Source organism: Somniosus microcephalus, chromosome 23 (assembly GCF_052327205.1).
Source record: "Somniosus microcephalus isolate GS21.2 chromosome 23, FLI_Smic_1.0, whole genome shotgun sequence".
In the NCBI taxonomy this organism is placed as follows: domain Eukaryota; kingdom Metazoa; phylum Chordata; class Chondrichthyes; order Squaliformes; family Somniosidae; genus Somniosus; species Somniosus microcephalus.
The window spans coordinates 26,296,003-26,437,420 of record NC_141009.1 but is presented as its reverse complement, the minus strand read 5'-3'; the positions used below and the strand labels follow the sequence as shown (position 1 = coordinate 26,437,420).

Here is a 141,418-nt window from a genome sequence, read left to right as displayed (position 1 = left end):
GGTTCAGCCTCAGATGGTGGCCAGGGAAGGGGATGGAGTCGCTGGCCAGGGAGGGGGATGGAGTCGCTGGCCAGGGAGGGGGATGGAGTCGCTGGCCAGGGAGGGGGATGGAGTCGCTGGCCAGGGAGGGGGATGGAGTCGCTGGCCAGGGAGGGGGATGGAGTCGCTGGCCAGGGAGGGGGATGGAGTCGCTGGCCAGGGAGGGGGATGGAGTCGCTGGCCAGGGAGGGGGATGGAGTCGCTGGCCAGGGAGGGGGATGGAGTCGCTGGCCAGGGAGGGGGATGGAGTCGCTGGCCAGGGAGGGGGATGGAGTCGCTGGCCAGGGAGGGGGATGGAGTCGCTGGCCAGGGAGGGGGATGGAGTCGCTGGCCAGGGAGGGGGATGGAGTCGCTGGCCAGGGAGGGGGATGGAGTCGCTGGCCAGGGAGGGGGATGGAGTCGCTGGCCAGGGAGGGGGATGGAGTCGCTGGCCAGGGAGGGGGGTGGAGTCGCTGGCCAGGGAGGGGGGTGGAGTCGCTGGCCAGGGAGGGGGATGGAGTCGCTGGCCAGGGAGGGGGGTGGAGTCGCTGGCCAGGGAGGGGGGTGGAGTCGCTGGCCAGGGAGGGGGATGGAGTCGCTGGCCAGGGAGGGGGATGGAGTCGCTGGCCAGGGAGGGGGGTGGAGTCGCTGGCCAGGGAGGGGGATGGAGTCGCTGGCCAGGGAGGGGGATGGAGTCGCTGGCCAGGGAGGGGGGTGGAGTCGCTGGCCAGGGAGGGGGATGGAGTCGCTGGCCAGGGAGGGGGATGGAGTCGCTGGCCAGGGAGGGGGATGGAGTCGCTGGCTAGGGAGGGGGATGGAGTCACTGGCCAGGGAGGGGGATGGAGTCGCTGGCTAGGGAGGGGGATGGAGTCACTGGCTAGGGAGGGGGATGGAGTCACTGGCCAGGGAGGGGGGCGGAGTCAGTGGCCAGGGAGGGGGGTGGAGTCAGTGGCCAGGGAGGGGGATGGAGTCGCTGGCCAGGGAGGGGGATGGAGTCAGTGGCCAGGGAGGGGGGCGGAGTCAGTGGCCAGGGAGGGGGGTGGAGTCAGTGGCCAGGGAGGGGGGTGGAGTCAGTGGCTAGGGAACGGAGTTCGTGGCGAGAGCAGAAAATCTCAGATCTGTACCGGGTTTTGCCAAATAGCAGTAGTTGCTGCACTTCAGAGTAATTCACTGTATGTGAAACACTTTGAGACATAAGAAGGCACTGTATCAACGCAAATCGTTCTGTTTTCCTTCTCAGCTGATCTCAGCCAGGGAAACATTTAGAGCCTCGGTACCCCTAGGCTAGTGAGGAGAAATATTAGCCAGGAATCATGGCTCCTGTTCACTGGTTCCTGCTGGAAAGTGTGCGTGTGTAGATGTCAGATAAGGACAGGATTGATCTTATGAGCTGATAGCCTGCCGACACTCAGTATCGCAGCTTACACATCAAGAATGGCTACCTAGATAAGGGCACTTAGAAAATAATAACAGGATTGGGCAGAATCACCACGGATTTATGAAAGGGAAATCGTGTTTGACGAATCTGTTAGAGTTTTTTGAGGTTGTAACTAGCAGAATAGATAAGGGGGAACCAGTGGATGTGGTGTATTTGGATTTTCAGAAGGCTTTCGATAAGGTGCCACACAAGAGGTTATTAAACAAAATTAGGGCATGGATTGAGGATTGGTTAACGGACAGAAAACAGAGAGTAGGAATAAACGGGTCATTTTCGGATTGGCTAACTGTAACTAGTGGGGTACCGCGAGGATCAGTGCTTGGGCCTCAGCTATTCACAATCTATATCAATGATTTGGATGAAGGGACCAAATGTAATATATCCAAGTTTGCTGAGGATACAAACTGGGTGGGAATGTAAGTTGTGAGGAGGATGCAAGGAGGCTTCAAGGGGATATAGACAGGCTAAGTGAGTGGGCAAGAACATGGCAAATGGAATATAATGTGGAGAAATGTGAAGTTATCCACTTTGGTAGGAAAAATAGAAAAGCAGAGTATTTTTTAAATGGTGAGAGATTGGGAAATGTTGGTGTTCAGTGGGACCTGGGTGTCCTCATACACGAATCACTGAAAGTTAACATGCAGGTACAGCAAGCAATTAGCAAAGCAAATGGTATGTTGGCCTTTATTACAAGACTATTTGTGTAGAAGAGTAAAGACGTCTTACTGCAATTATATAGGGCCCTGATGAGACCACACCTGGAGTATTGTGTACAGTTTTGGTCTCCTTACCTAAGGAAGGATATACTTGCCATAGAGGGAGTGCAACAAAAGTTCACCAGACTGATTCCTGGGATGGGGAGATTGTCCTATGAGGAGAGATTGAGTAGACTAGGACTATATTCTCTAGAGTTTAGAAGAATGAGAGGTGATCTCATTGAAACATACAAAATTCTTACAGGGTAGATGCAGGGAGGATGGTTCCCCTGGCTGGGGAGTCTAGAACCAGGGGTCACAGTCTCAGAATAAGGGATCGGCCATTTAGGACTGAGATGAGGAGAAATTTCTTCACTCAGAGGGTGGTGAATCTTTGGAATTCTCTACCCCCGAGGGCCGTGGAGGCTCAGTCGTTGAGTATATTCAAGACAGAGAGCGATAGATATTTGGATATTGAGGGAACCATGGGATATAGGGATAGTGCAGGAAAGTGGAGTTGAGGTAGAAGATCAGCCATGATCTTATTGAATGACGGAGCAGGCTCAAGGGGCCAAATGGCCTACTCCTGCTTATGTTCTTATGAGGTAGTGGAGGGCTGCTGACACCAGTGAAAGCATAACCCCAGCAACTATCAGTGTCTTCAGAAGAGAGAATAAATTTGGGTAAAAGAAGTAATCACAGGTTAGATATATCATGGTTAGATATGGAGTAAAACCCCCTCCACATGTTCTCCATTGCTATGACCTGTCTGTGTGTGGATGCCAACTTACAGGCCATTTTGTGGTGTGGCTCAATGTCCACTTGGAAGTAGGATTGCTCAAACCAGCAGTGAAAAGAGAGCTTGTTATTATTTGTCTGGGCTGAATTCAAACCCAGGTTTGGGTCTAGGAGGTGAGTAGACAATGTCCTAACTCACTGCACTTAATATTACTATTAATAATAATTTTAACAAAGGTTCCATAATTTGTGCATTAAATTGTTACTACCTTGTCTCTTCATTGTAATATTTGAGAGACTGAATTTCAAAGTAAAATGTAACAGCGATTGTGATGTCGCAAGTGATGGTGTCTGTGGTAATGATACAAAGTAATTGGGAGCCACTCATGTCACACGGTTATGGCCACGTGATGGATCTGAATTCTTAAAGGTGTTCTAAACTGAGGGTGTAAATCCAAAACTTCAGCCAGCATAAAACACTGGGCAGTTAATGAGGAAGGGAATGAGCCATGTTGAATAGAACCAGGCCTCAGGACAAATTGAATTTAAACCACAACTTGCATTTATATAGCACCTTTAATGCAGTAAAACATCCAAAGGCGTGTCACAGGAGCTTTATCAAATGAAGTTTGACACCGAGTCACATAAGGACATGTTAGGACAGATGAGGTCAAAGGCCTAGGTTTTAAGGAGCGTCTTAAAGGAGAAGGGAGAGGTAGTGAGGCAAAGGGGTTTAGGAATTCCAGAGCTTGGGGCCTAGGCAGTTAACAGCACGGCCGCCATTGGTGATGCGCAAGAGGCCAGAATTGGGGGAATGCAGGGATCTCGGCGGGTTGTAGGGTTAGGAGAAGGTTACAGAGATAGGGAGGAGCAAGGCCATGGAGGGATTTGAAAACAAGGATGAGAATTTCAAAATTGAGGCATTACAGGGCCGGGAGCCAATGGGGTGCTGGGTGAACGAGACTTGATGCGAGTTAGGATATGGGCAGCAGAGTTTTGGATGAGCTCGAGTATTTGGAGGTACTCACAGTGACAAATACACAATGTACATACATAACCATACATGCAGCGTGCACTAGTGTCAAGTACATGGGCAGACACAGACAGATATATACAGATGCATCAGGTGAAATACACAATAAATAAAACAGTGACACTGGTACTCATACAGAATAACAGCTACAGAATGATAGACACTCATTGAATCATAGTATATTACATCTAGGAAGCCAGCTCCCAGAGTTATCCACAGTCTCATTCCTACACCTTAAAAAAAGGGGAAACCTGGTGAGACATCAGTCCTTTTTACAGTTGCCTCACGCAGCACGCTGTTGTTATGTAATGTTTAAAAGCAAACAAACAACCATAAGAGACTTGGTGCTAATTAAATGGGCCTTTTGTAATTTTTTTGTCTGGATTGCATTCCCAAATTAAACAATGTTTCCACTGACAGAGATTGATTTTTGAATTACTGATATTTAAATCTGTCTCCATTGCTGCTCTATAGAATAACTGGATGTTCCATGAACAGTAACCATTGAGAGGAAAGGGATGAGCAAGAGTTTTAGGCGTTTGTTGTTGGATCCGGTGTGTTTAATGCACCACCTACCAGCCCAATCTTCAGATCATCTGTTGACTGTTTATGTTCAGTTTGTCCTGAGGCCTGGTTCCATTCAACATGGCTCATTCCCTTCCTCATTAATTGCCCAACGTTTTATGCTGGCTGAAGTTTTGGATTTACATCGTAAGTTTAGAACATCTTTAAGAATTCACGTGCATCACATGGCCATAATGGTGTGATACGAGTGGCTCCCAATGACACTGTATCATTACCACAGGCACCATCAGTTGTGACATCATAATCACCATTGATCATTTTACTTTGGAACTCCGTCTCTTAAATATTACACTAAAGAGACAGGTAATACCAATTTAATACACAAATTATGGAATCTGTATAGACATGATTAATAATAATATTAAGGTGCAGTGAGTTAGGACATTGTCGACTCACCTCCAGCACCCATTGTAGAAATATCTGGTATTTTCACTTTGATTCTATTATCAGTCATTTCCTGAGGGCGCAGTGAGTTAACAAACTCTTCTTTCTCCTCTAGATTTGCCAGCCCAGAGTTATGGGATGAGAGTCTCCTGTCAATACTGGCTGTCAGAATCCTTAAGTAAAATTAACCCTGTCCTCCTCAGCCTAGTTACAAGTGGGATCTAAACCCATAGCACAAAACTGCCTTTACTCTGGTACCAAGATCAGTGCAGCGCCCCTTATCACTTGATATGGAGGCCGTGTTCCAGCCCATTCTGCTGTCCAGGCTGAAGCAGAATGAGAGAGAATAGCCGGGCAGAGAAAGGAGGATGGTTTACAGAGCAATACAATCTCAGCTGAACCAAGGCCAGCTATGCCTCAGTCAAAGGTGAGCAAAAGGTGGGTTGTGTAATGTACTCCTTTGCCTGGGGTACCCTCTGTGCTGGAATCCAGCCCAGACAAATAAGAGCAAGCTCTCTTCTCTCTGCTGGTTTGAGCAATCCCAGTTCCGAGTGGACATTGAGTCACACCACAAAGTGGCCCATAAGTTGGCATCCTCACTTAGAGAGGTCACAGAAATGGAGAACACAATGCTCGCCTGAGGTCGGGGAGCAATGGAGGGGCTTTTACTTCACATCTAACCATGATATATCTAACCTGTGATTGCTTCTTTTTCCCAAATTTATTCTCTCTTCTGAAGACACTGATAGTTGCTGCGGTTATGATTTCACGGGTGTCAGCAGCCCTCCACTACCTTATCTAGGTAGCCATTCTTGATGTGTGAGCCGAGATACTAAGTGTCGGCAGGCTATTAGCAAGATTGGGCCGAGTCAACATGGATTTATGAAAGGGAACTCCTGTTTGACAAACCTATTGGAGTTCTTTGAGGATGTGGTGTATTTGGATTTTCAGAAGGCCTTCGATAAAAGTCCCACACAAGAGGTTGGTGAACAAAATTAGGGCACATGGAATTGGGGGTAATATACTAGCATGGATTGAGAATTGGTTAACAGACAGAAAACAAAGAGTAGGGATAAACGGGCCTTTCTCAGGATGGCAGGCTGTGACTAGTGGGGTACCGCAGGATCGGTGTTTGGGCCCCAGCTATTCACAATCTATATCAATGATTTGGATGAGGAGACTAAATGTAACATTTCCAAATTTGCTGATGGTACAAAGCTAGGTGGCAGTGTCAGTTGTGAAGAGGATGTGAAGAGGCTTCAAGGGGATCTCGACAGGCTCAGTGAGTGGGCAAGAACTTTCAGATGGAATATAATGTGGATAAATGTGAAGTTATCCATTTTGGTAGAAAAAACAGAAAGGCAGAGTATTTCCTAAATGGTGAAAGATTGGGGAATGCAGATGTTCAAAGGGACATGGGTGTCCTTGTACATGAGTCACTGAAAGTGAATGTGCAGGTGCAGCAAGCCATTAGGAAGGCAAATGGTATGCTGGCCTTCATTACAAGAGGATTTGAGTACAGGAGTAAAGAAGTCTTACTCCAATTATATAGGGCCTTGGTGAGACCACACCTAGAGTACTGAGTACAATTTTGGTCTCCTTACCTAAGGAAGGATATACTTGCCATAGAGGGAGTGCAACGAAGGTTCACGAGATCGATTCCTGGGATGGCAGGACTGTCGTAAGAGAAGAGATTGAGAAAACTAGGCCTGTATTCTCTTGAATTCAGAAGAATGAGAGGGGATCTCATTGAAGCATACAAAATTATTACAGGGCTTGATAGGATGGATGCTGGGAGAATGTTTCCCTTGGCTGGGGAGTCTAGAACCAGGGGCCACAGCCTCAGGATAAAGGGTAGGCCATTCAGGACTGAGATGAGAAGAAATTTCTTCACACAGAGGGTGGTGAATCTTTGGAATTCTCTACCCAAGAGAGCTGTGGAGGCTCAGTCATTGGGTATATTCAAAACAGAAGTCGATAGATTTCTGACTAGTAAGGGCATCAAGGGATATGGCGATAGGGCCGGTGAATGGAGTTGAGGCAGAAGATCAGCCATGATCTCATTGAATGGTGGAGCAGGCTCGAAGGGCCGAATGGCCTACTCCTGCTCCTATTTCTTATGATCTTATGTGCTCATGAGATCAATCCTGTCCTTATCTGACATCTACACATACACACTCTCCAGCAGGAACCAGTGAACAGGAGCCATGATTTCTGGCTAATATTTCTCCTCCCTAGCCTAGGGGTACCGAGGCCCTAAATGTTTCCCTGGCTGAGATCAGCTGAGAAGGAAAACAGAATGATTCGCATTGATACAGTGCCTTCTTATGTCTCAAAGTGTTTCACTTACAGTGAATTACTCTGAAGTGCAGCAACTACTGCTATTTGGCAAAACCTGGTACAGACCAACAATGAACCTGAGATTTTCTGGTCTCGCCACTGACTCCATCCCCCTCCCTGGCCATCATCTGAGGCTGAACCAGACTGTTCGCAACCTCGGCATCCTATTTGTCTGCGAGCTGAGCTTCTGACCCCATAGCCTCTCCATCACCAAGACTTTAAATTCTGTAATATTGCTTGTCTCTGCCTCAGCCGATCAGCTGCTGAATCCCACATCCATGCATTTGTTACCTCCAGACTCAACTATTCCAGAGCTCTCCTGGCCGGTCTCCGACATTCCACCCTCCGTAAACTTCAGCTCATCCAAAACGCTGCTGCCGGTATCCTTACTTGCACCAAGTCCCGTTCACCCGTCACCCGTGTCGCTGGTTTACATTGGTTCCCGGTCCAGCAACGCCTTTGTGTGAAGAAGTGCTTCCTGACATCGCCCCTGAATGGCTTAGCTATAATTTTAAGGTTATGCCCCCTTGTTCTGGTCTCCCCACCAATGGTTTATGAAAGTAATATATTTGGCAAATTAGGTCCAACTGCTGATTAAAGGGTAACTTGACATTTCCTTGAAGTTTTTTGATAATATAAAACAAACAGAGGAAGACAAGAGATTATTGAATGCAGCCACACCCCTTACGTTCGATACCACACAGCGAGCTTGGAGCTGCCCACAGGCAACTGAAGCCACTCAGAAAATATGTCCCCCATTCTCCGCTAAAGAATTGCTTCTCATAATTTACAGCAGGCACGTAACTACCGCACACAGCTGGCCAAGAATCTGCCGAATCTTGTCATCTGATCGATGACAACGGTGAAGATATTATGCAAAAAGAAAAAAATCAGCGGCATCAACTGATCATGTGGCAGAAATTGGCTTCACACTTCAACAACATCTCTGTGAAATACTTTTCCTCACACGAAGCAGAGGTAGGTAGCAAACTAACTGTCTGTTAACCTTAGACTTTGGGACATTTTATTGTATATTTGGAATAATTATTGTATATTTTCCTGCCACAAGGAGTTGCTTGCCCTGGTTTCGCACCAGAAATATGCCGGAAATGGCAAGGAAATTCGCCCCTATATGCGTGCTCTTCAAGTGTCCGCTCGCTTCAGGTGTAGCTCTCTTGCCTCTGAGTGAAAAGGTTGTGGTCCAGCTCCAGGACTTGAGACACAGAATCTGTGCTGACACTTTAGTTCATGCTGAGGGAGTACTGAAACCCCAAATCACTCTCTAGCCACTAGATGGAACCATTGGCCTGGATTTTGCGGTCGGCAACGCCCGAATAGAATGCACGCTTACCCGATGAGGACTCTCCTTCGCGAACTTGCTGTTTGACGCTGCGTAGTAGAAGGCAGACGTAATGGCCCACACAGAGCGGGATTAAAATGGAGTGTAAGAAAGAAAGACTTGCATTTCTATAGCGCCTTTCACGACCACCAGACGTCTCAAAGCGCTTTACAGCCAATGAAGTACTTTTGGAGTATAGTCACTGTTGTAATGTGGGAAACGCAGCAGCCAATGTGTGCACAGCAAGCTCCCACAAACAGCAATGTGATAATGACCAGATAAACTGTTTTTGTTATGTTGATTGAGGGATAAATATTGGCCCGGACAATGTACTTAAACAGAGTGTTTTATTTGGGAATTTGGAAAGAGTGGGAATTCAGAGAAGAGGAGGAAGGAGTTGTTGCTTTTTGCCTACACTACTTGTAGTGCTTTGTGTTACAGGTAGATATTTAATTTCAGTATCTATAACTTAATCTCGATCAAGTAATTAGTCAAGAAACTAGACTGTAAACTAAGTTACCTAATTACAAATTAAATTAAATTAAATTAAATTAAACAAGGTCATATAGGAATGGCAGTGCAGGCGGTGTGCTGCAACTGCAGCATGTGGGAGTTTGTGGAGAGCACTGTGATCCCGGACAACCACGTTTGCAGTAAGTGCCTGCATCTTGAGGAACTTCAGCTCACAGTTTTTGAGCAGGAGTCTGAGGTGCAGACATTGCAGGGCATCAGGGATGGGGAGAGTTACCTGGACACTGATCCAGGAGGCAGTCACAGCCCTTAAGTTAGGTAGTGGTACAGGTCTGGTTAGTGGTCAGGGACAGGATGATGTGACTGCAACTCAGGCAGGTAAGGGGACCCCAGGTGCAGTACTGGAGGAGCCTCAGCCTTTGCCCTTGTCCAACAGGTATGAGGTTCTTGCTGCCTGTGTGGATGAGCAAGCTGACCATGGCATCATGGTGCAGGGGGCCATTCAGGTAGGGGAAGTGAAAGGGAATGTAGTTGTGGTAGGGGACAGTATAGTCAGGGGGATAGATACTGTTCTCTGCAGCCGTGACCGAGAGTTCCAAAGGTTGTTGTAAGATTTGGATCACAGGTCACACACAGATTACCCAAAGGGTCTTAGGAGTTGTAAGGCTTTTTATTAGAGAGCTACAGTTTAAGCATAATCAGATACTATATGCGATTGAAATAGATACAGTAGACATACAACCCGTGACAGATGAGGGCGATCTATGGCCCTGGAACAGAACAAAGCGACCAGACGGACAGTGAGGCAGTACAGTGGTCTCAGATTGGGTGGATTCCTGCAGTCTGCTGCAGCAGTTACTTCCGTTGGGTCATCCCTCGAGCTGTTGGAGGTGTTAGGCCGCCAGCCAGCACTGATCCACCTCAGAGGCTAAACTTGACCAGAGGTACACCTATAAGAAAGGCACCTATGGCAGATAGAAAACTTTCAACGCTATCAGTATACTAGAGAGGGATGGCCGAAGCATATTCAAGATCTCCCTGATGAACTGATAGAATGTTACACTGTACAAGGAGAACTCTCAGTAACAAAGGAGTTGTTGTTGTTGTTGTACCGGGGCAGGCTTATTATCCCTCCTACAATGAGGAGAGAGATTCTGGACAGAATGCATGAGGGCCATCTGGAGCTGATGAAATGCCGAGTAGACAAACATATCTGTCTGTTGGCCAGGCATTAGCGAAGGTATCATCAGCGAGAAAATGTCTTCATGTGAGTTTTGTCCAGTTATTAAATCAACACAAAGAGAGGAACCTTTGATGATGACACCATTGCCAGAGAGACCTTGGCAGGAGATTGTTGTGGTCTTGTGTGAGCTCAGAGGACAAAAAGACCTTGTCGTTATTGATTGATATTCTAGATTGCTTGAAATTATTAATGTGTCAGATAGATGTTGGGAATCAACAACAACAACAACTTGTATTTATATAGCACCTTTAAAACATCTCAAGGTGCTTCACAGGAGTATTATAAGACAAAAAATTGATACCGAGCCACATAAGAAGAAATGATGGCAGGTCAAAGAGGTAGGTTTTAAGGAGCGTCTTAAATGAGGAAAGAGAGGAAGAGAGGCGGAGAGATTTAGGCAGGGAATTCCAGAGATTAGGGCCTAGGCAGCTGAAGGCACGGCCACCGATGGTTCCTCTTTATAATCAGGGCTGCTCAAGAGGGCAGAATCTGAGGAGCGCAGTTATCTCGAGGGTTGTGGGGCTGAAGGAGATTACAGAGATAGGGGCAAAGCCATGGAGGGATTTGAAAACAAGGATGAGAATTTTAAATTTGAGGCATCGCTTAACCGGGAGCCAATGTCGGTCAGCGAGCACAGGGGTCATGGGTGAACGGGACTTGGTGCGAGAAAGGACACGGGCAGCCGAGTTTTGGATGACCTCAAGTTTACGTAGAGTAGAATGTGGGAGGCCAGCCAGGAGGGCATTTTAAATAGTCAAGTCTAGAGGTAACAAAGGCAGATGAGCTGGGACAAGGGCGGAGCCGGGCAATGTTATGGAGGTGTAAATAGGTGGTCTTCATTATGTCGCGGATATGATGTCAGAAGCTCATTTCAGGGTCAATTATGACACCAAGGTTGCAAACAGTGTGGTTCAGCTTCAGACAGATGCTACGGAGAGGGATGGAGTCGATGGTGAGGGAACGCAGTTTGTGGCGGGGACTGAAGACAAAGGTTTCGGTCTTCCCAATATTTAAATTGAAGAAAATTTCTTAGGAATGTGTTCACTCAAGCGATCCCGAGGAACTTGTCACAGATAATGTGATGCAATTTCTGGCTGCAGAGTTTCAAGCATTCAGAGCTCCGTGTGGTTTTGTACTTGCCACGACCAATACTCATTATCCTCAAGTTAATGGAGAGACTGAGGAGCCAGTCCAGACTGCTATAAATCCTCAAACAAGAAGATCTCTTCCTATCCATACTGAGTCACATAGCAACTCTGACAATAGCTAAAGGTAAAGGCCAGCGCATATTAAATCTACAATTCCTACATTGGCCAAGCATTTGAAGCCAAAATGGCCAAATAAAAATAATAAAAAGCAGGCTGACCAGCCTTCAACAACAACAATTAAGTACCTTGGGACATTTTTACTATGTTAAAGGCGCAATATAAATGTAAGTTGTTGCTGGTCCTCGTGGCTGGTTACGCTACTGAAGTGATTTTACCGGATGCACGAATGGGCATGTTTTGGAGAGGGCGGCAAGAGGAGCAGCGATATCCAAAATGGATGAGTGGGTGTCAACTCGGCGTTGCACGCCGATTGAGGTCACGCTCCAACTAATTACCATACTTTCGGTGAGCGCAGGCAAAGGCAGCACTGTCAACCTGCTGAAAGTGGCAAACACCGCGGGACCCGCTAGCAGCGGGCGAAAGTGCATCAGCCGGTATTTTTTCCCCCAAAACGGGCCTTAACGGCCAGCGGTAAGGCCTCGGATTATTAGCCAACTGATTAGTTAGTGACGGCAAACAGCCATCGACGTTGGAGAGTTATAAATCTCACCATTCATCAAGAAACTACTCGTGAAATAACGCTGGACGGCCAGCTGGTGGCGCCGTCCAAGGAGTATAAATACTCGGGGTTGGCCCCAGCTTTTCAGGGACATTTTGTAAGACAAGGAACTAGTGAAGTACAACTAGACCTCCATGTTCTGAAACAAGTTGATTAAAGCCTTGCTTTATGCTCAAATCAAGCACTCAGTAGTCTTATTACATCACTGTTACTGGTCAGTTCACCCCTAGAGCAGCGGGCACAGTAACAATGAGCCCAGTAACTGGGGTGGGCATGAAATGGCAGTGGATGATGTTGTCTTTCATTTAATGATAATGTGGCGGTACCACCAAGTGTCCCTTACTTACCGTACATAATTCCCTTTAACGTAACGATATGTGGTTTGCCGGTGCGGGGCTTTCCCCCTTTGGGAGCGCGGGCGAACGCGATGACGCGGGTTAACGCGATGACGTCACGTCGCACATCACGTGACCGCCCCAAGCGCGGGCAAACGCGATTGATGTCACGTTGCACATCACGTGACCGCCCCAAGCGCGGGAAAACGCAATGACGTCATGACGCAATCCCCGGGACTGACTAGTCAGTCCTCGTGGCGTCTCCGTCTGGTTAAGACCTACTTAATGGCTCTCCTGTACCGATCTCAGCCAGCTGTTGGAATTCGATTATTCTTGCATTAAAGAACTATTTGATTGTTCTCCTGGAGTCGACCTCGATTATTTGATAGGCATTCGTCCAACACCTACAATTGGTGAACCTGAATACCTACAATAACACCCGTCCACCACAACCTCCACCCTTCTTCGATGGCTTCTCTCATGCCAGAAAACAGGCAGTGTGCAGAGGTGCTGCATCCTGCAGCTGGCCCATCTCAGGCCTGTGCTCACAGAGGTCCAGCACCACCTTAATCACAGGAGCCTCTCAAAGTCACACCTCCGCCAGCCACGTCACAGGCTTCTACAATCGGGGTTGCACCAAGAGCGAAGACCAACATCAGGCGGTGCAGCCCAACACCCACAGACTGTCAGGAATGGGATTCACTGCGGTACGAGCCACTAGAATCAAAGACACATTACATTTTGGACAGTACACTGTGATGGCACTTGAGTTGCACGGTTTTATTTCTATGGCTCCGGAACATATATATGTGCAGTTGAGAGGAGTGATGTGGCTGGAAGATTATTAGGTGTGCTGAACAAATGAAGATCGCAATTCCAGATGCCAAAATATTCTCATTCAGTGCAAAGGTAGTGAGGAAAACAAACTGTTCAAGTGACATTTTTTAAACATGTATGAATAATATAATCCAATTTAAAACAGTTTGCTGTAGCCACAGCTGATAGGTGAGAGCCATCAACAGAAATGCTCAGATTAGGAACAGCTCATTATTTGGGTTTGCTAACTAATTCATTGCTAGCAAGATCGGGTCCATTTTTCCAATGCTGCATTTGTGTCGGAATTGTTTGAAATTGTGTATTTGCTTGGCAGTGTAATGTTACATACTGGGTAATAATACTGTATGAACAGATTCTGTATCTTGCTTCTACTCTAACAGGCCCAGTGAAGACTTGTGCATTCTCTGCTGACTCTAAGCTCTTCGCCAGTGGGTCCTCTGATCGCACTGTAAGAGTGTGGAACACAGCAACAACAGGGTGTCTGCACATTCTACAAGGTATGAGAAAATAGTCTGATCACAACAGAGACAGAAAACACTCTTGCCCAGTATGGTGGTGACCAGGGTTACTATCTTTGCTCAGACTAATACAGGGTAGGGTATGTTGTGTATGTAATAGGTATGTTACTTTAAACCTATGGCCAGGGCAGCACTACTTTGTAGGGCGTAGTGATACCGTAGTACCACTCCTGGCCATAGGGGTATAAATAGTACTGTGGGTACTGATCTCCCCTCAGTTTCCCGCCTGTTGGTATTAAGTAAAGACCTACGTTGAATCTTCCAAGCTGTCTCGTCATTATTGCATTAAGTATAGACACATACTTTATACTGGCGACGAGTAAGGTTCGAACTCACCAGTACACGGTGCAACAAAGGAACGGTAGCAGTATGGAGCGAGAAGGAGAGAGGCTTCTTACCAGCCAGCCTGCAGAGTCCAGCGTCGACTGAAGGAGGCCGCCCAGCACTCCAGGTTCGGGAGGAGCGGCAGCAACGGAGCGAGAGAGAGAGGTTTCCAGCGGAGGCTGCGGCAGCTGAGAGAAGAGGCTGAACGGGCGCTCCAGCCACGGGGCAAAAGTCCACCCAGGGCCAGGTAAACTGAAATTCTTCCCGGGGAACGGGAGCTGCAAGGGCCAGAACGGGCAGGCGATCTGGGGAACAAACGGAGCCACAAGGACTAGCGGGCCACGAGAGGGGAAGGTCGTTAATAGCGGCGGTGGCAATAACGGGAGCTGCAAGGGCCAAAAATAACGACGCTGGAGAGAGGTCGTTGACAGCAGAGGGAGAAAAGGCGGGAAAAACGCCATCTAGTGGAGAAAGCGGGAAAAGTTTTTTTTTCTCTCTTCAAAAGTTTTAAATGGCTAAAGAAGGTTGTTTGTCAGCATTTGTTGAGGACACAGAAGAGTGGGATGCCTATATCGAAAGGCATGAACTTTATTGCATAGTAAACAAGGTGGAAGATGACCAAAAGGTAGCAACCTTATTAAATTTTATGGGGGCAAAAACATACGGTCTGCTGAGGAATCTTCTTACTCCAGAAAAGCCAGCAGACAAAACGTACGCCCAAATTGTTGATACGTTAAGGGAACATTTAAACCCTAAGCCACCATTTATAGTGGAAAGGTACCGCTTCTACAGACGCGACCAAAGGAATGATGAGTCGCAGGCAGCCTATTTAGCTGAGCTCAGAAGGTTGTCCAAACATTGCCAGTTTGGAGCCATATTGGCGGACGCGATCAGAGACAGATTTGTCTGTGGCATGTTAAATGAGAATACACGTAAACGGTTGCTAGCCAAGAAACAGCTCAGCCTAGATCAGGCGATTGAAATAGCATCGACCCACGAAGCAGCAGCACAGGGTGCTGCTCAAATACGACAAAACACAACCGGCTATGACACCCATGAGGTGACATTTCACAAAGGTAAATGCTACCGTTGTGGCAAAACCACCCACGACCAAAGTAATTGTTGGTTTCGTGATAAAATATGCCGGCAGTGTGGGAAAAAGGGGCATATAGCGAAAGTTTGTCGGTCTGGTACGAAACCCAATCGTGGGGGCAATCCGAGCAGTACCAAGGCAAGGACAAAAATACATAAGATGTCTGACAGTAGCTCAGACAAGTCACAGGAAGGCACAAAAGCAGAGCCTAAAGGTCTGGGATGTCTCAAGTTATATGGTGTAGACAAAACGGAGGACCACAGCACAATGTGGGTTAAAATGAAGGTAGCAGGCGTCGAAGTTAATATGGAGCTGGACACGGGTTCAGCCCTATCAGTAATTAATGAACAAGATTATAACAGGCTGTTCAAACGCATTCCCTTAAAGGATACGGAAATTAAATTAAAAACATATACGGGACAAAAAGTTTACCCGAACGGAAAAATGCAAGTAACAGTTAAATACAACGGCAGAAAAGTGCCAGGACTTTATTTATACGTCCTACCAAATGGCGGACCACCACTTTTGGGTAGGGAATGGATAAGAAAAATCCATTTCGACTGGAAGTCGATACACGAGTTAAAAGTAGAGACCACCACGGATGATACAACCATTACAAGCAGGCTGTCAAAACTATTGGCAAAAACGCCAGAGGTGTTCCAACAAGGGCTGGGGACCTTAAAGGACATTAGAGCAAAAATAACTATTGCTCAAGACGCAAACCCCAAGTTTTGTAAGGCCAGACCGGTGCCTTATGCCATTCGGCCAGCAGTGGAAGCAGAACTGGATGCCTTAGAGAGTGCAGGTGTCCTTACAAAGATTGAGTGGAGCGAGTGAGCCACGCCCATCGTCCCAGTTATAAAGAAATCTGCAAATAACACACCGGGGGAACCAAAGAAGGTTCGCATTTGCGGGGATTTTAAGATAACTATTAACCCAGTCCTGCACGCGGTACAGTATCCGCTGCCGCGGATAGAGGACATATTCGCATCGTTAGCTGGGGGTAGACACTTTACGAAGATTGACCTTTGTCAAGCTTATTTACAGATGGAGGTGGAGCAGGACTCGAAAAAGCTCCTAACGATTAACACACACAAGGGATTGTACCAGTACAATCGCCTGGTATTTGGTGTGGCGTCCGCCCCGGCAATATGGCAGAGGACCATGGAACAGGTCCTACAGGGCATTCCAGGAACGCAATGCTACCTGGATGACATCCTGGTGACAGGACAAACGGATAACGACCACCTCGCTAACCTGGAGCGAGTACTTCTGCGGCTACAACAATACGGACTCAGGGCGAACAAGCAGAAATGTGAGTTTTTCCAGGAACGTATCTCATACTGTGGTCACATTATAGATAAGGAAGGCCTGCATAAGTCCTCGGAAAAGATCGAGGCAGTAGTGAAGGCCCCACCCCCTGAGAATGTATCTCAGTTACGATCATTCTTAGGCCGTATAAACTATTACCATAAGTTCCTCCCGAACTTATCGTCCATTTTACATCCACTAAATTCATTGCTGCAAAAGGGAGTCTCCTGGAATTGGGACGAAGCGTGTGAGGCTGCTTTTAAAAAGGGTAAACAACTCATTACATCAAAGGAAGTGCTCGCACACTTTGACCCAAAAATGCCAATGAGGTTGGCATGTGACGCCTCCCCGTACGGTATAGGGGCAGTGTTGTCACACAAATTTCCCAACGGGACGGAGAGGCCAATAGCATTTGCCTCAAGGTCGTTAACTACAGCCGAAAGAAACTATGCGCAAATCGACAGGGAGGCCCTCAGTCTGGTGTGGGGTGTAAAAAAATTCCACCACTACCTGCATGGGCAACGTTTCACACTACTGACGGATCATCAACCGTTGGTGTCGATATTTAATCCAACAAAAGGGGTGCCCCTGATGACGGCCCAAAGACTACAGAGATGGTCACTGTTCTTAGGAGCACACCAGTACCTTATCGAATATAAGGGTACCAAACAGCATGGCAATGCGGATGGCCTGTCGCGGCTACCCTTGCCTGACGAGATCGAAGAGATAGTACAGGACCCCGTGGAAATATATCATATGGCTGTTATGGAACACTTGCCCATCACCAGCCAATGTATCGAGCGGGAAACACGGAACGACCCGACATTGGCAAGGGTTTACGAATTAACCGTGAAAGGCTGGCCGGCGCAGGGTGACGCATCATTGCCGCCGTTTTCGGCAAGGAAGGACCAGTTGTCCGTCTGCCGGGGCACATTGATGTGCGGAGCCAGGGTGGTGGTCCCTCAAAAATTACAACATAAAGTGTTGCAGGACTTACACGAAGGTCATCTGGGGGGTGTCAAAATGAAAAGCCTCGCCAGAGCCTACGTCTGGTGGCCCGGCATTGACAGGGACATTGAGGAAGTAGCAAAAGCGTGCCAAGGGTGCCAGATGGTACAGAACGTACCACCACAAGCCCCACTACATCCGTGGGAGTGGCCCTCAACGCCGTGGCAAAGGATCCACGTGGACTTCGCTGGCCCCTTCCTGGATGCGATGTTCCTTATTGTAGTGGACGCCCATTCAAAATGGCCGGAGGTCATAAAGATGTCATCAACGACAGCCGAAAAGACGGTCGCAGTCTTAAGGACCATTTTTGCCCGAAACGGGGTGCCCGAGCAAGTCTGTTCGGACAATGGGCCACAATTTGTGGCAGAAGAATTTCAAGCATTCCTAAAAAGGAATGGAGTGCGACATTATACGTCCGCACCATACCATCCGGCTACAAATGGGCTGGCAGAGCGATTTGTTCAGACTTTTAAAAAGGCCATCAAGGCGATGGGGGAGGAAAGGTTGCCACTACAACACAAGGTGGACAACTTCCTATTCGCATACCGTAATGCTGCACATACGGTGACCAACCAGGCCCCCGCCATCATGTTCTTTAATAGAAGGTTAAGGTCTCGCCTTGAATTGCTCAGACCAAACATTCGGAGAGAGGTGGAAAACCGAGTATTTCGTAGGGCTCCTGACAGACAGACACGGAGCTTCGAGGTGGGGCAGCAAGTGTTGGCCCGTGATTATAGGAATGAAAAGTGGCGGTCTGGTACGATAAAGGCCCGACAGGGACCCTTGATGTACACAGTTGAGACAGGGGAAGGCATAATCAGACGACATGCTGATCAACTTGTGGAGTCCAGAAACCCAACTGATTCACTACCTCAAACGTCTCAGCACATTGTTACAGCGGAATCACGGCCCAGCTCGTCGTTACAGAGGTCTCAGGATTGCGAGGAGTTCAGCACTCCAGTGATCTCCACGGCACAGGATGTGCCATCAGACACCGACGAGTCCAGCGATGAAGGGGTGACGGAAGTACCGCCGCCTACACCGAGACCGACTAGAGAAAGACGTTATCCTAGTCGAGACAGGAGGCCTCCTCTGAGACTGAATCTATAACATGTTTCTGTTTATATATATATATATAAGTAGACAACTCTTGATGTAAATATGTTATGTATATTGTGTTACCAAATGTTATTAGCCCTAGTTATGGGGCATCTATTGACTTAATTGCACGGGTACGTTTTAATTAAAAGGGGAGGAATGTTGTGTATGTAATAGGTATGTTACTTTAAACCTATGGCCAGGGCAGCACTACTTTGTAGGGTGTAGTGATACCGTAGTACCACTCCTGGCCATAGGGGTATAAATAGTACTGTGGGTACTGATCTCCCCTCAGTTTCCCGCCTGTTGGTATTAAGTAAAGACCTACGTTGAATCTTCCAAGCTGTCTCGTCATTATTGCATTAAGTATAGACACATACTTTATAGGGTAGGGCCGCGGACTGGGCTCCAGACTGGGGCAGGGTTGGAGTTTGCTGTATTAACAAGGCCGCTATTGGCATGTACGAAACGGGCATAAAACCAAACTTTTACTATCCAAGTTTCAAATATCAAAATTACTGGGCTGCCGACTCCAAAACTGATTTGTCGAGTTCCACGTTAGATGGTTGCCAACCCCCACATGATTTGCTGGTTTGTTCTGTTTGTATTTTGTGGGTCTGGGAAGGGCTGGTCTTTGTGTTTAGCTTTCTGTTTCCCTTCTCGTGTTCAATCAGGTATCTAATTCTGCTGTTCTCTGTGTTGTTGCTTCATTGGTGGGTAAATCCTAAATCACAACCCTCAGATCCGTTAATAGCAGCAGCTTGCCATATATGCCGATTAATTGAAACATAGATTTAAACGTTTATCTGTGCTCCACAGGGCTCCATGTTATGAAAACTGTGGATACTCTTTGTATATGGTGTGAAGGGAATTTTAAATAAAGGGAGAGCTTCTAATGTTAAAGAAACTGGCGTCAGCAGAGGAAGCATTAAGACGATTATTGCTGCCCAGTCTCTGAGGCATTTCATTGGCCTGTTTCTAATATACAGAATGTAGATGAACCCATGACTAATCCAACCCTAATCTTTCAACCAGCTGAATCATTTTCCATCCTTCATGTTCTATAGAATTCTAATGGACAAATCCATTCCTAATAAATAGAATCCAAAGCAACAAGCCATTTCCTATTTGCTCCCACTATCCAAGTGACAGTTGGACAGTTCAGACTGCTGTGTTAATTTTTTATGGAATGACTTAATGAATCATAGAATCTTGCAGCATAGAAGGAGCCCATCGTGCCTGTGCCGGCTCTTTGAAAGATCTATCCAATTAGTCCCAATCCCTTGCTCTTTCCTCATAGCCCTCAAATGTTACCATTTGAAGTATATTTTCAATTCCCTTTTGAATGTTGACATGAATCTTGTCATTCATGTGAAAATGACTTATGTAATAATACTGAGCGGCCTGTGGGTGGCGCTGTCCAGGGAGAGTATAAATACTCAGGCACGGGCCCAGCTTGTGCAGGACATTCTTTAACAGGAACTAGTGAAGGACACAACTAGATCTCCATGTTGAAAAACAGTTGATTAAAGCCTTGTTTAACACTCAGACCAAGTGCCTAGTAGTTTTCTTACATCAAATGTTATTGTTGAATCTGCTTACACCTGCAGTGCATCCCAGATCACAACAACTCTGTGTAAAGAAAATTACTCTCATCTCCCTTCTGCTTCTTTTGCAAATTATCATAAATCTGTGTCCTCTGGTTACAGACCCACTCACCAGTGGAAATAGTTTGTCCTTATTTAGTCTATCAAAACCCTTCATAATTTTGAACACCTCTATTAATTCTCTGTTTTACCATCTCTGCTCAAAGGAAAACAATCCTGGCTTCTCTAGTCTCTGCACATAACTGAAGTCCTGCATCCCTGTTACCATTCTGGTAAATCGCCTCTGCACACTTTCCAAGGTCTTGACATCTTTCCTCAAGTGTGGTCCCCAGAATTGGATACAGGTTGAGCGTCCTAAATCTGGCAACCTCGGGACCGAGGCCGAGCCGGTTTTCATGTTTTTCCGGACTTCGGAACGTGTTTCTGATGTCCAAAGTCCAGAAATATCGCAACCTGGGCTCGGGCGTTTCTGGACTTCGGACATCAGAAACACGTTCCAAGTTTGGAAATACCTGCGCCGCTCCGCGTAGCGCTGACGCATTTCTCTGCCTCTCCCCTTCTGTTAAAGGGAAGGGACACTGTGAGCTCTGCAGAGCATCCGATGGCCCACACTAGGCCACCAGGGCGGCGTGGTGCCATGGCCGCAGCCTGGCGGAAACACTTAGTGGAGCTGTGCAGATTAAGGAGGATAAAACACAACACTAAAGTTTTATTGCATCATTTGCATTTTTCATAGGATTTTTCAAAAAAAGACAACAACAGTTAATGACTTTTTGAAGTACAGGTTGAGCGTCCAAAATCCGGAGTTCCGGAACATTTTACAGATTCCGGACAACCCTGCCGCCGATCGTTCCGGAGTCCGGAACATTCTAGATCTCCAGATTTTGGACGCTCAACCTGTACAATACATTAGCTGAGGCCTAACCAGTGATTTATAAAGGATTAGTATAACCTCCTTGCTTTTGCACTCTATGCTTCTTTTGGAAAGCCATATGCTTTTTTAACAACTGCATCAACTTGTCCTACTACCTTCAAAGCTTTGAGTATGGGAACCCCCAGGTCTTTGAATGATTAAACGTTATAAAGAGAAGATTTACCAAGTCTCCTCTTCACCCGCCATTTATAGAGCTCCTGGTCCCAGTTTAATATCCATATTTAGTGAGCTAATTGGTCCATTAAATTTTAGATACAAAGTGAACGTTATGAGTAATGTTGTAAAGAGATATATAAATGAATCAAACCACCATAATATCATTAACTGTATCAGATTTTCTCACTCTAGTATGATCCCACTTTCCAATCAGTTTCTAGATTTGTAAAAGCTAGATTATTGGATGTAGCTTATCACACATTACTCCTCTCACTGTCACAGTACTCTAAGATCACACGATAAATACAGATGAAGGATGCCATCTTATCTGATCCATCTGGAGAAAAACATAGTCTCCCCGTCATATTATCTAGATGGATCGTCAAACTGAGGGATGTTTGCATCCACGAACCTACTGCAAGACCATTCTACATGTTGATCACTGTGTGAAGAAATGTTTCCTGAATTCAGTTGTAATTTGACTTTTCATCATTGACCTTTTATTCTGTGCTCCCTTGTTCTACTGTCATAACTTACCTTGAACTAGTACTCCAGGTTTACCTTTTCTATGCCAGTTACCATCTTATTTGGCTCTTTAAGGTCACCTCTCATCATCTTTCAAGACTGAAGAGTCCCAGTTTCTCCAGATGAACCTCATAATTCAATTCTGATGCTAGGAATCTTATGGCTCTCCTCTGGAGCTTGAATGTTGAGCCTTGGTGACCAAAATTGGACACAATACTCAAGATGCTGTCTAATGATCCATTATGAGATCATTGCAGCAAATTACATCAAGCATGTGGAATTCTGGATATAGTTCAAAAAGAGTGAATGATAAGAGAAAGACAGAAAGAGGAAAGCAGAAGAAATTGGGTGGTGGGAGACAGAGAGGCAGATACAAGACAAGAGCCTTGGGTGAGCTTTGTCCACAAGCAACCCCATGGAGATCAACTATTTCTTGATTATTTCTTCAGTATTTTTGAAAATATATACGTTCCCCTGTAAGTAACCACACATTCTCTGAATCTTTCATTAGTATCAGAGCTGCTGCTCTGAAGTTTAGAACAGACACAAATCAATAGAAAAATAAAGGAAAATCCACATTTCCAGAATGTAATGATATTTACTGATTTGGGTTTTAGCCGATGAATTTTAGCTGCAGCATTCAGTTTGTCTTTGTACGAAAACTGATTCTAATGTGCTCCAACCCACGCCTCAGAACACCAGCTCATTGATGTTGTCTTAACACTGTTCTCTAACATTGTCCAATAAGCTACGTTGTTGTTACTCGCAGGACACAGTAAGAGTGTGGAGACTGTATGCTTCAGCCGTGATTCACGTCTGCTCGTGTCTGGAGGCTGGGACAATATAGCTGTTCTGTGGGATCCGCAGGTTAGCTGTAGGCCTTTTAATTTAATTATATTTCCCATCATTGTTTTCTCCTGTCACCACTAACCCCAACACCCCACCCACCCCCGCCACCCCTCCCTGCCACAATGGTGTTCCTGTCCCAGGCCTATTGTTTACCTGCTCTCTGTGTACGAACCAGTCGCCATAATGCTGCCAATCAGGACTCGGACTTTCTGCTTTCCTTCCAGATGATTGTGGCCGGTTTGAAAATTACTCGTCCATTTAAAGGTTACATTTTTCTTTAAAATTCAATCTTAAAATGTATGTTGAAAGAGTTTTTTAAAAAAGGTAGAGCTGTTCAACATTTTGGGTATCAGTCAAAAGTCATTAGACTTCCAGGACTTCTGGTATTGTGCTGGTCATGAGCCCAAGGCCCCTATTGATGAGATAGCAATCACTAGCAGTTTAACAACACAAATGTAATGAAACCTTGTTGTTTGTCAGTTTCTGCAATGAATTTCAAAATGCTTTAATTTGCCCAGTGAAAATGTAGAAAGAGCGAGTTATTCTCCTGAATTATAATTCAACGATATATTTCACGACAAAGTGCGGTGATGAAGGCTCAATTGCATTTACAAGGTGAACAGATATTTCCATTTTTTGGGCGAGTGGGATGTCTGGGGTGCACAGAATCCAATTATTACACTTAACAGGTTCCAAACTAAGCAACTGAGCAATCAATACTGTAAATTTTCGGTTTGCCTGATAAACAGTGCATTCTGTCTCTCCACAGGATACACTCTACCTACATTGGGGCTGAAACACTTTGTAATGAGTATTTTATTGATTTATTCCTTTGTTTTCACTCCTAAGATCCCTCTCCTCCACACAGCCTTTTCTGCAGGAAGGTTTGAAACTGGTCCAGACCAACAGGGTGTCAGTGGAAGATAACAATGAGGCCAGGCTTCTACAATTGATGAGCAGTAATAGTGTGTCACCCTGTACTGTTCCTGACTGATGGAGGGGAATATCACTGCTTCAGTGTATTGTAATGTAATCATTTATTTAGTCTCAAGACGTAGTACGATGCTGGTAAGAGTTGCTTGGATGAATAAAACTATCCATTCTGTATAGTTAGGGTTTACTGTGACCAAATAATTCAAAATTCTATTTTTATTACACGAGATCCTGGGACTTTTTCCTAGGGAATTTGGGAATTCAATTTTGCAATTCCATTCCTTTTAAAACCACAAGCCAATGGCATTGATTATTGAATCAATTCAGGGAGGACAGTGATGTTAAAAATGATAGTTATGGACAGTTTTAATTTGGTTTTGTGACAACAGTATAAATTAGCCTATTTCCCATTTTATGTACAGAACAGAAATACTTGTGGAGTCTATTCTTTCACTGCTCCTGTACCAGACGATGTATAACATTAAGCCATTTAAAGTCTTTTTTTTTTTGAACAGTCGGGCCGCATCGTGAAGTCTTTCCCTGGACATCGGAATGTCATCACAACCAGTGCCTTTTCATTCAATGGAGTATATTTGGTAACTTGGTTTTCTTCACTGTTATACTGTATCTCCAATTATACCCAGTGCACCTAGCCTATCATATTTACTACTTACATTTATATAGCACCTCTTAACATAGAGGAAGTCCCATGGCATTTTAAATAGCGGGGGAGGGTGGGAAAAGAAGATTTAAAATAGTTAAAAGGAATAAAGGAGTGGATACTGAACCATGGTGCTGGGTTTAGGAAAGGTGTATGAAAGCTTGGTCAAACAGATGGGTTCTGAGGTGTTTTAAGGTGGAGAGAGAAGTGAAGGTTTAAGTAGTAGACTTAAAACCACTGGTAAAAATGAGCCAGTTCCCACTCTTCAATGTTCTCCAGTGACCACAGCTGGAAAGTGCGTGGATTTCAGATACGGACAGAATTGTGCTTGGCTGTAATGCAATCCAACCAAAGGGCCTCGCAACACTCAGTCTTTGCTCACCTATGAAGAATGGGTGTGGTACTGGAGGGTGTCCGCACCTCAGGAGCCTCTCCTAGGGCAGAGAATTGGCAGCAGACAAAAGCAAGTATACTCAAATATGAAAAAAAGTTACAATTCAATACATTAAATGATAAAAGTACATTAGATGGCACAGCTGAAAGACTGAATGGTAATATTTTTGATGAAACTGTTGAATCTTTTTGGTAGTAAATGTATTTACAAACTACCTGGGTGCTAACTACAGCTGTTCTTGTAACACCAGCCAGACCATGTTTTTCAGTGCTGGATCTTAGAGATTGCTTTGAGTAAGCAGTTGTTCTTCTTACAGGCCATGGGATCCTGGGATTGTACAGTAGTGGTGTGGTATTTACAAAGCATGAAACAAAAAAGGACTTTGCATGGCCACACGGGCAATGTGAGCTGTGTTGCGTTTTCTACAATTGGAATGCTGGTAAGCTGAATGGTGAAATTAATTAGAAATTGGGGGTATTAAAAATGGCCAGGGTTCCCTCACTGCCTCATCCAATGTGTTGTGAGGTACTGAACCATACAGACTAGGAAAGTCTCTGGCCTAAGCTACCTGATCTTAGCCAGGATGACAGTGGGGGCCCTGCAATTTCCCTTGGCTCTACTGGGCTAGTGAAGGATGGAAATCAGTTCGGTTCCTGCTTCTGATGACTTATGTTGGAACATTTATGTGTTAAACACCAGGTGGAAACAGGATCAGGTTCAGTTATAATGGGCCAACGCACTCTCCATAGGCTTACAAATGAAAGATGGTCTATTGGGTAATGCATTGAAGTTACTGGTATAACCAATCCACATGATGGGTCAGTGCCTTCAGGAAGGCCAATTAGATAAACAAAATATAAAATTTTGTAGAAAACTCGTCATCTACGGACTAACAAAATATTACTCAAAATACCAATTCTGTCAGATGTGCCTCTTCTGATTGTTTCATAGGCTTCAGGTTCCTGGGACAAGACTGTACGTGTATGGAATCCAAGGAACGGGCAGCTGATCTTTCTCCTGGAGGAGTACGCCAGCCGCGTGATGGCCCTCGCATTTTCTCTGGATGGAATTCTACTGGTGACAGCAGCAAAAGATGGAACGGTATAATGTAAAGGGATTCATTGGAAATTGGAATTCTTGTGTTCCATCGTCTGCAAACCTGACTCATTCTCCTCATCTGTTCTCAGAGGTTCATGTGTGGGATTGTGAAAATGGAAAATGTAAGAAGATCCTTAAGGTAATACGTCCCCAGTCTTTAGTGTATTTATTTGATATGATTATGATGAGCAGTTACACCGTTTGGATGTTGAAAGGTCAGTTTAACATAATTAGAATTGATTTTTGGAACAACTTTTTTAATGAGATCTGTATCTTAACTTGAAATTGTTATAATAGAATCATCAACCCTTGAAAATTGTCATTCCACACCAGTACCAACAAAAAAGTGAACATGAGATCTGTACAGATCTATTTCTAATCATGTAATCATCTTTTTTTCCTTAGGGGAATTTGGACATCATCTCCATTTGTCAATTTTCTCCTTCTGATACCCTTCTGACTGCAGGAACATCTGATTACATGAATCTATTGTCAACACACATGATGCAACACCCACCCAACACCAAGAGGTTTCAAAAGGAACCTGATCCTCAAAGAATATTTTAATAGTTACTCAAACACACCACTTTAATGTTAAAGATACAAAAAACATATGTTGACAGAATTTAAATTTATTTTGTATTAAGTGTTTCAGCTTTGAGTGTTGTGGTAAACCACTGTTAACTCTGTACAGGTCCGGGCATGTCTCCGCCCCTGGCTCCACCCCTAAGCCCGGGTATAAAGGTGACTCACCACCCTTCCCCCGGGAGCTCTTAGGATGGATCCACTAGCAGAGGCATGCTCCAGTTCCAGTTCTTAGTCAATAAAAGCCTACTTCGTATAAGTTCAACTCGTAGTCTTTGGTGTTGTTGATAGTGCATCAATTTTATTGACTAAATTTTCGACATGGAGCAAATCTTGAAGCCGGAACGTTTAGACCTGGATCCTCAAGCAGCAGATGCAGCCAATAACTTTGAACACTGGCTGAGCTGTTTCGAAGCCTTCCTGGAGGCCTCCAGCACTACCGTCACTACAGATGACGCGAAACGGCTTGTCTTGAACTCACGGGTGAGCCACCGAGTCAGGGACCCGGGTTCGAATCCGGCCTCGGGTGACTGTGCAAACTCCACACAGACATTCTCCCCGTGTTTGCGTGGGTTTCCTCCGGGTGCTCCGGTTTCCTCCCACAGTCCAAAGATGTGCGGGTTAGGTTGATTGGCTATGATAAAAAATTGACCCTTAGTGTTAGGGGGATTAAATACGTGGGGTTACAGGGATAGGGTGGGATATGTGTTGGTGTAGGGGTTACGGGGATCGGGTGGGATATGTGTCGGTGCAGGCTCGATGGGCCGAAATGGCCTCTATCTGCACTGTGGGGTTTCTGTGATTCTGTGATCTGTGAACTTACGCGGCCGCCATCGCGACGCTAAAGGAACAATACGTGAGGCCTGTTAACGAGGTCTATGCCAGACACCTCCTGGCTACCCGAAAACAGCGCCCCGGGGAATCGGGCGCCAAATATTTACTGGCACTGAGAGTCCTCGGCCGGGCCTGTAATTGCAAAGCGGTGACGGCCAAGGAATGCACGGAAGACCTGATCCGAGACGCCTACGTAGCCGGCATCAGGTCCAACTATACTCGGCAGAGGCTGCTGGAACAGAGGGGGCTCGACCTGCAGAAGACGGTGGCCCTCGCTAACTCGTTAGACGTGGCCCTCCAGAACATGGACGCCTACCCCCCTGACCGGATGGCCACGTGGATGTCACGGGAGCAGCCATCTTGGGACCCGGTAAGGCCACAAGCCGCCAGCAGCCCAACTACAGCTGCAATGACCAGAGGCCAGAAATGCTACTTCTGCGGCCAGGCCAAGCACCCCTGACGGCAGAGGCCCGTGCGGCCTTCACCCTCATAAAAGAGGACATTGCGAAGGCCACAATGCACACAGTGGATGAGTCCATCCCTTTCCAAGTGGAGAGCGATGCATCCAACTTCGCCCTAGCCGCAACCCTTAACCAGGCGGGGAGACCCGTGGCCTTCTTTTCACGGACCCTCCAGGGCCCCGAAATTCGACACTCCTCAGTCGAGAAGGAGGCCCAGGCGATAGTGGAGGCTGTACGGCACTGGAGGCATTACCTGGCCGGTAAACGTTTCACCCTGCTCACTGACCAACGGTCAGTAGCATTTATGTTTAACAACAGACAAAGGGGGAAAATCAAAAATAAGATATTGCGGTGGAGGATCGAGTTATCCACCTACAACTACGATATCTTATACCGGCCCGGGAAACTTAATGAGCCCCCAGACGCCCTATCCTGTGGGACATGTGCCAACGCACAAGTCGATAGACTACGGACCCTCCACAATGATCTCTGCCACCCGGGGGTCACCAGGTTCTTCCATTTTATTAAAGCTCACAACCTGCCTTACTCCATCGAGGAGGTCAGGACCATGACCAGGAACTGCCAGGTCTGCGTCGAATGCAAACCGCATTTTTATAGGCCAGACAGGGCACACCTGATTAAAGCCACCCGCCCCTTCGAACGTCTCAGCGTCGATTTCAAGGGGCCCCTTCCCTCCTCTGACCGCAACACGTACTTCCTCAATATTATTGACGAGTACTCCCGTTTCCCCTTCGCCATCCCCTGCCCGGACATGACCAGCACCACAGTCATCAGGTGCCTCAACGACCTGTTCGCCATATTTGGCTTCCCCAATTACATCCACAGCGACAGGGGCTCGTCGTTCATGAGCGACGAGCTGCGCCAGTACCTGCTCGAGAAGGGCATAGCCACGAGCAGGACTACCAGCTACAACCCCCGGGGTAACGGCCAGGTAGAGAGGGAGAACGCAACGGTGTGGAAGACCGCTATGCTCGCCCTAAAATCCAAGGGCCTCCCAATCTCCCGCTGGCAAGATGTCCTCCCCGATGCGCTCCACTCCATACGATCACTGCTCTGTACTGCCACAAACGCCACCCCTCACGAGAAGATGTTCGTCTTCCCCAGGAAGTCCACCTCAGGGACATCACTACCGCCATGGCTGACGTCTCCGGGACCCGTCCTGCTCAGGAAACACGTGAGGAGCCAGAAGATGGACCCCCTGGTCAAAAAGGTTCACCTCCTCCACGCCAACCCACAGTACGCCTATGTGGCGTATCCTGACGGGCGGGAGGACACAGTCTCAATTCGAGACCTCGCACCCTCAGGTACCACCCGAAACACCATCGATCACCATCCACTACCTCCACCCACCACCACTACCCACGACGCACCACGGGGTGTTTACCACGAACTGACGACATGCCGGTGCCATCCCTACCCTGAGAGGACACGCCAGTGCTCCGTCCCACGCGAGAAGCGGCCGCGGGCAAAGAACTGCCGCAACCGGCACCACGAAGATCATTACGGCAGACAAGACCCCCGGAGAGACTTTCGTATACGAACTTTTGAAACACTTCACCCCGCCGGACTCTTTTTTAAACGAGGGGTGAATGTGGTAAACCACTGTTAACTCTGTACAGGTCCGGGCATGTCTCCGCCCCTGGCTCCACCCCTAAGCCCGGGTATAAAGGTGACTCACCACCCTTCCCCCAGGAGCTCTTAGGATGGATCCACTAGCAGAGGCATACTCCAGTTCTTAGTCAATAAAAGCCTACTTCGTATAAGTTCAACTCGTAGTCTTTGGTGTTGTTGATAGTGCACTGTGTAAAACCCATCAAGTGTAAAACCCATACTACATTGTGAGGCAGTAGTATCACAACATGACTTGTTTTATATTCTAACCCCTTACAGGGGAAATTTCTGATTTCATCAGTGCTGCTGTGGAGAAGCACAGAGTGGAGACTAGGAAAATTAGAGAGGTTTATGTGGGCACCTCTCACATATACATATGAAAAAAAGCTTGTGTATGGCACACCATCCCGATTCACAAACCTTACTTTGTCATGACTTTTGTTCAACTTTTATGATGCAATTTTGTTTTTCAATGTCTCTTCTCTGAGTGAGAGGGTTGTGGGTTCAAGTCCCACTCCAGAGACTTGAGCACATATTCTAGGTTGGCACCGCAGTACAGTACTGAGCGAGTGCTGACTATCAGAGGTGCCATCTTTCAGATGAGACATTAAACTGAAGCACCATCTGCCCTCTAAGGTAGATGTAAAAGATCCCATAGCACTTTTCGAACGTTACTAACAGATTAGTGGCAAGTTGGAACCGAAATTGGCTCAGAGGCAGGAAACAAAGGGTAATGGTCGAAGGGTGCTTTTGTGACTGGAAGGCTGTTTCCAGTGGGGTTCCGCAGGGCTCACGACTAGTCCTTTGCTTTTTGTGGGATATATCAATGATTTGGACTTGAATGCAGGAAGTATGATTAAGAAGTTTGCAGATGATACAAAAATTGGCCATGTGGTTGATAAAGAAGAAAGCTGTAGACTGCAGGAAGATATAAGAACATAAGAAATAGGAGCAGGAGCAGGCCATTCGGCCCCTCGAGCCTGCGCCGCCATTTAATGAGATCATGGCTGATCCGATTTTGGCCTCAATTCCCCTTTCCTGCCTGTTCCCCCATAACCCTCGACTCCCCTGCTGCTCAAAAATATATCTCAGCCTTGAATATATTCAATGACTCAGCTTCCACAGCTCTCTGGGGTAAAAAGTTCCAAAGATTCACGACCGAGAAGAATTTCCTCCTCATCTCCGTCTTAAATGGGCGACCCCTTATTCTGAGACTATGCCCCCTCGTTCTAGATTCCCCCACGAGGGGAAACATCCTCTCAGCATCTACCCTGTCAAGCCACCTCAGATTCTTAAATGTTTCAATAAGATCACCTCTTATTCTTCTATACTCCAATGAGTATAGGCCCAACCTGCTCAACCTTTCCTCATTAAGACAACCCTTCCATCCCAGGAAACAACCTAGTGAACCTTCTCTGAACTGCCTCCAATGCAAATATATCCCTTCTTAAATAAGGGGACCAAAACCATATGCAGTACTCTAGGTGTGGTCTCACCAGCGCCCAGTATAGTTGTAGCAAGACCTCCCTACTTTTATCCTCCATCCCCCTTGCAATAAAGGCCAACATTCCATTTGCCTTCCTAATTACTTGCTGCACCTACATGTTAACTTTGTGTTTCATGTACGAGGACACCCAAATCCCTCTGTACCGCTGCATTCTGTAGTCTTTCTCCATTTAAATATTTTTCTTTTCTATTCTTCCTAACAAAGTGGATAACTTCACATTTTCCCACATTATACTCTTATCTGCCAAATTCTAGCCCACTCACTTAACCTATCTATATCCCTTTGCAGACTCTATGTTCTCCTCACAATTTGCTTTCCCACCTATCTTTGTATCGTCAGCAAATTTGGCTACAATACACTCGCTTCCTTCATCCAAATCATTAATATAGATTGAAAATAGTTGAGGACCCAGCACTGATCCCTGTGGTACCCCACTAGTTACAGATTGCCATCCTGAAAATGATCCATTTATCCCAACTCTGTTTTCTGTTAGTTAGCCAATTCTCTATCCAATCTAATATATTACCCCCAACACCATGAGCTCTTATCTTATGCAATAACCTTTTATATGGCACCTTGTGGAATGCCTTTTGGAAATCCAAATACACTACATCCACTGGTTCCCCTTTATCCACCCTGCTCATTACCTCCTCAAAGAACTCTAATAGATTTGTCAAACATGATTTGCCTTTCATAAAACCATGTTGACTCTGTTTGATTGTATTATTCTAAATGCCCTACTACTTCCCTAAAAATGGATTCGAGCATTTTGCCAATGACAGATGTTAGGCTAACTGGCCTATAGTTTCCTGCTTTCTGTCTCCCTCCTTTTTTGAATAAGGGCGTTACATTTGCGGTTTTCCAATCCACTGGGACTTTTACAGAGTCATGGGAATTTTGGAAGATTACAACCAATGCATCCACTATCGCTGTAGCCACTTCTTTTAAGACCCTAGGATGCAGGCCATCAGGTCCAGGGAACTTGTCAGCCCTTAGACCCATTAGTTTGCCTAGCACTTTAGTGATAGTTTTAAGTTCCTCCCTCCCTTTTTGCCCCTTGATTTTCTACTAATACTGGGATGTTTTTAGTGTCCTCTACTGTGAAGACAGATACAAAATGTGTGTTCAATGCCTCTGCCATTTCCTTGTTTCCCATTATTATTTCCCCAGTCTCGTTCTCTAAAGGGACCAACATTTACTTTAGCTACTCTCTTCCTTGTTATATACTTGTAGAAGCTCGTCAGTTTTTATATTTCTTGCTAGTTTACTCTCATAAGCTATTTTCTCCCTCTTATTTTTTTAGTCATCCTTTGCTGGTTTCTAAAATTTTCCCATCTTCTGGCCTACCACTAATCCTTGCAACATTGCAAAGATTGAAATATATCTTTGTTGAGTCATGAAATAGCTCTTTAAATGTCTGCCACTGCTTTTCTACCATCTTACCTTCTAATCTATTTTCCCAGTCCACTTTACCCAACTCTCTCATACCTTTGTAATTGCCTTTATTTACGTTTAAAACTCTAGTTTCAGACCCAAGTTTCTCACCTTCAAACTGAATGTGGAATGTTATGATCACTCTTCCCAAGAGAATCCTTTACTATGAGATCATTAATTAATCCTGTTTCATTACACATTACCAGATCTAAAATAGCCTGTTCCCTGGTCAGTTCCACAACATATTGTTCCAAGAAACTGTCCCGAATACACTAACTCGTCCTCAAGGCTGCTTTTGCCAATTTGATTTGTCCAATCTATATGAAGATTAAGATCACCCACAATTATTGCAATATCTTTCTTACAAGCCCCCATTATTTCTTGATTTATACTCTGTCCTACTGTAAGGGGGCCTATAGCCTACTCCCACCAGTGCCTTCTTTCCCTTAATATTTCTTACCTCCACCCAAATTGATTCTACATCTGGAACTTCCGAGCCAAGATCATTTCTCACTATTGTACTGATCGCATCCTTTATTAACAGAGCTACCCCACCACTTTTCCTTTCTATCCTTCCAAAATGTCAAATACCCCTGAATATTCAGTTCCCAGCCTTGATCACATTGCAACCACGTCTCTGTGATGGCTATTAGATCATACCCAGTTATTTCTATTTGTGCTGTTAATTCATCTATCTTGTTACGAATGCTGCGTGCATTCAGATAAAGAGCCTTTAATCTTGTCTTATCATTTTTCCCTACTCTGATCTTATTTGCTGGTGCACTCTTATATTTGTACGCTCTGTCCCTTCTGGTCACACTCCGGTTTTCATTGCCCATATCGCTACCCTGCACTATTGCCCTGTCCTTTCTCAAATTCCCCTCGCTTGAAACCTCCCCCACACTATTTAATGTAAAGCCCTAGTTATTCAATTCGCCAGGACACTGGTCCCAGCATGGTTCAAGTGAAGGCCATCCCAACTGAACAGCTCCCTCTTTCCCCAGTACTGGTGCCAGTGCCCCATGAATCGAAACCCATTTCTCCCACACCAATCGTTTTGCCACGCATTCAACTCTGATTTTATTGACCCTGTGCCAATTTGCTCGTGGCTCAGGTAGTAATCCAGAGATTATTAACTTTGTGGTTCTGCTTTTTAATTTAGATCCTAGCTGTTCATACTCCCTCAGCAGAACCTCGTTCTTAGTCTTACCCATGTCGTTGGTTCCTACGTGGACCACGGCAACTGGATCCTTCCCCTACCCACTCCAAGTTCCTTTCCAGTCCCGAGATGTCCTTAACCCTGGCAGGCAACTCAGCCTTCGGGGCTCACGCTCTCGGCTGCAGAGAACAGTATCTATCCCCCTAACTATACTGTCTCCTACCACTACGACATTCCTTTTGACCTCACCCACTTGAATGGCCCCCTGTACCACGGTGCCGTGGTCAGTTTGTCAATCCTTCCCTGCAGTCCCTCCTCTCGTCCACACAGGTTGCAAGAACCTTGCACCTGTTGGACAAGTGAGGCTCCTCCAATGCTACCTCTTGGATCCCCATACTTGCCTCACTCGCAGTCTCACACTCCTGTGCCTGACCACGGGCCAAATCTGAAGTATTTAACCTAAGGGGTGTGACTGCCTCCTGGAACAAAGTGTCCAGGTAACTTTCTCCCTCCCTGATGCATTGCAATGTCTTCAGCTCATCAACTCTTGAGCCGAAGTTCCTCAAGCTGCAGATGTGGTCACCCTGGAGCAACACATCACCTGCTTTGCCATCTCTATTGTATTTAATTTAATTAATTACATCAACATCAATTGTAGTTTTTAATCTAGGTAAACTAGGTAATAACCTTGTTTAATTTATTAAAATAAGTTAGTTATATGCTATAGGTCTTTACTGTAACTTAGTCCTCATTCCGAAGAGAACAGAAATACTCACCACCAATCACCTACCTACTTACCTGTGACATCACTTTGATTTTTTTTGTTATTGAATCAGAGCCTCGCAGCTCCTTCCCCGCTGGCTCTGCTCTCAGGCCTCCTCTCGCTGCGCTCTATTTCGCTCCCGCTCCGGTTCGGCCATATCAATGGGCAGGTGGGCAGAACAGTGGCAAATGGAATTCAATCCGGAGAAGTGTGAGGTAATGCATTTTGGGAGGGTTAACAAGGCAAGGGAATACACAATAAATGGTAGGACACTGAGAAGTGCAGAGGAACCTTGGAGTGCATGTCCACAGATCCTTGAAGGTGGTTAAGGAGGCATACTGGATACTTGCCTTTATTAGCTGAGACATAGAATATAAGAACAGGGAGTTTATGCTTGAACTGTATAAAACACTAATTAGGCCATAGCTAGAACTGCGTGCAGTTCTGGTCACCATATTACAGGAAGGATGTGATTGCATTAGATGGTGCAGAGATTTACGAGGATGTTGTCTGGGCTGGAGAATTTTAACTGAGGAACAATTGAATAGGCTCGGGTTGTTTTCTTTGGAAGAGGCGGCTGAGGGGAGACTTAATTGAGGTACATAAAATTATAAGGGGCCTAGATAGAGTGGATAGGAATGACCTATTTCCCTTAGCAGAAGGTTCAATAACCAGGGAGCATAGATTTAAAGTAATTGGTCAGGGATTTGAGAAGACATTTTTTTACCCAGAGGGTGGTTGGGGGGTCTGGAACTCTCTGCCTGAAAGGGTGGTAGAGGCAGAAACCCTCATCACATTTAAAACGTACTTGGATATGCACCTGAAGTGCCGTAACGTACAAGGATACGGACCAAATGCTGGAAAGTGGGGTTAGGATAGCTCTGTCGGCTAACACGGACACGATGGGCCGAATGGATTCCTTCTGTGCTGTAAATGTCTATGATCGTTTGCCTTTTCTCTTTTTGGTCATTTCACATACCACATTCAGTCTTAACAATTTGAGGGAACATAGCCCGAATTGCTTTACTCTTTCATATTTCCCACTGGTCATCCTTAGTAAATCTGCATTGCTCCTTTTCCATGCCCTGCTAATGGCAAGGAGCCCAAAACTGCACACAATATTTCAGACATGTCTAACCACGACCTTTTTGCTTGCATTCTCAATCTTTCAATATTCTCCCCAAAATCTCATTTGCTTTAATGGCTTTTAAAAAAGAAAACCGTATCCAGATTTATGCATCTGCAAACTTGAATTCCACTGTTCCCTCACTGTATTAAGAAATTTACCATTTAAAGGTATTTTCCCATTCCCCAAATGTATAACCATTTTTGTATTAAATGAATCAGCTCGTTATCTGCCCATTCACATGTTCCTCCCTTCTTCCAGACCGTTTGATACCCAATTTGGAAGCATACTTTGACATCTACCCATATATGACAAAGTCCAGATAGTTATTATATTAATATAATAGAACAAAAGTTGTCCCAACACTAATCTCTCAGGTGCCCCACTATCCAGTCAGTCCATTTACCCATCTCAAGGCTGTCTGCCTGTCAACCATCTTTCTTCCACACATATTATTTCCCTTTGATGCCATAGGCCCTAAATTTTCACAACCACTTTAAGTGGCACATCATCAAATCGTTTTTGTAATCCATCTGCTGCACCCCCCATCTACTTTGCTATTCTTTCCCCCAAAAAACTATACACCAAGCACTTTTCAATCAGCAGTCTGAAAATCTGGTCATCATATTCATATCCTTTTCTAAAATCAACCAACTGTCACAGCCTAACCAAGTGTCTGTCCCTAGATCCCATGCTTTACCTCCAGGTTTTCAGCAAATGTAAACCTCAGCGATAGGCCTTATAGATGCCAGGGCTACTGGATGCACAAAAACTTCCTCAGGAGCAAATTTCACCATTTGCTTCCAATAGTAAAGCTTAATGGGTGCCGTCAGCCTGCCAATTCCATTCAGGTAGTTGATGTTTTGAGCTCTCGGTCTGCAAATACAGGCCAACGTGCTTCTACCGTAACTGGGCAGGATGGTTCTTCTGACACTGAACAGAGTTTGGATCAAACTTTGATTTGACACTCTTGTTCAGATTTTGATAAACCGATGTAAAGGCAGAGCAATTGGAGCAGTCAGATTGTGATTGTCACAATGTTGGTGGAACAGGCTACCAGTACAGTTTAGCATTTTAAATGAGTTATACAAGCGATGAAATCACAAATTTAGTTGAGCCAAAACAGATGTGCAACACAACCAATTTTTTTTTGTTTTACTCTGTTAAAACGACCAATTACTAAGTTTAAATAAATAGGTATCAGTGTCTATATGGATTTTAAAGGGCAAGCAATCTGCAGTAAAGGTTGATGGCAGTATTTCACTCTGCCTACTTGCAATGGAACTAAACTCCACAATGATGCTGCAGATTGAAGAGTTTACCAAATTTGGACTCTTGCCAGTTTTAGTGTACATGACAGTGTGCATGCACCAACTGTCAGCATACTATACACGATCCAAACCAGGCTTGTCTTGAGATTTTTAGGTCACTTCATTTTACAAGGCACTCCATCTAAAAATACCACAGGCCAGTTTCTAAAAAGCCAATCAAGAGTTTATTTAATTGGGAATTTGCTTAGATTCTTTGGAGAATTCATAAGTCTGTGGGAACATACAATGATTCATGTCCACAAACCCTCCCAGAAATGAATTATTATAAAAAAAAGGTCACTCAGATAGACAAGTTTTGACAAGAGGGTGCAAGCTAACCACAGCATTCCTTACATCCCCTCCAATTTGTTCGGACTCGTTTTATTGGGAAAATGATCCAAACGTAAAACATGGCAATAAAAAATCAAAAACGCAAGCCTTTTCTTAAATTTAATAACTTCTGTAGGAGAACATTTATGCTTTCACAGCAAATTTGCGCATGGGGTACAGACGCTCTTTCCTTTGCTGTTTCTTGGTCTTCAAACTCTCCTCATATTTGTTTAGTCGACGACGCATGGCACGGGTCTTCTTGGGTCGCAGATCCAAAGGCTTGTACTTCTTGCCCTAGAGTAAATGTTGATCAGCGCAGTCAGCGAATCATCTTGTAGCTCGCCCAACAGATTGTTAAAACTGAATTCAAATTCTCAAACTGCCACAGTGGGATTTGAGCTCATTCTCTCTGGTTCATTATTCCAAGCCTCTGGATTACTAGTCCAGTAACATACCCACTACACTACTTTACCCTGTAGTTTTTAACATTACCAAAATGATGAAATTGTGCTCGAGGCTCACATCTACTCGGCCTAAGTTTGAGGCTACCCAACTCATCTCACATAGGACTCGAAACCAGCAGAGAGATTTTTTTTTGTCCCATCAATGAATTCAAATCCAGGCCCCAGAGGTGAAACAACAGTGCATTAACCCAACTGCACCAGCCAGTTCCTTCTCTCCCAAAGCCCCGTAGCGCCCAACCAGAACACCATCGACAATGTTCTACATCCCACCAACCTTCCTTCTAGCCTTGGCCCAGAATGCCAATTCAGTACCAAATTGAGGGCATTTGTACACTGTGGACTTGTGCCCACTAACTCTGTTCAGAATGCTCACCCGCCAATAAAAAGGACACAGCCAGCAGAAAGCAAAAACTCATCCTTCTAGCCTGCGCTGAATGGTGAACTAAAGCGAGATCAAATATTTGCATAGACACACACACAAAAGATGGAAAGATTTGTGCATCACACTTTCAATAGAAATGAAAATCACATCTGTGTCCACACAAACACACCAATGAACATGATTAAAACTGGGCAAGGAGAGCGAGCAGTAGTGAGACAGCCGAGGGGACAAGCAAAGCAGCAAGAGCTGGGACTCGAGAGAAGTGGAAACACCACAGAAAATGGTGCCTTTCCCCAAGTAAAGTTCTGCACTATTCTGGCTCACTTTAACCAGGTGTTGCACGCCAAAGGTAAATCAGGGGTTGCAAGAGAAAGAATTTAAATTGAAAAAAAAACAGGACAGCCTCCTAAAATCAGCACACAAGAGCGTTCTACCACCACATCTGCACACACTTGGCACTGGTGCTTAGCTGACGAGAAGCATGGCCCAGAAAGGCAGAACTATCCTCTCAGACAACCTCGCCTTCAAATGAATACTAGAAACGTCACAGAATAAGGACAGACTACGGCAAACAGCCAAGATCCAAATTCAAGCTCACCAACCAGCAGGTTCATGCTCTACTATCCAAGGCACAATCCCATTCCCAAGAATCTAAAGTTACTTTTAGAAATCAGTAAAAATGGATAATTTCACCCAACTGTAACAATTTCAGGAGTAGCCCATAAATGATTGGAATCACATTTGCCCTTTCAGGACTATTTCCACATTGTAAGAAATCCAAGTTTTCTAAGTGACATCCCACAGAAATAAAATTATAGACCATCACAGAGAAAATGTGTGTTTGAACCTGTGGTACAATTAAAAGATTCTTCACTAGGAACATGCTTAGTTTAAACTCCACTTCTGCACCCAATTTTCAAAATTTCCAACAGGAAACAGCAATCAAGAGTGGGAACGCTGGCTGCTCTTCCCTCTACAGCCCAGGAGCAGCGAGGTTGGAATCAGGCCATTTAGTTCAAGATTTGTCTCATCAGATCATTTCAATTAGGTAAATTTGAGTTGAGTGGACTGTAAAGGAGACAGGAACAGAATAGGGCAGCAGATCACTGATCCATATCATCAATTTCCCACTGTGCGCCTGTGCCACTAGGAGTGCTGAGGGTAACGCAGGCACGCTACCCATTTAGGGTGAGTTGGTCTCCATAATTCAAATCACTGGGGCAGCCTACTTGGGTTAACATGCATAATACCCAGGTCATGTGCAAATTCACTATATCCAAAGTCACCAGCAACCCATGCAGTCCCAAGTAGAAGAGACAATAAAAAGGAAAAATACGCAGATGTTGGAAATCTAAATCATAAAACTTGTGTATTTATATAGCACCTTTAACACAGTAAAACACAAGGCACTTCACAGGAGCGTTATCAAACAGATTGGACACCGAGCCACAAAGAGATACTAGGACACATGACTTGGTCAGAGAGGGAGATGGAGAGGGGTTTAGGGAGGGAATTCCAGAGCTTCGGGCCTAGGCACCTGAAGGCATGGCTGCAAAATCACTATATCCAAAGTCACCATAACGCTGGAAACACCACAGCAGGCCAGGCAGCATTTGTGGAGAACAGACAAGATGTTTCAGATATAGACCCCTCCTCAGAACGGTAAGATATTACAGGTAAACGTCATTTAAAAAGGAACAGAACCATGGGAAGAGAAAAAAAACACAGGAGAAGAAATAGAACGACCTGCGCTTAAATGGAGACCAGGAGATGGTTAAATAGCACAAGTGATATTAGCACAAAACAATAGGAGGCGTAATGAGAGAAAACAAAGAAATAAAAGACATATGACCCATTGGCTAGCTAGAGGGGCGAGAGATGGGTAGGTAGAAAGAGAAGCATGAAAAACTGGCAAAAATGGAAATATACAAGACTGAAGCCAAATTTGTGAAATATCAGCTCAGAGAAATAAGGCTGAAATATTTAGAATGGCAGCTAGGCTTTGGATGATAACTACCACAATCCACTGTGGAATAAGCACTACTATTTGCTTGCTGTTATGAAATATGTACTGAATCCCGTTGTTGCTGAACTTTTCTGCAAAGTACACTGGGCTCCACTTATAGTGGAGGCAGTTCATCTAGATAATCAGATAAACATCAAAAACCAGGGCTGCTCAAACCGAATGCATGAATAGTAATGCAAGCAGGGCCGATCCTCCCTACTGAGCTCCCCAGTTCTTGCTGACTCCATATTTGGAATATAGCAACAACTCTCACGTTACAATAGATTGCAATTTATATAGTGGACAAATTAGTACTAATGAGTCCATTATAAAAAAAAACTGCACACACTGTGCAATAGCAATGCTTCAAATTACCAGCATACATTTTCATTTGCTATAAACACCATTCCAGGATCTGTAGAATTGCACACCTTACAAAAATTACAAAACTGCATTGCATAAAAAAGCTTTAACTTACTTTGTAGAATTTTCTCAAGTTCTCTTTCTGCGTCTGATTGATGACAGTAAGGACTCTAGCAATGGACTTGCGCACGACACGGCTAAGTGGAGGGAAAATACATAATTTCAGCCATTCACAAATCTTACTAATCATCAAGGTCAAGGAAAGCAGCCATCAAAAAAACCAATGCACCACTTTAGCTCACATGGAGAGTAAATACCGATATGGACTAGTTGGGCCAAATGGCATGGTTCTGTGTTATAACCTCTATTCATTAGAAAGCAGTGGTCCTATTCGTGCATCTACTTCATGCCAGCCAGGAACAGCAGCAAAATCATTCAAACCTTCAGTACACTGTTAACCCACAATTTAAGCAAGGCTCCACAGCTCGTCACTTCTACAAAGGGCAATTTTAATAACTGGCTTGTTCAATAAATCTACTGCCCATACTTACATCTTGGAAAGCTTGGATGCAGCTCCTCCAGTTACCTTAGCAACACGGAGTTGGGAGAGTTCCACCTTGAGGTCATCCAGCTGCTTCAGTAGCTCCTCCTTCTTCTTGCCACGCAGATCACGTGCCTTGATTTTTGCCTATGTTTAAAAAGAGCCACCATGTTAATGTCACACAAACCAAGCCTCCAACTGGAAACAAATGATACTCCACATGCAAGCAAAAACTCCAGACAATACAAGTTGCTGCAAATGCTACACGGGAGAGAGTAGACCTTTCAGCCCAGCGAACCGCCTCCGCCATTCAGTTAGATCATGGCTGATCTGTACTTCAAATCCATTTACCCGTCTTTGATCCATACCCAGTATGACACTTACCTAACAAAAATCCACAAATCGCAGTACTGAAAATTTCAATTGACCCAACATCTACAGCTTTTCTGGGGAGCGGGTTCCAGATTCATTCTGGCACAGGCACAATGGGCCAGAGATGGCTTCCTTCTGTGCTACATCATTCTATGATTTCCACTACTCCTAACTAGCCCTAATTTTATTATGCCTCCTTGTTTTGGACTGCCCCATAAGAAACAGTTTCGCTGCATCCAGTCTAATGAATCCCTTTATATCATTTAATAAAGACCTTGATTAGATCACCCCTCAACCTACTAAACTCAAGGGAATACAAGCCAAGTTGTCCTGAATTTAACCCTTTAAGCCCAGTATCATTCCGGTGAATCGACACAGTATCCCTCCCAACACCAATATATCCTTCCCAAGGTGCAGTGCCTAAAACTGAGCACTACTCCAGATGGGGTCTGGTCAAGGCACTGTACAAGTGAAGCATAACTTCCCCCCTTCTGGAGATACCAGCCAACTTTCCATTAGCAACATCAACACCAAGGCCCTCACCATCAACACTGTGAGGTCCATTGATGATCAGAAGCCTATCCGAATCAACTGGATCAACACCATGGCTACAAGAGCACATACTTTGCAATGAGTAACTCACCTCCTGACCCCTCAAAACCTCTACCATTTACAAGGGTCAAATCAGAAGCCGTAACACTTAAGAAATTTGACTATTAGAAACTTGAGTGGTGATGCTATCCCTACTACCAGCACTGTGGTCAAATATCAGAGGATTCAATGCAGCAAACTCACCAAACTTACTTCAACAGTACTGCCCGGCCCTGCGATCTCTATCACTAAGAAGGGATGATAGGAACACCACCTCCAAGTTTCCCTCCCAAGGCACACGCTATGCTGACTTGGTCATATACCACCAACCTTTCAAAACCTCCCAAATTCCCTACCTAACACCACTATGGGAACACTGTTAATAAAAGGGCTGCAGCAGGGCAGTAAACCACCACCTGCTCGGGGTGGCTAGGGATAGACAATAAAACAAACAGCCTCGCCATCCTCACCCACGTTGCTGCACAATTTCAAATGAAATATCATGGGGGGACTCTGAGCAACGCCACGGGAGGTCCGATTAGTTTTTGAGCCGCGGGGGAAAGGCATTAAAACCAAAGGCCTCATTTCAGCCCAGGAGTCGACGACCCGCCCGGCCGAGTTACAGACTGGTCACGGGCCCCCCCATGTTACACCAGACCCCGAGACGCAGGGCCCTGGACCCGGCGGCGGTTCACGAGAAGCCGAAGTCTGGGCCTCCAGCCAAAGGCTCAGCTACCGCTGCCCCCGACCAAAGCGAGCGGTTCACAAACCGACAGCGGCCCGAGGAAACCCCGAGCGCCGCCATTTGCAAAAAGAAAAGCCGGGAGCCAAGCCGCGGCCTACACCAAATGATTTATCATTAAAAGAAAAACCACTACCATCACAAATAACGGCACCAGCCGAGAGAGTGGGGGTCAGGGCTCGGCGGGAGCGAGTTACTCTCACTCAACCGCCGATAGTTTGTTAGGATTGATGCGGATTGGGCCGCAAGCCCCTCACAATTCCTACCATTTTCCCGGGGCAAGCACAAGAAAGGGGCCAGTAGAGGGCGGGGCCAGTATTTCCACGTGACCGGCTCTACCACTAGCTCTACCTGGAGGGGGGGCGGGAGATAGAAGCGGTGATCGCTGAGTCAAACATTTAAGTTTAAACACACACCATCGGCTTTTAAAAGCTAATAATGTAAGATCTTTCCGATCGTATGGTTAGAATGAGCACGGTGTCGAGGTACATAGTTTATTGGGTTTTGTCTGTGTGTCCCCCCTCTCTCTCACACTTAGTGTATTCCGGAGGTTGTTTCCGGTTCCGGGGCGAGGTTGCAGCAGGCCTGGGTCTGAGGGAGTGTAAGCAGCGGCACTCGGCGGCGGCCGGGATTGTGAATGCAGCCTCCGGTCAACTAGGAGCGGAGGTGGGATTGAAAAGAGAGCGATCACCATCCCGATTAGCGCTTGGTTATTTTTTGGAGGGGAAAAAAAACCCAGAAGCGGGGCAAATGGCGAAAAACACGCTTTCCAACCGGTTCCGGAAAGTCGACATTGACGAGTACGACGAGAACAAGTTTGTGGACGAGCAGCAGGAGGAGGCGGTGGAGCAGCAGGGGCCCGACTCGGTGGAGGTGGACAGTTTGATCAGGCAATATCCTTCAGGGCAAAGCGGCTTCCTGGTGGGTGGGCGAGAGGCTCTCAACCGGGGCGAGGGGTGGGGTGGGAGAGCGCGGCGCACCGCACCGCACCCCGAGAGAGGGGGAGGGAGGCGGTGACAGCTCGCCCCCCCCCCTAACTCGGAACCGTCCCCCGGTTACAAACTGCAGCCGAGCTGCCGAGTATTGACGGCTTTGGCGGCCGCTTGTACCCGCGGATTGTTTCCTGTCGGTTGCTGTTTGTAGAGATGTCGCTTCATTGACCACTTCTTCCCCCCTCCTCCCCGGTCTGTTTGCGTCTTGTGCAAAACTGGAAATTTGTTCGAAGACCTTTTTATCTAAGGTTTCGGCTAAGTGGGGAAAATAGGGAGTCATTGTTTTCAGTCATGACGTTAAAAATATAACCACAGACATTAGTTTGAGCGTTTTTAACCAGATCCTGATGCACTCATGATCTGGGTGCACTGTATTAACCCTTGCGTTTGTCTATAGAAAATAATGGCGAGTTCACGGCGCGCACCATTATTAGGTTGTGTACAAAATCATCAATTTGTGGCAGAGATATGCCATGAGTTCCGCCTCTCCACAAACTGCTGGACTATTAACTCTTGCATTAGCTAAAGCTGGAAAAATTACCATCTCGCCCCCGTGAGCCTCCCCATTGAAGTTCATTGTGTCATGAAATTGCTGGATTCATGTCGTAAGGACCCTGATAATGACGTGTTTTATGGTCCTGACCTGCCCCTCAACCTTGGAGACCCAGAGAGGGAACAATGAAACTCTGGAGTCTCACTCACGCAGGTAGTAAATTGTTCCCAGAGAGATTTTTTTTAAACTTATTTTTGTGTCTAAATCTCCTTTCTTTCCCTCTCTATATTAAATTTACCCTATTTCCTTCTGTTGTTTGCTGTTTCTCTGTCCTTTCATTTAATTGGTTAAGGAGATAGACCATTGTGCACAACGTGCATGAGGTCCCTGATGCAACATTGACATCACTGCATCAGTATCAATTCAGGTTTCCAGCAACTTGCAGCGCAAAAATAGTGCAATCTGAGGTAACAAGTCCAGCTCGCATTGCTTGCTGCAAGATGCACCATTCCAACAATTTCTGGATCAATATATCTAGCTGTTCTATAACCTCCAAAGATTCACCTTATATCCATTTCTGCTTTCCTCCCTCTGACTTGTTAGAGCCAATACGTACACTGATTCTTGCAATGTTTCAGAATTGAACAAACCTACTTTTGTAGGTGGAAAATTGTAGCCATTGAAGTATTAATAATCATCTTAGGTTGTCAATTTTTCAAGAGATCTTGTCCTGTTCTATATAATTGGCATAGATTTGTATCAAGTCACTAGAGTGTAGTGGTAACGACTTGGGAATCAGATTTGTATATATTAGGATTTTGGTACTGTAATTTCTAAAACTGTTGAGCACCATATGATTGGTTATTGACTTTCCTTGTGATGTAAAGGGATGAGTGAAATACAGTATGTCTAAAAGCTAATTGTCAAAGTGTATAACTGAAATAGCAACTGCATCATGTCCAAAACTACGTTTACCTGTGTTTAAACCTGTAACTTACAGAACACACCTTGGGTTTAAATGCTTGAAATAAGTTAGTAATATTCCTTAACCAGTAATGTACAGGTGACATGCTTAGTGCGTTCCATGCAGCATTAAGGAACCCTCCAGTCAACATGAAGAATCAAGCGGTTAAGGTATTTAATTAAATTAAGCTAGTTTTTAAAAATTATTTGAAATGTCTGAACTGTGTGAATATAAATGTACTCAAATGCATTGACTTAGTCATAACGGCACAGGAGGAGGCCATTCGGCCCGTCGCGTCCGTGCCGGCTCTCTGTAGAGCAATCCAGTCAGTCCCATTCCCCTGCTCTATCCCCGTAGCCCTGCAAGTTTATTTCCCTCAAGTGCCTATCCAGTCTCCCCTTGAAAACATTGAGTGTCTCCGCTTCCACCACTTCCGTCGGCAGCGAATTGCAGGTCATCACCAGTCCGTATAAAAAAATTTAAATTAAAAAAAAAAAAAAAAAAAGTTTTTCCTCACATCTCCCCTGTATCTCTTGCCCAAAACCTTAAATCTGTGTCCCCCAGTCCTTCTACCATCAACTAGTGGGAACAGCCTTTCCCTGTCTACCTTATCCTAACCCGTCATAATCTTGTACACCTCTATCAAATCGCCCTGCAACCTCCTTTGCTCTAATGAAAACAAATCCAGCTTCTCCAACCTGTCCTTGTAGTTAATATCCCCCATCCCCGGAACCATTCTGGTAAATCTCCTCTGCACCCTCAAGGGCCTTCACATCCTTCCTAAAGTGTGGTGACCAGAACTGGAGGCAATACTCCAGTTGTGGTCTAACCAACGCTTTATAAAAGTTCAGCCTAACTTCTCTACTTTTGTACTCAAGACCCTTATTTATGAAATAACAACAGAAAATGCTGGAAATACTCAGCAGGCCAGGCAGCATCCGTGGAGAGAGAAAGAGTTAACGTTTCAGGTCTGGGACCCTTCATCAGAACTGAAATGTTAACTCTGTTTCTCTCTCCATGGATGCTGCCTGGCCTGCTGAGTATTTCCAGCATTTTCTGTTGTTATTTCAGATTTCCAGCATCCGCAGTATTTTGCAATCCCTTATTTATGAAGCCCAAGATCCTCATATGCTTTGCTAACCACTCTCTTGATATGTCCTGCCACCTTCAGGGACCTATGCATATTAACTCCCAGGTCCCTCTGTCCCTGCACACTCTTTAAAACTGTGCCGTTAAGTGTCTCCAAGAATGCATCTGAATATCTTGAGCAAAAACATTTACCAGATCTCTTCTATCTACACAAAGATAAATTTCCTGTAGCTATTTGACTAGATTAATACAATTGTGTTTCTGGTTTTGCTGCATTAATTTAAGGGGTAACATCATCTCCCAGTTCAGAACTTTTTGCTGGATTTCAGTTAATGGTCTTTTGATTATCTATTTAAGTGATCATGGTATCCTTTTGTAATTGCTTTAATGGGTATAAGGCCTTAATATTTGGTCTGTTGTAATCTATTTTTTTTTAAAAACTATTGCTGGATGTGGTAGAAATCTAGTCACAACATAGACCAACAATACTTTCACTGTTTCTAGCACCCTCTGGGAAAATTCTTAAGTTTGTTGTATTGTGAAAAATTCTACTATCCAAACATATTAGTCAGTCAGCTAAACAATAAAAGGCCGAGGCACTATATTCAAATAATTGCTAATAAAATGTCTCATTTTAATTTCCTGCTATTTTGAATAGTCCCAACCTGTGGATTCAATCTTGCAACATTAGGACTAGAAATCATCATTTCAATGTTTTGCATGTGCAGCATTTTTCTTCACATTTGAAACATGTAAAAGTGCAATAAAACATGTAAAACACATTGTAACTTAACCTTTTCTTTTAATTCACCAGGAGCGGGCACAGGCGATAGTTCTCAAAGTCCTTACATCCTTTAAAAGTAGTGAGATAGAACAGGCTGTTAAGTCATTAGATAGAAATGGTGTTGACCTTTTAATGAAGTACATTTATAAAGGTTTTGAAAAACCCACAGAAAACAGCAGTGCGATATTACTGCAGTGGCATGAAAAGGTAACTAAGTTTCTTTTTTGTCTTTAATTGTTTCTTTTTTGCCATGATCCTGGTTAAGGAGGAAGGCAAGTGCATGATCTGATTCCACATTTACCAATGATGGCCTCTCAAGACTCTCTCTTTAAAATATCTGGCCTGCTATATCTAGAAATTTGACATGGGGAAGGGTGCAGGCGAGGACTCTGGCACACTTACCGTTTCACTATGCTGTCACTCTGATCATCAATTGGTGGATAAAATGTTTATGTAAAAGTAGTCCAGTGTAAAATTAACAATGTTACAGTTCTGGATTAAATGTCAGCTTGGCTTAGTCTAGCACTCTTGCTCGAGTTAAAAGCTATGGGTTTGTGTTGGCTGTGTACCACTAAAGCACATAAGTTCTGTCTGCACGGCACTGAAGTGCTGGTCTGGTTTAAGTCTTTCACACGGGTTGTTTCTTGTCTAAGATCCCAGGATACTATGCAAAAAGGAACGGAGTTCTAATCTCCTGGGTAATGTTCCTCCTTACACTGGCACCACCAAAAAGAGATTATCTGATGATTCATTCACTTGTAGAACATTGCTGTGCACAAATTGACTGCTGCACTTCAAAAAGTAATTCAGGGTTGTGAATTATTTTGGGGATGTACTAAGGTGCTACATAAATGCAGGTTCCTTGCATGGAGATTTAACATGAGTGAACTGGTGTATACTTATTTTGCACTGGTAAAAATAATGTAAATGTGCTGTGAATGTGTAGTTGAGGATTGTTTAATTTAAAAAGCAAAACTTTAAAATGATTTGAGAACATTTTCCTTCTCTGTCCCTCACAGGCATTAGCAGTGGGTGGAGTAGGTTGCATAGTACGAGTTCTCACTGCACGAAAAACTGTTTGAAAAGTTACACGGCACGTTGGACAGAAAGCTTTTGGAAAGTATGAGGAAGCAACAGCGAAAGGGAAATATTTGAACCCATCCTCGAAAGATTAATTCATATTAAATGAAATTATTTTGAAAAACTATGTTGGAATGCTTTTTTTAAATCTTAATAGGTTGTGGTGGAAAGTTTGTATTACTGTATGTTTTGGCCAGGTATGACATGCAAGGTCTTGCACATCTTCAGTTCCCGTACCATTTTTGTTTTTACCTTTTTGAAATCTGTTTTGAGAAACCAAATAGTGTGACTAAAAGACACATTCACATGATGGAAAAGCAATGATATGACATTGTGCTGTTGTGTTCTAAGCATTGGGCATTTTACCCAGAATTGTTTGTGCCACGTTGAGTACTGATGGACTAAGACTTCAGAGTCAGTACATGCAGTATTATAATTTGTTTTATTTCTTTGGGTCACTTTCATACTTTGAGTTTCTTTTGTACAGTTATTGGGTAGACTTAGTATATATGATACACATATGGCAATAGTGGTAGCTGAACTACCAGGGATGAATTTATTGTAAAGTGCCTGCTGCAAAATAAAGCTCTTGGATCATCTTTAGTGGACAGCTTTTTGTTGTATTATATCAAAAATTTTAAGGTTGGATTTCCAACTTGGGCGAGGGAAGCAGTAAGGAAATGCCTACTAGATGCAATCTATTGCAATGTCAAGTTAAGTTTAATAAATCTTGTTAAAGTAAATATAGCGTTGGAGCATCACCAGAAACCTACATGGAGCTTGAGATGTACAAAGTCATAGTTTTAAGTTAAACTAATTCATAATGGCTGCCAGTTCACAGCTACATATGTATATAACTGGCACTAAGTTGTTTTGCTCAGAACACTGTCTGAGATGGGAAAATGAAACGGTTACCCTGCTGTAGTACGATGACTTTGATTGTTCTAAACCGCTTTCGGAGTAGAAGTAATTTTAGGACAACTATTTCCATTCCCTACTTCAGCAAAAACATTTACTAGAAGTGTGTTTTAATGACATTTAGTGAGAATTTATTTATGCAGATTTTTGCTTCAGTATATAACATTGTATGTGTATTGTATTTGTAGGCATGACATTGCTGTTTAAGATTTATTAAAACTGAACTGGTTGAAATGTATACCATGAAAAATTATGAAGTCTACATTGAGAAAGGAGGGCACTAGTCTTTACATTTTTATTCCCTCTGTTCAAGTCCTGTAATTCCAGCAGCTCTTTTCAGCTACCTGGTTTACATTACAAATTGGTTATGCATTTAACCTAGAGAATATTGGCTGTCTTCTATAGTAAACTTTGCTTTTAAACTGTCTCACGCTCCCTGTGAGGAGTGGTGCTGAACTACTGCTTTACACACAGTAAACAGTGCAAACCAGCTGGACTGGTTTCAAGGCCATGCACACATTGACATGAGGGATCCCTTTTTTGTTACAATAGATTTTTTTTTTTTTTTTTTTAAATTGTGAACATTGCTTCCCAAGCACCTGTGCTGCCCCTAAGTACAGTAAACATTGGTGGCTCAGGATATCTATTTCAGCCAAAATACAAACATCACCAGGAATCTGGTTTAAGAATGCCAGGGTCAGTTGCTGACTCTGGCCTCTTCTGCACTCATTTACCACCCCATCCCACCATCAGCCGTCAAGGCCCTGCACTCTGAATTCCCTCCTTAAACCTCTGCCTCACCTTACAATCCAAATCTTTGATCACTCCTAATCTCCTTTGGCTTGGTGTTTATTTTTGTTGGATTACACCTCTATGCCCTTGGGTCGTCTTTCTACATTAAAGGCACTATATAAACAAAAGTTGTTGTTGTCATAGTTGAAACGTGTGCTCAGTTTGTCGGTGTATTAACACAGCAGATGTTGTAGGTCAATGTCTACATCTAAGGACTATATTACAATACATCTCGCCTCAAAAGATAAATTTTTCTGATTAGACTGCTCCTGAAAGGAAGTTACCCAGAACACTACAGATTAGAACATACTCCAAAAAAAGAAACCAAACCGTTAGGCTTGTTTTTATACATTACATTAGTTAACATATTTCCATTAAAGCTAATATAATGAAATGGGGTCTGTTAATTTTTTTCAGAACCACATTCTACTTGTAGCAATAATTGAAACACTTCAATTTAATAGCAAGAGTGCTGGCACTTAGTCTGAATTTAGAAATGTAAAATTCACTTCTGATACACACCACATGGACCATAAGCCTAATTTGGTAAAACCCAATTCATAGCAGTTATTACATATTTGATTTGAGAAAGGTGATTAAATCTTGCATTTTCAGGGATTTGCTTCCACACTCATCAACATTACTAAAGTGCTTTGGGACATCCCAAGGTAGTGAAGGGCACTATATAAATGCAAGTTCTTAGAAGGATAATAATCAATAATTTAGCCCATTTATTTCAAATTACAGTGATTTAAAAACTACACACTGGTAAGAACTAAAATCTGACAAGTTATTGAAAAATATTTATGCAGCTGCAAGTCACTCAAAGCCAGTCTAGATTAACTACATACTAGTCAAACATTGCTGTTAACTGTTCTGCAATATTGTTATAATTGGAGTGAAAATGCCCAAACCCTTATTTCGGCCCTGTTTAATATCAGCTAACTCAGCACAAACCAACCTCGGTTGCTGTGTTTATCTTTCATTTCTGGTATTTTTTCTCTGATTCTCTCATTTCTATTCTTCAATTTGTTTTCAGGAAGCTCAAATATTGCATTGGTAAAATATTAGGAATGGAATCCACCCACCCCCCATTTTTTTTTAATTTTAGCTTTGTATTATGACAACTACCCTAGTTTCCACTTCCACTCTGTAAATAGGTGACCTACTTCAAGCAAGGATGATTGTTTTTTGTTCACTTAAACTCACAGTAGTCCTGTGGAGGACTGACCAAGTTTGTTGCCCCAGGCTGATCATTACGCAGACTCCACTGGTACTAGAAACTGATTAGTGCTACATACATCATATTTTGAGTTGTACATTACAGGCCACAATTTGGTGTGTCAGTTTATGCAGGTTTTCCAATACGGGTTTCAACATTAAAAAAAGTATACAAGGTGGCGGCTGCAGCAGCCAGAAATTCCCCATCCAACTACACAATTATCTGAAAGGAAGCTGGCCAATAAAATGGCACAGTTACTTGTTTAAATTCAAGATATCACAGTCAATTAAAAAATTATGACCAACAACACCATCCCAGGGAAACACTGGCCCAGAAATTCGGGTCGGGGGCTTCCCGCAGGTACAAGCCCCTGACCTGCACTTACCTTGCACGCCTGCCGTTGTGCTGTGGGCCCGCGTGGGATTCCGATCCTGGGCCTGCTCCAACTGCCGGCGCGCAGTGCTTGCGTATCCCAGGGGCGCCAATCGGAGCAGGGAAATGCCCATAAGTTTGACAGGAAGCGCTGTCAAAACTTAGAAATACTACAGGCCCCCAAACATCATTAAATCTTTAAAAAATAAAATTTATTTGAATAAACTATAAATTATACATGAAATAACTTTTAAACAATTTACATTTTTGAACATTTTTTTAATTTTCTAACGGGGCTAAAAATAAACTTACCTTTCTTTAAAGTATTTAAAAATAATAAACCTGTGGAAAAAATGTTTTAATTTTAATGAATTCACCACTTACCTTGTAAAAAGCAGGCCTTACGCCTGCTTTTTATGTGTAACTTCTGGAGGCTTACCATCCCGGGAAAACCTGTGGAAAAAAACGTAAGTTCGATGCGCACGCGCAGCCTCTCCCGCGCACACGTTCAAACTCTGAACCCCTTCTTTCAGGGGAACAGAAGTGCCGGTTTCCCGTGCATGCGCAGTGCATGCAGGAAACCGGCACTTCCATTGGGCCTATGGATGAGTACCCCGTGCGTACTCACCCGTGGAGACCCGAAGTTCTGGGCCAGTATATTTAAGGAATATGACATTTGGTGGAGATCAGTTAAATGATTACTTTGCTTCTGTCATTCTTCTGTTGAAGCTGAAGATGGTGTTGCTCAAACCAAATTCAACTTCTACTAGAAAGTTGTACTTTTACATTTAATGTTTTAACAAACTTTAAAGGTCACCCCAATGAAACTTTTGGAAGTTTGCCATTTGTGCACTTAATAGTTACGTCAGTGGAACCCCCAGGATTATGATTTTTCCTATGATTGCTGTCAGTGTCTGTTCATTCTTTCAAGATAAAATATTAGACACCCATTGGATATCTTTGTCACATTTCAGACCTTAAAATATAAAATAAAGGTTACTCCACGTCAACTGACAGTGGTAGCAGCCAATTTCAGCACTTGAGAACACAAATACACACTTTGAATTACAAGTTATGCTGCCCAGTGTTACATTTTTCAAGCTAACGTATTGAGAGACTGGAATTTTACTGCAAACTTCAGCTCCCAGTATACTTTCCGTAAATGCCGTAACAAATAATTGCAGCAGGAAATCACAGCAACTAAAGTTTCACCTGCTAATCAAAGAATTCAACCACAATTTCAGCAAGTCTAAAGGAATTTTAATTGAAAAGTATTGCACCTACAAATTATTCCCAAGCAAACACTGGTCAGATGATGTGTCAGTTGTTGTATCCAATTCAGGTTTACAACACCAAGGGAGAGAAATTAGTTGCCAAGGCCAATCAATGCATGTACAAAGATTACACGCCACAGCATATTTTTATACAAATAAAAGTGCATTAGTTGTTCATATATAACATATATATAATATATTATATTATATATATACACACACACACACGTTTGCTCTTGCTTTCAACAAGAATTCCTGGTTTCACAACAATGGCAGGGTGAAGAAAATACTGATGGATCATTATTACAACAGCAATGCTTTCTGCCTCAAAGGCTGTAAATAATTTATGCATCCATTTTTTACATCTCGTGTGTTACAACCTTGTTCCAGTTTCTATACACAATAGAGTTCCCTTTACAAAGACTCCTTTTGGAATGTTTTTTTTTCTCTTTTGCATTAACCTGGGTATATGAGAACTAACTGTACCTTCTCCTTGCCCTACTATTTATATCAAGCATCAAATCTCTGGTTGTTCCAGCACCATTTCCACACAACACTACTGCATTCTTACACTGCAATAAAACCACATGATCACCATTAAACAGCAACAACACATGAAAGGGATCTAAATGGTGTAATGAATCAATAACAGCATGTTGTACAATTATTAGAGTATTTTTGAGAAAAATAAATTTGAAAAAGGGCTACAGTGGTATTTTCGGATCAATAAGAGGAAAACCAATTGCAATATTTAACTTGGTCGCTTGTTTTCTGATCATCTTTTATTGGTGCAATTTCTGCCATGCAGGTTTCCAGTTTTTATTAATCCAAATGACATCAAATGATTCAACTATAAACATGTAAAGGCAATTTAATTAAAAAAAATGTTCTATTTGGACCATGATAACGAGTTCAAAAACATTTATGGACAGCACTGCTGACCTCTAACAGCGGGGATGGGTTGGGGAAGGAGCACGACTTTTGTCATTTTGCTCAAATTTTACTCCCATCCTTATGTTCTAACGGTAAGAAAGAAAATGATAACTTAAAAAAAACCCAGATGTTTGTAAGCATTCATTAATGTCTATCCATGAAGGAGCAGCTCATATACAAGGATGGAAGAGTATGACAGCATGTCACTTCAAACAGTGTTTCATTTAAATCAGCTCAGGACTGTAATAAAGCTACAGGACCAAAAAGAATTGTCCCTCTTGCACGTTTAGAAACTACAGAATTTCAAACCCATAATATCTGTCCACAGTCTGCTTTTTTCCCCCCAATGAATTTCATTCCCCATAGGAGAATGTCTTCATCTGCATTTAAAAGATGCATTAATATAAAGTACCAGTACTATTAAATATTTGTAAACAGCTGGAAAACTTGTAGTCCTGTATTAAAAACACTGTCATAACAGTGACTGAAACCACTAATAAGGATATCTTATTATCAATAGCTGTAGTGTTCATCCAATGAGTTATGTTGATAGTTCTTTGAGTGTGCACGTTCCAGACGTTGCACTTGGTTTATTGCCAGTGAGGGGGAGGTTGGCCCGGTACTGATGGACGTACAATACCTTTAGGAGCAGGTTTTGTCCCAAACCAAGACATCTGCAATGTAAACAGAATAATATTCAGTAAACCATTCAAAGGTATTCATTAAAAGACTAGAAATGGATCAGACTCAGTAAAGTGAGTAGAAACAGATGATGTTCGACCTTATATTCTAAGGATTCCTTTAACATGTTCTCTTCTTCACGTGTAAAGTTAAGTAGCATGGATACCGCTTTCACCAGTTGATAGGCCTGCAACAAAACACTTATTGTAATGTGCTTCTTTTCACGTTTATTAGACCATTGAAAATTGTCATGCAACTTTCTACAAGAAAAAACTACCCATGTATCAGCAAGGCAAATTATAAACTAAAAGATTGCTGTAACTCACAAATCATTTTGAATGTAAAGTTTCAGTATTTTACAATTCAAAACATTTTTTTAATGCTTCAAGAAATCTTCCTGAATCTTCTCAAGTTGAAATTCATTAAAGGAGTATTCCATTAAAGGAGGTACTTGGCCTCACCATTGAGCATTTTTCTGAAAATGCTCGTCCGTTTAAAAATTACTTGCCATGAGGCACCTGGCTTCCTGATCCTAGCCACCATCTATTTTATGTTACCAAAGCTAGCCACCAAAAGACAGCATCCCTGTGCCTAGCCTTTGCCAGGGGAACCCCCATGGACTTCTGGGGCCTGGATGTTTTTGAGGCAAAAGGCAGTTTGCTAAATTAGAAAAGAGGTGACAGAATGGCAAGCTCTTTTCCAACAAAATTTTAAAAACAAAAGTCGCCTGTGTGCTTCTCAATATTTGTGTTTTAAGTTTTAAAACGTTGGCTGTAACTGCAATTAAGGACATTGCTAGTGATGTGAGACCACCTCTTTCTAGGTCTCGCAAGTCATCAAAATGCTATGAGAAACTGAGCATGTTTTGCAAGTTTCAGAACATTGCAGTGCAAATGATCACACTGCATTAATGCCAAATATGTAGTTTAAGCAGAGCATTATCTCTCCCATTTCCCCCCATGCGGAGTCATCCGGTCTCCACGCAATCCTTTCCTTGTACAAGGCCTTAATTTGGCCACATCTAAAATTCTGTGTCCAGTTTTGGTCCCCTCATGTGGTAGGCAATTTTAAGTCCCTGGAAAATGTACTGAGTAGGGCCACTCGGCTAATACCTATTTTTAAGGGCCCTTAATTATCAGCATAGGCTTAGACAACGGGGGCATTTTACTTTGAAAAAGGTTTTGACTTTGAGGAGATATAATTGAGATCTGTAAAATAATGAAGGGATTAGGCCGAGCTAGATAGGCTGGGGAGGACTGGGGGCCTCAGTATAACTTAAAAAAGCATAGGTTAGATGCTAGGAAGTACTTATCTTCATAGAGAATCATTGGCCTCAGGAATAGGTTGCTAGTGTGTGTGGATTCACTGCAAGCTTTCAAAAAAGAGCTGGACAAGTTAAAGGAGGTAGGTGAGCTAATAAGGACTAGTGATACATCAGTGTGGTCTGGGGCTTGTGAGATAGCCTTCAGGTGTCAGAGAGGAATTACCCAGAGCTTTTCCCTAAATTGGTCTACGGTTTTTCTTTGTCTCTCGCAGAAAGTTGCATGACTATTGGGGAGGGATAGTGTGATGCGGTTGATGGTGTATGCAGGTTGCAGCAGGTCAGGATGGGATAAGCTTGATGCACCAGCTTGGTCTTGTCCTGTCATTTCCCAGCCAGTATCACGGGTAGTGGAGAATCACATCTCTGAATTCCACATCTCTGTCAGCTTAATCACCGAACCACTGCAGCACTGTTCTGCCTCATCATTTAAAACTACTGTAACAGATCTACATGTTAACATCTATCTAACGAACACAAATAAAGGTTTTCTACTGATTACCTGTAGATTACTGCAATTATTATTAACTCACCTCAGATTCTCGTACAGACATGAATTTGAGTAGAACATGTTTAAGATATTCAAAATTTATCTCCCTGGAGTCATTCAGGTCTGAATTGTTTACAACTGTGGTGGAATTATTGATGCCGGCTGGTGGCTCAAAGTAAGATCTCTCTCGGAGTTCAGCAGGTTCCATTTCTGGTTTCATTTTCTGTACATGAAAAGATTTAGTATGCATCAATCATAATGCCATATTACAAAATCAAAAGAACTTCCTTGAGTTGTCAATATAGCTTTTTTTTTTTAATTTGGTGTGACATGTGCAGAGATCCATCACCATGCTTATGAGTTTCTAACTCGAGCTATTGAGAAATCTATGCATGTAGAATTTCTGTTTGCCCGATAGGGACATACCCCATTTACTAAAATCCAGAGAACATAGGCGCACTAAGACAGAGTCAAAGCCTAGGGTCTCTCAAGTGTATACAAGGCTACTGCTGTGTGTACAGTGTCAGCTGTGGCTCAGGGGGTAGCGCACTTGCCTCCGAGTCAGAAGGTTGTGGGTTCAAGTCCCACTCCAGAGACTTGACCACAAAAATCTAGGCTGATACTCCAGTACAGTACTGAGGGAGTGCAGCACTGTCAGAGGTGCTGTCTTTCGGATGAGACATTAAATAAACCAAGGCCCCTTCTGCCCTCTCAGGTGGATGTAAAAGATCCCATGGAACTATTTCGAAGAAGAGCAGGAGAGTTATCCCCCTGTCCTTGCCAATGTTTATCCCTCAATCAACATCACTAAAACAGATTATCTGGTCATTATCGGATTGTTGTTTGTGGGAGCTTGCTTTGCACAAATTTGGCTGCCGCGTTTCCTACATTACAACAGTGACTACACTTCAAAAGTACTTAATTGGCTGTAAAGCGCTTTGGGACGTCCGGTGGTTGTGAAAGGCGCTATAGAAATGCAAGTCTTTCTTTGCTGGAGTTTAACTAGCTAAAATTGCATAGCTTACTAGAACAGCGCGCACTCACTGAGGACAAAGCAGTTGTGCTTAAGTGAATACAATTATTTTATAAAAACTCTCAAATAAATTCAGAACAAGATATACAGTACTAGAGCTAGTGTCCTTTAATGCATTTCTAGTATTACCCACATTGGTAGTAAACCACAAAATTCACTTCACCAAACCAAAAATATCCTTCAGCTGCTTGAACAGATAAGAAATGAAAACAAAGCAAGTTGGTTCAGATTCAGCAGATCCAAAAAAGTAAACAGTTTAAAATGGGAAAATATTACTACCATCAATTTGAACCAAATGTGAAAGGTACGAAAAGGAGTAAAAAACAGGAATTACAATGGGTTTGTCAAAGAAAAAGATAAGCTCCATTAATTAGTGCTATTACTTGAATTAAAACTAGGTCGTGCAAAGTCATAGGAAAGTATTCTGGGAACAATTCTCCAGACGACATTATTTCAGTATCAGGTTACAGATGTTAAGCTGCAGGCGTCAGGCATCTGTCACACTTTACACATGTGCAAAATATGTGTGTCATCTTTCTGACCCATTTTCTGGTTTGATCCATTGAAACGGAAATTTTTTTTTTTTTTTTTTTAGTAACTTGTTTGAAAAATGTAATTTAATCCAAGAGCCTTACCAGTTCTTTTTGTAGTGTCTTTTTCAGTTCTGCTAGCCTCTGCAGTAGTTGTTTAATAGTCTTTGATGGAGGAAAAAGATTTAAAATATAAAATCTAGTGATGCTGTTTACACTTAAATCATCATTTGATAAAACAACTTGGGATTTTAAATTTTACCATACAATACCAGGGAACTTATAAGCATACATTCCAAATTTGTTGGATCACTGGCGGAAGTAGGTTGAGTGATCACGGGCTCTGACAATGAGAGAAGAAACAGGTCTATCGCATCCTTACCTCAGCCAAGGAGTTTCAGCAGAATTAAATGGTGGAGGGCAGGGGAAACATAATAACTCTCTGCCTTTACTGCAGGAAAGAGATTATATCTCTATAGGAATTTGTATAGCCTCAGCTGCATTGTCAACATGATTTCCTCCAACTGGGCGGAGTCCCACAGCACAATGATGGGAGGCTCCTCCAGCATCACGGCACTGGAATAAATTGCTGTACAGTAAACAACAAGAAACTGAGCAGGTGCCTCATCGTAGGGAGGTTAAATAAGCAATGGAGCGCGTGAGTACAGTTAATCTTGGCCATCCCCGCAACCAAAGCTGGCATGTTGTGCTCAAGCACTTCCCAGAAATGAAAGAGTCAGGGCAAAGAATCCTCAGCTGCTCTCAACCACCACTTTACAGAGCATCTACAGCACAGAAACAGGCCATTCGGTCCAACTGGTCAAAGCTGGTGCTCATACTCCACACGAGCCTCCTCTCATTCCAATGATCTCTTCACACCCTGCCCCTACATTCCTCTATTCCCTTCTCCCTCATGTATGCATCAAGCCTCCCCTTAAATGTGTCAATGCTCTCTGCTTCAAGCACTCCATGTGGCAGCGAGTTCCACATTCTTAGCACTGCGTTAAGAAATTTCTCAAATTATTTGATCTGTTTGTGGCTATCTTCTATTTAAGCTGACTTATTCTGGACTCACCCGCAAGTGGAAGCAGTTTCTCCACATCCACCCTATCGAACCCCTTCATAATTTTAAAGACCTCTATCAAGTCTCCTTTTAAGTCTTGGCTTTTCCAAAGAAAAGAGCTGCAGTCTGCTTAATCTTACTGAAGAATGACGCAGGCCTTAAACAGATCATCTGCCTTCTCCATCAGGGAATTAATAGCAAATAGCATGAGGAAACATTTAAAGGGGAAGAAGAAAAGATCTTACTCATTTGATATTATATAATTTTTGCCTAGGAAATAGGGGCAGATCAGGTGACATTTATTTGATAGTGTCATGAAGTGATATCAAGCAAATTGGTGTCTATTTAGAAACCGAAACTTTCAAAGCACAATATCCTCAATTGTAATATATTACTTCTTTCAGCACAATATCCTGATAAATTCTTATAAATTGCAATCAAAGGCAGCCCTCACCATTCAACACTTCTTATTGGATTTAATGCAACATGATATAGCAAAACTAAACATATGTTTAAAAACACTGCCAAATTTCTATTTAATAAAGCTAAATATTGTGAGGCAATTTTAAAATTGAATTCTTAAATTCTTTGTGGTTGATGGTGCACATTGCAGAGCAAGCCAGTGACTCAAAGTGATAAAGCACCTTTGCAGTTTATCCGTTTAGGGAAGGAAACTGATGTTACATTAGTCATAATGAAACTGACAAACTGTAGAAACCCAAGGTGTAGGTCATAGATAGAAAAATGCACATATTTTAACTGGTTAATGATAAGAACAAGCATAAATCTGGAAAGTAACCTGTCCAAACATTATCAAAACCCAAGCAATCCTCTGCATGTGAGCCTTTGAACATGTGGAGAGGTTGTCAGTTAAAGAGATGCAGCTTCTAAACCACGATGATGTATACATTTCCTGTGTAGCTAACCTTGTTTTTGTCTATCAACTGCTGCTCCAAATCTTGGTTGTCCTGCTGAAGCTGCAAGGTATCGGCAATTGCCACATCTCCATTTTGCTCTTTCTCATCATTTTCTGGGGGATGTAACTGTCTATTCAGGGCCCAAACTTCTGCTTCTAGATCCTTCACCTGCCAGAGCAATTTGCATTTCTTTATCATTTGCAACTCTTGTAGTTAGTGATTCACAGAAACAAAGCTATGTATTGTGTTGGCCTGGATACAAAATACAGAATTTGATAAAAGCAGAGAAGACAATAAATAAATGCAAACACGGAATACATCCTCTCTTACTTGAGGAAGAAGGGACCTGTTCCATCCACATCACAACAGCAAATTGCTCCAAATCGAATTCTCTTCTTCCAAAAAAAGTGAGTTCTAAGTATTTATTTTTAAATTAAAAATAATAAAGTCCCCATCTATGCTGGGCTAGCTGATTACTCCTCACTGTTCCCCTTGAAACAGCCCATTTAGTCCAGAGGAAACTGCCATGAGTAACAGTAAGCCCTTCGACACCACCCTGGCTGTTGCACATCCTGTGGACAGTGGAGGAAAGGCTGGACAGAGGATAAATCGACCAGATTCTACATAAAGCCTGGGCTGTGACCATTGGAACCCATAAAGGGAATGTGTTACAGCACAAATTTCATAAAATCAAACATGTCAGATGAGTGCTATTGCCTGGGTTTCTTGATGATGCCTTCAAGGAATGGCAATCCTGTCTTAATTTCACTGATTACCTCCTCTTCCAAGGAAACAGAAGATGATGCACACATCTCCTTGAAGAGTCAAGGGACCTCTGGTTATTTGGCTACAATATGCTGGCATTGGGGTGGACCACCACGGGGTGGACCAGCAGGTCAATTTGCTCGTTGAATGATGACATCTCATTTGTTGACGTCATCTGATGGTGCCTCGGTTAACAACGTTAAATTTGACTCTCAATAAGCCAGTGCTGTTGAGTCATGCTGTTACACTATGGTATATTGCAGGATAGTCCTTTGTGTAGTCTCTACCACAACATTCTCTTTGTAACAGATGTGTACAGATAGGACGATAAAAACTTTCCAAAAATATAGCAGTAAAAAGATGGGGGGAAATAGTTAACTAGTGTAGCTCTTTCTCACTAAATGACTGAATTCATATTGATTCAGAAACAATGACAGGTGACTTCACACAGGACCACCAAAAAACAAAAAACCTGAGCCATGGCCGCGTTAAAGTCAAGTACATCCAGCCACTTACAGTAACATGCTGTACAGAAATTGGCATGTTTAAATTGTACACGTGGCTGAGAAAGAAAGTAACCTACCTTCCTCTGACTGGCCTCCAGTAGTTCCTGTCTCTCAATCATCTGCAACTTGAGATCACTCAACTGGTTCTGCACTGCCCCCTCTCTCTCCGCTGTTGAACTTTTATAAGCTTCGCTTTCCATTTGCAGCTGTGACAGTACAGCTTCATTGTCTAGAGGAATGTTAAGAGAGATTTTCTAAGAAATGGAATGTAATTAAATATGTGTAATTAAGAACCACTTATCACTTCCACAAGTGAAGCACTACTCAATCATAACACTGAAACAACCACAAAACACTTTGGGGACAGAAAAGACCTATGAAGATTCATCTTTCTCTCATACTATTCAGTATACTCTGCTACAGACACAAATACAGAAAATATGTACCATGTGTCTCTGAAAAGCCAAAGTGTTGCTTCACAATAAGTGTATCTTCTAATCTCTTTTAGTATTACATATCATACAGTTCCATAGCTTACGCCACATGGCAAGCTGGCCTAGGCTTTTGCTGTTCTGTAGTTAGCTACTAGAGGGTGCACACAAGCAATCAGGGCAAACCACAATGTAACTTCACTACATTACTGTTGGCAAGCACCTAATCTTCGCTCAGCACCTCTTCCCAAAGACATGGCTCTGATCATAAGCTCACCAAGAAAGCTTTTTTTTGTTATGAACAGTTTGAGCAATACCCGATTTAGCGCAATCCTGAGAAGAACAACAAAGTTGCCTACAACCAAATTGGTATTTTAATAATTGTGATGCATGCATTGACTTTGTCTATTCTAATCTATTGCATTCATGTGGATTTTAAATGTTTTTGTTCAAGTGAAATGGTCAAACGGAGCTTATATTATCACATCAACATTTTCCAGAGGCTAAAGCTAAAAATAAACTTGTTCCCATACTTAAACCTTAAAATGTAGTTCAAGGTTTATATTTTTCACTATCTAGTTGGTTTTCATTTTTCTTCTGTTTTCCTTCAAATATTGTTTGATCATAAATAAATTATATATTTTCAAACCTTGCTTAAGTTTCTTGAAATCTTCTTCCACTTTGATTAATTCTTTATCTTTCTGAAGGACTGAAGTATTTTTTTCATCCAGCATTTCTGTCAATTTTAACACCTACCAGTGCGAAAAATTTAAACAAATTCAACTCATGTTACATTTCTTGGTACAGTTTTACCAGCAACAGTACTTACCTGAGGCAATAGGTTAGCACAGTGGTACAATAAAAACAAGCATCATAATCACAAATCCCCCTTCCCTCCAGAAACCACAGGCTTTCTAATATGAAGAGGTATGGTTACAAATCCCTGACACTATGGACTCCCAGACAGACTTCCATTGATAAACAAAATAACAACAGAAAATGCTGGAAAAACTCAGCAAGTCAGGCAACATCCGTGGAGAGAAATTTGAGTTGACGTTTCGGGTTTGACCCTTCTTCAAGAGTTTTGAAGAAGGGTCAAACCCGAAACGTCAACTCAAATTTCTCTCCACGGATGTTGCCTGACTTGCTGAGTTTTTCCAGCATTTTCTGTTGTTATTTCGGATTTCCAACATCTGCAGTATTTTGCTATCGTTCCATTGATAAACATATGGTGGCAGTGTCATGTCAATGCAGGATTGTTCTACAATCAAGGGCCAACATTAGGACCAAACCTAACTTTGAAAATAAAGTCCTTTTATAATTTCTGGTGGTTTCTGACTCAAGTCTTGGGCTATATTGGTAACCTAACCCTTTAGCTCCTACATATCCTAATAAACACCATGCTTGCAATGTACATCTGACTCTGGTTTATACATTCCTGTGAGCTTTTAGTTAGCATGTGTTTGACATCGAAGTTAACCCAGCCCTAGAAGTTTGAAATATACCAGATTTTAATTATTATGCATGGAATTTTTTTTTTTTTTTTTTTTTTTTTTTTTTTTTTTTTTTTTTTTAAGTGCTCTAGTGTACAATGAAACAAGTTGTAATTCCACAATTAAAAATACTGAACATGCCGAAATCCTTCCCACAGCACCAACTAAAGATATATATATCCTCTCAATGGTCTTATATGTACAGAAAATGTAAGATGGTGGAAAAGGAGACATGAGGAAACTCAGGTTGACTGATTAGGGCACATTTTAGGACAATAGATGGCTAAAAAAGTATTGGATGTGTTTCAAAAAAGACAGGAACAACTATTTGTATAATTAGTGACTATTATAATATAGTTGTTAAATTTTACATCAAATTTGACTACTGAAGTTTTTCTAAAGTCATTTTGCATCAACAATTAAATTTTAAAACTTGCAGTTGTCCAATTTGAAAACCAGAGCAACCAAACTTTATAAAGGCACAAGTTTGCCTCTTTATACTTTACAAACATTGTAAGAGAGTACCCCTCCCGGGAACACATTTATATTGTGATTTGATACGCTACTCTCAATTTACTCGGTTTCTCTCACATAGTTCAGGAAGACAGACCTTTTTTTAAATCATGAAAACAAAACTATATTATTTTTGGCATACCCAGAGAATACTCTTCTTAATTCCACTTAACATTAAACATTATGGTGGTGTAAAGCAAAGGCCTTTTGCTAAACATAGAAACATAGAAGATAGGAGCAGCAGTAGGCCATTCGGCCCCTTGAGCCTGCTCCGCCATTCAATGCGATCATGGCTGATCATCCAAATTCAGTACCCTGTCCCTGCTTTCTCCCCATACCCCTTGATCCCTTTAGCCTTGAGAAATATATCCAACTCCTTCTTGAATATATTTAATGAATTGGCCTCTACTGCCTTCTGTGGTAGAGAATTCCACAGGTTCACCACTCTCTGGGTGAAGAAATTCCTCCTCATTTCTGTCCTAAATGGCTTACCCCTTATCCTTAGACTGTGACCCCTGGTTCTGGACTCCCCGACCATCAGGAACATCCTTCCAGCATCTAGTCTGTCTAGTCCTGTTAGAATTTTATGTTTTGATGAGATCCCCTCTCATTCTTCTAAACTCCAGCGAGTACAAGCCCAATCGATCCAATCTCTCCTCATACGTCATTCCTGACATCCCAGGTATCAGCCTGGTGAATCTTCGCTGAACTCCCTCCATGGCAAGAACATCCTTCCTCAGATAAGGCGACCAAAACTGCACACAATACTCAAGGTGTGGTCTCACCAAGGCCCTGTACAACTGCAGCAAGACATCCTTGTTCCTGTACTCAAACCCTCTCGCTACGAAGGCCAACATACCATTTGCCTTCTTAACTGCCTGCTGCACCTGCATGCTTACCTTCAGCGACTGGTGCACAAGGACACCCAGGTCTCGTTGCACTTCCCCTTCTCCCAATCTATTGCCGTTCAGATAATAATCTGCCTTCCTGTTTTTGCTACCAAAGTGGATAACCTCACATTTATCCACGTTATATTGCATCTGCCATGCTTCTGCCCAATCACCCAACCTGTCCAAATCATCCTGGAGCTTCTCGGCATCCTCCTCACAGCACACACGCCCACCCAGCTTTGTGTCGTCTGCAAATTTGGAGATATTACATCTAGTTCCCTTGTCTAGATCATTAATATATAGTGTGAATAGCTGGGGTCCAAGGACCGATCCCTGCGGTACCCCACTAGTCACTGCCTGCCACTCGGAAAAAGACCCGTTTATTCCAACTCTTTGCTTTCTGTTTGCCAACCAGTTCTCTATCCAAGTCAGTACCTTGCCCCCAATCCCATGTGCCTTAACTTTACACGCTAATCTCTTATGCGGGACCTTATCGAAAGCCTTCTGAAAGTCCAAATACACCACATCCACTGGTTCTCCCTTATCTATTTTACCAGTTACATCCTCAAAAAATTCCAGTAGATTAGTCAAGCACGATTTACCCTTTGTAAATCCATGTTGACTTTGTCCGATCCTGTCACTGTTTTCCAAGTGCTCTGCTATTACATCTTTTATAATGGACTCTAGCATTTTCCCCACTACCGATGTCAAGCTTACCGGTCTGTAATTCCCCGTTTTCTCTCTACCACCTTTTTTGAATAGTGGAGTAACATTAGCTACCCTCCAATCCATGGGTACTGTTCCAGATTCCATCGAATGTTGGAAGATGATCAGCAATGCATCTACTATTTCTAGGGCCACTTCCTTAAGTACCCTAGGATGTAGATTATCAGGCCCTGGGGATTTATCGGCCTTCAATCCCATCAATTTCCTTAACACCATTTCCCTACATATATTGATTTCTTTCAGTTCCTCCCTTTCATCAGACCCTATGTTCCCCGACATCTCTGGGAGGTTATTTGTGTCCTCCTTTGTGAAGACAGAACCAAAATATATATTTAATTGGTCTGCCATTTCTTTGCTCCCCATTATAAATTCCCCTGATTCTGACTGCAAGGGACCTACGCTTGACTTCACCAATCTTTTTCTCTTCACATATCTATAAAAGCTTTTACAGTCAGTTTTTATGTTTCCTGAAAGCTTACTCTCATATTCTATTTTCCCCTTCTTAATTAATCCCTTTGTCCTCCTTTGTTGAATCCTAAACTGCTCCCAATCCTCAGGTTTACTGCTTTTTCTGGCCATTTTATATGTCCACCTCCTTGGATCTTATGCTATCCCTAATTTCCCTTGTTAGCCATGGTTGAGTCACCTTTTTTGTTTTATTTTTATGCCAAACTGGGATGAACAATTTCTGTAGTTCATCCATGCGGTCTTTGAATGTTTGCTATTGCCTCTCCACCGTCAACCCTTTGAGTGACATTCCCCAATCAATCCTACCCAATGCGCGCCTCAGACCATCGTAGTTTCCTTTATTTAAATTCAGGACCCTAGTCTCTGAGTCAACAGCTTCATTCTCCATCTTAATGAAGAATTCTATCATATTATGATCGCTCTGACCCAAAGTGCAATTAAAAATTCAGTTGTTTGAAATGCAATATTTTAAACTTTTTAATTGTGAAAAGAATTGTTTAAATTTCATCATATTGTACTTTTAAAAATATTGTTCCGATGTTATTTATGTATGGCTGTTGCAGACATAGGTGTAAGAACAAGCATGAAATAAGGAGGGGGCAATTTGCTTCATCGAAGCCCATTACTGCCAGAAATCTTGTGTGGTCTATTCTATTGTAGACATTACCCAACTCACTTAGAGTCCTGTGAACAGATTCTTCCATTTTTATCCCTTCCCATCCCAACTCTAACAAATCAAGTGGAAATCCAAAACCTATGTCTAACCTTACAACCTACAATACCCATCTATGGCCTTCTGCATCCATGGCAATATATTTCCATGATCTGTGTAACAAGTATTTGATCCTCCTCATCTCAATTTATCCTTACAACTATCCTATCTGTTCCTAACTAGATATTCATCCAGCTCTTGTATTAAAGGTTTTTTTTTAGTTCCACGTTACATTTTTGATCTTTCTAATCATCTTACCCTACATTATTTTAGCTTTCATATCTTAGATCAATCTCATGGGATTGTCCCAACTCACCCTGCCTTTAAGACTGTCAATCTTTTCCTTGACATCGAGGCAAGATTTCTGCAACATGTCCAGGAAGTGGACTGCAAACTGTGTCTGGTAATTTTTTTTAAAAAATCGTTTATGGGATGTGAAGTCGCTGGCAAGGCCAGCATTTATTGCCCATCCCTAATTGCCCTTGAGAAGGTGGTGGTGAGCCGCCTTCTTGAACTGCTGCAGTCCGTGTGGTGAAGGTACTCCCACAGTGCTGTTGTTAGGTAGGGAGTAGGGAGTTCCATTGCTTTAGCTACTGGACTTAACCTTTGCCTGCAGAAGATCCCACTCCAGTCTTTGAACACAGTAGAACATCACATCAAGTTTAATATGTCAAGCAAATTAAATTATTGCAAAAGATGAACAAGCACATAAAGTAGCCGTCATATAATATAATTGTTATCTATTTACAGTAGGCATCCTTCTGCCTAATTATTCAAATGGGCAAAATAATAAGACTGTAACTCTAAGAACTAAGCCCATACTTTGTAAATAACTTAACACTACAGTGTTTAATTTCCTGGAACTTCTTAGCACTGTGGGAGTCTAATTAATGTAAAGTCTTTCTTGGAATTTCAAACTGATCAGTTCTTTCCCTGAGATTTTCAAACTCTTTTCCAACAAAATAGCTTTTTTTGCATCCTGGAAAGAGAATTACCAGGATATCCTGGATTTTGAGTATTTCACTCAAATTTAAGCAGCAACAGTTAATCATATACAAACTGAACCAATCTACAAACAGACACGGTCATATACAAACAGCATTGTTTATGTTATTTTTTTCCTCTGGCCTGTAACTGACCAAACTTGTAACACTATCAAAATAAACTCGATACAAGGATTTAAACTGCAGCCCTTTCTTAAACTGCTGATGTACTGTAACTGGATTTAAAGGGATGGTTACTGGATCAAAACTAGACAAAGAAAAAATAATTTTTATCACAAAACACCTAGGCCTAGAAATTTGAGTGCGTCTATTTTTGGGCGCCTTACCCGCACAGTGTTAATGGCCCGTGCTCAAATGGGGAGGTCCGCGGAGCGCTGCATTTTGGGCCTTGGACCTAATCATACTGTGGATGGCGCTGCGGTAGGAGCCAATTTCCAGGTAAGTGAATGGGTTGGATCGCGGGGGTCTGGAGGAGGAACGGGTGGGCGTCGCAGTCAGTGATCGGGTAGATTTGCAACATCATATTGGCCCAGAAATTCTGGTCGGAGGCTTCCCGCGGGTGTAAACCCCCGACCTGCACTTACCTAGCGTGCCGGCCGTTTAGCTGTGGGCCCCTGTGGAATTCCGATCCTGGGCCTCCTCCAACTGCCGGAGTGCAGTGCTTGCGTATCCCAGGGGCGCAGTTAGTTCGATGCGTCCCCTGGGATCATGTGGGCCACGGGGAGCCAATCGGAGCAGGGAATGCTTCATTCATAAGTTTGACAGGAAGGGCTGTCAAATTTATAAATACCACAAGCCCCAAAACATCACTAAATCTTCAAATAAATTTTTTAAAACATCACATTTTTTAAATAAACTATAAATTACATGAAGTAACTATTTTAAACAATAATTTAAATTTTTGAAAAAAATAATTTCATTTTGTAACGGGGCTAAAAATAAACTTACCTTTCTTTAAAGTATTTAAAAATAATAATTACCTGTGGAAAAAAGTTTTAATTTTAATTAATTCACCACTTACCTTGTAAAAAGCAGGCCTTGTGACTGCTTTTTATGTGTGTAACTTCTGGAGACTTCCCTTCCCGGGAAAACCTGCAAAAAAAACGTAAGTTCGATGCGCACGCGCTGCCTCTCTTGCGCACGCGTTCAACCTCTTAACCCCTCCTTTAAGGGAACGGAAGTGCCGGTTTCCCGTGCATGCAGGAAACCGGCACTTCCATTGAGCCTACGGGTGAGTACCCCGTGCGTACTCACCCGTGGAGACATGAAGTTCTGGGCCATTATATTGTATTTAAAATGAAATAAGAGTATCAGAGAAGGACATTCTATCACTATAGAAGTCCATTAGTCCCAGTTGGATTACAAAAATGAAATTCAGGAAGTTCACAAACATTGCAGCCAATTATTTTTAGCAAACTTATACATCATTGACATCTATCTATAGTATATTAAATTTGCTATGGAAGTTTCACATCCTTTAATTAGGCATCACTATTCTGTGACACAGACACACTGGCAGCTGAACACTTCTACCACCAGATGGAGCTTCATAAGGCTCAGAAGCTGCAGGTTGCTACACCTTTTACCGACCGACTTTCTGTGGGCAAAGTCACAGAAAATCAGCTAGAATAATGTAAAAAAAAAGTACACGGAATTGTATAATAACCATTTTATACCACATACTGAAGCTTTAACACTATTGATTGGAACAAACCTTATGCTGCAATTCCTCCTTCTGTTTTCTTGTCTCTTCTAATGCTTTGGCAATTTCAACACTCACAGTTTCTCTGCTTTTTAATTCTTCCTGCATTCAAACATTTGAATGTCGTTAGGATAATTGCACTATTAAAAATTCACAAGGATCACATTCAAATGTTTAGAGCATCTCCAATACTGTAAAATCTAATGCACAAGTTGCACACTAATTAAATATTTCTGCTCAATTCAGGATTCTGGAATTGGGGTGCTTTTACATACGTCCCAGCAACTGGTCATACAACATGATCAGCAAAGGTCGTGAAGCAGTTCTTTGACCTGCCTTCTCAGCCTGGATCATTAGTGACTTTATAGCAAGGAATGGAAGGAAATATCTTAAAAGGTTAATTTAAAAATAACCGTTCTTGAATATAGAATCATACAAGGAGGCCATTTGGCCTGTCGAGCCCATGCCAGCTCTCTGCAAGAGCACTTCAGCTAGTCCCACTTCCTCGCCCTTTCCCCGTAGCCCTGCAAATTTTTTTCCTTTCAGGTACTTATCCAGCTCCCCTTTGAAAGCCACAATTGAGTCTGCCTCCAACACCCTCTCAGGCAGTGCATTCCAGATCCTAACCACTCGCTGCGTAAAAAAGTTTTTCCTCATGTCGACTTAGTTTCTTTTGCCAATCACCTTAAATCTGTGTCCTCTGGTTCTTGACCCCTCTGCCAATGGGAACAGTTTCTCTCTATCTACTCTGTCTAGACCCATCATGATTTTGAACACCTCTATCAAATCTCCTCTTAACCTTCCCTGCTCTGAGGAGAACAACCCCAGCTTCTCCAGTCTATCCACGTAACTGAAGTCCCTCATCCCTGGAACCATTCTTGTAAATCTAATCTGCACTCTCTCTAAGGCCTTCATGTCCTTCCTAAAGTATGGTGGCCAGAATTGGATACAATACTCCAGTTGAGGCCGAACAGTGTTTTATAAAGGTTCATCGTAACTTCTTTGCTTTTGTACTCTATGCCTTTTAGATTTTTAATTTTAGAATATGGTACTAACCTTTGATCTTTCGAGTTCACACTCAACTTTCTGCAACGCATTTTCAGTTTCATTAAGTCTGTCACTTACATCCTCATTTTTCTGTTGGAGTTGGCTCTGTGCGCAAATGAAGACAATCAGATGTGTACTTATGCTACACAATTAGGCTACCACAAAGCTGTATATACTAAAGCTTAGCTACAGGACATTTCCCAGGAAGGGGGGGGGGGGGGGGTGGAAGGGTTGGGGTGACGATCTTACACACACCAGGAAATAACAGAGGTTCGCTAGGTTAAAATGTAGGCTGATAGGTAAAACACTTGAAAGAATTGTCCAATCTAGCCTATGAACCTAGAAAAAGCAATACACACACACACTCACTTATACACCAGCAAATATCATGAAACAATATGCAAATAGAAATCTGACATGTTTTCACTTCACACCATAGTTTTATGAAAGTATTTTAAAATGCTGCAGTGCTAAACTGATCAACTTTATGTGGCATCCTCTCTTAGATAATTGCAAATTAAAGCCTTGCAAAACTCCTTTTTATGTTCAGCGTGCTGAGAAACAGAATACTTTCCATTTCAGTCATCATGAAGCACTTGCAGGTCAGGTATAACCTAGGCAGATACAGAATAATGTTCCCTCTGCTCCAACAACATGCCTCAGTCCCAAACTCAGAAAATTACCCCTCCTGCAGCAATAGCATTTCCAATCTCCTACATCAGCAATCAGTGTAGTCTCTTTGATCAAGATTGCCAAATTTGGGGCAGTTTTGAGCGAAGGGCTTTCACCAACAAGGAACTGGGTTGAAATTTCCTAAACTCCTTGTAAAACCCTCACGAACAGCAGTCTATTTCATCAATCTAGGCTGAATTTAAACCAAGATGCTAGAGGTAAAAGGACAGTTTCTTAACACACTGGTAGCAAAGTGTGCCGGGATATCAGCTGGGAGACCTTGTACACGGAAGAGCCTGTGGTTTTGTTTTCCATACTCTCCCTTTTTGTTGCTTTTCTGAGTTGCTGGAATATTAAAATTTAAAACTTCACTGGACCTTGGAGTGTTACAGTGGAGCACCAATGCCTGGAGTCACTGAATGGAAGGGCATAGATTTCACCCTCTCCCCGCCCCCATTCTACTGGGCTGAAGAAAGGAAGCCAATGATCCAGGCACTTCTCCATGCGGACGGAGAGTCGTCCTAGAGCAGCCATAGCACTGATAAAAGTGAACAGCCTAGTAGCATTAGTGAAAGACTTGGAGCACAGTTACCCACCTACCCCCTTGGCAGTAAGAGGCCTACACCTCAGTGAAATCCAAGAATAAAAAGGGGACTAAAAAAGTCGTTTCTGACCCTCATTTAAAAAAAAAACCACTGGTAGTACAATACTTACTATCTTGTGTTGTGAGGCTGTTTTGTCAAATTCACGGGCAGTTTCAAGGGCATTTATTTGGCCATCCACTCGGTTGGTCCTTTCTGTGTGCTGATGTCTTAAAGCAGCAATCTGATGTTGAAATCTATCGCTTTCAGCTTCATTTTCTTCTTGCTAAGAAAAGGTCATTCTCATCAAGAAAATCTCAATGAAGCGTGCTACGTTTACAATTACCTACATCAAATTTGAAAGTTTTTAAAAAAAATTAAACGTCGATTTCATGTACATTTTTGGATTCATAATTATATATTTTTAATTTTTCTTACCATTTTTTTAATTTGAACTTCTTTTTCAGTCACATCACTTTCTTTTTGTATTAGCTTTTTGTTTGTAGAATGTAACCTTTGCTCCAATTCACTGACCTGGGAAACAATCAGAATATTAGAACTAGCTGGACTAGGGCCAGACCAAAGTGTTGCCTACAAGACTCTAAGGGGGGGAAATTCGGTATCGCCCCGCTTGAAATCATGAAAAATTAGCGCCAGGTGCTAATGAGTCTGAGGTTTCCCTAAATTGGCTTTCATAGAAACATAGAAGATAGGAGCAGGAGTAGGCCATTCGGCCCTTCGAGCCTGCTCCGCCATTCAACGAGATCATGGCTGATCATCCAAACCCTAGCACCCAGTCCCTACACCGACAGCCATCCCACCCAAGCCCTATCCCCGTAACCCCGTAACCCCACGTATTTAATCCCCCTGGAATCCCCCCTCCTGGAAAGAGCTGGAGCGCTAAATCAAGCGCCAATGACCTAAGCAGGCCGCTACAGGGGCACTACAGGGGCGCTACCAGCAGGGCGCTACAGGGGCGCTACCAGCAGGGCGCTACAGGGGCACTACCAGCAGGGCGCTACAGGGGCGCTACCAGCAGGGCGATAATGAATTTCAGCTGCTATGCAATCGGGAATGATCCTTCACACTGGCCCCTTCCAGCTCTTAAAGGGGAGGTTGCATCATTGTGCAGGTCCTCATTATCAGCATTGCTGGCTATGAAGGTGACCTGCAAGGAACTCAATCCCCTGATCGTGATGGCTGATCCCACTCCCAGGGAGAGAGCTCGTCATTTCACGGACGAGGCATTGGTCGTGGGAGTGGAGCGAAGGAGGACAGTGCTGTTCCCAGACACTGGAAGGAGGCCATTGCCCCAGGCATTCAGGGCAATGTGGAGGGAAGTGGCCCAGGAGGTCTCAGCCAATAGTGTGGTCGTACGCAACCTGACAGAGTGCCGGAAGAAATTCAATGACCTCACTCGGAGCATGTTCTCACCCTGACAGCCCAACAGGTCCTACATACCAGCATTTAAACCTCAGTCTGTACACACTGTACAAACCACCACTCACCCACCAAGCATCTGCACCTACTCAAATGCACATTCACATCTCACGCCTTACCAACAATCACAGCTATTCCATTACGGCAGGCATACCTCCCAAACACATAGCTGGACTCTGACTCACACACATTTGTTTCTCTTGCAGGCCAAGATGGCTCACAATAGGAGGGAGCAGCACAGAACAGGCGGGGGTGATGCGCAGCTCCAGCAGCTTTCAGACCTGGAGGAGCGAATGCTGCGACTCATTGGGCAGCAGATGGTGGGCGGCGTGGCCGTCGGCAACGTCGACCCCCTTGGGGGCAACAACGGTATGTTCATCCCCTCTCCTTCTCTCATCCCACTTCACCCTCACACCATAAGCCTTTCCCAATTTCCAGTTCCTGATACTGTCTGCATTCCTTGCTCCCTTCCTGCCCATCTTCCCTCACCTTTATGCGAGTCTTGTGCCTTTATGCGTTCAGAGTCAGCAACCAGATGACCAGCATGTCCCTGAGCCTCCCACAGAGTGAGGAAGAAGCGAAGAGGAGGAGGAGCAAAGCACCGCGTCACTGCATCTATCACCCGCAGGCACCACTTCAGATACTGGCAGATCTTTAGAGGCAAGTTTAGTAATAGGATCTACACAAGGTGATGCACCAGGGACAAGCGGGCTGCAGCAAGGCCAGGGGGAAAGGGTAGCTCGGGAGCCAGTTCCTCGGCGGGCGAGTTCGTGCGCAAGTTCTGCGATGCAGGATTCAGCTGAGGACCTCAATGGGGAGGCGTTCACAAATGGGTGATGGGCATGCACACCGAGATGATAGGTGCAATGGCAAGGGTACCAGAGAGCCTGTCGGCAATGGTAAGGAGCGTGGAGGAATCCGCCTCCAACATTGCACAGAGCTCTGCGCACACCATGAAGCCCATCCTTGGCAGTCTGCAAAGGATGCTGGACTCCCTGAGAAACCGTGGGGACCCAGACCTCATGCCGCGTGTCATGGGCGATGTGGCAGCATCCATTGCAGCACAGGCGGAAGCTTCGCAACGTCTTAGTACTGTAATGCAGTCAATGGTTGCTGCCATCCAGTCTCAGACTGCTCTCATGCAGTCTCAGCTTGATGCCACAAAAGCTCGAACTGCTGCTATCGTCGCTGGGACTACCACAGTCCACCGGGGATCTCACAGTGTTGCAGTAGCCCAGCAATCTGTGATGCAGCAGATTGGTGGGGATGCTGAGGTGCTGCCCCGGGGGAGTGGCAGTGTGTCAATGGAGCAGGAACCTGCTGTCCTCTCTCAGGATGACAGCATTCCTGCTTCCACCACTGCCACTCCGCCACTGCCTTTGCCTGTCATCCAGCGCAGTGTACAGCCGGGCCTGCCAGAGTTGGTCGAGGGCGTCCTGCAAGGCCATCTGTACTTTCTGGGACCGACGCTCAGCAGCCTTCCACCAGTGGTGCTGCAGCCACTGGGGAGACACTACGTAGGAGCACTAGATTAGGAAAAGGCACTGTAAAGATGGTAAGTAAGAGTTTGCACAAGGGTGATTAGTTAATATCGTTGCTGTATATATGTGGTTGCTGAATTTGGATAAATTTCTTATTGGAATGTTGCAGAAATGGTGCCGTGTCTCATTTCAGCTTTGGGGTGTGGTATGGAATGAGAAATTGATGGAATAACGGGGACTGGATGAACAACCGGGAAGTGGCCTTGAATTCATTGGAACCGCAGTCTGATGAGGCGGTCACGGACCGCCCTTCCATAAGGCCGATGGAGTGGCTGGATCCTCCGTCACTGCTGAACGTGCTCCTGTTCCTCCTCCTCCTGAGGTGGTGCGGTTATGCCTGCACCCTCATGATGGCCAAGTTGTGCAGCATGCAGCAGACGACGACGAAAAGGGACATCCACTCAGCCAAGTACTGGAGGGCTCCTCCCGAACAGTCAAGGCAGCGGAACCGTTGCTGGAGCACGCCGATGGTCTGCTTGATGATGTTCCTGGCGGCAGCATGTCTCTCATTGTGAGTGTTGGGCACGAGTGCTGGGGTTGCGGAGGAGAGTCATGAGCCAGGTGGAGAGCAGATAGCCCGTGTCTTCCAGCAGCCATCCGCTAGCTAGATGTGGTGGCTGGAAGAGGGCTGGCACACCGGTCTGGTGCAGGATGAAGGCATCATGGCTGCTGCTAGGATAGCGGGCATTGACAATGAGGATGCACCGTGTGGTCGCACACCAACCGGACATTAAGTGAGTGGTAGCCTTTGCGGTTACAGAATACCTCAGAATTTTTAATGAGGTGCCCGCAAAGCGACGTGGGTACAGTCAATTGTGCCCTGCACCCACTATCCTGGCAAAGCCACATGCAAGCTTACGCTGCTTCTCTCTGGTCATGGGGAAGGAAATGTAGTCCCTTCTTCTGTGGAGAGCATCTGTGACCTCGTGGATGCAGCAATGGACAGCGAACTGCGATATGTTAGATATGTCTCCTGTTGCACACTGGAAGGGTCCGCTGGCGTAGAAATTGAGGGCAATGGTGACCTTGATTGGCACCGAGAGCCGTGGTGCTCCTGATGTGAGGCTCGAGGTCTGGCTGCAGGAGGTGGCAGAGCTGTGACCACGTCCTTGGTGAAGCGGAGCCTTCAAAGACGCTGTTCCTCAGTGAGACTGATGTAAGAGAAATGCTGCCGGAATACCCTGAGAGGATAAGGCCTCCTGTTGAGAGCCCTGTTGGCCCTCCTCCCTCTGGCCACATTTTGCAATCTTTCTCTCTGCCTCCGCTGCCTCCGACGGTGATGCTGGGGGCGAGGTCCAGTGCCAGTACAGCCCCCATTAAATGGTGGAAATGTTGCACTATCAAATGTAACCCAAATGAAAGTGATACATTTTTCTCAGCCAGAATATTCCTTCAAGTTGAGAACACTCAAAACGCCAGTTTGCTTTTGTCAAACTGACAAGGCAGCATTCTTTGCTGACAAAAAAAACCCGGAAGTTGATGCCTTTATATAGCGCTGCTCCAGCGCTCATCTGACTGCATTCCGCCTCCTCTACCTGTAGTTGCTGCATTCCGCCTCCTCTACCTGTTATTGCTAATGGCAGGCGCTCAGGCAGGGGGTGAGTGTGAATTTCAGAGCCGGGGCGCTACGCACCCAGATGATGTCATGATCTCCAGCCGCAGGAGAGCATGGTGCTAGTGGCTACCGCCGCAAACCTCCACTTCAATTTCATAGGCATCGGTACTGTCGTGCCGTCGCAAAGGCAGTAGCGCTTCCCCCCCCACCGGAGGTGCCAACGGGAGGCGCTAAGGTGCCCAATTAAAAATTAAAAACACACACAAACTGTCAGGCCATGTTAAAAATTGAAGCCATTCCACAAGTTGTTGACAGGTGGTTCAGTTATTGGACTATAGTCACTGTTAGTAATACACTAAGAGGTAGTAGTTACCTGACTAGCATTCTTGTCTTTGAAAGTCTGCATATCATCATCTTTTTGCTTCATCAAAGTCTGGGTTTCTGCCACTTCATTGTTTAGTTTAGCTATCTGAAGCAAATTAGGAAAACCATTTAAAAAAAAAAAAACTGTAAAGAGATTTTTGTTTCAAGAATTGCTGAAATTAACGATTTGATATCATTAAACTTTCCGCCTGTGGCAAGTATGTACCTGCGTTTCGAGAGTGCCGACAGCCTCAGTGTGGCCAGTCTTAGCTTCCAACAAATGATGCCTTGTTTCTTCCAGTTCCTGCTCCAGATAGGATTTCTGCAGAGCACACTAACTGGTTAGCAGCATAATACAATCATGATTCCAACTCCATTTTAATGGCTACTGAATATGTTAAATAAAGACTGAGTAAAAAGATTTAAGTGCTGAGAAAAAAATTACAGTAGTAATCAAAGCATGACAATTTATTTAAAAAGAGTTAATCAAGCAACAGAAAATCTGTTGAAAAGCTTGACTCATTTAATTACTGAAGTAGTGTGTGTTATTTAGACACTTTCCATTACATTAACAATACCTCTTTAAGCAGCTCCTGTACATCCTCATCCTCCGAATAATTTCCCTCGATCCTTTTTTCGAGGGAAAATACTTTTGCCTGCAGATGCTCAATAATTTTTCCCTTCTCCTCAGTCTCCACAGATGTCTATTTCAGAAGAACAACACAGGTACAATGAGAAGCCAAGTGAACTAATGACAGCTTACAACCACTGAAAATGCTAACTCGCTAGCATGTGAGAATCACAATAAGCTGCAGCACTGTATTTTCCCCACTGTATCTAAAAGCGAGTGAGAATGAAAGAGTTAGTTTATCTCAGACAGGATGGAAGTAGGAATTTTACAATTGGCTTCTGTATTCCCGAGGCCAGAGAGGGGAAGATCGGCAGGCTTCCAAACCCGATTACAATACAGCAACCCCGGCTGGAAAGTGCACGCCTGTGAAGTTAGAGGAGGACAGGATTAGGCTCAACCGTAATGCCCCCCGTTAGCCTGGCAAAGCTCACTGACCCGTAATTTGCGGTCAGCGGCGAAGCAAAGGCATCGCCCCCCTGGCCCCGAAGTAAGCTTTCCACAAAGATCTTGTGATCTCTGTGGCGAGAAGTTCGGCTTTTCCGACGTGTAATTGAAATCAGTGCGAGTTAATGGGGATTCCCAGCTAACAGCTGCTGTGACGTCAACAAGCTGTCTAAGCAGCCAATTAAAACACAGAATTCTCAGACACCGAACCAGGAAGTGAAGAAGCTCCTTTGATTCGAACTTTTTAAAAATGTTAGAGAGCGCAAAACAAAGATTGGGGTGCTCTCACATGGGGGAAAAGGCAAACCTGAAATAAAGATGAACAAACTTTTTTTTTTTTTTTTAAATGTAAGTTTCTTAAAAAATTTAATTTTTATTAAATTGAATAAATTTGACACTCCACAAAATTAAAATTCATTTTTCTGGGCCATAACCTTTGTTTAGCAGTCAATACGATGTTAAAACCCCAGCTCCACCTAATCCAAAAGGGTCTAACATTTAATGGGGTATTTAACAGCAGTATTACTGCGGAAGAGCCAATGTTTTCGGCAGTTTCCATGATTTGAGAGATTACACTGATTGTGGGTGGCGGGGCCACAGCGCAGCCAGGAGCAGTGAATGACTGACTGCAACTTCAAGGTTTCCGCGTTAGAATGCGCATGGGCAATAGCCTGCTTGGACAACTGCCCATTCCATTGTGAAATCTGCACCAGCACACTGTGCCACCGTGCCATCCAAGTCAAAACGATTGAAGTATTTCATACAGGTAATTATGCAAAATACATTAACGAGTCACCAAGCTCTCATTAACTCGATGGCATTGCATTCGGAGCCAAAAGCTTGAAACCTACTTTTTTTCCCAGGAGAAAAAGCAACATATCCAGGGTGTATTTCAAGCTCCAAGTATTTCACTTCTGTATTATCCCTTCTTCTCTATTAAATTATACTTGAAGACAGTGAACACATGACAGAAATATTTTCAACTGGTGGATTACTTCAGCAACTTCAAAATAAAGGAATAGTTTCCAACACTAAGAGAAATGAGCACCCTCCGTGGAGTGCACTGTGATTTTTTTAAAATATGATCATTCTCAGTAGCATCCCAGGACCCTGCAGGAATGCAGTTAAATTGACTGACGCATCGCAAAGCACATGGCTCATTTCTGAAGCTTAATTTGCTCCTTCTCTACCTTTCTTCAGATGTTAAAGGTTTTGTTTTGCTTAAAAACAAGAGAGAACACTCAGAGGGGAGGGTGAACAGCCAGAGGTCATTGTCCTGCAGACAGAGTTTAGGGAGCTAGGAGAGAGATTAAAAAGCAGGACCTCAAAAGGTAGTAACCTCCGGATTACTCCCGGTGCCACGTGCTAGTGAGTACAGGAATAGGAGGATAGAACAGATGAATGCGTGGCTGGAAAAATGGTGCAGGAGGGAGGGCTTTAGATTCCTGAGGCATTGGGACCGGACAGGTTATACCTCAACAGAGCCGGGACCAATATTCTCGCGGGGAGGTATGTTAGTGCTGTTGGGGAGGGTTTAAACTAGCTTAGCAGGGGGATGGGCACCAGCATATAGGAGTAGAAAAGAGGAATAAGGTGCAAAAAAGAGTGTGTGTGTTGGATAGTACAAGTACTAGAGAAGATAGTACTGGAGGCAGTAGTAGTACTATATTAGATAGGAGAAGACTAAGAAAGACTACGAAAAATTCAAAAATGGGTTTAGAATGCATGTACGTAAACGCACAAAGGTTGGTGAGCTACAAGCACAATTAGCCATGTGGCAATATGATGTTGTGGCAATAATGGAAACGTGGCTTAAAAACGGTGAGGACTATGCACTTAATATTCAAGGGTACAAGGTGTTCAGAAAAAACAGGGAAGGAAAAAAGGGAGGTGGGGTGGCACTGATTAAAGGAGACACTGTAGTGTTGAAAAGGGAGGATGTTCTTGAGAGGACAAGGATCCATTTGGTTAGAGTTGAGGAGCAAAAAGGGTATGATCATGCTATTGGGGGTATTCTATAGGCCTCCAAATAGTGAGAGGGAGGTAGAGGAGCAAATCTGCAGGGAAATCGCAGAGATATGCAAGAGCTATAGAGTGGTGATATTGGGGGACTTTAATTACCCAAATATCGATTGGGATAATGCTAGGGTAAAGGGAACGGAGGGAGAGGAATTTCTGAAATGTGTTCAGGAGAATTTCCTTGACCAATATGTTCTTGGCCCAGCTAGGAAGGAGGCATTGCTGGATCTGGTGCTGGGGAATGAGGTGGGCCAGGTCGACCAAGTGTCTGTGGGAGAACACTTGGGTACAAGTGATCATCGTATCATAAGATTTAGATTAGCAATGGAGAGCAGCAAGGAACAATCCAGAATGGAACTTCTAAACTGGAATAGGGCTAACTTCAATGGGATGAGAAAGGATTTGGCAGGGTAAAATGGAACCAAAGACTGACAGGAAAAACTGTAACGGAACAATGGGTGATCTTTAAGGAGGAGATGTTCCAAGTACAGGCTAGGTACATTCCAACAAGAGGGAAGGGTAAGGGAACCAAAGCAAGGGCTCCTTGGATGACGAGGGAGATAGAGAAGATGATGAAACAAAAAAAGAGGGTGTATGATGAATGTCAGGTGAATTCTTCAAGGGAGAACCAGACCAAATACAATAAGTTGAGAGGGGATGTGAAGAATAAAATAAGATTGGCAAAGAGAGAATAAGAATAGGATGGCGGTTAACATAAAAGGGAACCCAAAAATCTTCTACCGGCATGTAAACAGTAAGCGGGTAGTAAGAGGCAGGGTGGGGCCTATTAGAGACAAAGAAGGTGATACAGGAAACTTTCTGGTATCCGGCACGGACGGGACCGACCTGGTGCCGGTCCATCAACAATGCCGGATAACCGAACGCTATAGTTAAAAGATACGGAGCTCCGTCTAAAGCAACAAACCCTGTTTAGCAACAGCTTCAAAACATTCGGCACAACTTGCAAGCGTCTCTGTAGCTTAGCAACAGCTTCAGCTACACGCTTGCACAGCCACAAATGAGTAAAAAAAGTAACTAAAAGTAAAAAAAGTTATCTGAACCGACTCCTGAATTTTGCCGGTGGATAGAGCGTTCCGGTTATTTAGTGGCCGGTTAATCGAAAGTTTCCTGTATATGCTTAGAGGCGCAGGGCAAGGCGAGAATACTCAATGAGTACTTTGTATCAGTGTTTACTAAGGAGGTGGATGCTGGAAAAGATAGAAGCACTGAAGGGGTGAAAATTGATAGACAGAATGTACTAGAAAGGCTCGGTATGCTTAGAGTGGATAAGTCGCCTGGTCCAGATGGCTTGCATCCCAGGTTGCCAAGGGAATTGGGGGAGGAGATAGCGGAAGGGCTTGCCACAATTTTCCAATTTTCCCTCGATGCGGGGAAGGTGCCCGAGGATTGGAAAGTGGCAAATGTGACACCATTGTTCAAGAAAGGGTGTAAGGACAATCCTAGTAACTACAAGCCAGTCAGTTTAACATCAGTGGTGGGTAAAGTTTTGGAAACAATAATCAAGAAAAAAATTAATGGGCACTTGGAGAGGTTTAAGCTAATTAAGGAGAGCCAACATGAATTTGTAAAAGGCAGATCGTATTTGACTAATCTAACTGAATTTTTTGATGATGTAACAGAGAGGATTGATGGAGAATGCAATGGATGTTGTCTACATGGATTTTCGGAATGCGTTTGACAAAGTACCACATAGAAGGCTAGTTAACAAAACTGGGGCTCATGGAATAGGTGGATCAGTGGCAGCTTGAATAAGGAATTGGCTTAAGGACTGAAAACAGCAAGTTGTGGTAAATGACTGTTTTTCCAGAGTGCAGGATGGTAGACAGTGGTGTTCCCCAAGGGTCAGTGCTGAGGCCACTGCTTTTTTTGATATATATGACCTGGATATTGGAATACAGAGTAGAATTTCTAAATTTGCTGATGACACTGTTAAGGAGAATTTCAGTACTAAGGACTTTGCAAAGACTGTCGGGATACTTGACATTAAACTGGTTGACAAAGGGGCCCCCTGAACTCGCACGTAGGCTGGGATGAGATAATGCCAGCTGCAGTTTTGTTATTGAACGATTGTGGTCACCTTGCGACGGAAAATAGGTTGGACTTCTGCTTCTCCTGTCTGCGGTTAAAGGTCCCGAAAAAGGTTTTAGACCTAGGGTCCATCGCTTGCTTAAAATAGGTAACCATTATAGATGTCACGGGGTATCGCGGTGATTAGTAATATGAGGTAATTTGTTTTGACCCCTGTATATAGGCAGGGGCTTTGTGTGTGTAAAATGAGAAGTGTGGCGATTGCACACCGGGTGTATAGCTGCTTCTCCCAGAGCTCTGCAATAAAGCATTCTTTTACTTTGCCATTCACTCGTGGTCAGAGTTTTATTTGACTCCAAAGGCTTCTGTTGGGATCGTGTCGACCTAGAATATCACCTGGTCCACGTAGCCCCAAATTAGCTACAACAATTGGCACTGCGAGCAGGGTCACCGAGTGACTGGCCGCCCTGATCAAGCGGACACACGCTCGAGTGATCTAAAAGAACAAAAGAGAGGTGAGATGGCATATGTAAAATTGTGCTAGGATACTAACAACCGTAAGACTGCATTATTTCTTGTAATTCCAGGGAAACTAGGTATAGCCTGGGAGGAGAACTGGAGATTCCAGGGAAACCAGGTATAGCCTAGGAGGAGAACTGGAAGAGAGGAGAGGTAAAGGAGCCGGACCAACCTTTACCTACACGTGACGGACCCCGAGAGAAAGGTATTTGTGTTCTCAGAATCGGGGGGCCGAAGATAGTGACCAAGGGACATAATGTCGAGTAAGGATCTGAAGCGGGGGCCCCCGGGCTCCCTCATCGATACTTTTATGACGGATAGATGTACCCTTATTGAAAGAATGCAGGAAGACGGGTGGGACGTATCCAAAGGTTTGGACCAACAGCGGTCATGGTGGGACACACAGAAAAAGGGAAGAACTAAAAAAGCAGGAGTACTGTTGGTTCATCAATTGGCAGGATTGATAGAACAGGCAGAAAAGGCAGCGGTGAGTCTTAAGGGAAAACAACTTCAGATAGATAACCTCCGAACAGAGTGTGAGGGATGTAAAAAGCAAATAGAAGTCCTCAAAGGAGTTAATGAAGGACAACAACAATGGCTGAGAGAATATAACCGACAAACCTGGGGAGAGACAGAAAGAGAAGAAGCTCTGCCCCCATATACCAACCCCAGCGCACCCCCAGTTTATAATGTAGCACCGGTGACAAGGCAAGACCCACTGAATGACCTAGTGGTTGCTAATAGGGGAAGAGCAGATTGGAAAGCATTTACCCCAGGTGAAAAGGAAGCCGTTATGAGCCGTCTGGGAAAACTACAGACCCGGAGTTCTAACACTAAATTTTGGGCGGAGCTGGATTCAGTTTGGCAGGGTCATTCCCTCCACCTTAGGGACGTACACCAATTAGTGCAGGCAGCATGTCCCGTGGACAGATGGCGGTTGGTGCCTGAAAACCAAGGCGCTGGCAATGCCAACACAGACTACCGCAATGGAAGATGGGTGAATCAATGCCCACTAAAAATGAATAAGGAAGAAATGACTCCCGCCTTCCAGTTATACAAAATAGCAGTACAAGGGGTGTTAGGAGAGGCCCCCACAAATTGGAATAAAATAACGTCGTGTAAACAAAAGAAAGGAGAGGGCTCTTCAGAATACGGGGAACGATGGTTCGTCGTCTACGGAGAATCCTCTGGACAGCCAAACGCGGTGAGAACAGACCCAGCCTTTATCCAGGCATTTAAAGATGGGCTGTCCCCCCCCCATCAGGCAATCCTAAAACTAGGAGTACTGACTACCAGAGTATATGATGAGATAGTTGAATGGGCATGTGGCGTTGACGGATTACAGACTAGGGAGAAGGAAGAGGTGCAAGTGAAGAAGGAGAGAGTAAGTGCAGTCCAATCCGACAATGTCGGGTCAGGGACAAAACCGAAAGGCGCTTGCCACAATTGTGGTAAGGTAGGACACTTTATTAGAGACTGTAAGCAACCAAAACCGTTGAAGGAGTGTAGTTATTGTGGGAAAAAGGGGCACTTGGCACTCACATGTTATCAAAGGCTAAAGGAGACAGGAAGCCTAAAGGATGCTGAGATGACCGTCCCAACTGCTCAGTATGAGGATTTTAAGAAATGGCAAAGTTATCTCAAATGGCAACAAGAATGATATTCGGTGGCCCCCATACAGGGAGGAAGAAAAAAGGGGGGGCGAATATATGTGTCTGCACTAATAGGGGGCCGACCATGTGAGGTGTTAGTGGACACAGGAGCAGCAATATCTATAACCAACCTCCCCCTCCCTGTAACAAAGAAAAGTGCGGTAATTACTGGGGTGGGCGGTGAAGGTGTCACAGCCTTCCGCAGCATCCCACAAGTAGTAGAAATAAATGGGCGTTATATCCCCATGAGCTTTTATGTATGTAAAAATAATGAAGGGACTATAATGGGTAATGACCTGTTAAGAGAGTACCAGGTACTTGTAGATTGTGGAAAGGGTAAGTTAACCTGGCCAGATGTAAGTGGAAAGACCCAAGATGTGGGGTGCTTAACGGGCCACACGACAACGTTAGGAGTAGCAGCAATAAATACGTGGTCCAACCCACCTCTACCAGAATATGAAGACATTTGTAACTCTGTGGAGGGCACCTGGGCGGCGAACAAGCTGGACACTGGTAGGGTCAACATGGGCCCTATCATAGTGCCCGGACCAGAGCATAAACCCCATCGTCAGTACCCCATAAAGCCAGAAGCCCGTAAAGCAGTAATAGAGATAGTAAAAGGGTTAGTGGAGCGAGGTATTCTAAGGGAAACAACCAGCACCACTAACTCCCCGACCTGGCCAGTGGGAAAACCTGACGGGAGCTTCAGGCTTACAATAGATTACACCGCCCTAAATAAGGTAACCCCAAAGTTACACCCCATAGTTGCTAGCCCCTCCACGATATTAAATGGGTTAGACCCGGGGCATAAGATCTTTACCGTGCTAGACATAGCTAACGGGTTCTGGGCTCTGCCATTAGACCCGGGGTCTCAAGAAAAGTTTGCCTTCACAGTAGGCGACAAGCAATATACATGGACCCGACTTCCCCAAGGGTTCCATAACAGTCCAGCGATCTTTCACCAGGTCATGTGTGACATTCTCCAAAAAGTGGAACTCCCACTTGGGAGTACCACCCTCCAGTATGTGGACGATATACTCATAGCTTCCACTACAAAAGAGGGACATAAGACTGCACTCGGTGCAGTCCTAAAGACCTTAGGGGAGGCAGGACTGAAGGTCAGCCCCAAAAAGGCACAAATAGGCAAAACCCAGGTCTTATATTTAGGACACCTTATCTCACAAGGGGTAAAGGAGATGCCCGCAGATAGAAAAGGGGCAATACAAACCATGCCTAGACCGGTAACAGTAAGAGGAGTAAGGAAAGTACTGGGGCTTTTTAATTACAGCCGAAACTTCATCCCGGGGTTCGCAAAAACAGCGGAACCCATACAGCGATTGGTAAGAGGGGGTAAGCCTGCCCTGGACCCCATCGAATGGGGTCCTGAGCAGGAACAAGCTTATACCCAACTTAAACGAGATCTGATATCAGCCCCAGGACTAGGACTCCCAGATCTGAACAAACCCTTCCACATACACTGCGATAATGAGGAAGGATTTTATTCGGCCGTAGTCACCCAGGAACATGGAGATAAACGTAGACCCGTAGCATACTATTCCACTGCAGAAGGACCAGTAGTATCGGGACTCTCGCGCTGCATAGCCGCTCTAGATTGTGCAGCTTGGGCCGTAAAAATTAGCGAGCCCGTTGTAATGACAGGAGATATTATTCTCCACACAAAGCATACTTTGGTAGAAATGTTAAATACCAGAAAATTGCGATCAGTCTCACACTTGAGACGAGCGAAATGGGAGGCTGTTCTCCTCCCTCCCAGTAAAGCAGTAACAATAGTCAGAGACGCAAGGGAAAACCCGGCTGAAGGAGTATTGGGGTCGGGTATTTCCCATGATTGTGGAGATGTAGATGCTGACTTAGAGGGAGACAAGATAAAAGACACTCCGTTACCAGGGGCTGAAGAGACCCTGTACGTGGACGGGTCCCGAAAATATATAGACGGACAGCCTCGTACGGGCTGGGCTGTAGTAAATAGTCAGATGAGAACTGTACGATCGGGGAGACTTGAAGGAGGCTTGTCAGCCCAAGTAGCAGAACTAGTGGCTCTGACAGTAGCACTAGAAGAGTCCGAGAATAAAATTGTAAATATATATACAGATAGCCGATATGCGTTCGGTGTAGTCCATGACTACATGACTGCATGGGGCAGACGGGGATTTGTAACTACCGGAGGAACCCCCATAAGACATCAGGAAAGAATCGAAGCCCTCCTGGAAGCGAGTAATAAGCCTAAACAGGTCGCAGTAATAAAGATTAATGCACACCAAAAAGAACCAGCCAGAGACAGTCCAGAATGGACGGGTTATATGGGCAACCAGGCAGCTGACAGGGCAGCTCAGGCAGCCCTGATCTTGGAACGGAAAGAAGCAAACCTAGAACGGAAGGAAGGAAAGCAGATAGCGAAACAATCCGCGGAGTTAGCCTTAGGATGGGAACCCGAGGAACCTGTAGCCAGTGTAGATAGCCCAGGAAATGAAATTAGTATCGCTGAGCTACACGAGGATATATTACCTAGTGAAAGGCAAAGATGGAAAGAACAAGGAGCCAGACCAACAGCAGACGGAGTATGGCGAATAAATAACAAGGTAATGGCCCCCGAGTGTATACAGAATACCCTACTCGAAATACACCATGGATTAAGCCACTCTGGAAAGGAGGTGATGCAACAGACTTTAGGTAAGGAGTGGTGGTGGAAGGGTATGGGGCGGGACATTGCTAAGTATTGTCAACGATGCATCGTGTGCGCTCAGCATAACCCAGGAAGACCGGTTAAGATTAGATTAGGACACCAACCCAGGCCCCGAGGGCCATGGGAGCACTTGCAAATTGATTTTACGGGGCCCCTACCCATGTCAAAGGGTAAGACGTATTGCTTGGTAATCATTGATCAATTCACAAGATGGGTGGAGGCCTTTCCCACCAGAAATTGTACGGCCACTACAGTCACTCGAATCGTGGCGGAGGAGGTAATCCCACGTTGGGGAATGCCGCTCCAGATAGATTCGGATCAAGGGACCCACTTCACAGGAGGTGTGGTCAAACATATGTGCCAGTTAATGGGAATTAAGCAAAAGTTTCATATACCCTACCATCCCCAGAGCTCGGGGATGGTAGAAAGAATGAACCGAACACTAAAAAATGCGCTGGCTAAGGCCATGCAGGAATCGGGAAAAACATGGGTGGAAGTGTTACCTATCATTCTGATGAAATTACGAGCCACCTGTAATCGTACCACAGGCCTTGCCCCGTATGAACTTATGACAGGACGAGCAATGCAATTGCCAGAAGGCATAATTACGGGAGGGGTGGATGTAGGCCCCTTAAAGGACAAGCTACGGCGATATGTCCAAGAAATGAGTAAACAACTAAAAGAAATGCGGACGCAGGTAAGGTACCGCCAGAGGGAGCAGGACGAGAAGGAATTCCCCTTCCCGTTACCAGAAGTCCCTACAGCGGGAACTAGGGTAATAGGCATTACCAACCAAATCAGGCTTTGCTCCCAAATGGAATGGGCCTTACGAAGTTATTATTAGCGGAGATACTTGCGCCTGTCTAGACATACGGGGAAAGGGAGTGTGGAAACATTGGACACAGCTAAAGATATATGAGCCAAAGTCATCCCTGGAGCCTCCTGAGACGGAGACTACCGGGGAGAGTGAAACCACGAAAGAAAAGACTGACTAAATGAATGTAACCAGCATAAAATTAAGATTAAAGTTGTTAAGGTATTGTGTTAAGGACTCAATCTGTAGGGGCGTACAACGCAGATTGAGAATTGATACTGTTTGGTTAAGGCATAAGGATTACGCTTCGGGGTTACAGAACTCGTACTCGGCCTTGGAAAGGTGACTGCGATTATGCGAGATCTGTTATGGTGTTTGGATCGTTCTGACCTGCTGACATCCAACACCCATTTTAAGTTTTAAGCCTTAATCTACCTCAGAAGGGGTGTGCATAGAAGTTACTAATAATACACCCTTGTATTATTTTCCAGGTCAACATCAGCTGATTAATGCCTGATACTTTGATCTGTTTGCCTGTGTGGGCATTTATTTTGTGGCTTATTGCATCGGTTGTGCTTGTGTGCTTTTATCTTAACGCGTTGTTACAAGAGTGTTATCGGGAGGGCCAGAGAAACCATAAGCCAGTTTCAGACAGGCAGTCCTTACTTAAAATTGAAAATGAAGACCGTAATATGTTTAGTTGCGATAATATGCGTTGTTACGGTAACCCGGGGCAGACCGCGGTGTAAGCGTAATTTACACGTAAATACCTTTGTTTATATGTCCTACGAGTATGCTAAGAAAAGGGAGCAGTCCAGCTGTTGGGTCTGTATCCACATCCCGATACATAGTAGGGGTGGAATACCCCTTCGTCCGGTGGCCTTTAATGTTACTCAAATGCTGATATGGATGCACCACCAGAACCAAACTAACGTACCGTGTGAGGAGGCAGTCGGAAACCGTACTGCCACCAGGGGTGCAATCCGACGGAACCCTTTTACTGGAATGAATTGTTCCGCCCTCAGGACGGCGGGTTATGAAATGACCGAGTTTGAGGGATGGTATTATACATCCTATAATACCAGTGTAAACCCCCCTTATCTGGTACTAACAAATACCAGTAGATTGGGAAACACCACGAATTTAAGAAACACCAGATTAAAAGAGAGCTAGGAGCTTATGAGATTTTTTGGTGTAATAAACCCTCCCTATGGAATAATGAACTTAATGGATGAAACAAGGAGGTTGGCAAGGCTAATAGAGGTAGTTGCCAATGTTACTGGGGAAGCTTTAACAGAAATGAGTACCGAAATGGTAGCCATTAGAACAGTAGCCCTCCAAAATCGAATGGCCTTAGATTACCTCCTTGCGGCACAAGGAGGAACCTGTGTCTTGATAGGAAGTGAGTGCTGTACTTATATCCCTGATAGTGCGGAAAATATCACAAACTTAGTAAACCACATGAAGGATGAAGTGAAGAGAGTCCATACCAATCCGGGAGAAGGATGGTTGGAGTGGCTAGGACTAACAGGATGGGGTTCCTGGATAACGCATGCATTGGCTATCATCGTTGCGATATGTGTTGCAATATGCTGTCTGCTAACTATAGTGAGAGCTTGTTGCAAAATGGCAATGACACCGGTAATGCCAGTCAGTGTGATTCAGGCGGATGAACTATCGCTTATGGAAAAGGACAAGGAGGACCAACCTGAACCAACTGCCTTCCCTCGGATGAGTCAGTGGTTGTAGGAACAACACTGTGAAGAAAGAAGATTGATGGTCAGCTGGACCAAGAAGATCGTGATCCAGGACCAAAAGGAGGGATTGTTAAGGAGAATTTCAGTACTAAGGACTTTGCAAAGACTGTCGGGATACTTGACATTAAACTGGTTGACAAAGGGGCCCCCTGAACTCGCACGTAGGCTGGGATGAGATAATGCCAGCTGCAGTTTTGTTATTGAACGATTGTGGTCACCTTGCGACGGAAAATAGGTTGGACTTCTGCTTCTCCTGTCTGCGGTTAAAGGTCCCGAAAAAGGTTTTAGACCTAGGGTCCATCGCTTGCTTAAAATAGGTAACCATTATAGATGTCACGGGGTATCGCGGTGATTAGTAATATGAGGTAATTTGTTTTGACCCCTGTATATAGGCAGGGGCTTTGTGTGTGTAAAATGAGAAGTGTGGCGATTGCACACCGGGTGTATAGCTGCTTCTCCCAGAGCTCTGCAATAAAGCATTCTTTTACTTTGCCATTCACTCGTGGTCAGAGTTTTATTTGACTCCAAAGGCTTCTGTTGGGATCGTGTCGACCTAGAATATCACCTGGTCCACGTAGCCCCAAATTAGCTACAACAACACCAAACTTGGGGGTGTGGAAAACAGTGAGGGATGATACCAATCGACTGCAACAGGACATAGGCTAGCAGAATGGGCAGACAAGTGTCAGATGGAATTAATACAGAGAAGTGTGAGGTGATGCATTTTGGCAGAAGGAACAGGGAGAGGCAATATACACTTAATGGCACAGTTTTAAAGAGTGTGCAGGGACAGAGCGACCTGGGAGTTAATGTGCATAGGTCCCCGAAGGTGGCAGGGCATATTGAGAGAGTGGTTAACAAAGCATATGGGATCTTGGGCTTCATAAATAGAGGTATTGAGTACAAAAGTAGAGAAGTTATGCTGAACCTTTATAAAGTGCTGGTTAGGCCACAACTGGAGTATTGCGTCCAGTTCTGGTCACCACACTGTAGGAAGGATGTGAAGGCAGGGGGTGCAGAGGAGATTTACCAGAATGGTTCTGGGGATGGGGGATCCTAGCTACAAGGACAGGTTGGAGAAGCTGGATTTGTTTTCATTAGAGCAAAGGAGGTTGAGGGGTGATTTGATAGAGGTGTACAAGATTATGACGGGTTTGGATAGGCTAGACGGGGAAAGGCTGTTCCCACTAGTTGATGGTACAAGGACTAGGGGACACCGATTTAAGGTTTTGGGAAAGAGATACAGGGGGATGTGAGGAAAAACTTTTTTACACAGCGAGTGGTGATGACCTGGAATACGCTGCAGACGGAGGTGGTGGAAACAGAGACACTCAATGTTTTTAAGGGGAGACTGGATAGGCATTTGAGGGAAATAGACTTACAGGGCTACGGAGATAGAGTGGGGGAATGGGACTGACTGGATTGATCTACAGAGAGCTGGCACTGACTCGATGGGCTGAATGGCCACCTTCTGTGCCGTTATGACTCTATGAGAAGATTGATGCTACAGCAAAGCATTGTATGGTTTATACTAACTACAGCACGACATTTACTTTCTAAATGAGGTGCCCCTGTACAAAATTATTTCCCTATATATATCATTAGGGCATGGACTTGCTGCATGCCCTGCACTGAGAGTTAAGTAAAACTTTATAGTAACAATATATGTTTCTGTTACAGCTACTACATGCAACAGCTATTTTTCATAGCTTTTAAACATGTAAACTTACAGCTTTGTGACTAATCCAAGGTTCAAGCAAGCAAGAAATGAACAGATGTTGTTTTACTGTAACTGAAACCCAACTGGATACCAATTCCAGAATGAATTCTGTTCAGTCTAATAAAACAGCTTATAAAGTTGCACAAAGAAGTGCATTACTGGTGATTACTGAACCTTTTCTCATTTGAAGTAAAACACTAAACTTTTGTACCTTATGTAAATCAGCCGAGAGTCGTTGAATCACATCCTGTAATTCCCGTGCTCTGTGTTCCAACTCAGTTATTTTCCCTTCTGCACTTCTTTTTGTAGCCAGAAATTCCTCTCTGTGCAGTAAGGAAAATTCAACGGGATTTAATGGAAGTGCAAAACAAAGAAATACACGCAGCAAAAATATGTAAGCAATCAGCAATAGACATCACAGCAGTTATAAAATGTACCATTATTTCACACACAATAACACAAACACAAGCACAGCCTCGCTTAAAGAACTCTGCAGCTGAATACCTGCATTGCCCACACTGAAGTTTGTTTAAATAAAATGTTGACTGTACAGCAGAACCAGAGGCTTGAGTACATAACCTAGGCCGACAGTTCAGAGTAGTATTGAGGGAGTGCTGCACTATCAGAGATGCCATCTGTTTTTATAAGACAATAAACCTGTCTGTCCTCTGAGGTGGATGTAGAAGATCCCATGGCACTAATCAAAGAGCAGCACTAGAGTTTTCCCACTATCCTGGCCAACATTTATCCCTCAACCAACATTACCAAAACACATTATCCGGTCATTTACAGGAAACTTTGTTATATCCGGCACCGACGGGACCGAGCTGTTGCCGTCCCATCAAAACTGCCGGACATACCAGCGTTAATGTTGAAGCATACGGAGGTTTTCATCTCCGTATCTGACAACAAACACTGTTGCTTAGCAATAGCTTCAAACAGTCGGCCCGTACCTTGGAAGCATCTCTGTAGCTTAGCAACAGCTTCAGAGAGACTTTCCAGAGCCTGACTGTTGAAAAAAAAAAGCCACGAGAAGAAAAAAAACCTAACAAAATGGCTCCTGATTTCTGCCGGTAGATCGAGGTTTCCGGACATACAACCTCCGGATAAACCAAAGTCTCCTGTATCTCATAGCTGTTTGTGGGTCCTTGCTGTGTGCAAATTGACTGCTGCATTTCCCTACATTACAACAGTGATGACACTTCATTGGCTGTGAAGCACTTTGGTATGTCCTGATGTAATGAAAGGGGTTATATAAATGCAACTTCTGTCTTTCTTTACAGTATTTGCTTAATTCATTTTATAAGAAAAGTATACAATGTTACATATACTGTAAGGTTGAAGGCCTGAAGTCAGAAGTATACCATCAATGGATGGAGACGGATTGCTTTTTGTCATAATTACACTTCTTGCTTCTCGTCATACCACTATAGGAATTGCCATTGGCAATGCATGTTAAGACATTCCCTTATCTGCTATTTTAACACAGACATTACAATAGTAAAAAAATTAATTCATATAAATGTGATAACCATTCATCTATTAATATTACCAAAAGTAATATCTAGGCTTTGGTTTCAAAAGGAACCATTGATAACAGGCTGCATAAAATTGTTCATTTCAGTAACTGCTACAAAGTTTTACAATCAGTATCAGAAGCTGGCTGCCCGCATCGCCTTGACTTGTGGCATTTGGTATCTTGAGGCTTTGGAGCCAGGACTGATGTATATCTTTAGCTATACATAGTACATTTAATGGTAATAATGATTAAATATAGTATGTATATGCAAGTGTTAATCAGGACTAAACATAACGCACTATAGAGAAGATTGTTCAAATTTGCGCACTAGGAGCACATATCGGAAATTTGGGCTTAGAATCATGGGCCTCGCAGGAGTTTCTATCCATTAATCTTAATAGATTAAAAATTCTGTAGGGTCAACTGACCTCCATGTCCAAGTTCCTGATGTGCATTTTAGTGCAAGAAGATTTGAACCAGGAGCGTGAATTTGTAAAATCTACCCTTACAGTTCATCCTCATTCATAGCTTAGCCTCAAATTAAAAAAAATAGGTGCACTCAGTATATCCTCTACTACACCTCTGCTGTACTGACAGTGCTCTGGTGAACAGGATTAAACTCATCATTCTACCTAATCTGTCCTTTGCTGAAAGTTTTAGCTTTTTTAAAATAGAACATTTTGTGAGTTAGCTTTGCAAAGAGTCTTGCTAATTTGTCTGTACCAGTCCAATTTTAGTACATGTCCAACCAGAGCAAGTTTGAAAGTCAGAAATAACCAGTTCATTTTGAATCGACACAAAATTGTAAAGATCATGGGGAAGGAAATGATTCAGAACACGACTATTGACTTCTTTCCAAGGGTGCTGTACCTTTCCTCATTAATGTCTGCATTTAAAGTCTGCAGCCTTTTGTCTAGATTTGAGCGTTTCTGATCGGAGATCTTCAGCTCCTCTTTGGTTTGATCTAGCTCTGTTTTCCGTTCCTCAAGTTCCCTTCCAATATTGGACAACATCTCTTCTTTCCTCAGGAGCTGTAAAACAGACAAAAGAACAAGTTCTTATTGATCAGCTTTAGCTCGAAAGCTAAAAGATGTTAAGTTCCAAACATTACAACATACTTCAGTTCTTAGCACTCACTTTCATTAACCAGGATATTAACTTATAGTCTAAGGGAAAGAGAAATAAAAGCTAGAGGCAACAGAACAGCAATATTTGCATATAGTGTAGTGTGTCTGAATTGAAGCTCAGATATTGTTCAATGCTTATCAGAATTGTCACATTTTAGTCACTTCCTATTCAGTCACATTTATTGAAAGCCTGGTTCATTACAGTGTACATAAGAAATACGAGCTGGAGTCGGCCATTTGGCCCTTCGAGCCTGCTCCGCCATTCAACAAGATCATGGCTGATCTTCCACCTCAACTCCACCTTTCCGCACTATCCCCTTAGTTCCCAAAAATGTAATCGACCTCTGTCTTGAATATATTCAACCACAGCTCTCTGGGGTAGAGAATTCCAAAGATTCACAACCCTTTGAGTGAAGAAATTTCTCCTCATCGTAGTCCTAAATGGCTGACCCCTTACTCTGAGACTGTGACCCCATGTTCTAGATTCCCCAGCCAGGGGAAACATTTCCCAGCATTAACCCGGTCAAGCCCCTTAAGAATTTTATATGTTTCAATTAGATCACCTCTCAGTCTTCTAAACTCCAGGGAATATAGGCCTAGTCTACTCAATCTCTCCTCATAAGACAATCCCCTCATCCCAGGAACCAGTCTAGGGAACCTTTGTTGAACTCCCTCTAATGCAAGTATGTCTTTCCTTAGGTAAGGAGGCCAGAACCGTACACAGTACTCCAGGTGTGGGCTCACCAATGCCCTGTATAATTATAGTAAGACTTCTTTACTCTACTCTTATATTCTAATCCCTTTGTAACAAAAGTTAACATACCATTTGCTTTCTTAATTGCTTGCTATACCTGCATGTTAACTTTCTGTGACTCATGTACAAGGACTCCCAGGTCCCTCTGAATGCAAACATTTCCCAGTTCTCACCATTCAAAATATATTCTGCTTTTTTGTTTTTCCTGCCAAAGTGGATAATTTCACATTTCCCCACATTGTATTCCATTTGCCATGTTCTTGCCCACTCAGTCAACCTGTCTATATCTCACTGTAGCCTATTTGCATCCTCCTCACAGATTACTTTCCCAACAAGAGGGAAGGGTAAGGGAACCAAAGCAAGGGCTCCTTGGATGACGAGGGAGATAGAGAAGATGATGAAGCAAAAAAAGAGGGTGTAAGATGAATGTCAGGTGAATTCTTCAAGGGAGAACCAGACCAAATACAATAAGTTGAGAGGGGAAGTGAAGAAGAAAATAGGATTGGCAAAGAGAGAATATGAGAGTAGAATGGCGGTTAACATAAAAGGGAACCCAAAAATCTTTTACCGGCATGTAAACAATAAGCGGGTAGTAAGAGGTAGGGTGGGGCCTATTAGAGACAAAGAAGGTGATATATGCTTGGAGGCGCAGGGCAAGGCTAGAATACTCAATGAGTACGTTGCATCGGTGTTTACTAAGGAGGTGGATGCTGACAAAATATCGGTAGAAGTGGAAAAGGTAGAAGCAATGGAAGGGGTGAAAACTGATAGACAGGATGTACTAGAAAGGCTCGGTATGCTTAGAGTGGATAAGTCGCCTGGTCCAGATGGCTTGCATCCCAGGTTGCTAAGGGAATTGGGGGAGGAGATAGCGGAAGGGCTTGCCATAATTTTCCAATCTTTCCTAGAAGCGGGGGTGGTGCCTGAGGATTGGAAAGTGGCAAATGTGACACCATTGTTCAAGAAAGGGTGCAAGGACAATCTGAGTAACTACAGGCCGGTCAGTTTAACATCAGTGGTGGGTAAAGTTTTAGAAACAATAATCAAGGAAAAAATTAATGGGCACTTGGCGACGTTTAAGCTAATTAAGGAGAGCCAACATTGATTTGTAAAGGGCAGATCGTGTTTGACTATTCCAATTTAATTTTTTGATGAAATAACAGGGAGGATTGATGAAGGGAATGCAATGGATGTTGTCTACATGGATTTTCGGATGGCATTTGACAAAGTACCACATAGAAGGCTGATTAACAAAATTGAGGCTCATGGAATAGGTGGATCAGTGGCAGCTTGGATAAGGAATTGGCTTAAGGACAGAAAACAGTGAGTTGTGGTAAATGGCTGTTTTTCAGACTGGAGGATGGTAGACAGTGGTGTTTCCCCAAAGGTCAGTGCTGAGGCCACTGCTTTTTTTGATATATATATATATAAATAAATGACTTGGATATTGGAATAGAGTAGAATTTCCAAATTTGCCAGTGACACCAAACTTGGGGGTGTGGCAGTGAGGATGATACCAATCGACTGCAACAGGACATAGAAAGGCTTGCAGAATGGGCAGACAAGTGTCAGATGGAATTAATACAGAGAAGTGTGAGGTGATGCATTTTGGCAGAAGGAACAGGGAGAGGCAATATACACTTAATGGCACAGTTTTAAAGAGTGTGCAGGGACAGAGGGACCTGGGAGTTAATGTGCATAGGTCCCTGAAGGTGGTAGGACATATTGAGAGTGTGTTTAGCAAAGCATATGGGATCTTGGGCTTCATAAATAGAGGTATTGAGTACAAAAGTAGAGAAGTTATGCTGAACCTTGATAAAGCGCTGGTTAGGCCACAACTGGAGTATTGCATCCAGTTCTGGTCACCACACTTTAGGAAGGATGTGAGGGCACTTGAGAGGGTTCAGAGGAGATTTACCAGAATGGTTCTGGGGATGGGGGATCTTAGCTACAAGGACAGGTTGGAGAAGCTGGATTTATTTTCATTAGAGCAAAGGAGGTTGCGGGGTGATTTGATAGAGGTGTACAAGATTATGATGGGTTTGCATAGGTTAGACGGTGAAAGTCTGTTCCCACTAGTTGATGGTACAAGGGCTAGGGGACACAGATTTAAGGTTTTGGGCAAGAGATACAGGTGGGACGTGAGGAAAAACTTTTCTGCGCAGCGAATGGTGAGGACTTGGAACTCGCTGCCGACGGAAGTGGTGGAAGCAGAGACACTGGAGGGAAATAAATTTGCAGGGCTACGGATTAGAGCGGGGGAATGGGACTGACTGGATTGATCTACAGAGAGCCGGCAGGGTCTCGATGGGCCGAATGACCTCCTTCTGTGCCGTTATGTCTCCATGACTCTAACTTTGTATCATCAGCAAACTTGGATACGTTACACTCAGTCCCTTCATCAAAGTCATTAATATAGATTGTAAATAGCTGAGGCCCAAGCACTGATCTTTGCGGTACCCCGCTAGTTACAGCCTGCCAACCCGAAAAAGTCCCGTTTATTCCTACTCTCTGTTTTCTGTCCATTAACCAATCCTCAATCCATGTTAGTTTATTACCCCCAATCCCATGAGTCTAATTTTGTGTAATAACCTCTTGTGTGGCACCTTATCAAATACTTTTTGAAAATCCAAATACATCACATCCACTGGTTCCCTCTTATCCATCCTCCGAGTTGCATCTTCAAAAATTTCTAGCAGGTTTGTCAAACATGATTTCCCTTTCATAAAACCATGTTGACTCTGCCTAATCATATTGCAATTTTCTAAGTGCCCTGTTACCATGTCCCTAATAATAGATTAGCATTTTGCCTACTATTGATGTCAGGTTAACTGGCCTAGTTTCCCCTTTTTCTCTTCCTCCTTTCTTAAATAGCAGGTTTATGTTTGCTACCTTCCAATCCTTGGGGACTGAACTAGAATCTAGGGAAATCTGGAAGATTAATACCAATGCATCCACTATCTCTGCAGCTACCTCTTTTAAAACCCAAGGATGCAGGTCGTCAAGTCCAGGGGATTTGTCGCCAGAGAGTCCCATTAATTTCTCCAGTACTGTGTCTTTACTTATACTGATTTCTTTACATTCCTCATTCTCTCTAGACCCTTGGTTCTCCATTATTTCCGGAATGTTTTTTGTGTCTTCTACCGTGAAGACAGATACAAAGTATTTGTTTAATGTCTCTGCCATTTCCTTATTGCCGATTATAATTCCTCCTGTCTCTGCCTCTAATGGGCCCACGTTTACTTTCACTAATCTCTTCCTATTTACATACCTATAAAAACATTTACAATCTGTTTTATGTCTCTTGTTAATTTACTCATATTTCCTTATCAATCTCTTGGTCCTCCTTTGTTGAATTCTAAAATCCTCCCAATCCTCAGGTTTACTACTCTTTTTGGCAACATTATAAGCCTCTTCCTTTGATCTAATACTATCTTTAACTTCTCGTTAGCCACGGTTGGACCACTTTTCCTGTGGGGTTTTTGTGCCTTAAAAGGAACATATATTTGTTGTAAATTATGTATTAATTCTTTAAATGCTTGCCATTGCTTGTCTACCGTCATATCTTTTAATGTAGTTTCCCAATCTACCTTAGCCAACTCACCCCTCATACCTACGTAGTTTGCTTTGTTTAGATTTAAGACTCTAGTTTCAGACTTAACTAAATAATTTTCAAACTCAATATAAAATTCTATCATATTATGGTCACTCTTCCCTAAAGGCCCCTTTACAACAAGGCTATTAATTAACCCTTTCTCATTGCACAATACTAGATCTAAAATAGCCTGTTTCCTAGTTGGTTCCTCAACATACTGATCCAGAACACTATCTTGTATACATTCCATGAATTTGTCCTCCACACTATTACTGCAAATTTGGTTTGTCCAGTCTATATGTAGATTAAAGTCCCCCATGATTACTGTATTACCCTTGTTACATGCACCTCTAATTTCCTGATTTATACTCTGCCCGACATTACAACTACTGTTTGGGGGCCTATAAACAACTCCCACCAATGTTTTCTGCCCCTTGCTGTTTCTTAGTTCCACCCAAACTGATTCTACTTCTTGATTTTCGGAGCGAAGATCCTTTCTCTCTACTATCTTTATCCCATCCTTTATTATCAGGGCTGCCCCTCCTCCTTTTCCATTTTGCCTATCTCTTCTAAAAGTCAAGTATCCTGGAATATTTAGTTCCCAACCTTAGTCACTTTGCAACCCTGTCTCGTAATGGCTATTAGATCAAACCTGTTAATTTCTATCTCCGCTATTAATTCATCTATTTTGTTGCGAGTGTTTCGCGCATTCATATATAATGCCTTTAGCTTTGACTTTTTTCAATTTTTCCCTGATGTCACCTTAGTCACTTTAAAAAAAAAATTGTTTGTGGGATGTGGGCGTCGCTGGCAAGGCCAGCATTTATTGCCCATCCCTAATTGCCCTCGAGAAGGTGGTGGTGAGCCGCCTTCTTGAACCGCTGCAGTCTGTCTGATGAAGGTACTCCCACAGTGCTGTTAGGTAGGGAGTTCCAGGATTTTGACCCAGGAACTCCCTATTACCTTTGTTACTCTCTCTGTCCCTTCCTGACACACGCTGCTTATTTTTACCCAAAACTCTGCTCTGCTCTAGAGCCTTGACATTTCTCTTGCTGCTTTTAAATTTACTCTTTCCTGAATCCTCCCACTCCCCCTTCATTAGTTTAAAGCAATATCTACTGCCCTAGTTATTCAATTCATCAGGACACTGGTTCCAGCCCAGTTTAAGTGGAGCCCGTCCCAACAGAACAACTCCCTCTTTCCCTAGTACTGGTGCCAGTGCCCCATGAAGTGAAACCCCTGCCTCCCACACCACTCTCTGAGACACGCATTTATCCACCTAATCTGCTTATCCCTAAGCTAATTGGTGCGTGGCTCAGGTAACAATCCAGAGATTATTACCTTTGAGGTTCTGCTTTTTAATTTGGACCCCAACTCCTGAAACACTCTCAGCAGAGCCTCAAAGAAGCAGATAGGTTTATTAACATGCTCCATCATAGAAAGTAATGAGGCAGGTTCACATGCATAATTCCTCCCACGGAGACTTCAGATCTCATTCAGGTCATCAAGGCAATAGATAGACAGCTGAAACTAGTTATCCCCACAGGGCGAGACCCAGGTCTCTTATGTGTCTTCTAGTGTGTGGATCTTGTGTGGCATTGGCAGAGAGCTGGGAACAGACAGCCTTTCTGCACTCAGGTTCAGGAACGTGGAACAATTTCCAACATGGAGGTTGGAACCTAAAATGGGGAAAACCTCATCACAGAAGGCAAGCATTAATTTCAATCAAGGCTTGGGTTAAAACATAACACTCGAGATGCAAGTTCAGTGTCCTGTTAAAACAACTATGCCAAATTTTGCTGCAGGTTCTACTTTCAACTCAAGTGTACTAATGCTGATTAGGATGTTTGAGTGATGGGTAATGCATCAGGACAGGTACTATGGCATTAAAAAGGTCACCCTTGAGTTCTCATAATAGCATAGCATAAGGGTGTCCATTGCGTTTAGTCTTTGTGGCTCACATAGGTGCATATGCACGCATAGTCTAAAATCCATGCTCTGATTAATATACATAAATCTCAGATTACTGATACTGATCGATCTTAGCGTTCTGATTAAGGATTAAGCCACTAATGAGGCAAAAGTGCCAACAACAGCTCTTTCCGAACATTCAAGCCCACAAAAATCAAACAGAACAACCAGCAAAGAAGAAATTTAAGTGCAAATAGATCCAAGTTACCTGGGCTTCAAGGGCTGAATTGCCAGTGGCTCATGGGCTGCAATTTGGACACCCCTAACCTATTAAATAAGGGCACCAAGCAATGTAGCACTAATCCACACAAACTAGAAGGTCCCTGGTTTAAGAATTGAAATCATTCATTCCAAAAGATTGCCCAGTTCCAAATCCTATCAGGAAAAAAATGTCCACTGCAAGCTAGACAGCCACAAAATAGAGCAATGAGGTCTTCTAAAAAATGGAATCTTGCAAGAATGTTTATATTCCATTTCTTGTACCATATGTTTGACTTTGGCAAGCTCCTGTTGCTGAAATCCATCCAGTTCATCCTGCTCATCTCGTTTCTGGAACAGATTCAAACTGTGATCCTTCATCTGCTTCAGCTGATTCTCAAACATTGTTTTTTCCTAAGAAATGTAATTAGTGAAAAGGAAAGACTATTAAAATTTACAAACGCTTTTTTCTTTACACTATTATATCGCAAAAATCAATGCCGTCAAGCCATCATGAATACCATTTTTCATAAGGTCTCTGTATAGATCATAGACACCTAGCTAGGTGTGTGTTTAAAAGGATGTAACACAATTGGGAAATTCAGATGATCTTGTGATTTATAAAATATATCTGAAAGACAATCTGTGCTACAGGCTTGGCAAAATACTCCCATCATGGATGTGTATGTATATGTGTGCGTAATATATAAAATATTATGTGTGTATATATATATATAAAAAAAAGATATTAAAAATCGTGCGCTTCCTGTCAACGTTTTCCATTATAAACATGGCCATAGAAATCTAGAATGGAAACTGCCTATGTAAAGATGTCGCCGTGTAACTACATGCTGCTCCCAGTGGAAATGCTGTAGCGCCATCACTGGCAGGATGGTGCTACAGGGTACATTGGTGTAATGGTTATGTTACTGGACTAGTAATCCAGAGAATGGTTCGTTCACATCCCACCATGGCAGTTTGAGAATTTATGAATTAAATTTTTTTTAAATGTGGAAATAAAAAGCTAGTATTAGTAAAAGTGAGCATGCAGTTGTCAAATTGTTGTAAAAACCCAGTTGGTTCATTGATGTCCTTCAGGGAAGGAAACCTGCCATCCTTATCCGGTCTGGCCTATATGTTACTTCAGTCCCACACCACGGTTGACTCTCAACTGCCCTGTGAAGTGGCCGAGCAAGCCATTAAGTTGCATCAAACCCCTACAAAGAAAGTGGTCCACGACCATCTCAGGGCAACTAGGGATGGGCAATAAATGCTGGCCTTGCCAGCGAGGCCCACATCGCGAGAATGAACAAACAAAAAATTACAGCATGACAAATAAACAGTTTCCACTGTAAATGTGACCATACAAATTTATAAATGGCATATTAAAATGAGAACAAAATGTATGATTTTAAAGTGGTAGATGAATTGTACCCGTGTACCCTAGTCCAAATACATAAAGAATACATTTGGTCTGAACTTCCTGTGTGCAATGCCATGAGAGAACAACGAATATATGAAAAATGGAGTGAACCCAATTGGTTCATTATCTTTCCGAATGCCAGTGAGTTGCATGGAGTTTATATCATATGACAGGAGTGATCCAGGCTTTGCAAGAAATACAGATATAGGATGTCTCCAATGGCTCAGTGATTGTGCATTGTGCTATTCAACTATTCAGAAAAGGTGGTCCTAGTTTTAGTGCTTGGTCTCCGCCACAAACTCGTTCCCTAGCCACTGACTCCATCCCTCTCCCCAACATCTGACTGAGGCTGAACCACACTGTTCGCAACCTTAGTGTCATATTTGAGCCTGAAATGAGCTTCCGACAACATATCCGCATCAAAACGAAGACCGCCTATTTCCACCTCCGTAACATCGCCCATCTCCGCCCTTGCCTCAGCTCATCCGCTGCTGAAACCCTCATCCATGCCTTTGTTACCTCTAGACTTGACTATTCCAACACACTCCTGGCTGGCCTCCCACATTCCACCCTACGTAAACTTGAGGTCATCCAAAGCTCAGCTGCCCATGTCCTAACTTGCACCAAGTCCCGTTCACCCATCACCCCTGTGCTCGCTGACCTACATTGGCTCCCGGTTAAGCAACGCCTCAATTTCAAAATTCTCATCCTTGTTTTCAAATCCCTCCATGGCCTCGCTCTCCCTATCTCTAATCTCCTTCAGCCAACAACCACCCCGCCGAGATACCCGAGTTCCTCTAATTCTGCCCTTTTGAGCATCCCTGATTATAATCGCTCAACCATTGATGGCCGTGCCTTCTGTTACCTGGGCCCTAATTCCCTGCCTAAACCTCTCTGCCTCGCTACCTCTCTTTCCTCCGCGCCTTAAAACCTACCTCTTTGACCAAGCTTCTGGTCACCTGCCCTAATTTCTCCTTATGTGGTTTGGTGTCAAATTTTTTGTTTTATAATACTCCTGTGAAGCATCTTGGGACGTTTTACTACGTTAAAGGCGCCATATAAATACAAGTTGTTGTTCTCTAAGTTGTTAGCTGATCTCAGCTGGGTCAGCGGTGGGAGCACGACAGTTGGCCTCCTCGAGAGAGGAAAATTAACCAGGACTCTTGCTCCTGATCAATATCCAATGACACCTGTTAGAAAATTTGTGTGAGTGTACTTCAAGAGAGGACAGGCTCAAATGTGATTCCTCCAGGGTAAAACTGCCTGTTAACACTCACTGTCTAGGTTCATGTTTGAAGAATGGCCACCTGGAGGAGGTATCACATAACTGTTGGCATCTGTGGATGTGCACCCCAGAACAAGGTCCCCCAGCACCGCCAGGAAAAATGGTGAGAAAAAAAAATAGCACACACAATGATATTGCATTAAGTGATGCAAAGTGTTGCTGGGATTTTTTTTTAGCAAAAGCAAACTGACCAAGTAAATAAAGATCACGCTGACAACTCAGAGGGCTCAGGTCGGAGTTCCGAGACTCGTATACACTTGAATTAGAGGGCAGATGCCTACTGCATGTTCATCAGGACTGTATAATGGTTCTCTCCTACCTCATCTTATTGCACATTGTATTACCTGTTAGCAAACAAAATCACAAAGTCCTCCTGTCACTCCATCGCCTGAAAGTGACATGTGAAATGAGCTCCTCAGCAACCTGTTCTAACCTATCTTCCTTCTCTAAATATGCCTCACAAAATACCTGCACAGGTGACAGAAGGGAGGCAGGGCCAGTTACAGGTTCATCTTGGACTTAGCTTCCAGAAGACAAGGGCCACCTCATTCCAAAGAGGCTTCATTTGACCCACAGCAGCTGGCCATTTCATACACTCCTGCCATTCAGACATCATCTAGGAATGTTAGTAGCTCACATGTCACAAACTAACACCAAAGGGAAGCACATGATCAGAAATAATTGTGTATGCAGGCATTGTCCTTGGCAAGGTTAGGAAGTGGCTTTGATGAGATGGCTTGAATGCAAGCTGTGTGTGTTTAAGTCCAAGAGAAGGATGTGTAGATGGCGGCATCTTTGTGGTGCGAAGGGGTAAGACTTAAACTATACTGCTGAAGCATTGGTCAAATGTGGTCAAGTGAGGGTCTAATAATACAAGATTGGCTTGAATGTGTCTTGCAGGGATCAATGGATTGTCCTCTGAATCCCCTTCCACTCCTCAGGCTGATCCCCCTGCTGCCTTTGGATGCTTTTTTCCCTCCAGGGTCTTCAGAGGAGGCCGGTTTGTAAGGCAAAGTTGTGTAGCATGCAGCTACACAGCTCTTCAAGACCATGGCTAGACTGTACTGCAGATCGATCCTTGCACCTTAAATGTGCCTTCAAAATTGCAATGGTGTACTCTATGGTGACTCTGGTGGCAGAATTGACCTCATTATATCAGTGCTAGCTGTTGTCATGGGAAGGCACACAAGTATAAGAAGTCATTGCTGAAACATAGGGGTTGCTAGATGGAAAAAAATACCACAGTCTATCTAATTTGCCTTCTATCATCCTGGTAGTCGTAGGATAAAACAATAATGGAGGTAATAAATAAAAGAAGGTTGGCACAGTAGAATGCCTTAAAATGAAGGCATTATGACAGCTATCAGGAAAGCAAGCATGCATGATGTGATACTGCTGTGTGTAGACAAGCTGGGCATTAAACAAGTGGAATTCTTTCCTGTTGACATTGGTAAAGGCATTGAAGAAGGGAGCACATATGACCACATGGTTGCAATCTAGGACTCCTTCAACCTTGGGGAGTCCTGTCACGGTGAAGCTGCGATGCCGTCATATCGTTAATCCTCCCTCATCCAATTCCACCAAAAATAGATTACCCATCATTCGTCTAATCATTGTTTGCCGAGTACAAAATGGCTGCCAGAAAATCGTGGAGAGCATGAACACCATTTCCTGACTGGTGCTTACAGCAGACTAGGTTCTGGCCCAGGGTGTATAATCAGAAAATCAAACAATTAAATATCACCATTCTTATTTCTCTTCAACCAGCCAGTTTATCATTTTCATTTAATTGAGCAGTTCATAATAATAGGCAATACCAAAAAAGCTTTGTAAAAATGCACTACCTTTTCAAGAATTGAAACTTTCACCATCCAGTCCTGAAAATAAAAATGACAATTATTTTTTTCCTTTTCCAAATTACAATTTCAAAACAAATTACTTATGGACTTAAAATTAATGCACATAAATTAACAAGATATTTAGGGAATCTATAAGTTGGGTCCCTTGACTGATCTATATGGCATACATTTATTTCTTGGACAGTCATGGTGGCACAGTGCATTGGTATCCTGAAGCACTGTGCAATGAACTGGGGCAGGGTATATATACACGTTCCCAATTTTAGCAGCTCCATCCAATGGAAAGAAGCTTTCCATAAAAAATGAAAAAATACACTATTAACTGTGCCATTCATGTGTGCTTCTTATTGCAAAGCTCAAAGCTTAAAGGGATCAAGGGATATGGAGAGAAGGCAGGAACAGCCATGATCTCATTGAATGGCGGAGCAGGCTCAAGGGGCCGAATGGCCTACTCCTATCTTCTATGTTTCTATGTAAAGCAGTGGACTGCAGTTTCAGCTGTAGCATGGGGTGCTGCTCTGGGGGAGAAATTAAAGCGAGACATCCCGCTGCTGAAAATGAACTTACTTTAATGGGGCCTATTAAGCCCGCCAAGCGCGTTACCCGGCCCAATTAAATTAAATTATGAAAAAAAGAGATTATGGAACAGTTCCTGCAGATCGGAGGGTGGCAAATGTAACTCCATTATTTAAAAAAGGAGGGAGAGAGAAAACAGGGAACTACAGACCGGTTAGCCTAACATCAGTCATAGGGAAAATGCTAGAGTCTATTATAAAAGATGTGATAACAGGACACTTAGAAAATATCAACGGGATTAGACAAAGTCAACATGGATTTATGAAAGGGAAATCGTGTTTGACAAACCTACTGGAGTCTTTTGAGGATGTAACTGGTAGGATAAGGGAGAACCAGGGGATGTGGTGTATTTGGATTTTCAGAAGGCCTTTGATAAAGTTCCACATAAGAGGTTAGTGTGCAAAATTAAAGCACATGGAATTGGGGGTAATATACTGACATGGATTGAAAATTGGTTAACAGACAGGAAACAGAGAGTAAGAATAAATGGGTCTTTTTCGGGATGGCAGGCGGTGACTAGTGGGGTACCGCAGTGATCAGTACTTGGGCCCCAGCTACTCACAATATATATCAATGATTTGGATAATGGAACCAAATGTAATATTTCCAAGTTTGTTGACGACACGAAACTAGGTGGGATTGTGAGTTGTGAGGAGGATGCAAAGAGGCTTCAAAGCGATTTAGACAAGTTGAGTGAGTGGGCAAATACATGGCAGATGCAGTATAACGTGGATAAATGTGAAGTTATCCACTTCGGTAGGAAAAACAGAAAGGCAGAGTATTATTTAAATGGTGATAGATTGAGAAATTATGATATACAAAAGGACCTGGGTGTCCTTGTACAGTCACTGAAAGCAAACATGCAGGTGCAGCAAGCAATTAGGAAGGCAAATGGTATGTTGGCGTTCACTGCAAGAGGCTTTGAGTACAGGAGCAAGGATGTCTTACTAGTTATACAGGGCCTTGGTGAGACCACACCTGGAGTAGTGTGTGCAGTTTTGGTCTCCTTACCCAGGAAAGGATATACTTGCCATAGAGGGAGTGCAGCGAAGGTTCACCAGACTGATTCCTGGGATGGCAGGACTGTCGTATGAGGAGAGATTGGGTCGACTAGGCCTGTATTCACGAGAGTTTAGAAGAATGAGAGGGGATCTCATTGAAATGTATAAAATTCTGACAGGGCTAGACAGACTGGATGCAGGGAGGATGTTTCCCCTGGCTGGGGGGGGTCAAGAACAAGGGGTCACAGTCTCAGGATACAGGGTAGGACATTTAGGACTGAAACAAGAAATGTCTTCCTGTGGAAACCTGTGGAATTCTCTACCACAGTAGGCTGTGGAGGCCAAGTCACTGAATATATTTAAGGAGGAGATAGATAGATTTCTAGACGCAAAAGGCATCAAGGGGTATGGGGAGAGAGCGGGAATAGGGTATTGAGATAGAGGATCAGCCATGATCATATTGAATGGCGGAGCAGGTTCGAATAGCCTACTCCTGCTCCTATTTTTCTATGTTTCTATGTTTCTACATCAATTAATAAAAAATAAATCCCTTTTGTAACTCTTTAGGAAAGCAGAATGTATTTTTCTGGTTCCAAAAAATGAGCAGATTTTATCTGCAAGGAATTCTAGAATGATTTTAAAAGCTGCAATTATCATCTATCATACATGCCATGTTGCACAGCTACTTCAGACTAAATTTTAGTTGTAGCATAGCATAATGTTAACTTGATTCTGCAATATTGGCATAGGTTACCTGATCCTTCTTTTCCAAGGCTAGTGCCATTCCCTCTGCCATCTTTGCTCTGTTGGCTTGATATGCCTCATTCTGCTCTTGAAGTTTCCTCATTGAGGCTGATTAAAATTTGAAATACAAAATATTACTGCCTTGCAGTAAATGGAACTGCACTAAGCATCTAACTATAATGTCCTTTCATTAATTTATCAATACACTTTCTATTCTAAAATTAATATATTTTGGTTCTTTTGGAAAAGTCTTTTGCAAATGTTCTTCCGTAGTTTTCTACAATGGAATCATATTGTTAACCATGTCTTGGAAGACACCAGTAGCAAATAAAATAATTAAGAAAGGTTTCTGGCTTTAATTATTTTTTACATGTAATTAATGAGAGAAAGAAATGAATTACCATCTGAAAAAGTCAATGAAATTGAACGACTAATATAGAAACAATAAAATCAAAGTACGTACAATCCTGATGTTTTTCTAATGCAATTTCAAGCTTCTCTTTTGTCTTCTGCAAATTTCGCAGTTGCTCAGCATAATCTTGTGTTAGGGGAAGAGGGGACGCAGGCCAGGAGTTCAAAACAGGCAAAAAAGAAAACAGGATAATCATGAGTGAAGGATGTAAATGATTTTCCCCAACAGAAAATCATTACTGTTAAGGAGAACATGTGTTGCTGGCTTCCCCTTAACATGTTAATGGTAAACAGAAAGATCTACTCTGGGACTAACAAACATAGCATATTAGGGGAAGTAAATGTTAGAATATATGCTGGAGCCTGTTGAGTTTAAAGACTGAATCGGTTTGAAACATCTGTTTGAACTACTGGAAGAATCACATTGACTGTAATCCATGTGGAACATCTTTCTTCAGTCTTTTCAACCAGTTGTCATCATTTGAACTTGTAATATTGAACTTTCAGAAAACATGCTAAATTTCACATGGATTTAATCTGTGCTCACATACCATGTCCCCACCGGAGGTTTCTCACAGCTATGAACAGTTTAAAAACCAACAAAAACATCGCACCAACCACCTCACTGAATCTATTAAAGAAACATTGAATGAAACAGTACTTGGGAAAAAGTATTTCAGTAAAGCCAAAAGTGTGAAGACAAACCCACTTCTTAAATTAAATCTGTCAGCATTAAACATTAGCAGCTTTATCTTAATACAATGTCAAACTTAGTTATTGGATTCACTGTACTCTGCGCAGAAAACAAAACTGATGTTTATCAAACATTACTGTTAATTAATTAGGTTTGGATACAAACCACATACAACTCAATCATTCAATTTGCCCATTTGATTAGGATCTTTCATAACTGCAATTTAGCAATAAACAGTTTCACTTATATGTAGACTTGAGGTTAAGGGGTGACCTGATAGAGGTCTCCAAGCTCATCAGGGTTGTAAGATAAATAATGACAGATGTTTGCACTGGTTGGTGAGGCAGTAATGGAAGAGCACAAATTCAAGATAATTACAAAAAGCATTAAAGGGCATGTTACTAAAATATTCTTCACAGAGGGTGGTTAGAATGTGAAATTCACTGCCACAAACTATTGTTGAAACCCCAGTCAATACATTTTTTTTTTTATTAGGAAAGTTGCTCAAAAAATAGGAATATTAAAGTGTACAAGGATCAAGCAGGAGTGTGTTTTTTCCACTAGGCCCGAGAAGATTAAAAGGGTGACCTGATCAAGATTATGAAAGGTTATCATAAGGCAAGTAATGTTAGTTTGTTTCCACTGGTTGCTGAGATGGTAACAAGGAGGGCACAAATTTAAAATAACCACAAAGAATTAAAGGCAAGGTTAGAAAACCTTCCATAGACAGGGTGATTAGAATGTGGAATTCTCTGCTACAAACCATTGTTAAAGCAGAGTCAATAAATTCTTTTAAAAAGAGAAATATTATAGTTATATACGTAAAAGAGAAATATTAAAGGACATGGGGAGTGAGGAGAGTGGGATTAGGTTGACGGTTTAAGTGGAGAAAACCACAGGCACGGGTTTGATGGCCTGTTCCTGTACTGTAATATTCAATAACGCTTTGTACAAAAAAAATGTAGCCTCAAAAGAACTTTCTGATTAAAAGGCTCAATTGAAACAAAATAGGCAGGGGAGGGAGATGTATGTTTTATCAACAATCACTTCTGTCTATGATAAAAAGCAATAAGAATATACTACATCCAAGAAAATGACAATTTTGACATCAATTTTTTAAAGCTGTAAAATTGTGACTAAGGCCTAGAAATTGGGTTGGGGCGCCAAAGTGGCACAAAAGTCGCTGGAGCGATTGGAGTGATACCGATCGCCAGAAATTCAGTTTCAGTGCCCCTCGAGGGAGACGGGGCGAGGCTCGAGACGCTCCGCGTCCCTTTTAGGGCGCTGAAACTGATTATCGCAGCGCAACGTGTCGCAGCGGCACGCTGCGGTACTGCAGGCCTTCCTCCCACTGTTAAGGGGGAGGTGCCTGCAACAGCGCGATCCCCGATCGCGAGTGCCGGCAAATGAGCCCGGCACCAAGGAGAAGTGCCGGGCTCTCGGGAAACAGCCAGCAATGCCGCGGGGGGGGGGGGGGTTAGGAGGCCGGGGACGGAGGTGCTGGCAAGCGGCCGCTGAAAAAGCAGCCGCCCCGCACCTCCACCTTAACTTGCGCCGCTGCCGGCACAGTAAGGCCCCGTGAAACGGGCGCGGGTAGCGAGCAGCGCAACTGCGGCGTTCGCTACCAAATATCGCGAACGGGGCACTGCGCACACCGATGACGTCATCGGTGGCGGCGCAGCGCAAATGCCTAATGCCACCATTAGCGCCCCTACTGAATATCGCCAGAGACGCAGCCAGTGGCGCTACAGCCACTGACTGCCTCTTTAGGCGCTAACAGGTGGCGCTACTCACCCAATTTCTCCCTATAGTTGTTAAGGGGTTAATATTAAACACTATTTTAACCTACATACTAGAGGTGTGGTTTGAAAACTACAAATAGTACACAATCTACAATCTTTTGTGTTTAGTATCCCAAGTACGCTCTGTATCACAGCAACATGCAGAGAGATTTACCACATAGCCTATAGTAGCTGCTTGGTGGCTGGTTTCCACTTTTTGGTTAAGCTCTAAATTCTGTCCCCAGTCTCCAAGGAGTGCTTACCACCTCAGTCAAGAGAGTAATCCCCTTCTAAATTTGCCACTCTAGGGCTACTAGACTGACTAGGAGGCATGCAATATCAAACAGGGATGATTCTTTCCTACATTCCCCCTCGCCCTCGCCATGAGGAAGCACCTGACCTCTACTAGGCAATCCTACCCCCCTCTCCCCAGCAACGGATGACCAAAAAATTGATTAAAAAGGGAGAAAATAGAATGAGCGTAAATTAGTACGAAATATAAAAACAAATTGTAAGAGCTTCTACAAGTATGTAAAAAGGAAGAGAGAGTAGCAAAAGCAAGCATTCGTCCCTTAGAGGCTGAGACAGGAGAAATTATATGGGGAGCAAGGAAATGGCTTTAAACAAATATTTTGTATCTGTCTTCACAGAAGACACAAAAAGTATACCAAAAATAGTGGGGAACCAAGGGGCTAATGAGAGTGAGGAATGTGAAGTCATTCATACCAGTAGAGAAAAAGTAGTTGAGAAACTAATGGGACTAAAAGCCGACAAATCCCCTGGACCTGATGGCCTACATCCTAGGGTTCTAAAAGAGGTGGCTACAGAGATAGTGGATGCATTGATTGTGATCTTCCAAAATTCCCTAGATTCAGGAACGGTCCCAGCAGATTGGAAGGTAGCAAATGTAATCCCGCTATTCAAGAAAGGAAGGGGAGAGAAAACAGGGAACTACAGGCTAGTTAGCCTGACATCAGTCGTCGGGAAAATACTGGAATCCATTATTAAGGAAGTAGTAACAGGGCACTTAGAAAATCATATTAGAGAGTCAACATGGTTTTATGAAAGGGAAATCGTGTTGAGTTTTTTGAGGATGTAACTAACAGGGTAGATAAAGGGGAACCAGTGGATGTAGTATATTTGGATTTCCAAAAGGCATTCGATAAGGTGCCACAAAAAAGGTTGTTACGCAAGATAAGGGCACATGCGGTTAGGGGTAATATATTAGCATGGATAGAGGATTGGTTAACAGACAGAAAACAGAGAGTAGGGATAAACGGGTCATTTTGATACAAACATAGTGAGAGGGGAAGTATTAAGGGGTTTAGCAGCTTTAAAAGTGGATAAATCTCCAGGCCCGGATGAAATGTATCCCAGGCTGTTAAGCGAAGCAAACGAGGGAATAGCAGAGGCCCTGACCATCATTTTTCAATCCTCTCTGGCTTCAGGTGTGGTGACAGAGGACTGCTAATGTGGTACCCTTGTTTAAAAAGGGAGAAAAGGATAGACCGAGTAATTACAGGCCAGTCAGCCTAACCTCGGTGGTGGGAAAATTATTGGAAAGAATTCTGAAGGACAGGATAAATCTTCATTTAGAAAGACACGGATTAATCAAGGATAGTCAGCACGGATTTGTTAAGGGAAGGTCGTGTCTGACAAACTTGATTGAATTTTGTGAGGAGGTAACGAGAGTAGATGAGGGTAGTGCGTTTGATGTAGTATGTATGGACTTTAGCAAGGCTTTTGATAAGGTTCCACATGGCAGACTGGTCACGAAGTTAAAAGCCCATGGGATCCAGGGCAAAGTGTCAAGTTGGATTCAAAACTGGCTCAGAGACAGGAAGCAGAGGGTAATGGTTGATGGGTGTTTTTGAGACTGGAAGGCTGTTTCCAGTGGGGTTCTGCAGGGCTCAGTACTAGGACCCTTGCTTTTTGTGGTATATACAGTATCAATGATCTAGACTTGAATATAGGGGGTATGATTAAGAAGTTTGCAGATGATACTAAAATCGGCTGTGTGGTTGATGCTGAAGAAGGAAGCTGTAGACTGCAGGAAGATATCAATAAATTGGTCAGGTGGGCAGAACAGTGGCAAATGGAATTTAATCTGGAGAAGTGTGAGGTAATGCATTTGGGGAGGGCTAACAAGGAAAGGGAGTATACATTAAATGATAGGACACTGAGTAGTGTAGAGGAACAAAGGGACCTTGGAGTGCATGTCCACAGATCCCTGAAGGTAGCAGGCCAGGTAGATAAGGTGGTTAAGAAGGCATACGGAATGCTTGCCTTTATTAGCCGTGGCACAGAATACAAGAGCAGGGAGGTTATGCTTCAACTGTATAAAACACTAGTTAGGCCTCAGCTAGAGTACTGCGTGCAGTTCTGGTCACCACATTACAGGAAAGATGTAATTGCACTACAGAGGGTACAGTGGAGATTTACAAAGATGTTGCCGGGAGTAGAGAATCTTAGCTATGAGGAAAGACTGGATTGACTGGGTCTGTCTTCCTTGGAACAGAGGAGGCTGAGGGAAGACCTTATGGAGGTGTATAAAATTATGAGGGACATAGATAAAGTGGATAGAAAGGACCTATTTCCCTTAGCAGAGGGGTCAAAAACCAGGGGGCACAGATTTAAAGTAATTGGTGGAAGGTTTAGAGGGGATTTGAGGGGAAATTTCTTTAGCCAGAGGATTGTGGGGGTCTGGAACTCACTGCTTGAAAGGGTGGCAGAGGCAGGAACCCTAACCACATTTAAAAAGTACTTGGATGTGCACTTGGGATGCTGTAACCTGCAGGATTACGGACCTGGAGCTGGGAAGCAGGATTAGGCTGGACAGCTCTTTGTTGACTGGCACGGACATGATGGGCCAAAATGGCCTCCTTCCGTGCTGTAACTTTCTATGATTCTATGATTTTGTTCAGATTGGTAGGGTTCAGTGTCGCATTTTCAGATAGTGGGGTGCCGCAAGGATCAGTGCTTGGGCCTCAGCTACTTACAATCTATATTAATGACTTAGATGAAGGGACCCAGTGCAATGTATCCAAATTTGCTGACGATACAAAGCTAGGTGGAAAAGTAAGCTGTGAGGAGGACACAAAGAGCCTGCAAAGGGATATAGACAGGGACTGGGTACTGAATTTGGATGATCAGCCATGATCACATTGAATGGCGGAGCAGGCTCAAGGGGCCGAATGGCCTACTCCTGCTCCTATCTTCTATGTATCTATGTTAAGTGAGTGGGCAATAAGGTGGCAGATGGAGTATAATATGGGGAAATGTGAGGTTATTCACTTTCGTGGGAAGAATAGAAAAACAGAATATTTTTGAAATGGTGAGAAACTATTAAATGTTGGTGTTCAGAGATTTGGGTGTCCTAGTACACGAAACACAGATAATTAGCATACAGATACAGCAAGCAATTAGGAAGGCTAATGGCCTGTTGGCCTTTATTGCTAGAGGTTTGGAGTACAAGAGTAAGGAAGTGTTGCTACAATTGTACAGGGCTTTGGTGAGACCACACCTGGAGTACTGTGCACAGTTTTGGTCTCCTTATCCAAGGAAGGATATACTTGCCTTAGAGGCGGTGCAACGAAGGTTTACTAGATTGATTCCTGGGATGAGAGGGTTGTCCTATGAGGAGAGATCGAGTAGATTGGGCCTATACTCTCTGGTGTTTAGAAGAATGAGAGGTGATCTCATTGAAGCATACCCGATTCTGAGGGGGGTTGACAAGATAGATGCTGAGAGATTGTTTCCCCTGGCTGGACAGTCTAGAACTAGGGGGCATAGTCTCAGGATAAGGGGTCAGCCATTTAAGACGGAGGTGAGGAGGAATTTCTTCACTCAGAGGGTTGTGAACTTTGGAATTTGTGGCCCCAAAGGGCTGTGGATGCTCAGTCGTTGAGTATATTCAAGGCTAAGATCAGTAGATTTTGAGACTCTAGAGGAATCAAGGGGTATGGGGATAGGGCAGGAAAGTGGAGTGGAGGTTGAGCCATGATCTTATTGACTGGCGGAGCAGGCTCGAGGGGCCGTATGGCCTACTCCTGCTGCTAATTCTTATGTTCTCTCCCTACAGCAACTTGGTGTGTTCTTCACTAAAACTGCACCAAACACTGGTGTCCCAATCACTGGACAACTCAGAGATCATTTTAAATACAGAAAAAAGTGAAACCTTGTTCAACCAACAATGCGCACAAAACACTTGAACAGAACAAGAGAAGACCAAAAATCTATTTAGCATTTCTACCCTTACTCCTAACTGACGGTGGAATAATATTGCAGCATTCTTCTTGTGACATCATCAAGACTTCAGTTGCGTGGATAGACTGGAGAAGCTGGGGTTGTTCTCCTTGGAGCAGAGAAGATTGAGAGGAGATTTGCTGGAGGTGTTCAAAATCATGAGGGGTCTGGACAGAGTAGATAGAGAGAAACTGTTCCCATTGGCGGAAGAGTCGAGAACCAGAGGACACAGATTTAAGGTGATTGGCAGAAGAACCAAAGGCAACATGAGGAAAAACTTTTTTTACTCAGCGAGTGGTTAGGATCTGGAATGCACTGCCTGAAAGGGTGGTGGAGGCAGACTCAATCACGGCTTTCAAAAGGGAGTTAGATAAGTACCTGAAGGAAAAAAAAATTGCAGGGCTATGGGGAAAGGGCGGGGTTAGCGGGACTAGCTGAAGTGCTCTTGCAGAGAGCTGGCACGGGTTCGACGGGCTGAATGACCATCTTCCGTGCTGTAACCATTCTATGATTCGAAGACGACAATTTTGATCCTGAGCAGAACCAGAAATACACAAGCAGCTTAATGGAAAAGTTAGCACTTCACATCAGTTTCAGAAAATGAACAAAAAACTACCAGTTGCTTCACTGTCACAGCAGTTTGGCAGGGCGTCAGGTCCATGTGAAGAGGAACACTCTGAACACTTTAGAGAGGCGAGAGTTACAAGGCTGCAACCCAATCGAGGGAGTTCAATAATAATACTATAAAGCAGAAACCTAAGTGGTCTGTCAACATCATTTGAACCTTTTAGATTACTGCCTCCAACTTGCTGCTTTGCATTTGTAAACAAATTAAAGCAGTCAGCTAATTGTAGCACCCCACTTCTAAGCAAATCATAAATGAATATGGTATAAGTGGTGAAGCATGTCATGATGCAAAAACCTCAAATCGAATGGAAAACAATTAAAACATCTCCTGAAACCTTAGTCTCGTGTTCCTTAGAGACTCTCCATACCTTACTATTCTAATGCAAAGGTCCAAGGGCAAGTATACACTCTAAAGTAAATAAATAAGGAAACTATTATTTGAAAAGTTAATTTTATTAGTGACACTTCACAAGGTGAAGTACTTTGATTTACGGTACAAAGTATCATAGCACATAACCGTTACCATCGCTTTGACAAAAAAAAGTTTCATTTCCTGTGCAACAAGATGTTACCATGTTTCAGTGAGTTAGGAAAATCACAAATACAATTCGATAACAATCTGACCATGTTCTCAACCCTTCCAAACAGCCGACAAGTTAATCTCCAAGATACCAGTTCAAGACTGCAGCACCTCACACACCCAGCAGATGAACTGCTAACAGTTCCTAGTTCTCCCAGCACATATTCATGGATGCCACATCAACACAAAATGTGTTGAAAGATCATGTTAACATTAAAAATGGATCCGGACTGGATTGCATTAATAATGCAGTAGCTAAAGCTAAAGCTTCAAAATGGCTGCGGAGAATTTGATAACATCTTTCATCGGTTTGTCAACAGCTTTCTTGAACTCCAGCAATGTACACCACACCTCATTTCTTTCACAGAACAATCCAATAAATTTATCAAAAACATTCAGATAGACTCAAAATTTACCCTAGAAGACAAGTACTATAAAGTCCAAACAGTGTCAGCCATGGCTCAGTGGTACCACCCTCGCCTGAGTCAGAAGGTTGTGGGTTCATGTCCAACTCCAGAGACTTGAGCACAAAAATCTCAGCCGACACTCCAGTGCAGTACTGAGGGAGTGCTGCACTGTCGGAGGTGCTGTCTTTCGGATGAGACGTTAAACTGAGACCCCGTCTGCTCTCTCAGGTGGACGTAAAAGATCCTATGGCACTATTTTGAAGAGCAGGGGAGTTATCCCCGGTGTCCTGGCCAATATTTATCCGTCAATCAACATCACTAAAACAGATTATCTGGTCATTATCACATTTGCTGTTTGTGGGAGCTTGCTGTGTGCAAATTGCCTGCTGCGTTTCCTACATTACAACAATGACTACACTTCAAAAAAGTACTTCATTGGCTGTAAAGTGCATTTGGGATGTCTGGTGGTCGTGAAGGGCGCTATATAAATGCAAGTCTTTCTTTCTTTCAATAAAGATATCCCTGTGTTTTAAAATTTTATTTTCTAAATGGCAAGAAGCTTGGAGCTGTGGATGAGCAAAGTGATTTAGGGATCCAAGTACAGAAATCACAAACTGCTTGTGGACAGGTACAATCAATTATTGAAAAGGCTTTTGAAATGTTGGGCCTTTATCTTAAGAGGGCTGGAATACAAAGGGGTGGCGGTTACGTTACAGCGGTACAGAGCTCTGGTGAGACCCCCATCTGGAGTATTGCGTTCAGTTCTGGGCACCGCCTTAAAAGTAGAGCTAGACAGTTCAGGGGTGATGTCAGAAAGCACTTCTTCACACAAAGGGTAGCGGAACTCTGAACTCTCTGCCCCAAAAAGCTGTTGAGGTTAGGTCAATTTGAAATTTAAGAACTACGATTGATAGATTTTTGTTAGGCAAGGGTATTAAGGGTTACGGAACCAAGGTTCCAGGTAGATGGAGTTAAGATACAGATCAGCCATGATCTAAATGAATGGTGGAAGAAGCTTGAGGGGCTGAATGGCCTACTTCTGTTCCTATATTGTTGTTCCATGTGAAACTGGGGAAGATGGTGCAACTATAATTTACTGTACATCTTCTTTAACATTTTGCTTTCACTGTGAGCATAGGTTCCAACCTCTCTCCCAACCTCTGTGGAGTTTACCATAGTCCTTAACCTCTTACACTAGTCAATTTGTCATTGCTGCAATGGGCCCTAAACAGTTTCTCTCTATCCTTTCCAACCAGAGAAAGGAACCCACATCCAGATATGAGGACAATTAAACACAGTTAAGAGGAGAATAGATAGCGATGCCTCCATGCCTTTGTTACCTCCAGACTCGACTATTCCAATGCTCTCTTGGCCGCTCTCCCACCTTGCACCTTCCGTAGACTTCAACTCCTCCGAACCCGCACCAAGTCCCATTCACCCATCACCCCTGTGCTCAGTGATCTACATTGGCTCCTGGTCTGGCCATGCCTCAAATTTTAAATTCTCATCCATGTTTTCAAATCCTTCCAAGGCCTCGTCCTTCACCATCTCTATAACCACCTCCAGTCCTACAACCCTCCGAGATCTCTGCGTTCCTCCAATTCTGGCCTCTTGCGCATCCCCGATTTCCATCGCCCCACCACTGGCGGCCATGCCTTCAGCTGCCTAGGCCCTTAGTTCTGGAATTCCCTGCATTAACCTCTCTGGCTCTCCAACTCTTTCTCCATCATTTAAGACGCTCCTTAAAAACTACCTCTTTGACCACCTGTTCCAACACCTCGGTGTCAAATTTTGTTTGATAATCGCTCCTGTGAAGCACCTTGGGATGTTTTAATACGTTAAAGGTGTTTTATAAATGCATGTTGTTGTTGTACAAGTCATATCAAATTGAATGGTGTACAAGTTACTGTCTTACAGGCCATAATCTTGCTATGACTTACAAAGTAGATTTCATCTGTTATATAAACAGATACTTTATTCAAACAGTGGGAATGGGCAACATTATCACCCATTATCCATTACTATAGAAATAGGCCTTTTATTATACTTGTGCAAGGAGGATCTCCACAATTACCTCACTGCTTTGTTGTGAATTATTTATCAGGCTTCCTTCATATATAATAAACAGCGTGAGATAATCCCTGTTCCTACTGACTTCCCTCAAATACACACAATATCAATCATAGCCCTTCTTGGTCTGCATAACTGAGAGACAATGATTTAATATAATAGCAAAAAGAGACCAAACGCAGATTGGGCGACCGCTTTGCGGAACACCTCCGTTCAGTCCGTAAGGGTGACCCTGAGCTTCCGGTTGCCTGTCACTTTAATTCTCCACTTCCACTTCACTCCCGCTCTGATCTCTCTGTCCTCGGCCTAATACATTGTTCTAATGAAGCTCAACGTAAGCTCGAGGAACAGCACCTCATCTTTCGATTGGGCACTTTACAGCCTGCCGGACTCAACATGGAGTTCAACAATTTCAGATAATAATCCCTGCCCCCATTTTTCATGCAGTATGATTTTGCCATTCCCATTTGCAACATTTTCACAGCATGTTCTTTCAATTCCTTCCTCCCCTCCTAAACCCCTCCCCCCCTGTCTCTGCACCTGCTTAATATCTGTTACATTTCCAGTTCTGATGAAGGGTCCCAGGCCTGAAACGTTAACCCGGTTTCTCTCTCCACGGATGCTGCCTGGCCTGCTGAGTATTACCAGCATTTTCTGTTGTTATTTCAGACAATGATTTAACTTCGGCCATCAGGAGGGCTGCTAATTCAGTTTATCTCAAATGCGTTCCTATTCTGCTTCAGAGTGCACAATGTCTACTGCAAATGGCTCCACTCTGAAATGAAAACACATGCTTTACATGTGCCATGTTTAAGACATTTACAAATCACACCTGTACAAAACAATGAGGTTTTAAGCCCTATTGTACAGCACAGAACTCAAGCTGCACAGGAATTTGATAGTACAGGAAACTTTGGTTTATCCAGAGGTTATAAGTCCAGAAACCTCTATCTACCGGCAAAATTCAGGAGCCGTTTCCTATAAGTTTTTTTACTTCTCGTTGCTTTTTTTTTTCCAGTCAGGCTCTGCAAGGTCTGTAGCTAAGCAACAGCTTCAGCAAGAGACGCTTTTAAGCTGCAGCCGACTGTTTTGAAGCTGTTGCTAAGCAACAGGGTTTGTTGATTCACACGGAGCTGAAAATCTCCGTATGTTTCAACATTGGCGCTGGTTTGTCCGGCAGTTTTGATCTAACGGCAACAGCTCGGTCCCGTCGGTGCCGGATAGCACAAAGTTTCCTGCAGTATGATGTACATCCTTGCTTTAGTATCAAGGTGCCTTGTCAACAGGATATACAAGATATGTGACCTGTTGATCGGAACTGAATTGACTCTCCCATGTAAACAAAGCACATTTAAGTTCAATTCACATAAAATCACAATTTGAATATATGACTATTTAAAAGATAAAATGTTATTTCATAAGTCTCTATATGAATATATTCTTCACATCTCTTTGTTTTGTCAAATCAAGATATCTTAAGCTGAAATGGATGCTTACATCACATTTTGGAAAATGTTCTCCCCCACCCTTTGAGCTCCTCCACCTGTCAAGATTCAATTCTTGCCCAAGATGATGGGTAACCTGCACCCAGGCATTTGCCTGAGACTGCACCACGATGTAGCCGGGGACAATGAGAAATTCTGGAGTGCTGCGAGTTCACTCATTCTCGGAATTCCCCTCTTTGTGGTAAGCAGCCTTCAGTGGCACAGCCCATGTTTGTGGCACCAATGTACTATTTCATTGGACAGGGTCACAAACCAATTGACAATAAAATAATTATTAAATAGACCAGAAACATCACATGCAGAAAGGTCCTGCTCTAATCTACTGTTTGATGAATATAATTTACAGCACAACTCTAAAGATATCTGGCAAGAAAGAGAAACAAACACAAGCTTAGAAATAACATTCTACCTGTTAAATGGTAAAGCAAATTAGGCCTTTGCTTAAAAATGCACACACTAACTATAGGTGCAGCACAGCACAATGAAATACATAGTATTCTATGGGCATGACTGTGATTATAGTGACCAAAGGTGGCAATAACACCAGTGAGGAAAAGATGATGTACAGGAGACTCTCGAATTACCGGCACCTAAATAACCGGAAATCTCTGTTATCCGGCAAAATTCAGGAGTAGGTTCAGGTAAGTTTTACTTCATATTAGTGGCCGTTCCTGGATCTGTGGCTGTGTAACTGGGGTTCCTGCACCTGTTGCTAAGCAACAGGGATGCCTGGATCTTGTGGCTGGGGTTCCTGCACCTGTTGCTAAGTAACAGGGAAGCCTGGATCTTGTGGCTGGGGTTCCTGCACCTGTTGCTAAGCAACAGGGAAGCCTGGATCTGTTGCTGTGTACGGAGCTCTCATACCTTTTACTATACCTCTCTGTAATCCAGACTTTTTGATAAACCGGCACCATGCCGGTCCCGTCAGTGCCGGATAAAAAAGAGTTTCCTGTATATATGAAAGAAAACTTGAAAACAGTCTTTGACCCCACCCACCATTATGGACCGAACATACAGAATACTGCACTGAAGACCAAATACAGGTCTTTAATCACACTGCCATCAGAGGCTGTACAAAAGAGAGAAAAAGATCAAAAATAATTTGGAATAATTACAGATTATCTGTTTCATATATTAAGACAATAAGCTACAAGGAGATACAGCATCTTAGTTTATTTTCAAAATTAGATATAGGTCAAAACTCACAAACGACGCTTTACAAACAAATCATTCTAAACAGTAGCGTGCATCCAATTTATAGAAAATCATCATCACTGACTTCTTAAAAAGGTAAATTTAGTGAAGCAATTTCAATATGAAGTACTCCTCCATTTTTTAATTCTCTTATCTTAGGAGACATTTTAGTGCAGAAATAAAATGTAATGGTGAATGCAACATGCAAACTGATATTTGCAGATTAAAGCAGGTACCTGACAGTTTGACTTCCAGCTTTCGAACTTGGTCATTTCGGCGTAGCAGCTGAGACAACAGATCCTCTCGAGAACAGCTACTGTCAGAGGCCTGACAAAAGAGGGGGGAAAGTCAAAAATTTGGGATAATTACAGATTATCTGGTTCATATATTTCTCCCATTTAAACTGAGTGTTACAAAGAAACACAGATCGCTTTAATTTACTTTCCCCAAATTAGAAGTGGGTTCACTTCCCGAGTCCCTATGCAGTGATCTAAAACCTAGAAGCAAACTCTTTCTCTAATCCCTTTACTATATTTTTGCAAGTACAGTGACTACTATTGGATACAATGCTCCAAGTGTTGCGTCACTAGTGCTTTACCGAATGTCAACATTACTTGCTTGAACTTTGGTCTGCTGCATACACCTCAATACAGGTAGACTATACAGTTTGCCATGCAGTCATTGATGACTCAAACATTGAAGGCATCAGCTGCTGAATCCAGGTTTTTTCCTGAACCGCCTTACTGCATAATTAAAGTTGTTTTTTATTGCAAATTTAAAAACCCATTTTTAAGTGTTTTTCACGTTCAAATTTTAGCATCAAAAACTGGCAATCAGGGAGAAAAGTTTGACTCGAAAACCCTCAGGTAAATTGGGGGGAGGGAAATTGGCATTTATTTGGACCATCACTAAAACAAGCAAAAGTATAACCCACAATTATTTTCACAGCTAATAGACGCAGCTTTTTTAGGTCTCAACGATGGTTCCAAAAGTACTAGCTGGCTTGTGTTCACAGCCAGATTTACAGACAGAGGAACATGGAAAGCATAAATCACACGAAGTGGCACACATTCGTATAAAAGGTGGCAGAAACCACAACAATGCAGTTTATCTTACGGGATAAAATATGTCTGACATTTGAAGTTGCACTAAAGCAGGAAAAACACAGGAGAAAGGCAGGGCTGAACACTAGGATTTGTGAGTCTGATACAAGTAGAAGGAGTATAAACCATACGTGTCAGTTTTGGACTGAATTGCCATAAGTTTACCACCTGTTTTTTGTCATGTTGGTTGCACCGGTAGCCTATATTCTATATGGAAAAGTTAATTTGAAATATGAGTGCCCTGAACAAAAATACTAACTGCAAAGCCTCCATTTCGTTTGGGCAATCAGGCCCAGAGATGCACACATATTACATCCATGATGTCAGCATGTATGCTGACATCAGATATGCAAAGCACACCCTGATATTAGATAGGAAAACAGCAGGAATTTGCAGCGTTTTTAGGCAAATCTGGGTAAAAAAAAGGTTTATGGTGAAAATCAATTAGAAAAAATTTTGATGATTCTAATGAATATATGCCTTCATTTTCTAATATGTTTTTCTAATGTTAGCACTAATGTATCATTCATCTACCCATTTGTTATGCCAGAGTGAAACAGATTTTTTTTGTTTATTTCTCCTTTTTCCACCATTTTTTTCTCCCTCATCTCCTGAATGTGTCGACTCCATGCTGGTGATGCAATACCTCTTCCAAGCGGGGCCCAATGTGTTTGCTGTGGAAACATGAGTGTCAAACTTGAGCGGAATCTTAGCCGACTTTCCTTCAGTAACCAACGGTGTAGAATAGAATGTTTAAAAGGAAGCAAAATTTATGGGGCAAGGGCAAGTACTGTGTGTTCAAAATACTCCCCCCATTGGCTTATAACTAATATTAAAAGTCTTGTGTATAGCACTTGTGGTCACGCACTTCTGTAAGACTTTTGTGTAACATATCCTGTAATGATTCTGGATCACTCAATCATGGGTAAGGTTATTCTAAACTAGGCAAATTTATTCTACCAAACCCAGTTGGGTCATTCTTTCCACGTGATTGCCTGCCACTTTCTCAAGAGCTGCAGCAGACCAGACAAGTAAGAAAAAATAAACCAACAATCTGAACAGTTCCACACTAGGTGTGAATGTAGAATGTTTAAATAATGATTCTTACAATTAGGATAATTTACACTTTCTACCCCCTGCACTCAGCTCCCTTTCTTAGATGCAAAGTGCTGTTGGCTGCAGGTCCCTCTCCAAGAACATACCAGTTCCACAATGTTTGCAACTTGTAAATTAACCTGTTACAACAACCCCAAAGTTCTCATCTGCAATCTGTAAGCGAACCCACCATATGTTTCATGAATGCAGAGCAATTATACAATCGAGCCTTAAAGAGACATATATCTTACATTCTACAGGAAACTTTCGATTAACCGGCCCCTAAATAACCGGAACGCTCTATCGACCGGCAAAATTCAGGAGTCGGTTCAGGTAACTTTTTTTTACTTTTAGTTACTTTTTTTACTCCATTTGTTGCTGTGCAAGGGTGTAGCTGAAGCTGTTGCTAAGCTACAGAGATGCTTGCAACTTGTGCCGATTGTTTTGAAGCTAAGCAACAGGGTTTGTTGCTTTATACGGAGCTCTGAGCTCCGTATCTTTTACTATAGCGTTCGGTTATCCGGAATTGTTGATGAACCGGCAACACATCGGTCCCGTCCGTGCCGGATACCAGAAAGTTTCCTGTATTTCACATGATGTAATGCTCCTGACTTTATAAAACATCGCACCCGGACGTATTGTGAGCAGGACCGCAGGAGATTCTCTAATACATTTTTGAAAATATCCATTTACTGTTTTAAAAAAAGTTAAAATAATCAAAATCCTCATCCAAACAAAGAGTCAGGTTGATTTCCCTTGCCTCAAGAACATTCTTGAGATGTCACTGACATGGAAAAGTTGTCTATATCCGATTACAATGGGGCCATGATTTGGGGCCTAGCCAGAGCTGCCGGAGCACAGGAAAACACCTCCAAATATTATGTGGCAGGGCCATCCAGCACCCATACCAGCAAGAAGTCGCAATGTAATCACAGAGACTTCTTTCATCTAGTTTCGCATGAACAACTGTACCACATACATTTTTTTAAAATCTAATAATGTGAAATCTTGTAAATCCAAATACTGGAAAACAAAATAAACATGAAGGCTATGTCGTTCAAGGTTATCGAGTGCAGTCTGATATTAAAATCTAATACTAGCTGAAGCAAGTGAAGCCTGCAGTGTGTTCAGTAACATTTTCTTGTTTCAGTCAGAGCGTGAACAAACAAAAACAAATGCTTTTAATTGGCCCTCTTAATCAGAATACTAAACACAGTCGTTTTTCCTGACTTGTGGCATGCATTTAACAATATGTTTAACAACAATTCCAAAATACTAGCATACTTCATATTCCAGATTGACTGATTAAAGCAGAGTAAAACTATCAATTTACATCAGGCGCATGGATAAAATTGAGGACGTAGAGAGTACTGAGATGTCTGTAAGAACTTTACATACCAAGACTAACTGTGATTCTGTTTCTCCAATTAATGAGCGATTTTCAATATGATTCAAGGCCAGAGATCAATATAAGCAAAATAGCCATGGGCACACCAGCACTGAAACTGGATACAGAAAGCAATTCACAAGCTTCATTTATAAATAATAATTGGAATGATTCATGTTAACAGCCTACTGATATATGTTTGAATTTATGTCATTAAATCACACCCAGTGCAGCCACAGATTTCCAACCATTCGAATTCAATTATACTTGGAGTGTTTACAGACATCTGATTGGTTGTTTTCCATGTACAAGTGTCCTCCTTTTTCAAAGGGGCCCTGCATGGCTATCAATTACCCAACAACTCTGTGAAATGGGAAGTTTATTATAATCTGCTTGTGTGACTCTGTTCTTGAATATTTTTCAAAATGAGGTCTCTCATTATTCCAGTACTCACCGTCAGTTGGAACGGTGTGCTACTTTTGTAGATATAAATATGCACTGTATTACAAAACATGTTGGAATGGTTAGAACATTTTATTTCAAAATGTGAAAAATTCTAAATTTATAAGCTACTAGTTGGAAAATGATCTTTCTCCGGATTTTAAATGGCCCATGTGGTATTGTTGGTTAACTATCCACCATTATTAGCTCAAGTAATTTGTTATTAGTCCAATCCACTTTAAAAATGCATTTTCTGTGCTTCTGGGACTTCTTATGCAAAACTGCACACTTGGTAGCCAATCCACTACACAAAAAGGCACACAGATTTTGTTCACTTGTCACGGGATGTCGCATCATGGCAAAATCACCTGCCCTATCCATTGTCGTGGTCCTGGGAGGAAGTAAAAGTATTGTACCAAAGTATAACTGAATAAATTAATAGAATGTGTTTATTCCTAAAGTCTTGCATCTACTTTCAGTCTGAAACCCTGCACTGTTCTGGCATGTGTAAAGCTGAAATTATACTGCAACTATCAATCGTGAACGGTATTTTGTTTGATAAGTTTGGACACTTACTTATAGAATCACAGCAGCACAGAGTGAGGCTATTCAGCCTGTTCTGGTGCTAGCTCTTCAACAGGAGCTATCTAGTCCTGGGATTTTTTCTAATACCCTTTTATATTCCTCCTTATAGAAAGTATCTGAAAGCACACGGATTTATAGAATGTCTTTAATTGTTTTTCATCATCTCCGTGTTATACAAATTTACACTTCAGACAGCCTTTTAGGCTCAAAGAGAAGAGCTTGTACTGTACAGCAGATTCACAAGCAACATTAATAAAACTACATTCTTACACGCTACACTGTCTCCTCTACATTGGGGAGACCAAACACAGATTGGGTGACCGCTTTGCGGAACACCTCCATTCAGTCCGTAAGGGGGACCCCGAGCTTCCGGTCGCCTGTCACTTTAATTCACCGCTCCACTCCCACTCGGACCTCACCGTCCTCGGCCTCTTACATTGTTCCACGGAAGCTCAGCGTAAGCTCGAGGAACAGCACCTCATCTTTCGATTAGGCACTTTACAGCCCTCTGGACTCAACATCGAGTTCAACAATTTCAGATCATAACCTCGGCCCCTATCATATATATATATATATTTGTTATCCACATTTTGTGCTTTTTTTCCCCCTCCCCCACGTGGCAGCTGTCTCTCATTCTGCCAGCGCAATTCACACTCCATCTCGAGCCATCCTTTATTCCTTACCCTGTCCCATTACCATCTCCTTTTGCCTTGAATGTCTCTTAATGTCTCTTAACCTCTCCTGCCTTCTATCCTATCACAGACCTTCCCTTTTGTTCTTTCATCCCCTCCCCCCTTTTCTCAGCTCCTACACTTGCATTTAAATCTGTTCCATTTCCTGCTTTTTTCCAGTTCTGACGAAAGGTCTCTCTCCACGGATGCTGCCTGGCCTGCTGAGTTTTTCTAGCGTTTTCTGTTGTTATTTCAGATTTCCAGCATCCACAGTATTTTGCTATTGTACATTCTTACACTGCTGTCTCCAACCCTAGAAAGCTACATAGACATAAATTAAATGCCTCACAAAGCGTGGTGATGTTACTACAGTATACTTGAATAGCAATAACAGACAAGCAGACTGCAGGCAGCTGCAACTGAAGATGCAGCCTGGTGAAATCACCCTGCCTGTCCACAAAGCCTCTTCCAAGATCTCCTCCTTAGACACATCAAATAATCTATGAAATGATAGAAATCACCATACGTACAATATCATCTCCCGAGTCAGCTCCTACTGAGGTAATGGAGTCTCTGCTGACCGATCTTGGAATCCGGCCCATACCAGGCATTGAGGTGTTACCTGCCTCTTCAGCGATCTTCTTTTTCAGTTTTGCAAACATGGTTCTACAACTGCCCTTTCAGAGGGGAGTTCCAAGTCATCCAATGACACGTTTGCCTCAAACACCAAGTGCTTTAAGTTTATCTGGAGCCTCAGGTTTGCACTTGGAAGAAAGAAATTGACTGTACTTGATAAAATAATACACACTGTTTGGTTCTTAGCTGCTCCTTAACAAGGCTCACTTTTACATCCCACTGCAAAAAATTCCATTGCATCGGCAATAAGCACCTGTCAGGCAAAAAGAAATACATTAGATCAGGAAAATAATCTCTCTACTGATCTTCAAGTGCAATCATAAAAGCACAGAAATAAAACAAAGTTTGACGTTTCATTATTCTGCACTCCTGGGGTTTCACATCCAACTACAAAGTCCACAGCAATTCTACAGCAAGCCCATGAGATTTATTTTTCTGTTCCCTATGAAGCTTTAGTAGGGGCCAGGAAGCAGAAGACTACATGAAAGTATGTAAATACTGGGAAGGGGGTGTGGGGAGGGAATGAGGGAAACATTTCTAAACCATTGCCCTATTTGACCCTAAGATGAGCTACCCGAACAGGTAAACAGGACCTTGGTTTAACGCCTCATGTAAAAGACGGCACTTCCGACAATGCAGCTTTCGCTCTGCACTGCACTGAAGTGTCAGGCTAGCTCACGTGAAGTCACAACTCTCTGGCTCTATTTTGAAAGCTCCAGCAATAAGGCCATGCAACCTTAAAAAAAAAACAAGCAGGAAAGCAGTTGCTGGAAGTTTGTGCCTGATCCCAGCAACAGCACCACACACTTTGCATTTAATTTACATTGGATAAAAGTACAGACTATATCATTTTAAATTTATACATTGTTGTACCAACTTTGGGTTGCCTTTTTTGGTGTTGGATTCTCATCAAAGATTGCAGATAGGTGTCCAGCTCCAAAAACTTGGCTAATACCATCCTTTGCTGGTGAACAAGACTGTTTGATGTGCTCTTTTATTTTTCTTCCCTTAGGGGAAGCACTTTGTCTCTGCTATGTACCTTTATCCAAAGTTGCAAAGTCATCTGAGGATTGTGGGTACAAACCTACATCTAACCATTTTGCATCACACTACTACTCTCATTATCTTTACTGAAACAAAATACATGACTGAAGAGGAGGCGACTAAATGGACTGGAGGTAGATTAGGTGAGGAAATTGCAGGTGCATCAGTCAGAATTTTACAAAGCTCTCCAGATTTAGGAATTGTGCCTTTGGATTGGAAAATTGCAAATATCACCCCATTATTTAAGAAAAGAAGGGTGGGAGAAACCAGGCAATTACAGACCTGTCAGTTTAACATCAATTGTGGGAAAGTTACTGGAATATATCATCTGAAGTAGAGTGACTGAGCCCTTGGACAACTATCAGCTGATCAGAGACTAATCTAGTTGAATTTTTTGAGCAAGTCACTAGCATGGCAGATAGATGTTATCTATATGGACTTCCAGAAGGCATCTGATCAGGTTCCACACAAGACGTTATTAGCAAAATCAGAATACACACAACTGGAGGCAACCTTGCAACATGTTGTCGGCAACTGGTTGGGAGTAAGAAAGAGAGGGTAGGGATAAAGGGTTCGATCTTTGACTGGCAGGATGTGACAAGTAACGTTCCTCAGTGATCTGTACTGGGGCCTTAGCTGCATACCATATAGATTAATGACTTGGATGAGGGAATAGAGAGTTGTATATCTAAGTTTTCAGATGACACTAAATTAGAAGGCACAGTAAGTTGTGTGGGTGAGAGCAGGAAGCTACAAAGGGACATACACACAACTAAGTGAGTGAGCAAAACTATAGCAGATGGAATTCATGTGGAGAACTGTCTGGTTATCCACTTTGGATCTGAGAAAGACAAATCGGAATATTTTCTTAATGGCGAGAGGCTGGGCGCTGTGGAGGAGTAAAGGGATTTAGGTGTCCATGTACACCTTTGAGGAGAATTTTTTTCAGCTAGAGGATGGTAGGGGTCTGGAACTCACTGCCTCAAAGGGTGGTAGAAGCAGAGACCCTCATCACATTTAAAAAGTACTTGGATATGCACTTAAAGTGCCATAACCTACAAGGCTACGGGCCAAGTGCTGGAAAGTGGGATTAGGGTGGATAGCTCTTTGTCGGCCGGCACGGACAAGATGGGCCGAATGGCCTCCTTCTGTGCTGTAAATTTCTATGATTCTGTGACACACAAATCAGTAAAAGTTACTGCACAGATACAAAAAGTAATCAAAAAGGTTCCTCTCCAATTGTACAGCCTTATTCAATTTACCCTACCCTCTGTTTCTCGCCTCGATTTTCACCCCATCTCTTCTGAAGGTTGCCAGGGTACACTTTGACAGGTCGACTAATACACCAGCACCTTGCCAAGTGGTTATTCTGCACATGGCAGAACTGCTAATACAGCAATGTTAACAACATTAAGTTTGCATAAAGTTAATAGAAACATTTTCTTTAAAAAAATAAAAGGGCAAAAAACTATACCAAATAAGTAACAGGCCTAATACTTAGGATCATATTTTTGTATTGGAACATTACAACAGTACTCAATTGGCTGTAAAGCGCTTTGGGACGTCCTGAGGTTGTGAAAGGTGCTATATAAATGCAAGTCCTTTTTTGGCATGTAGAAAGACTTGTGCAGAAGTTATCTTTGTTTTATTCAAATCAAAAAAAGCCAATGGGAATCCGTTTAGCTAGGAACAAGAAAAACAGAAAGAGACTTTTCAATTCCGACATCATCAGTTTGGTTTGAAGTTGGACCTTAGGTAATATCATGAACTATGTAAGACCTTCAATGCAGTCACAAGAATCATGCAATTGTAATGTAGCGTGTACAATTTCTGAAAAAAGTGTGTACATTTTTACCCTTCAAAAGTCACAATCCTCCAGAGAAAAGCTGCACCTGAACAGCAGCTGACAGTTCCTTGAGTGACAGGCCAAGAGACCAATCAGCAAGCGCGCTGGTGCCAGCAATAATCTTATTGGACAGGCGCCAAAGCTCTGCACCAATCGCCAGCCGGGAGGTGGAGAGGACAACCCGGCGGCCTGCTGTTGAACAAATCAGGACGAGCGGCCTAGCCTCTGCTGACGGGGCTGGGGCTGAAGAGTCAAAGTACCAAGAGGAGTCGGCGCCCTCGGCCACCGAGCAATTAACGATTCACCGAAAATGCGGTGGCGGGGATAAAAAGAGCCCGCCTCTGGAAAAGCTCGACACCATCGGCCGCTTTCACACCGACAATAAACTCTGGAGCAAATCAGCGGGATATCAGCCAGAAGGCCCCGTCAAACTAGGTGGAGATTGCGGGGTTTTTTAATCGTGACCGGGTACCTCAGTGCGCGTCCGCAGCAGAACGCCGAGCGTCGCCAACGAGCCGCTCCATCGCGCTGCGCTGTCGGCCTTTCTCGCCTCACTTCAGCCGATGTGGCCGGCGCCGCGACGTCACCGAGCTTCCAGCGGTTTCCGAGCGCTGCCGGGCGCAGCCCGACCAACCAGGTCCGCCGTTAGATCGGCGACCAGTTGTTTTTCTTCGGTCCGTTCGCTGATGCAATCCGACTTCTGATTGGCGATTCGCTAAGTCAATCAAAACAAAGGCGGGTCATCAAGTTCGGCTTGATCGCGGCGGCGCCAACAACTTTATAACAATGGTCAAGAGTTGACCGGGAGACTCTGCTGCGGCTGTCGTCTGTGAGCAGTGGAGGTCCGACCTCCACAGTCCCCAAGTTCACCTCAGTGTGATTAAGATTGTCAATTCTCCAGGATTGACCTGGAGCCTCCAGGAATTAATATTTTTGCACCTGCTGCAAGGAGCCTGGGAGAAAAACCATTGGGGATTTTTTTTAAATTGGATGTTTTCTTTGAACATTTTCATTTATTAGTTATAAAAATATTGGAGATGGGAGGGGGAAGAGGCTGTTTGACTTGGTCGGGTACGTGGAGGCTGGAAGTCATGTGATGAAACCTCCAGAACTTGATCCAACCACAGTTGGCAACCCCATTGCTGGGGAAAAAAATGTAAAGTCCTGAAATCCTCAACCCACAAAAAAAAATCAGATGCTAAGGTCAAAAATCAGGCTGGAGGATTGCTGCAGTGTAATTATTATTTTCACAATTAAAAATATACAATGATACAACAAAAATGCTATTTCAAACACGAGTGTCTGTTACAGTTTTTGTTTCTACTGTGAAATTTGGGATATTGGCAGCCTTGCTGTGTCTGGACTGATAAAGTGAGAGCGGATGTTCAACATATCACAGCTTGTTCCAGTCTTGAATATTTACCAGTAAAACCAGAGAAAAATTCACATTTTTAAAATCAGTTTTCTGTTGTAAGTTTTTGAGAGCTTGGTTTTAGTAATTGCTTGTGCCCAATTCGATTGTGAGGCTGCTTGGTGACTGCTTGTACTGCGACACAAACTTTAGCACAGAGTTGTTTTTGAAAACATTTTTTTTTAAAAGATGTGAGGTGGCAGTGTCATTGCTAGGAAAGGAAATTGTTGATATTAAACCGGCTCTTGGTATCGAGCTTTCCAGGGACTGGCTAATTTATCCCAGTTTATGGTGCACTGGCAATGACCAAACATCTTAACATCACAGCAAATCATTTATATTGCAAATTATGTAAAACAATTAAAACCCCAATACATTAAATATTGCCCTTGCACACCCATTTAACATGTTTTTAATAGACAAACATTGATTCTACGTAAATCTGCTGTAAATGTACTTCAGGAAGCTATGCATACCTCACAACCTATCAAACAATGCTTGCACATAGTTCATTATGTGAGAGTAAGTTCCCACCCAAAGATTCTGTCACAATAACTTTGATTGGTTAAAGTCAACTAGATATTTTAAAAATAGCCTATTCATCAGATACCTGAGCTCCCGCCTCCAAGGTGCATTGTTCCAAAAAGGAAAGACCTGTTTAAAAAATGTGCTTAGACGTGGCATTCACACAGGATCAGATTCAGGTGGGTGTGGCTATACCTCTGCAAGGTGCCATTATCATGTAACGATGTCATAACATTTCACTGAGGTGATCAGTCAGCTTCTCATGGCAGTCAAATGTCACAGTCGAACTATCGACTAATCCCATTTCTCTCTACTTTTCTAAATTTTTCTTCAAATGTTTATCTAATTCTCTTCTAAATTTGATCACAAGCTGCGAGTGTAGCAGAGTCAATGGTCGAATAATCCTTTGTATGAAAAAGTCCTTCAACCATTCCTTTTATATTTCTAGCTGGTTAGAGTTAAGAAACAATAGAGGAGCTATTACACTACTGCGTGTATACTATAGGCCATCAAATAGTGGGAAGGAGATAGAGGAGCAAATTTGAAGGCAAATTACAGAAAGATGCAAAAACTAGAGTAGTGATAATGGGGGACTTCAATTATCCGAATATAGACAGGGATAGTAACAGTGTAAAGGGCAAAGAGGGGGAGGAATTCCTGAAATATGTACAAGAGAAGTTATTTGATCAGAGTGTTTCTAGCCCAATGAGAGAAAGAAAGACTTGCATTTATATAGTGCCCTTCACGACCACCGGATGTCCCAAAGCGCTTTATAGCCAATGAAGTACTTTTTTTTGAGGAAGGAAGAGTGTCGGATCTAGTTCTGGGAAATGAAGTGGGACAAGTGTGTATGTACCTTTAAGAGAATAACTGGTCTCAGACTGCAGTACCAGCAGTGACCACCCCTGTATAAAAGGCGCTATTGAGCCTCTGTGTTTTTAGTTTTCACTATTGACTTCCACCAGTAAAGACTTACTTTGTTCACTCCTGCTGTCCATGTCTCAATTATTCACGGACGTAACAAGTGAAGCATATTTCAGTGGGAGAGCATTTGGAGAACAGTGATCATAATATCAGGTTTAGAATAGTTATGGACAAGTAACAATCGAGCATAAAAATACTTAACTGGGGGAGGGCTAACTTCAGTGAGTTGAAAAGGTGGATTGGAATCAAAAGCTGGTAGGAAAAACAGTATCTGAACAACGGGAGGACTTCAAATAAGAGATTGTTCAGATACAGAGTAGACACATTCCCATGACCGGGAAAGGCAGGCCATCCAAAGCTGGAGCTCCCTGGATGACTAAAGATATGGATGTTAAAATTAGACAGAAAAGGAGGCCTATGACAAATGCAAGGTTCATTTTTTTTTAATGTGTTTCTGGGATGTGGGTGTCGCTGGTTAGGCCAGCATTTATTACCCATCCCTAATTGCCCTTGAGAAGATGGTGCTGAGCCGCTTGAACCGTTTCAGTCTGTGCAGTGAAGATACTCCCATAGCGCTGTTAGGGAGGGAATTCTAGGATTTTGACCCAGCGACGATGAAGGAATGGTGATATACATCCAAGTCAGGATGGTGTGTGACTTGGAGGGGAACTTGGAGGTGATGGTGTTCCCAGGCGCCTGCTGCCCTTGTCCTTCTAGGTGGTAGAGGTCGTAGGTTTGGGAGGTGCTGCCAAAGAAGCCTTGGCGAGTTGCTGCAGTGCATCTTGTAGATGGTACACACTGCAGCCACAGTGCACGGTGGAGGGAGTGAATGTTTAAGGTGGTGGATGGGATGTCAATCAAGTGGGCTGCTTTGTCCTGGATGGTGTCGAGCTTCTTGAATGTTGTTGGAGCTGCACTCATCCTGCTGTTAAGTCCGTGAATGATTGAGACACGAACTAGCAGGAGTGAAAACAAACAGATCTTTACTGGTGGAAGGCAATAACGAAACTAAACAACAGAGGCTCTCTAGCGCCTTTTATACAGGGGTGGTCACTGCCGGTACTGCAGTCTGAGACCAGTTATTCTCTTAAAGGTACATACACAACAATTCCTCCCCTTTTAGATAAACAGTACATAACATTCATTTAACAACTAAATGATAACGAATTACAATCACAATTACTGTTGCTAGATACATTGGTTAAGTTTAAGCAATTATAAGTTCAGTCTTTGAGGAGGCTTCCTGATTCTGTCTGGATAACGCCTCTTTGGGGTATCAGGTTCTTCTGGCAATGTTGAGTCGGAATCAATGTTGTTGTTTGGTTCATCTGCTTCCAATATTACCGGTTCTGCGGTAGCTGCAATTGGAACGTCGATTTCATTACCAGGTGTATCAGATCGTGGTGTGGAGTTGACGTTTTCCAGTGACTCTAGAATCTGGTCAGCATGGCGTCTTACAATGCTCGCCCCAACGTCCACGGTATACATGAGAGGTCCTTGTCGTGTACAAATCGTTCCTGGTTGCCATTTCTGTGTGCGGTAGTCCCGGGCCAAAACTGGTTGACCTATCTTAAAACTCCTGGTCGGCCTTTCATTCATATTCTGAAACTGCCTGTTCTCCACATCTCTTCGGACGTTTGGCTTAACCAAATCCAAGCGGCATCGTAGTCTTCAATTAAAGAACATCATGGCTGGAGTTTGGTTGGTAACCGCATGTGTCGCATTCCGGTAGGCAAACAAGAAGTTGTCCACCTTGTGTTGTAGGGGTATATCTTCATTACACATTGCCTTGATAGCCTTCTTGAATGTTTGGACAAACCCTCGGCCAATCCATTAGTGGCTGGATGATATGGGGCAGATGTGTAATGCTTAACACCATTGTTCTTTAAGAACCTCCGGAACTCTTCAGACACAAACTGTGGTCCATTGTCAGAGCAAATCTGTTCAGGCAGCCCATTCCTGGCAAATATGGTTCGTAAAACTGTGATAGTTTTTTCCGTGGTGGTTGAGGACGTTTTTATTACCTCTGGCCACTTTGAATGTGCATCCACCACAATTAAAAACATCGAATCCATGAAGGGACCAGCAAAATCAATGTGCACCCTTTGCCATGGAGATGAGGGCCACTCCCATGGATGCAGAGGAGCTTGTGGTGGGGCGTTTTGGACCTTCTGGCATCCTGCACAGCTCTTGGTCATCTCTTCGATTTCTCTATCGATTCCCGGCCACCACACAAACGCTCTGGCTAAGCTCTTCATTTTTACCCCACCCAGATGACCCCCATGAAGCTCATTGAGCACTCTATCCATCAACTTAGGTGGAATTACTACTCTGGATCCACACATCAAGGTTCCTCTGCACACTGACAGCTGTTCTCTTCTCGGCGGGAATGCTGGCAGCAGTGGTTCGCCATGTGCTGGCCATCCCTTCACCGTTAAATCATAGACCCGTGATAGTGTCGGGTCATTCCGTGTTTCCTTTTCTATGTTTGCATTCGTCACAGGGAGACATTCGACTATGGTCGAGTGGAATAACTCCATTGGATCCACTGCAAGGTCTTCTTCTTCCACCGTCGGCAACGGTAGACGTGACAATCCATCAGCATTTCCATGCCGTTTAGTTCCTTTGTACTTGATGTCATATTGGTGTGCCCCTAGGAAAAGGGACCATCTCTGCAGCCGTTGTGCTGTCATTATCGGTATGCCCTTCTGAGGGTTGAAAATGGAGACAAGAGGTTGATGATCGGTTAGTAGAGTAAATCTTTGACCGTGCAGATAGTGATTGAACTTCTTCACCCCCCACACTAGGCTGAGGGCCTCTCTGTCAATCTGGGCGTAGTTACGCTCGGCAGAAGTTATCGAGCGTGACGCAAAAGCTATCGGCCTCTCCAAACCATCAAGGAATTTATGTGACAGTACTGCCCCAATGCCGTAGGGAGACGTATCACACGCCAGCCTGATTGGCAGTGCTGGGTTGTAGTGAGCCAATACTTCCTTTGAAGTGATTAAGTCCTTACTCTTCTGAAAAGCACGCTTACAATCATCGCTCCATTTCCATGCTACCCCCGTTCGTAGCAGTGCGTTCAGTGGGTGCAGAATTGTCGACAAATTCGGCAAAAACTTATGATAGTAATTCACCAACCCGAGGAATGACCTCAGTTGTGACACATTTTCAGGCGCTGGGGCCTTAACAACCGCTTCAATTTTGTCAGGGGACTTATGTAACCCCTCTTCATCAATCACGTGGCCACAATACGATATCTGTTTCTTAAAAAATTCGCACTTGGGGCGGTTGGCTCGCAGCCCATGTTCCCATAGTCTAGTGAGCACCTGTTCTAGGTTGTTAAGGTGTTCACCGTCATCTTCACCTGTTACAAGGATGTCGTCCAAGTAACACTGAGTCCCCGGAATCCCTTGCAGGACTTGTTCCATCGCTCTTTGCCATATCGCCGGAGCTGATGCTACTCCGAATACCAATCGATGATACTGGTAAAGACCTTTGTGAGTGTTTATCGTGAGATACTTCCTGGAGGACTCTTCAACCTCCATCTGCAAATATGCTTGTGCTAGGTCAATTTTTGTAAAACGCTTCCCTCCAGACAGCGTGTCGAAGATGTCTTCTATCCTTGGAAGAGGATATTGTACTGTGTAAAGGACAGGGTTCACCGTCACCTTGAAATCCCCACAGATGCGAATCTTCCTTGGCTCTCCGGACTTATTGCTTAACGTTTTCTTCATGACAGGAACGATGGGTGTCGCCCACTCGCTCCAGTCGACCTTAGACAACACGCCCGCCTTCTCCAGATTCTCCAGCTCTGCCTCGACGGCTGGGCGAATTGCATATGGTACCGGTCTCGCTTTGAAAAACTTGGGAACTGCATTCTCTTCTATTTTTATCGAGGCGGTTATGCCTTTAAGCGTGCCCAGTTCTTGTTGAAATACCTCTTTGGCGTTAGCCAAGATTGTTGACAATCGTCCAGGAATGACGTCTTCATCTTTTTTACCGTCCACCGTCATTGCATGAATGGAATGCCAATCTAAGTTTATCTTTCTGATCCATTCCCGTCCCAATAACGGTGGTCCACCATTTGGCAGTATGTAGAGATACAATTTCCGTATTTTCTTGCCATTGTATTCGACAGGCACCCTTATTTTTCCTCTGGGGTATACTTTTTGCCCCGTATACGTCGTCAAGACGATGGATGTCTCTCTCAAGGGTATGTGTGAAAATAGCCGCTCGTAGTCTCGTCGATTCATGACGGTTAGCGCTGATCCTGTATCCAATTCCATTTTAACTTGGGACCCTGCTATCGTGAGAGTGACCCAAATGGTTCGGTGATCCTCTTTTGCGATTACATTGTGAAATTTGAGACAGCTTAGTCCCCTGTTTCCGGATTCACTATCGCTCATCTGGTCTTTGGAACTACTGTCCGTCATCTTTTGTACTTTCTTGTACGGTTCCTTAGTAGCCTTTTTGTTGTCGCTGGTCTTCTTCCCAGACCTACAAACTCGTGCAATGTGTCCAATCTTCCCGCATTGTCTGCATATTTTGTCTTTGGACCAGCAGTCCTTCTGGTCATGGTTAGTTCTGCCGCAGCGATAACATTTTGCAAATCCCCGTGTCATTTTGTGGGTGCCGTATTCCTGTGGTTTTTGTTGAATTTCTGCAGCTCCCCTGGCTGCTGCTTCATACGATACTGCCACGCTGAAAGCCTTATCTAGCGTCAGCTCTTTTTCTGAGAGTAACTTCTTCTGTGTTCCTTCACTCAGGAGTCCACAGACAAATTTGTCCCGTAGGGTATCTGCCAGTCCTGCTCTGAACTGGCAGTGCTTTGATAGCTTGCGTAGTTCCGTAAGATACTCAGCATTGCTCTCATCTTTGTGCTGAGTTCTCCTGTGGAATTTAAATCTTTCTGCTATCAACAGCGGTGCAGGGTTTAGGTGTTCCTGTAGGACAGCAACAATTTCGTTAAAACTCTTCGCCTTCGGTTTGACTGGAGTAATCAGGTCCCGCAATAGGCCGTACGTTCTAGCGCCCATTAAGTTTAACAATATCGATGCCTTTTTCCCCTCCGCTATATCGTTTGCCTCGAAATATACCTCGACTCTTTCCACATACGTGGTCCAGTCCTCTAATGTATTATCAAAAGCAGTGATACAGCCAGTCTTCGGCATCTTGCAAATCTAAAATGGCGCCTCCCGCGCTTTGCCTTCTTCCCCGATTTAACAAAATGGCGCCTCCCGCGCTTTGCCTTCTTCCCCACTGTTGTTAGCGCTGCTTTCCACGGTTTCTTGCGCGTATTCTTTTTCTTTTATTATTTTCCCGTCATGGAGCGGACCCTCTGGGACACTTCCCTCCCTCTTCTTAGGTCCGAACGCTGCCCGGCTTTGAAACACCGGCCGCGCCCTGTGTGCTCCACCCTCTCTCTCTCTCTTTGCTTCCCGACTCGCTGCCCGGCCCCGTTGAAAAGCCACCCGATCGAGCTTCAGCCCGCCGCAGCTCAGGAAGGATCAGAGCACTACCTGCCACCAGCCCGATTAGCTGGGAAACCACGGACCGAGGAACCCAGCCTGGCTCTGGACAGTCTCTCCTGCAAGTTTTTAACCCGATGATTGACGGTCGACGCCCGTTTCTCGAGTTTCAATGGCCTCTATTTTTTTTTTTTTTTCTGGCTCCGACCTTCAACAACGTCGTCGGAGCTGCTGCTGAGTTGCAGGTAAGTTCGTTTCTTACTCATCGCCAGTGTTAACTCCGTGAATGATTGAGACACGAACTAGCAGGAGTGAAAACAAACAGATCTTTACTGGTGGAAGGCAATAACGAAACTAAACAACAGAGGCTCTCTAGCACCTTTTATACAGGGGTGGTCACTGCCGGTACTGCAGTCTGAGACCAGTTATTCTCTTAAAGGTACATACACAACACTGGCAAGTGGAGAGGATTCTATCACACTCCTGACTTGTGCATTGTAGATGGTGGAAAGACTTTGGGGAGTGAGGAGATGAGACACTTGCCGCACAATACCCAGTCTCTGACGTGCTCTTGCAGCCACATTATTTATGTGGCTGGTCCCGTTATGTTTCTTGTCAATGGTGACACACCCCCCCACCCCGATATTGATGGTGGGGGATTCAGCGATGGTAATGCTGTTGAATGTAAAGGGGCGGTGGTTAGACTCTCGCTTGTTGGAGATAGTCATTGCCTGGCACTGACTCAAGTGTTACTTGCCACTTAGCAGCCCAAGCCTGAATGTCGGCCAGGTCTTGCTGCATACGGGCATGGACTGCTTCATTATCCGAGGAGTTGTGAATGGCGCTGAACACTGTGCAGTCATCAGCGAACATCCCCATTTCTAAGCTTATGATGGAGGGAAGGTCATTAATGAAGCAGCTGATAGATGGTTGGGCCTAGGACACTACCCTGAGTAATCCCTGCAGGGATGTCCTGGGGCTGAGATGATTGACCTCCAACAACCACAACCATCTTCCTTTGTGCTAGGTATGACTCTAGGCAGTGGAGAGTTTTACCCCTGGTCAAATGCTGCCTTGGTGTCAAGGCAGGCACTCTCACCTGACCTCTGGAATTCAGCTCTTTTGTCCATGTTTAGACCAAAGCTATAATGAGGTCTGGAGCCAAGTGGTCCTGGCAGAATCCAAACTGAGCATCGGTGAGCAGGTTATTGGTGAGTAAGTGCCGCGTGATAGCACTGTCGACAACACCTTCCGTCACTTTGCTGATGATTGAGATTGGATTTGTCGTGCTATTTGTGGACAGGACATACCTGGGCAATTTTCCAAATTGTCAGGTAGATGCCAGTGTTATAGCTGTACTGGAACAGCTTGGCTAATTCTGGAGCAGTAATACAGTAGAGAACCAAGCTGAATATAGAAAGTACAGAGAAAATCTAAAATTGGCATAAGAGGGGCAAAGAGAGAGTATGAGAATAGATCAGGGAACCCAAAAGTCTTGTATAAACACAAATAGTAAAAGGGTAGTCAAAGGAAGGGTGGGGCCAATTAGGGACCAAAAAGAACCTATTGTGGAGGCAGAGGGCATGGCTGAGGTACTAATGAGTACTTTGCATCTGTCTTCACTAGAGAAGAGGATGCTGTCAATGTAGCTGTAAAGGAGGAGGCAGTCGCGATATTGGATAGGATAAAAATAGATAGAGGAGGTATTTAAAAGGTTGACAGTCCTCAAAGTAGAAAAGATACCAGGTCCAGATAGGATACATCCTAGGTCACTGAGGGAAGTAAAGAGTGGAAATTGCAGAGGCTCTGGCCGCAATCTTCCAATCCTCCTTAGATAGAAACATTCGGCCCCTCGAGCCTGCTCAGCCATTCAATGAGATCATGGCTGATCATTCAAATTCAGTACCCTGTCCCTGCCTTCTCCCCATATCTCTTGATCCCTTTAGCCTTAAGAAATATATCCAACTCTTTCTTGAATATATTTAATGAACTGGCCTCCACCACCCTCTGTGGCAGAGAATTCCACAGGTTCACCACTCTCTGGGTGAAGAAATTCCTCCTCATTTCAGTCCTAAATGGCTTACCCCTTATCCTTAGACTATGACCCCTGGTTCTGGATACGATGCCAGAGGACTGTAGGATTGCAAATGTTACACCTCTTTTTTTTTAAAAAGGTGAGGGGGATAAACCCAGCAAGTACAGGCCAGTCAGCCTAACATCAGTGGTGGAGAAACTTTTAAAGACAATAATCTAGGACAAAATTAATTGGCATTTGGAAAAGTATGGGCTAATAAATTAAAGTTATTAGTTAGTTATTGACTAACTTGATCGAGTTATTTGATGAAGTAACAGAGAGGGTTGATGAGGGTAGTGCGGCTAACACGTATATGGATTTTTAAAAGGCATTTGACAAAATACCACATAATAGACTTGTTAGCACAATTAAAGCCCATGGGATTAAAGAGACAGTGGCAGCATGGATACGAAATTAGCTAAGGGACAGAAAGCAGAGAGTAGTGCTAAATGGAATGAAGTATACAGTATTGTTCCCCAGAGGTCAGTATTAGGACCACTGCTCTTTTTGATATATATTAATGACTTCAACTTGGATATACAGGGTATAATTTCAAAGTGGGCAATGTAGTAAACAATGGGAAGGATAGTAACAGACTCGAGGTGGCCATGGACAGACATGTAAAATGGGCAGACACATGGCAGATGAAATTTAATGCAGTGAAGTGATGCATTGTGTTAGGAATAATGAGGAGAGGCAATATGAACTAAATGGTACAAATTTAAAAGGGGTGCAGGAACAGAGAGACCTGGGGGTGTACGTACACAAATCTTTGACGGTGGCAGGACAAGTTGAGAAGGCTGTTAAAAAAGAATGTGGGATCCTTGGCTTTTTTTTTTAAACAGAGGAAGAGAGTACAAAAGCAAGGAAGTTATGCTAAACCTTTATAAAACACTGGTTAGGCCTCAGCTGGAGTATTGTGTCCAATTCTGGGCCCCACACTTTAGAAAGGATATCAAGGCCTTAGAGAGGGTTCAGAAGCGATTTACTAGAATGGTACCAGGGATGAGGGACTTCAGTTATGTGGAGAGACTGGAGAAGCTGGGGTTGTTCTCCTTAGAGCAGAGATGGTTAAGAGGAGATTTGATAGAGGAGTTCAAAATCATAAATGGTTTTGATAGAGTAAATAAGGAGAAATTGTTTCCAGTGGCAGAAGGGTCAGTAATCAGAGGAAACAGATTTAATATTATTGGCAAAAGGTGACATGAAGAAACATTTTTTTACACAGCGAGTTGTTGTGATCTGGATTGCACTGCCTGAAAGGGAAGTGGAAGCAGATTCAACAGTAACATTCAAAACATAATTGGAAAAATACTTGGAGGGAAAAGAATTTACAAGGCTATGGGGAAAGAGCAGGGAGTGGAATTAATTGGATAGCTCTACTAAAGAGCCAGCACAGGCACAATGGGCCGAACGGCCTCCTTCTATGCTGCATTGTTCTATGATTCCAGTGCTAATCCTTAATTTATACCCATTACTGATTCAGTCCAAATCTTCCACTGTTTATTCTCTCATCCCTTTTAACCTTCACTGCTCTGGTGAATATAGCCCTAAATGTTTCAAGTCTCTCGGTATACCGATATCCATTCATTCCAGTGAATCTGTGTTGCATATTTTGTTTGGCTCCAATAGCCCATTATAGGGTTCTCAAAACTCCAGATTGGGCTTCAACTGGGCCTAGCTACTGTCTGAGCGATTTATCAGCATCTTGCTTTTGTATTCAATGCTCTACATCTTATAAATATTTATAAGACAACATACATGCTTATCACTTTGTTCTTCCCCATGGATGTTGGAAAGTGTATTGATTGGTATTGTAGTTGTCTACCAATCATTCCTGATTATTGAAACTTATTTTTATTCTTAGAAAGCTGATCAAATTTCATAGAAGAATGCACAGGTTATTAAAATGGCTACGAACCCCGAAGTATTGTATCAAAAAGTAAAGCACTTAGTTGCTTATTCCAGTTTTTTAATCTGAACAAAAAATATTCATCAGAAAGGGACTGAGTCTATGAATTCCATCTGATATTCTATTTTATATGATGCTGACCATATTATTACACCATCACAGTACTTGAGAACTTTCTTATAGGAAACACGGTGGCATAGTGGTTAGCACTGTTGCCTCACAGCGCCAGGGACCCGGGTTCGAATCCGGCCTCGGGTGACTGTGCAAACTCCACACAGACATTCTCCCCGTGTTTGCGTGGGCTTTCTCCGGGTGCTCCGGTTTCCTCCCACAGTCCAAAGATGTGCAGGTTAGGTTGATTGGCTATGATAAATTGACCCTTAGTGTTAGGGGGATTAAATACGTGGGGTTACGGGGATCGGGTGGGATATGTGTCGGTGCAGGCTCGATGGGCCGAAATGGCCTCTATCTGCACTGTGGGGTTTCTGTGATTATGCATACAGTAACCATTCCAAATCGAAGTGCTGTCTCAGGAAATTACAAGATTACAGAACTCATTAAAGAGCACTATAAACCATGAAATAGTATTAAGAATAAAACATGCCTTTCAACTTAGATTATTGACAAAATTGATAGTAAATGCACAATGAAGGGGGGGGACATGAAAA

The 141,418-nt window shown here is 43.4% G+C and overlaps 3 protein-coding genes across 7 annotated transcripts; 1 reads left to right on the top strand and 2 right to left on the bottom strand.

The window, feature by feature from the left end:
• Positions 1-37,040: 37,040 nt before the first annotated feature.
• rpl35 (ribosomal protein L35) lies at positions 37,041-43,102 on the bottom strand. 3 transcript variants are annotated; one of them, XM_085965647.1, is made up of 4 exons: positions 42,926-43,102; positions 40,699-40,835; positions 40,263-40,344; positions 37,041-37,227 (listed from the first exon to the last, which is right to left on the bottom strand). In XM_085965647.1, exons 1-4 carry the CDS (start codon positions 43,085-43,087, stop codon positions 37,078-37,080), a joined length of 531 nt encoding a protein of 176 aa, XP_085821773.1. In that variant the 5' UTR covers positions 43,088-43,102; the 3' UTR covers positions 37,041-37,077. The 3 variants fall into 3 exon arrangements, with proteins under 3 accessions (XP_085821773.1, XP_085821775.1, XP_085821774.1); XM_085965649.1 differs by lacking the exon at positions 42,926-43,102 and adding an exon at positions 42,660-42,730; XM_085965648.1 differs by lacking the exon at positions 42,926-43,102 and adding an exon at positions 42,530-42,667.
• Positions 43,103-43,143: 41 nt separating this feature from the next.
• Positions 43,144-49,633, top strand: LOC147101751 (actin-related protein 2/3 complex subunit 5-like protein). The gene is made up of 4 exons (XM_085965646.1): positions 43,144-43,287; positions 44,941-45,012; positions 46,746-46,922; positions 47,735-49,633. The coding sequence occupies exons 1-4, from the start codon at positions 43,144-43,146 to the stop codon at positions 47,795-47,797; spliced, it is 456 nt and encodes a 151-aa protein (XP_085821772.1). The 3' UTR covers positions 47,798-49,633.
• Positions 49,634-52,344: 2,711 nt separating this feature from the next.
• On the bottom strand, positions 52,345-129,397 carry golga1 (golgin A1). 3 transcript variants are annotated; one of them, XM_085965643.1, is made up of 23 exons: positions 128,906-129,397; positions 125,438-125,796; positions 119,862-119,952; positions 106,575-106,649; positions 106,122-106,219; positions 103,776-103,808; positions 99,509-99,637; positions 92,449-92,609; positions 90,271-90,382; positions 76,329-76,454; positions 75,977-76,072; positions 75,761-75,856; positions 71,290-71,385; positions 70,985-71,137; positions 69,608-69,703; positions 68,564-68,653; positions 61,693-61,795; positions 60,690-60,841; positions 59,351-59,509; positions 57,467-57,526; positions 55,842-56,021; positions 54,088-54,174; positions 52,345-53,980 (listed from the first exon to the last, which is right to left on the bottom strand). In XM_085965643.1, exons 2-23 carry the CDS (start codon positions 125,567-125,569, stop codon positions 53,897-53,899), a joined length of 2,409 nt encoding a protein of 802 aa, XP_085821769.1. In that variant the 5' UTR covers positions 125,570-125,796; positions 128,906-129,397; the 3' UTR covers positions 52,345-53,896. The 3 variants fall into 3 exon arrangements, with proteins under 3 accessions (XP_085821769.1, XP_085821770.1, XP_085821771.1); XM_085965644.1 differs by lacking the exon at positions 128,906-129,397 and adding an exon at positions 128,443-128,467; XM_085965645.1 differs by lacking the exon at positions 128,906-129,397 and adding an exon at positions 124,228-124,352 and having other exon boundaries at positions 125,438-125,553.
• Positions 129,398-141,418: the final 12,021 nt, after the last annotated feature.

Coding starts and splice junctions, on each gene's coding strand:
- golga1 (XM_085965643.1), bottom strand. CDS start 125,569: ATGTTTGCAAAACTGAAAAAGAAGATCGCTGAAGAGGCAGGTAACACC. Junction 119,953..125,437: donor CTGACTCGGGAGATGATATT/GTACGTATGGTG, acceptor CTCTTTTGTCAG/GCCTCTGACAGTAGCTGTTC. Junction 56,022..57,466: donor AGACACTACAAAAAGAACTG/GTAAGGCTCTTG, acceptor TTTCATGTACAG/AAAATGAAACCAGAAATGGA.
- rpl35 (XM_085965647.1), bottom strand. CDS start 43,087: ATGGTGATCGCTCTCTTTTCAATCCCACCTCCGCTCCTAGTTGACCGG. Junction 40,836..42,925: donor ACCTCCGGAATACACTAAGT/GTGAGAGAGAGG, acceptor TTTTAAACATAG/GCAAAAATCAAGGCACGTGA. Junction 37,228..40,262: donor ACTTGAGAAAATTCTACAAA/GTAAGTTAAAGC, acceptor CATTTACTCTAG/GGCAAGAAGTACAAGCCTTT.
- LOC147101751 (XM_085965646.1), top strand. CDS start 43,144: ATGGCGAAAAACACGCTTTCCAACCGGTTCCGGAAAGTCGACATTGAC. Junction 43,288..44,940: donor TGGACAGTTTGATCAGGCAA/TATCCTTCAGGG, acceptor CAGTAATGTACA/GGTGACATGCTTAGTGCGTT. Junction 46,923..47,734: donor TACTGCAGTGGCATGAAAAG/GTAACTAAGTTT, acceptor TGTCCCTCACAG/GCATTAGCAGTGGGTGGAGT.